At 51.2% G+C, this 119,648-nt stretch overlaps 6 protein-coding genes and 1 long non-coding RNA gene across 7 annotated transcripts; 4 read left to right on the top strand and 3 right to left on the bottom strand.

Annotated features, from left to right (window-relative positions):
- Positions 1–301: 301 nt before the first annotated feature.
- SLC26A8 (solute carrier family 26 member 8) lies at positions 302–14,457 on the bottom strand (the record flags this gene model as incomplete). The annotated part of the gene is given in 21 exon segments (XM_084275843.1): positions 302–773; positions 776–808; positions 1,612–1,693; positions 1,695–1,785; positions 1,910–1,964; positions 2,625–2,750; positions 2,837–2,932; positions 3,769–3,838; positions 5,166–5,266; positions 5,698–5,793; positions 6,396–6,536; positions 7,045–7,220; positions 8,105–8,120; positions 8,124–8,219; positions 8,222–8,223; positions 8,795–8,934; positions 11,369–11,484; positions 11,486–11,512; positions 11,516–11,597; positions 14,038–14,158; positions 14,292–14,457. Coding segments are annotated over 21 exon segments (2,016 nt in total). The 3' UTR covers positions 302–590.
- A 603-nt stretch (positions 14,458–15,060) lies between these two features.
- On the top strand, positions 15,061–40,140 carry MAPK14 (mitogen-activated protein kinase 14). The gene is made up of 12 exons (XM_084276082.1): positions 15,061–15,359; positions 21,845–21,974; positions 25,223–25,281; positions 25,643–25,754; positions 26,179–26,208; positions 26,662–26,709; positions 27,126–27,240; positions 28,215–28,286; positions 33,435–33,514; positions 36,699–36,777; positions 37,047–37,220; positions 37,680–40,140. The coding sequence occupies exons 1-12, from the start codon at positions 15,244–15,246 to the stop codon at positions 37,745–37,747; spliced, it is 1,083 nt and encodes a 360-aa protein (XP_084132208.1). The 5' UTR covers positions 15,061–15,243; the 3' UTR covers positions 37,748–40,140.
- Positions 40,141–42,305: 2,165 nt separating this feature from the next.
- MAPK13 (mitogen-activated protein kinase 13) lies at positions 42,306–53,697 on the top strand (the record flags this gene model as incomplete). The annotated part of the gene is made up of 12 exons (XM_084276083.1): positions 42,306–42,424; positions 45,922–46,051; positions 46,418–46,476; positions 47,452–47,560; positions 48,292–48,321; positions 48,765–48,812; positions 50,409–50,523; positions 50,855–50,926; positions 51,164–51,243; positions 51,634–51,712; positions 52,959–53,135; positions 53,471–53,697. 12 exons carry the CDS (start codon positions 42,306–42,308, stop codon positions 53,548–53,550), a joined length of 1,098 nt encoding a protein of 365 aa, XP_084132209.1. The 3' UTR covers positions 53,551–53,697.
- An 8,648-nt stretch (positions 53,698–62,345) lies between these two features.
- LOC311201636 lies at positions 62,346–64,218 on the top strand. Its single transcript, XR_014617875.1, has 3 exons — positions 62,346–62,464; positions 63,701–63,942; positions 64,085–64,218. It is a non-coding gene; the product is annotated as an uncharacterized lncRNA (long non-coding RNA).
- A 2,552-nt stretch (positions 64,219–66,770) lies between these two features.
- BRPF3 (bromodomain and PHD finger containing 3) lies at positions 66,771–80,837 on the top strand. The gene is made up of 12 exons (XM_084276053.1): positions 66,771–68,170; positions 69,006–69,162; positions 70,616–70,747; positions 72,868–72,996; positions 73,392–73,704; positions 74,468–74,728; positions 74,887–75,387; positions 75,788–75,884; positions 77,137–77,234; positions 78,047–78,144; positions 78,845–78,999; positions 80,474–80,837. The coding sequence occupies exons 1-12, from the start codon at positions 66,786–66,788 to the stop codon at positions 80,655–80,657; spliced, it is 3,510 nt and encodes a 1,169-aa protein (XP_084132179.1). The 5' UTR covers positions 66,771–66,785; the 3' UTR covers positions 80,658–80,837.
- A 3,395-nt stretch (positions 80,838–84,232) lies between these two features.
- Positions 84,233–98,920, bottom strand: TBC1D22B (TBC1 domain family member 22B; the record flags this gene model as incomplete). Its single annotated transcript, XM_084275980.1, has 13 exons — positions 84,233–85,372; positions 85,822–85,917; positions 86,131–86,258; positions 86,556–86,631; positions 86,942–87,048; positions 89,621–89,735; positions 90,585–90,650; positions 91,067–91,195; positions 91,598–91,668; positions 92,164–92,343; positions 93,231–93,544; positions 94,473–94,529; positions 98,865–98,920. 13 exons carry the CDS (start codon positions 98,918–98,920, stop codon positions 85,244–85,246), a joined length of 1,524 nt encoding a protein of 507 aa, XP_084132106.1. The 3' UTR covers positions 84,233–85,243.
- An 11,592-nt stretch (positions 98,921–110,512) lies between these two features.
- On the bottom strand, positions 110,513–113,217 carry LOC311201455 (serine/threonine-protein kinase pim-1-like; the record flags this gene model as incomplete). Its single annotated transcript, XM_084275842.1, is given in 7 exon segments — positions 110,513–110,559; positions 110,562–110,669; positions 110,898–111,074; positions 111,494–111,860; positions 112,155–112,205; positions 112,303–112,409; positions 112,563–113,217. Coding segments are annotated over 7 exon segments (1,512 nt in total).
- Between the last annotated feature and the right edge of the window lie 6,431 nt (positions 113,218–119,648).

Genomic DNA, 119,648 nt, shown 5'->3' with positions numbered 1-119,648 from the left:
TTCAAAAGGGACCAAGGAAGAACTAAGAGAGACACACAGTGTTATGTGAGAGCAGATACACACTGTGTTAGGTGAGAGCAGGCACACACCGTGTTATGTTAGAGCAGACAATACCAACTTCACCATATTGTGGAAAAGTCACAGTGTTTTCTGTGCAGCTTTACATCATTCTAAATACATCTGAAAATAATGAAGCCATCTGCATGTAATCTGCTGAAATACAGCACATTAATGTCACGTACTAGCAAGCAATAAAATACAAGAAGCGCTAAGTTAGGACATTCAAACTTCTATAGAATTTCAGAAAACAAGTACCAGTAAGTTGCTAGAATTAGCTACAAAGGCAGGAATTATCTTATACATTGAAATTTCTCTGCTTTCAGCTTTGCTGGGTAGTGTATCTACTTGAAAATGCTTGAAAGCTGAAAAACAAGTGTTGCTTTTTTGTTGAGAACAACAGCATTATTGGACACAGTAGGCAGGCTGTCTATTTTAAGAACTCAGGAACAGAAAGAATAAAAAGATTGAAGGCTGTTGCTTAACTGTACCTTTCTCCTCTACTGAAATCCCAGTTTCCCAGCACTTGTAATTCAGGATATGCTGGTATAGTTCCATCTCCTCACCCAGCCTGGGTCCTGGAAATCCGATTGAAGGGGTGGAGTATCCCAGTGCTGGGGAGAGCTTGGCTCTGCTGTATTCTGGGCTAAGCATGAGATACCTGATACTGGCTCTTCAAGCAGAAGTTTGTTGTCAGAGGTTTCTGCAGAGAAAAAAAATCTTTATTCTTCTTTGAGAGCAAACTTCTTCCCCAAAAACAGACACAGAGGTGACTGCAAGCCAAGGGAGGCCAGTCCACTGAGCGGGTCAAACCCAGTTCCCACCCCAAAGCAGCGTCCTGTGAGCAGCGAGGGGGTCACCCTGGCATGGGAGCACAACCATGTTTCCCCACAGATTGGGATAGGGTTTTGCCTCATTCAGCTATAGGACCCCAGCCTGGCAGTATGCAGGCTCCAGTGTGAGGTTCTTTCCCTTGGTGGGGCAGTTACTGGAATATTCTACCCAGAACAAGGGCTTTTCCTGGAACTTGCAACCATCTGCCCTATTCAGGCTTGGCTGAGACAGCCAGTGAGCTTAAAAATTACTGCAGAATACTGACAGAAAGAGCATGTGCATGAACTTCAGTTCTTTAGGAAATGAAGCTATCACTGTCCTTCACTTTCCCCATCAGCCCCAAGAGAGTTGGCACAGAAACCTCTGGAAATACAAAAGTTGGAGCTTTTTGCTCTGCCTTGGCAGGGTCCTTGTTTTGTTGGAGAAATGGGAGTAATTTAAAATGCAACAGTCACTGCTCACAACAAAATGTGGCTGGGTGCCTTTCCAGCCAGCACACAAAGATGTATTTCCCCAAACAGGAACACAGGACTCCAAGAAACAGATTGGAGTATTGATTTTTTGTCATTATCCCTTGGAAAAAGGAAGGTGCCTGTGAGAACTGGAGAATTAAAAAAAGCATCTGCTCTGCCCTATTTCCTCAGCCACATGACAAGGTTTAAGTTACAAACAAGTTAATTCAACAACATGTAGGCTTAAGTGGTAAGCTAAATATTCTACCTGTTGCTGTTCAGCTGCTGGTTCTTCAGGAGATTCTTTTGCTGTAGGTTCTAGCTCATTTATCTCTTGGTGCTTGTCCAGCCAGCACAGCATTGTGAGGAGTTAGAAAGAACCTTTCTTTGGTGACACAGCTGTCAAAGAAATCATTCCTTTCCATGTCTGCTATCACAGAGGCTATAAAAACCACAGGGAAATAAATAAAGCTGCAAAATGATACTAAGCAGTAAAGCTAAAACATATAAATTTAAAACTTATCCTTGCAGGTAAGTCAGTATTAGTAAACAAACAGTATACTCACAGTGGCAGCCAGCTATAAGGACTGTAGTGCCAATATTGTGAAACATATAGATGATCTGTGGAAAGAATTAGTTCCAAGGTTTAAAAGTTCAAGGCATACATCAAAGAAAAGGCACATCAGGCAGCCAGCAATACCAACAAAACCACTCTAGGAGAAGAAAACTGGTGGGTCTGTATTAGTTTTATTAATTTCTGAAACTCAGGAGGTAAATCTTGCACCTGTAAAGATTTAGGATGTGCAGATTGTTGTGCAGCAGAGCATTTGGGGCTAACAAATTATAACAGCCAATTATAGTAGAGATGAGAGATCCTCTAACCATGATAATCAGAGCTGCCTTTGAGGTATGTTGTACTTGCACTTGGCAGTATTGGCAGTGAAACAATTTCCTCTTAAGCAAGAGAATCCTCTCACTTCTATGGGGAAAAAAAAGAAAAATCCCTACTGAAGCACCTGATGAAATGAATTCTTTCAGTTGAGGAGGGGATAGGTCGAATACTTCAACTGGCAGTTAATTCACCCAGTAAGCTGAACATAAAGAAATAGAGTGGTAATGTTTGCTTAATTTCATACAGCAAATATATATATGCTTTATATAAACATTTACTGCCTTTTCAGTACTGGCAAGCTAAGGACATTGTCCTCAGTAACATAAAACCTGCACCTTAAACAAACAGACTAGATAAATACACTTTTAAAGCTGACCGACTCAAGGTGGTGGTAGAGCTGGATCACAGACACAAGAGCTGTTAAGATCTTTTCTTTCCACTGCAGGGTCGGACAGACTAAGTGAAATTAAAGCCCTCATTTTGCTTTCATCTAGAGGCACTGCTTTCATGTCCATCTGCAAAAGAAGGGCAGTTTTATTAGGGTCCTTATCTCCCTAATGCAGGCTGGTAGAAACCGGCTGGGTGAAAAGGCAGCGTTTACCTGCTGTAACAAATAGGTTGGGAAGTGGTTCATGTTTGTGAGAGAGATGGAAGGAGAACAGCACTGGGAGATTTTGATACCATCAGTCTCCCTTGCCTGTAAAACAACAGTTGTATCTGTGAGGGTTGGATCTTGCAGGGGATATTGTCCCCCTCCTGACTGTGTTGTGCTTGGCAAGGTCCTACCCTAAGGACAGAGGTTGTCTGGTCACACTGATGACTCCACTACAGTACTGACACTGGCAATATTGACCTAATTACCATAAACTAATCTGCCTTGTTTGCAATTAAAACCCTATCTCCAGCAGATCTATCACAGATTACAGGTGACTGCCTTAATATCAGATAACCCAAATCATTTTTCATGCTCGTTAAGGGAAACATCCCCTAGAACCTTGTCCTTACTAACCTTGGCCTTAAATTATTCCATTTTTGGCAAATCCATCAGCATAATATTGAGAATGTATGGACCTGGATGGCAAGGGCAAAGCTGTCTTCTGCACTGCCTAATTCTGTAGGGTGCAGGTCTTGAAACCAACGTGTTAGAAAGGCCCATGCCCTACCTGTTACCCCATCGTTGGGAGGACCGGTGAGTCAGTCCAGCACATGCACAGTCATTACTGTGAAACACAGGTAGAGAGGACAAAACCAGACTGAGAAAAGCAGGTTGGGGAACACAAAAAATACTGCCCAAGAGCTGTGGACATGACAGAAGGGCAGCTTTCACTGTGGACGTGGCACAGATGGACACAAAGAGCTTCACAGGCCCTAGCAGGCTGAACTAGGCATGTGAATCACTTCATGCTACAGACACTTAAGCATTCTTCAGCTTTTAAAGTTTTGAACTGAGCCTCAATGGTCACCCCCAGGCATTTAAGGGCAGAAACTGGATTACAGAGAGAGATGGGACATTTGGGTTTTGTTTCTTCTTACGGCTTTGTAGATGGATAAACTTCTATAAATATTCATGTTTGGAATCTGTCCCAGCACCACCATCTTCATTCTGAAACAAGATGTTTATTAGGTTTTCACAGAGAACAGAGAAAACCCATCTGTTCCCAAAAACCTTGATCTCCATTTCTCCCCACTTCACTGGATACACCAACTGTAACTAGAGGGTGCAAGTACAAAAAGTTATTCACTCATAATTAGAATTCTTTGAGCAGGGGTGCAGTACACAAACACAACCTTAGCTCCACCAGTGTCCTCAAGAATGTTTAATGTCCCATTTCTAGCTCCAGAACACTTGGATTATTGTTATTACAGAAGGAAGTTACATTCCCTCTCTTCTCCCCCACAAAGATAAATCTAGACAGGCAGGTGGAGGCAGCTGTAACTCATGCTTAGAGCTGGCTGCACGTAGCCTATGTCTGATCCAGAGGTTGTGGAGTAGCATTAATGTAGGGTTTTGCCTTGAAGGATAATACCCTGGTTTGGGTACTGTGCTTTGCTAATGGTGCCATGTGGTTTTGGGGCAGGTTTTGGTCAGTTCAGGGAATAAACACGTGGCTGGCTGGTTGCTGGAGAACTGGAAGACAGCGGGCCTGATACATAGAAAGCTGTTTGTCAAGACACTCTTTTCAAAACAATCTGTTTGCAGGTAACTTCCCCTGCTGCTTCTGAATGTTGTCAGCATAATGCTCCCACTGGTAGGAACAGGAGAAGTGATTACATAGCCTGAAGGTAGTATGGACAACAGGGATACCCAACTGAACGAAGAAACACCCATCACAATGCTCGTTAAATCCCAAAGCAAACCCAAGAGCATAACTGAGCAGAGGTAATACAGCGAATTTCAGACAGCAATTGAAATTCTTCCTCAGTTCTTTCAGAGTCACTCCAGATCACAAACCATTTGATATTTGCAGCAACCAAGCTATTTCCTAGCTCCCTTCCACATTATTCTAGAGGCTTCAGTCTACTCAGACAAGCACCTGCCTATCATGGCAAATCTCATGAGGTGTGCCTGGGATTTATGAATGGTTTTCCTGGTCGGATTAGCAGTGAATCAACTGAGTAATGAATGCCTGATGTAACCTCCCTCTCCTGTCATGAACTGAGTTTATGGAGAAGATGAAGCAACTTAATAAATGACAGTGAAGACTGAAACACAGGCACAGCAGCTCATTTTATCCCGGCTGATCCCCACACAATACACCTGCAGAAGGGAATAATCCAGAGCCCATAAACTCAAAGAGATTACTGGTTTGGGGCAGCATTATAGAGACTCCATAATGATCAGAGTGAAGTGTTTGAAACAGCTTTTAATTGTATAACTATCTCTAAAACATCAACTCTAAGAAAAACTAGTCTTTTGTTCCAAAAGTTACAAGTCCCTGTGTGACCTGATGGTGATTCTGAAGAATGTGAATCCCATGGTGATCGCTAAACCAACCTTAAAGCACTGCAGCAAAGTTACAAGCCAGGTAACCTTTGAATAAGAGAGAGAACATGAGCACTGAAAAGATATAAAATGACCTGCAGCTCAGCCCCAGCATTTGCAGATTGCAGACACAGACACAGACACACAAAGACTTTTTAACAGGGCCTCAATTATTAGGGAAAACCACATGATATTGGGGGTTCTTCTCTTCATGAGAAATCCTGCATAAGAGCTGACATGAGACTGGGGCCCTGGCTGGCAGCTAGACAGTTTCCTTCTCAGGGAAACTGGGAAGCAACAACAGTAATCAGTTCATCCTGTACAGAATTAACTGCAAATTGATTTGAAGGGATTTCAATACACTTCTTTCAGCAGGTATTTCAAAGGATGCCTTTTCTAAGGGAACAATTGCTGCTTTGCCTTACCCTCACAAAGCATCCATTTCTCCTTTTAAGGCTTTTTTTTTTTTGGTCACTTACAAAATGATACCTATCCCATCTCCACAGGATGGGGATGTCCAGAAATGTTTGGAGAAAGGGGAGCATGTTAAACACCACAATAGCAGCCAGTACACCCTGTGCAAACCAGAAAAACAGCATTCATTATTTTGATAGTCTTTTTTTTTTTCCAACCACAAAGATGCTCAGGAACAGATATCCGTGACAAACTGCTTGGAATTCCAATCTCATATTAGCTTTATTTCCATATTTTTTTATAGACACATATAAGAGTTCTCTGATCCACAAACCAACATGAAACCAGCACAGAACTTGGATTTCACAACCACTTCTGCCAAGCCAACTGGATTTCCTCTTGAAATGCTATGTGTAGTTTCCATTAGTGTTCTTCAGTGAATCCCTACGCCTCCTGCAGCACTAGGATAAAGGCCAACACCATCTACAGAATGAAGTGTTGCTGTTTCCAAGAATGGTTTCAATTAGCATGGGCTGTTCATTGCCAGATTTAGGAAGCTGTCTGACACCACTTTTTGGAACAGCCTTGCTTAGCAAAGAAAAGGAGACTGAAGGGAAGGAGATGGTTAAGCTCTGTTTTGTCAGCTAGTTTTGGGAAAGGGATTAATTCTCCCATCTTACACAAGGGCCAGGAAAAAATCAGGAGGCAATGTTCTGTCAGTGGTTCCCTAAGAAAACATAGAGGAAAAAAAAAGAAACTCCACATAAAAGTCAAGCATGATGTCCAAGATAAAGGTAAATTGGGCAAGAATGCCATGCAAAGCTGCTGCAGGGAGGAAAGCATCAATGAGAGTCTTTGGCACCTGTTTGGAAACAAACCCCAGGCAGAAGCAGCCCAGGAGCAACTGTATGGAACAAACAAGAAGTGAGATGTGATATAATTATCGATGTTTAAACCCACCCTTCTTGTTTTCATATTTGAAGAGCATGACTCTTCCCTGCCACATGTGATGGATAGTTATTTGAATACGCTATTTTCATTACACACAATTAAGACAGGCACTGCCAAACCAGAATAGGAGCAGTTTAAACCAACTGTGTGCAGTTAAGCAGGACTAATTAAGGGTCCACACACTGCAGAGGTAGTCAACATAAAGTACAATCATTTATTTCACACATTAACGTGTTGACAATGGACACATGAATCTTAATCTGTCATATTCTATGATTCTGTATCTTTTTCAGATAGTATGAGAGGAGGAGACAGACCTTCACGTCCCACTTTCTGCAACATATATACATATTCACATGAGGTGTGCTTAGTATTTTGTGCTAAGAATATGCAAGTAGTACCAATTCTTACATTAGTACTTAAGGATAAATCATTAAATACAAAATAGATTCATCTTCTACCTGAATAACGCCAGTCAAAAATGTTATTGATGTGGCAAGTGTCAAGGCCTCCACATAATCCTTCATAAATGTAGGGTCTGAGAAGTTTTCCAGTGAACCATTAGAGGACAATGTCTGGTTGAAATTAAGAGTCTTCAGAATGTTTGTCACCACCATATTTAGGATGCTCGATGAGCCTGGAGCCAACAGAACAGAGAACAGAAGATGGAACTGCATGAGATGTTGCAGTGAATACTTATCTTAAAAACTACACATCCACCTCTTTCCCCAAGATCCTTCTGCACAGTATGAGACAGTCTATTTTCATACATATATTTAATCCACATAGAGAATTTATTTTTAGTTTCTGAGTAAGCACTTAAGGTTTTCAAAATCCAGTCTGAAATTTCAGATTCCTGCTGGTTTATGAGCAAAGTCTTCAGTTTGTCAGACACACAACAAACAGATTTTAATGTAAAGCACAAAAACTGGACCCAGAAATGCTAAAAAAACCCCACAGAGAAAGAACTTCCAAGTTACCTAAGAGGTCAGAGCTCCACATACCCACTCATTAGGATAATGTGAAGGGCCTTCTCACATGTAAACAGCATTTTAAGAATCTAGCTCCTGAACAAATTTAGACTGTAAACTCATCAACAGTTCAGTCACGACAAGAAACTGCATGGAGACGACCATGAAGAAGACCAGGGGCCAAACCATGATTCACAATAACACCCTGGGGGTAAATGTGAAGCAGCTTGTGCTGGTCCTGGATGTAGGAGATGCCTCCATGACACTCCAGCCGTCTCCTTTGCACTGGTGTCTGGGATAGCCCATGTCCTCAGGAGGGGACAGAGGGCCCTGCAGCTGAAACATAACTGACTGGGTGAAATTCTCACCCCAGATCAGCTGCAGAAGTGGAACAACAACATACTGAGAATCTGGGGCTCTGGCATCTCACCTAAATAACATCTGCATATTAGATGAAATAGGTTAGAACATCTGGCCAGTCTTTTGAAGCAGCACTGAACATAATCTCTAAGTCCTGCAGAAACATTTCACAGTACAAAATAAACCTTACCAACTGAGATAGAATGTCAAGCCCCAAGTATAACATATGTCATCGAGCAGCAGAACACAGAAAGGAAGGCAGTGATATTGGGCAGAGGTAACCTGGTGAGCCAAACTCCTAAAAGACTCCTGGAAAGCAAAAATCTGTTTCTAAAATCAAGCTCTCTTTCTTTAGTATTTTAAGTAAAATTTTGCAGATGAAAACTTGACAGTATTTATGAAGATCCCACTTCAGGGCCTGTTAAGACCAGGCCAGTTGGTGACAAAAGCCAGTGTTCTTTTACAACACAGCCTCTTGCAAACTAGAAATTAGACAAAGAACCAAAATAAGTCTTGTTTTAGGCCACCTATTAGTGGAGTGGTTACGTGTGTGAGTATCTAACAGACCTGATTCCACAAGGTGGAGTTTAAAGACCATGATATTTTGTTTGCAATATAGGGAACTGCTAGTATTAGTTTATGTCTTGAGTAGTGTCCTGTCCTTGAAATTATACCATGTAACACCTGATTATAGAACAGAATTTCTCCTGCAAATACATAGGTTAATGATTCAATGACCTTCCAAAGTTCAAGTTCCCACATAACCTGATGACAACAGAACAAACAGAAACACACACATGAGATGGGTTATTAAGAGCTTGATATAGCAAAGGAAATTAGAGTGTTTCTTTCGCCAGAGCAGTTTTTTCTCCCTGCCTACCTTGAGGAATCTGAACCATCCCAACACTTAAGCATGTGTGTAGATCCCTCAAGATCCATTCTCTGAACTGATAGGAAGACAGGCAGTTCAGGACAGGGAACACCCTGAGTGTGATGTCCATGAACCTTTCCCAGAAGAAGCTAAGCTGTATGCAGTGCCTTTTACAGTCTCTGTTGAGCCTCAGCATGGCCTCATGCTCTGCAGGCACAGAAGCCACACTCCTAGTTATCTCTTGTGCTGCATTCTGTGAACCCACACACACATTTCAGCCTGCTGCAGAACCAGCTGGCACATAACATGAACCCTACAGAGGCACCCCCACGCCATTGCATTCCATTCAGGTGAATCACAAATGCTCTGTGTGCCATTCATATGATTGCCTGTCAGCTCCAGAGTCCAGCACGCTGAATGCATCAATTACTTGACCTCATTAACACCACAAAAAAAAAATAGGAGATGGTATTTTAATTCCTCCTATTCAGAATTAGAAGAAAAACATACAAACACTACATCTGAGGGAGGTGTGGAAATAGGCAAGTCTATCCCAACTCCCCCAAAACAGTCCAGTGTTCCCTGTATTAAGTTATTTAATGTGGGGATGCAAGCAGGATTTGACCTACATGATTTATTTTGCATATATAGCAGAATTTCCAGTAGGTAAACTCTGACTAACCCCACGGCCCTGTGTTCCTTCTTCCTCTTTTTAATCCCCTGGCTGTGTTGGTGATTTTCTACTTACCAGCCGGCTGTAAGTGCTGTGGTGTCTGCCCAGGGCTTCTGGCAGCCTTGAGCAGTGGCTGTAGGAAATGACTCCCAGTTGGCATTACAAAGTTGAGTCTCTTTCCATCATATTACTGCCCGAGGTGACTATGCACTGGGCTGAGAAAGGGATACAAAATGGAGAAGAGAGAAAACACATGAGATGGGGAAGTGGAAAAGAAACAGGGAAAAAAGTATGGGGAAGCAAGGCAGACAGAGTTCTTAAATGACAAGTTGGGGGAGGGAATAAAGAAAGTTTCTTATTAAGCTACAAGCCCAATTATATAGTTTCCAAAAATATTAGATATGACTTTAGAGCAAAACTCTCTGACCTTTTTTTTTGCACCAGGTGTTTCTGGGTGGACAGACTGTTAACTCTAGGTCACATGTTGTAATTATACACAATTCAATCCTTTCCATCAAGTAAGTTTGTTTATCTGACACAAGAACCTCATCCAACCTCCATTTTTCCTTTTCTTTTTTCCTTTTCTTTTTCCCTTTTTCTTTTCTTTTTTCTTCTTTTTTCTTCTTTTCTCTTTTATTTTTTTCTTTACAGCCCAATCTAAAGGGTCTCACTGCTACAGACATTAATCTTGATGACATAGCAACTGCAACTATGGCTCCATTTGCCTTCACTTATCACCAGAAAATTACTTTACAGCAGCATTAGACGTGACCCATGGTTTTCAGCTGCAGTCCCACACATAGCTGAGCTGATGTCAGAGCTAGTTATACAGAAAGAGAAAGGTCTGGCTCCCCTACTTTCCTTTCCCTGTGTGGTCCTGTCCCTTCTGGCAGCAGCAAGCTGTTAGATTAGCTCACCACACCTTGTGGAACCTCACCCATAGCTAGACTTGAGTCTCAAGTCCTGCCACGGTCTCAGAACAACAGTTGAAGTCTCAGTATATATTCAGTATACATGCTGAAACAAAGCCCAGATAAATGATGAATCAGAGATTTTGTATTTACTTTTTCTTAGGAGTACTTTGTAGAGCAGACACAGCTATAACCATTGAGAAGTCCACACTGTGTCCAAAGATAGTAAGGAAAGAAAACTGAGAGTATTCATAACTGAACAAAACTAAAAGGGAAGCTGATGAACGGGCTGCCTATTTTTTATTATATTTGATTTGCTGGAAGAACATCAGGAATTCTTCTATGCTGCCAACAAAGACTGCCTTCTGGTGAGCCTGCAGGGCTCCTCTGGCAGAAGAGATGCTTCTACTCCCAGTATAATGACCAAAAGAGAATTTTGGCAGATGGGAAAATGAGGCTGTGGAAGCATCTATGCTGTATCAGTACCCGAGCCTCACCCATTCTCCTCAAAAAGCACAGCAACATAGCTGCAAGCCAATGCCAGAGCGGTTCAGTCTATCTCCATCACACCATTACGCAACTTTCCGTGTGCCCAGCTAAGAGGGAACAGAAAAAGGCTCTTGAAATTTAAGAAATAAAAGTAACAAATGGCACAAATCAAGCAAAAAGTAAACGAAAGCCTGTGTCTGACAGCTGGGCTGAAGGAAGCACTGGAGGGAACTACAGCTGTTGGCAGCTTCACTTCACAGTGAACGTCTCTCTCACACTGTCATAGCCCTGAAGTGAAGAGACACTTCTGCTGATGGCAAGTAACACCTGTAGTAGTGTGGTGCTGAGCTGGGCTTGCACACTGCAGGTGGGAGTTGCTGCAACTGGGTGTTCTGCTTCGGGTACCCATCAGAGCAGTTACCAGCTGGGGGAAAGCACCTTTTTTACACCTGGGCTTGAAGAGTCTCCTGAGTTTCTTTACACCCCATAAATTCCTGGCATAGAACTCACCTGCACTGTAGCTCTCTGTTCTCTCTGGGGATTTCTGGAGCTCCAACCAAGGTGGAGGACAGTTTTCTTTCAAAGGATGCCTGGAAGTGCTCCTCAGTCTGCATTTCTCTTTGGCCACCTGTAAGCACCAACTATATTGTTGTCTCATGCTGTATTTTCTTTCTGGTCACAGTCAGTCAAAAACAGGGGCACAACAAGGGCTGGAGACCACAATTTCTTGGCAGTGAGGCTGGAAGAAAGAAACAGGGTCATTGACTGAACTATCTACTACAACCAAAATAAAAAGTAGGAATGATATGTGAACAGTCCACCCCAACATAACTCCTGTGAAGGACTTAGAGCAGGGATAAGCAAGGCTCTGGAGACTGAAATCTTTCAAAGACATGCTGCTCTTAGGATCAAACAGATCAACTGCCAAATAAGCTGTAGGAACACTGGGTTCTTCTGGAACTGTCCTTGTTCCTATTCTTTAGGAAAAATGAGCCTCAATCCCCTCAATTTTGTGATACCAAAACCAGGCCCGTGTTTAGGGAACTAAATAGAATCCCTCTCCATGAACCTACTGCAGCTGAGGAAACGATTTGTTTCCAATGCTGGGGAAAAAGGCTTAGTCTGAATCATAGAGAGAGCATCTAAATCTGGAGCCACACAAATGCCACAGCGCGCTGTGTAAAAATCGGTACCCGATACCATTTGGGGTTTTACATCCCCAAAATGCCTGCCTAAGGTTCCTTAGATTTTTAATATCAGGAGGGAGATCTGGATTCAATCGCTGTCACACAAAGTAGGCAAGATGTGAGTTCCTAGAGTGGATACTGAGTAAGTCAAGGCCCAGTGCAAGAGCAGATCTAAGGCAAAGTTCTCAAACCGACAGCTGAGGCAGAAAAATAAAACTGATCCCGAGTTAGCAAATTAAAATAGATGTAAGGAGGGTGGTGACATGCAGGAACATGCTTTGCTTTCTTTTTTTTGCTATGGGCAGAAGAAATAAAAAGAAAAGAGGAAATATAAAAAAGGATGTGAGTGAGCAGCTGGGAGTGTATTCAGAATGCAATGGATGTTTAAAGTATCAAAATGTACCAAAACAAATCCTCACTGAGATTTAAGTTTTCTTGTCCTATTTCATTTCCTGAGCTGGTGGGATCAGTTTGTACAGGTCTAGTGCTTTGCATCACTGAAATCTACTGCTCCTCATACAGCCAAGGGACTCCAGCACGGCGTTTTCTGTCTTGTGAGACATGTCTACCAACACATACGCTCAGCTCAGTCATTCTAAACCACAGGGAGAGTTAGTTGTAGGCTCATCTCAAACCCTAGGGCGTAATTTCTCCCTATTTCTACAGAGATGATAAATCAAGGTCTTCCACAAAAGAGTTTAGGAGCCATTTTGTTCATCAGCTTTTCAGAGCCAGGCTTTTGAACAGTGCTGTTTCTCAGCACAATCACCTCGAGCTAATGCAACAAGCAAAACCAACATGAAGCTAGAATTTGCAATCTGAGAGGCAGTAAAAATCCCAGAACACCAATAGCTACTTCTGAGATATAAGCAGTAGTAACTTCCAGCTGTTCACACCTGTTATTTGGACTTCAATGATGGCTCAACAGCAGAGGATAACAGATCCCACTCTGTAACACTGTGTAGGCGCAGTTTTGACATGGGAAGCCAATGTTTTAAAAGCAGGCAGGCTTCCATATCCCATTCAGAACACAGAATCACAGAATCACCTGGGTTGGAAGAGACCCTTAAGATAATCAAGTCCAACCACAGTCTAACCTTGCCTGGCCCACCTCTAGATCATGTCCTCAATCACTTCATCCACACGCTTCAGGGATGGTGACTCCACCACCACCCTGGGCAGCCTGTTCCCAGTGCTTGACAACCTTTTCAGTGTGGAAATTCTTCCTGATATCCAACCTAAATCTCCCCTGGGGCAATTTTAAGCCATTCCCTCTCATCCTGTAACTTGTCACCTGAAAGACCAACCTGACATCTCTGCAACCACCTTGTAGAGAGTGGTAAGGTCTCCCCTCAGCCTCTTTTAATCCAGACTAAAAAGCCCCAGCTCCCTCAGCCGCTCCTCACAGGACTTGTGTGTCAGCCCCTTCACCAGCTTCACATCTCAACGTCCTTCCTGTAGCAAGGGTCCCAAAACTGGACACCGGACTCGAGGTGTGGCCTCACCAGAGCTGAAGTACAATGGAACTATCACTGCCCTACTGCTGGTCACAACAGTCCTGACACAGGCCAGGATGGCTTTCTGGGCCACCCAGGCACACTGCCAGCTCATGTTCATCCAGCTGCCCAACACCCCTAGGCCCTTCTCCTCCAGGCAGCTCTCCAGCTCTGCCCCATGGTGGCACACACAGGTGTACAGACACAGAGACATGGGCATGCACACGAGTGTACACACACAGACACAGCCAGACACACACACACACTCCCCAACATGCCTGTCTTGCCACAGTCCTGCTAACGAGACTCATCTCAAGCTTGAGATCAGAAGCTAAGTGGCCTTAAATGCAGATCCCCCAACACCATTTATTCGCTGTGACACTCTTCAGTTACTACGTGGTGAGGCCACCACGGGCTCCGCTCCAGAACACGCTTAACCTGCAGCACTTAATGACTTCATTACGTCTCCGGCATGTGCTTGAAAGCAAGCACATACGTATCCTGTACATTGCGAGGCCCATTGCTGTACTGAGAAAGAGTTTGTTCTCCAAACACACTAAAGATCAGGGCACGGAGGGCAGATGTGGGCAAGGCGAGCTCGGCTTCGCCCATCGCTGCTGGAAGGGAACACACAGGAGGTTCAACACGGGGTTGCAAGACTCCAGAAGCTCTCACAGGGACGTGTTACTGAACGGCTGCTTCACTAGTACGCCGCGAGTCCTTTCTTAGGACCTTTCTAACGCACCCTACGGGGAACGGCTGGGGAAAGGCGAACAGGGGCAGCGCTAAGCGGAGTGACCCAAGGTGAGGGCCCAGGCAGCCCGCTCCCGCCCAGAGCGGGCCCCGCGCCGCTCCGCCCCCTCCCCGCCTGATAACTCTCGCGAGAGGCCGCCGCGCTGGTTCCATATTGGGTCATCTGCGCCCTCGGCTCTCGCGAGATTGGCCGCGCCGGGCCATTGGGCTCCGCCGAGCGCGGCGGTGGGCTGTGTGTGTGTCTGTGGGGCCGTCTGCCCGGGGCTGGCCCGGGCTGCGCCGCTTGGGGCGGGGCGGGGTGGAGGCGGCGGCTGTGGCGTCGCCTGCGCCATCCTACCTGCGCCGGGAGTGTCTTCCCCGCAGTGCCGCCGCGCCCCCGTCAAGCCTCCGCCCCGCTCCGCTGGCTGTCGGCCGGCCGAACAAACGACCCACGCCGAGCTTCGCCTCACCTCGCCTCACGGGGCTATCCCACCCTTCGCCAGCCGGGGGGAGGAACGGAGGGAACCGGGAGAGAAGGGGGCGTGGGGAAGGGGGGGGGAAAGGCGGTGACAGGGCTCCCGGCGCCGCGCTGTCACCGCGCCCGGCCCCTGAGGTGAGGTGAAGGCCGAGGCGGGAGAGAGAGAGAGAGCGAGAGCGCGGCTGCCCGCGCCAGGGGGCGCTCGAGTGGGGTGGGGCGCGGCGGCGGCGGCCAACGGTCGGCGGCGTGAGGGGACGGCGGCCCCGGGAGGGCGTTGCTGCCGCAGGGCCGCCCCCGCCCGCCGGAGGAGCGAGGCGGGGAGGGCAGAGGAGAGGAGGAAGGAAGGAGCCGTCGCTGGAGGTGGCGGTGGCAGCAGCAGCAGCAGCAGCAGCAGCGGCGGCGGCGGCGGCGGCGGCGGCGGTAGTGGTGCTGCAGCCGCGGGCAGAGCCTCCCCCTCCCGCCGGGCCGGGCGGGGCGGGCTCCGGAGCCGAAATGTCTCAGGAGCGGCCCAAGTTCTACCGGCAGGAGCTGAACAAGACGGTGTGGGAGGTGCCCGAGCGCTACCAGAACCTCTCCCCGGTCGGCTCCGGGGCCTACGGCTCAGTCTGGTGAGTGCTGGGAGCGGGTGGGCGTGCAGAGGGGGGGTCACCGCAGGCCCCCTGCCCGGGCTGTTAACCCTGCCCGGGCTTGCAGGGGCTCAGCGGCGGGATGGTCACGCAGCGAGGAGAGAGGAGCTTGTCCTGGGGGGGGGGGGGGGGATTCCTTCCCCCCGGGTCTCCTGCAAGAAGCGCTCTCCCCCCCGGCTCGGGAGCGGTGCTGCCGGGAAGCCGCAGTCCTGTCTTTGGAATGCGCCGGGGATTGCACCACATGGCAGGTGGCACTAAAACATTTTTGCAGGGGAAGTTAATCATGGCCCGGCGCTCCCCCCGCACCCCCCCCTCGAATGAGCTCATATAGACATATTTCACCGAGCCGCCTTGCACTTAATAGGTGGGGGGTGGAGAGGGATGGAGGGAGCCTGGCGAGTCCCCTTCTCTGCAGAGCTGAGGGCTTGGCAGCTCTTGTCCCAGTTTCCTTTTGGACCTCAAGGATAGGTTATGTTTGAGGCAATTCTGTTTCTTTTACTGGAGCCTCATGATGGGCAAGGGAGGGTAGAGGGAAGGCTGTGAGGGCTGGTTTTTCATCCCTGGGTTGTAATAGTGGGTTTACAAGTATTTACGTTCTCATGGCAGTGGCAGGTCACCATGGGAAAAGGTGTTTTATTGCTGTGGAGTGACAGAATTACTGCAGCATGCACTGCCTGGGAGAGTGAAGCCCTGGTGTGAGACCTGCAGAACTGTGCAGAGCTTGAAGATAAGGGTTTAGTTTTAAATGCTTACCTAATAGGAACAGAACCTGTGACAGGTTACATGTGCAAAATGCAATACTCATTTAACGTGCAGTTTCTCTGCTCAAGTATGTCAGATCACTAAATATAAATTAACTGGCTTGCATGCATTGTTTAATCGTAAAAGACAAGGCTATGTTGAATCAGTTTTACATCTGGACTTCAGCAGAGCTGTATAAAAGGGTTCACAGATTACTCGTGTCCTTTTATTAAGAAATGCCTTCTGCACCAACATTCAGGGTTTTATTCTCTGCTCTTTGGCTCTGTCAGAGTGTGATCAGAGTTTTCAAATAAGGGCGTGTAACGATTACACACCTGCTGCTGTGTTTGAGCAGGCATGCATGTTTTTCATTAAAATCATACATAGATTTATGCAGTGAATATGATTTATAAGGGAGGGATATGTGCTGCATGCCACTAATGAAGGAAAGGGGTTGCATTGCATGTATTGCAGTTTTAAGGAAATAAAGTTCTTTGCTGTTCTTAAAACTACTGTTATAAAATTGTTAGCAAGTTCAGCCTGGTTAGCATGCATTTCTGAAAACTGCTGTGCCTCAAGTGTGCAAATACTGGTTTTTCATAAGAGACAAATGCTGGTCATTTCTAATAGTGAGATTAACCAATGCACTTGCTGAGATCTTTTAAAATAGATGGGTTTGGTTTGGTGAAAGAAGGGCCTTGCTGCTGTAGTTGATAAATACCCCTGTAAGTGCCAGAGTTGCATAACTCCCCAATGTAATAAGAAATTAATTTGCTCAGTGCCTTATCCATTTTTAAAGCTGTCCCTACACGCTCTAGCCCGTTGCTCTTCTCTTTTCCCCTTCCCCACAATCTCCACTGTGCATGTAATACTTCCAGAAGTTTTTCACAACCAATAACTACAGCGTTTGCATCACGACTTTCCTGTTTTATTGTGTCAAAACTTTCAGAGATTGTGCAACTGTGTTCAGGCCAGATGAAACAATTTTCTGTTGGAAGCAATTTTAGGCATGTGGCACATGAGTCTTAGTGAAGTCTCTGGTAATGGTTTTCTGTGTGTTCTTCTGAAAATGCATTTCAGAAAAGTTACAGTTCAGAAAGACTGGTGATATGGAAAGGACCCAAGGTATGTGCTTGAACTTAGAGCTAATATTCCAGTGTTTTCTGAAGTACACGTGCAGTATTGGGAGAAGGATGTTCAAACAGCCAACTCGGGTGTTTTTCAGGATCTGCTTTTTAAAAACTGGAAGCACAGGGAGATGCAAGTAGGGATTCAGTTCCAAACCCAGAAGCAACATTGATATGCATCCTCAGATTGTTCTTTGCTAAGTCATGTAACGATTGCTGCGACACCTGTTGTGTGAAATAGCATTTCACTTATTCTTCCAACAGTTTTGTGTATTCATCCAGCGCAGCCTTTCAGGGGAAAAGGATTTTGTAACCAGTTCCACACTAAAATGTGTGTGGGTTCCTGAAGTACCAGTCTTGTAATGCTTGATGTGAGGACAAGAGGGGCCTAAATACTGCAACATCCTGCAGTGGGAAGTTGCTGAATGGAGATGGGATCAATCGGTGACTCACAGTTTAGCTGGAGGATCGCTTCATTTCTTGTGTGTGCTGGAGGAAGTCTTAACAGATGGCATTAGTTCAGCCAGCTCTGAGCTAAGCAAAGAGGTGTTTTTATGATCTTTGCCATTAATTCTTAAAGTGTGAAGACAGACTTGCTGTACTCTTACGAATTTACTTCACTGTTGTCTGTTTTGCAGCAGTTCTTTGTGTTTTGTGTTGATGCCTTTGTAAAAGAGGGGGTTTTAATTGCTTTGCAGACTGTTTGCATTTAATTTGGAGAGGAATTGAACAGCAAAGACTCTTCTTCACAATTTGCAAAAGAATCTTTGAGCTTTTCCTTTTGTTTGTAGACTGGCAGATTATGAAGCCCTTCCAAAAACGTGTGATTTCCTATTTCACCCCACAGCTGTACCAGCACCGGCGCTGAATTTCCTGGGTATTCTGAAGATTTAGACACTTCCCTCCTTTTAAAACTATCAGGGAAAAGCTACGAATTTAAGAAATGTTGGGCTTCAGAGGAAATGAACCCTAAATATCACCTTTGTAGTAACAGTTCCTCTCTGGATTTATTTTTTTCATCAGCATGTGTCTTTAGACTTACTAATCCTTTAGCAAAGCGTGTGAGTACCTCCAGAGGATGTGTGCAAAGGAGGGACAGGTGCCTGTGTCTCCAGTACAGTGTGGTAGACAGGTGAGGAGTGGTATGAAAAGAACTGTAAAACTGAGTGGGATGAAGCAGTGGTACAGGTAGGATTAGCAGGGCATGTGTGAAGAAGTGGGATCGAGCAGGAGATGGGCATGCACAGAAAAGCTGTGAGCAGAGCTCTGAAAGGAAAGGCAAGTTAGAACTTCATGGGATTTTGTATAGTAAGAAAGGAAATTAGTGTGAGCACATCTGTCCTGCAGAGAGATTTTTATTGCAGCCTGCTTAGAAGCAGAAGCCAATGTAGCAGAGAAGATTTACTACTTGTAGTGTGTTGGAAGGCAACTGAAATGCTTGTATAAGCTGAACTCAGAAGTGCCTGGTGTTCATGACAAGCTGTCAGGTACAAAGAACTGTGTTCTCTCTGCCTGTAGCCAGGGATGCATCAGTGAACCTGAAGGTGCTGCTGAGGAGATGAGGCATTTGCATAGATGCTAAGGATGAGCAGCACACTGCTTAGGAATATAGTCTTTGCACAAAAATTAACATGCTGATTATCAAATGCTTCAGTAAATTGCACAGTAAGGAAGTACACAGCGTGTACTCCAGTTCCTCAGACTATTTAAAATGTTACTTTTAAGAAGATTTAAGTTGAATCAGTGGGCAGATTCTCCAAGATAATTGTTTTATTGTAGCTCTTACGTTCTGGAGTCAGCTCAGATTAGCTCCCTTAAGGGTGAGGTTGGGCACAGATTGTGTGCTGTAGTGCCATATCATGTAAGAGGTTAAACGTGGAAGCTGTGATAACTTCTGAATTTGTGCTGATCTTGTTTTAAAAGGGATTTAAAACTCCAGATCGTGCATTTTTTTCCCCAGTTGTTTTTTTTTGGTGACATATGATCAGTGTAATGCAGCTGTTTTAAGCAGTGATGAAAGCCAGCTTAGTGTTCTTTAAAATGTTCTGCTACATGACAGCTGTTCTGTAGCTCTGTGCTCAGGAAAACCATTAGGCAGTTATCTGTATGGGCAGAAAATTACTCAGCATGCCTTTGTCTCTAGGGAAATGGGCTTTGGGCCTCAAATGTGACTGAACTTGGAATTCTTCTGACTTCAAGAGTAATTCTGAGTAACACAAAATGCTCTTTCCTGGGCTTGTGCACGATATCATTGTGCTGGTTGGACGCTGCCTCAGTACTGCTGGTTGCAAGTCTCCTTGGAGGCTGTAGAGCTGCTGCAGTAGAGCGATGATTTTGATACAACCCCCAAAAATGTAATTAAAAAGGAGGTGAAATTGACTTTCCTTTGGACTCTGAATTAGCTTGTGATATGTCTGCTGGCTCCAGAGTCTTCTCAAGAGAATCTGTGGAAACCAAGAGAGGAATCTGGCCGTGTAGCTGTGAGGGTGGTTAATACACAGGGATCCCCTTCTTATCAGGATGGAACAGATACCAGTATGCACTGACTTTTGCACCCAACATGTTTGAAAGATGGGGTAAAGATTTATGACTCATTCATAACAGCATGTGTTGAATTGTGACTACTAATCTTATTTTGTTTTAAGTCCTAGAAAACACCTTGAGTTCATTAAAATACTGCCTTGTAATTACAGCCTGAATTAGGTGTGTTTGTGTATTGCAGAATGGTGTATGTGAAGCTTAGAAACTTTAATTTTATGTTTCTCAGAGTAGTGCATCTTAAATGCTGATATTTTAGTGATCAAGAACACTTACTGAAGATGATTTGGAATTAAGATTAATTAATGCATGCTTACTGGCTTCTTTTGTCTGCCCAGGCTGAGCGAGCTGCAAAGGATAGAACTGATGTGTGGAGGTGGCTGCCAGCAGTCATTCTTTGAGACAGCATCGTGTAGCTTGAGCAATTCAACGATGACACTTTGCTCCTGTGATCTTCTGTCTAGCTGTATTTTCATCTCTTTTCCTGAGCTCTTTCCACTGTGTGTGTGCAGGTGGCCCTTTGTAGGGAAGGAAGGGTACTCCTCTTGCATCGTGTGCAGCGGGCTGTTCTGTTCTTGCAGGGCCTTGGGGAAGGATAGCTCTTCATAGGAACAAGCTTGTATTTTGTTTTCTGTTTCTCATAAACCTCATAGTGCAAGTTCCTTGGAAACTGAGCAACTTTGAGATAAGGAGTCTTTTTGCAAGTTATTTTTAAAGCAACTAACTGGAATTAAATGACAGCTACATTCATTTCAGCTGCTTTGGCGGGGGACGGGGTACAGGAGTTTATGTAATTGTGGGCTTGTTCTAGGACTACTTTTCTGATGGGTTTTCAATTTTCTGTTAGTTGAGCTGCTTCAAGCTTTTACTGTATAAATGAAGCATTCCTTTTCACTTGTTTGTCAGAACTAGAGCGTACTGACTTTTAAATTGAATCAGGAGTTTGCCCTGAATCAAAATGCAGCAGGAAAATAAATACGGTCCTCTGACTTTATCCATTCCATGCTTTGCCCTTGTCTGCTATCTTGAATCAAATATAACCTTGATTTCACATCTTCTTTCTCCTCCTCCTTCCTTTTTGACAAACCAGAGCTGATTTAGATAAGACCATCAAAGAAGGGAAGAAAGAGGTGTAATTTAGTTCATATCTAAATAACTACAAGTCTTTCATTTGTCACGCTTAAGCCCTCACCTCTGGAAGATTTTATGCAGTGTATCAGAAATCTAGTGTGCTTCATGTGTTAAATCTTTGGTTGTTTCAAAAGAGCCTGGGTTTTGCTTCTTAATGTTAAATTGGTTTGAATAGGATTAACTTTAAAAGATGTTTTTACAGTACAAGATAGCAACTATAGATACCAATAGGATGGAGTTAGTCTTCATGTGTTTTAAGAAGGAACATTTCTGTGGAAGTGTGTTTTGTGTAAGCTGCTGCTAAGGGGGCACGTTTGAGTAAGTACAGCTACGTACCAGTTATTCAGATGCATTTTTTATACCAGGAGATTAGGACTGGATGTGATTTACCACAGAGGTTTGACATCTGCTTCTGCTGTAATTAACACCTATCATAGTTGATTTTAGTAGGCACAGGCCTTGTATTTTTGTATGGACTTAAGCTATAGAAGACAGCATCTTGAACCCAGCATTTTGTAATGAAGTGTGGTATATGACATTATGTTTAGGGAAACAGAATATATTTACAAGTACTCTTTTCTCTCTCCAAAGTTTTATTGCAGTATTTATTTGAAGAGCACAACTGGCTTTAGACAGAATATTCATCAACTATTATTTTCTTCTACAAAATTTCCCTTTACTGTGTGAACAAGACTGCCCTTGTAAACATTTTCCATGGAAAACAACGGTTGTATCAATATGTGGGTGTTTTGGGTGGCAGTACAGGATGTGGACAGGGCTATCTAGAAGTTATTTTCATTACAGGAAAAGGAGAAATGGGGTTGACCGGGACTCAGGTGTCCAGATAGTTGCTGTGTGGAGTTGCTAAGTGGGGATTTCTTTATAATTAATTCATTCTGATAATTTGATTATCAAATTTGTTTATTGTAGCTCTGCCTTTGACACAAAAACCGGGTTGCGTGTAGCTGTGAAGAAGCTGTCCCGACCATTTCAGTCCATCATCCACGCCAAAAGGACCTACCGAGAGCTGCGGCTGCTCAAGCACATGAAGCACGAAAATGTAAGTTGGGGGTGGTGTGAGAAGTTGGCCCAAAGTTGGGCTCTCCACTGGTATCCAGCGTGATAACATTGCAGGACCTTGCTGCGTAGGGTTTTTTTTCTAATGCTAAGTACAAAGCTTGCAGTAGTCCAAGTAGCAAAGCATGCAGATTAAAAAAACCCCAAACAACCAGAAAAACCAACCCCATAACCAATTCTGTATTAAACCCCTAGTGTTTCCTAGAATAAGGTGGAAATTACTGCTTAGCAGGTTCATGCTGTCCAAAGGATTTAGGATGTGGGTGATGTCGCTGACATGCTCCTGCTCGTTTGCTGTAGTGAGCTGTAGTTTTTGTTCTGTTAATCTCAAGTTTGTTTTTAGTGTCATCTTGAGGGATTTTCATGTTTGTTTTGGCCTGTGTCAAAGGGGTGTGGAGTAAATGTTCACTAAAATCCTGCAAGTAAAATAGCTGGGGGGTAAAGAGGGTGGTGAAGGGTTGGAAATCGGGTCCACTTAAATCATCAACAGGGAAATAAAATGTGACAAATGTTATGTTGAACTGGTTTTTTATATGATGTACATTTGATACAGCAAACAGCTTGTTGGCCATTCTGTGTGTTTGTGGCATTAGAACATCAAAATATTTATATTGTGTGGTGTTTGGAGAAAAAAAATCTCATAACCTGGTCTCCACAGAGCTGTCAGAGTGTCAAGGGGGAGGGAAGGCTCTTGTTTTCTTTGGTCCAAGCAAACTCCAGCTTAGCAGAAGGGAAGTATTTTTTTGGAAGTGAGCTGAGCAAACCTAGAACCTTTAACTGGGACCTTTACCTAGAACACAACACCCAACCAAGTGTAAATTGGTTGAAAGATTTTCCTTGGATGGTCTGTTCAGAGCTCCTCCTGATGTAGCAATGGTGGTTGTTTTGTGGCTCCTGACCACTGCAGTCAGCAGCCGGTTCCGTAAATCTTCTCTGTGCTTGTAGTGTGGCTGAAATAACTGGAGCTTTTGATATCTACATGTACTATTGTCAACAGTTCTTCCCCAGTGCTTCTGGATGATACTGTGGTCTCAACAGTATAAGTAGCATTTTAAGCAATGAAAATGTGACTGGTGCTGCAACAGTTCTGTGTCTGACACTGGTTAATATTCTCAGATTGGTATTGCAAAGAGCCTGTGCATCTCTGAGTAAGGGATAAAAGGAAGTCGTTTATATATAGAAGTATTTCTTAACAGTTCATCCTAGCGTCATCTGTCTGTGGGAAGTTTATCTAGGTTGTGGTTTAAAAATCCTGCAGATGCAGAGATGTTCAGAGCCAGTTCAGGCAGGCTTATTACTGCTAGTGTGTTGGCTGTGACTATCAGATCTCAGTTCAGAAGTAGAACGCTTGGTGTTACGTGGCACAGAACACACCAGCAAATGTGGTAGGTATGGCAGCTTAAGGGCTTGAGCATAGGATGGGTTTCTGTGTCCTGTATCTAAGGTAGCTCATGATAGTCTTGAGCAAATAAACGGACCTCCAAAGCACTCAGGTGTGTTGTATGTTCAATTCCAGGAGGACTCATTGGCTTTTCTGAAGTGCAACACTGAGCAGATGGGAGATCAAACAGATTTGTTGTCACATAAAGGAATTAATGACATCCTAAAATGTTGTGAGAGGAAAGCAGAAGGTTAGGAGTTGGGTTTTGAATCTACTGGTGTTCACCCTCCTTTAGAAGAGTCAGTGATGTGCTGCAGAAAAGCTGCATTTCAGTGTTTGTGAAACTCGGTGGAAGATACGGATAGTTTGATAGTGTGCTTTACAGTGGGGCAAGAGAGAGTGATAAATGGGAAAAAAGCTAAAGGCTGGATAGCAAAGTGATTTTTTTTTTGTCCTTCCTTGCTAAACTGTGTGGGTGATGTTGAATTTTTCTGTAAAAACTGATGCAGAAGAGTCCACTGTAGAAAGAAACCGTAAACACAGAATCATTATACAGGATGGATGTGAATGTTAGAGCTTGAAGATGTCTGTCTAGAAGTGAGTCGCTGCAATGTATATTGAGACAGACAGGAAACTCTTCTTTCTCTTCAGTTTCCTCAATAAAATGTAATCTATAATGTCTGACACAGATTAGACAGAGGCTTTTATTTCCTACCCAGTGCTTTTCCGAAAACACAGTCTAGGTTCCCCAGAGATTTTTTTGCTCTTTAATTCTCTGCTTAGAGGTAAGTCAGTTGAGTATGACATCCTTGACAAATGTAAACAATGGGATAAGAAGGATGATGTGAAGGGGAGCATGGGAATCCAACTCTTGGTTTCATATACGTGCCTGAACCATCACTGAAGCTGCTGAAATGTGTGATGTTTGTCTATCTAAGATGAGTGAGATGCTGATTGGAAAACAGAAGAGGTGGATGAAGAGAAACTGCCTCTTTATCTCCTATTCATAAAATAAGATAGTTTGCTATTTAAAAAATGAAAGTAAGGTTTAAAAGCACGTTTGAGTGAAAAATAAAATAAACTTTATCAACCAGGTGGACTTTTTTAAGTGCCGTAAATTACCTTGAAGATAATTATGGGATAATAAGCTGTAGTTACTCTTTTCTGCAATGTAAGACATACAAATCCTTTTAGTCTCTACCAATAGAACAGTTCAGCTGTAAAATGAAAGGTGAAGTAGCTGCTCTTTGGGCAGAAAACACAAATGCCAGTGTGAAGCTGTCAGCTGTCTGTGAAAATTGGGTCCTCCCTGCATTACAGTGATTTCCTGACTTATTCTCTAGTGCTTGTGTTATGTATCCTTGAATTTTTCTGTCCATCATTCAGTGGAAGTGTAACAAGTATAGGCTCCCAATTCTGGTCTCAGGATGTAGTCAATAGTATGTGAATTGAGGAGAAAGGAAATAGTTTTGTCTGGTGGTTGTTTTCTTGTTTCTCTCATCCATTTATTTCCTGAACAAACTTTAGTTGCTTTTTGAAATAAGGCATTCTACACTAGGCTTTACACCTGAGTTGTGTTGTTTGATACGTTAAGTGGATGGTTGGTTTGAAAAGACAGCTGAATCTTTGTAACCTTTTTTTTAATACAAGGCTTGAACATTTGTTTCTGATCTGGCATGATTATTAATTAGTCTACACCTGAATGATGTGTGTAGTTGGAAATGAAGTGTACTAGAAAATGAAACATACTGGGATGAGTGGTTTCTATTCCACAAACAATCTTACTAACTGTATTGTATTATAGTATCATTGTGTTTCTCAGCTTTATCACCTCACTGTTTTCTTTCTAGGTGATTGGTTTGTTGGATGTGTTCACCCCTGCCAAGTCACTAGAAGAATTCAATGATGTGTAGGTAACTTCTCTGAAGATTGCAACAAACATCTTTCTTTTTTTTTCTTCCTTAGATTTCCCAGGTTATTATAGAAAGATTTACTGCCTTAGTTCTCAAACAACTCTGAATTCCAACAAAAAGGATACTAGGAGATCCTGAGCTATTGGACTCTTCAGACTTGTTTGCTTGTTTCATTCACAATGCTGTGGGAATTGGTGTACTAATCTGCTCCGTTATTTGAAGTGTTGTGAATTAATACTTCATTCAGCAACACACTTTGGGACCCTCAGCCTTACTACTAGAGCTTTAATGGGAAAACTTATCCTGCTGCTGTTGAAGGGATTGCTTCATAGCCTGTGTGTTTCCTTTTTTTCATAGGTACTTGGTGACACATCTTATGGGAGCAGATCTGAACAACATTGTGAAATGCCAGAAGCTCACTGATGACCACGTGCAGTTCCTCATATACCAGATCCTTCGGGGACTGAAGGTACTTGTGCCTGTCCTACCCAGAGTTAGCTCATCAGTGGGAGGTGGAAGTTCTCAACGAGTGTCATGTCCTCAGAGATTCACTGGAGTAGACAGTGGGGCTTCTATAACTTGCCTAGTGTAATGTATGATAACCTATTATTATTGTTCCTTCCCTTTGTGCCTCTTTGGAGCTCTATATCAGTAAAGCTGTGTACCATTTAAGATGATATTTCCCTACATTCCTATGGGGCAAGTCTGGAAAACTCTGAAGTATGCTGCCCTCTAAATCCACTCTGAAACCCATAGAGACACACCTGGTTCTTTCTGCAGACAAGCTCTAGCATTTCAGTTCCGTGGGATGGGGTAGGGCCATTCTGTCTGGTGAAGAAATGAGGGGGAGGCTACTTGGACTGTTACATAAAATTTATCATTTCTCCTTACAGTACATCCATTCGGCTGACATAATACACAGGGTGAGTATTTATCCTGAGCCTGCTTTTAAAGAGTGTCCTTAAAAAAAAATCCCAAACATATATAGTGTAGAATCCTACCATGCAGCACTTACAGAAATAAGAACAATATTTCACTTAGTCAAAAGGTAAAGCATAGGAAGTGGTTGTCAAGACTCATACTTTCTGTTCCTGTCTATGCATGGCTTGTATCTTTGTGAAATAGCTTCTCTTTGTTAAATACACATCTGCAGCACTGGTGTTGCATTAAGCCTTTATGCATTTTTGCTTATATGTGACACCTCGGAGGACCACAGAAGGCAACTGCCTCTGGGATAAAACCATTTCCCCAAGTATGCAGAGTTGGCATTTACAACCAGTTAGAATCTAGGTTCTCTCTGTATTTACAGTTTTATCTGCTTTAGACTTGTGAAACAACATCTATACCACTATTAATGCTGATCTTTATTTTTTTAGGATTTAAAACCTAGTAATTTAGCTGTGAATGAAGACTGCGAGCTGAAGGTAATGTAATCACACTGCCTGATTGGTTTGACTGATTTCAGTGAATGCTTTGTGGATGCCCCTTGGAATTAAAGGGACAGAATAATTTCTTATGAAATATGCCTGTGGCATGTCCTTCCCAGCTGTAAGGATGTTTTTTCTCTGTGTTCATGTGTTTTTTAATGAATCATCATGAAAGTGAAGAGTTAGCAGCTTTAGTTTGGGTTTAGTTGTTAAGAGAGAAGATATCTAGACATAATTGAGTCCTGGGTTGTTCTCGGCTACTGTCTTTTAACAGATTGTGAAATTGTTTCATAATCTGCTTTTGCAGTTGCAGCACCTCTCCTCCACCCAGTCCAAAAACTGCCTAGTTATTTGCTCTCAGGAGTTTGCATTGTTCACTGCAGCAGCTTGTGGATGTCTCTTCTCTCCTGTAGATCCTGGATTTCGGCTTGGCCCGACACACAGATGATGAGATGACTGGCTATGTGGCTACACGATGGTACAGAGCTCCTGAGATCATGCTGAACTGGATGCATTACAACCAGACAGGTAATGCATTTAACTAAGAGGAGAATTCCTCAATTGTGGAAAAAAGAGCTGCTTGTTGTACGTGCTCCTCTCCACGTGATAGCGTAAATTGGCAGTCATGTTAATTAGACTTCAGAGAGGGTGATTAGAAGAAGGCAGGCATAGGTTAGTATTTAAATCATGGGCTACTGGGTGTAAATTAAGAATCATCGTGGTAGTATTCACAAGACTTCTGTAAACTTGAATGTTGGAATTTGCTATCAGCACAATATTATCAGCACTTATCCCTTACTTCTCCTAACTCAATGGTTTTTAAATAATGGAAGGTATCTGGTGTGTTTCTGGCAAGCAGCTGGGACCATGCTGAAAACTGTCTGGCAATATGAAAATGATAAAAAGTATATAAATCTCCCTTTTTTCTCCTCTTAGCCACTTCATAATTAGATCTTCCTCACAGTTTCCAGTACTGTCTCAGCAACACACCGTGCTTCCCCACTGTACTTCCAGATCAGGCACAGAGAAGAAAATTCTGAGAATAGTTCTTGTACAGGAGAGCCTATGGATCAAAGGGAATAATGTGCTACTCTGATTTCATACCTCACTTTTTCTTCTTTCCTCTTTTCCCCTTGTGTGTGTAGGGACTTGTATCTGGAGTATGATAGTTGGTGGTTATTTGGGCAGTATTTATGTAAGGCCATGCAAATTCATTCCTCAGCTGTCTTGAACAGGGTTTTTGTCTTTGGTTGTGTAGATTTCTCCCTAGCTGTTTGGTGTTGAATGCATGTTGTGCTCTGGAAGGAAAATTTATGTGATTAGTGTTGTTATTTGGACAATCCTGGGAGATTCAGTTACTGAACGGTGTTAACTTGTATCTCTGGTTGTTTTGATGGCGTAAGACTATTTAAGGGTAAAGTTGTTTGTAGTTGTTGGCTACAGTGATTCTATTGAGACTTTCTTTTTCTGCATTATGTTGTTTTTTATTTTATTTTGTTCAGTTGATATTTGGTCAGTGGGATGCATTATGGCTGAACTGTTGACTGGAAGAACGTTGTTCCCCGGTACAGACCGTATCCTTTAAAAGTAATACAATTTGTGAAATGGAAGCTAGAGATCTTCACTTTCAGATACTTCAGAAGAAAAGTTCTGGGTTTGATTGTGGGTTTTTGTTTGGTTTTAAATGAATGGCTTCTTTACAGTGTAATGAGGTGAGTTCTTCATTTTACTGCACGTGGAACAATCACTGTGCAAGAAGGCAAAGCTGTTTCTCTTCATTGTTTGTTAGCATCACTAGAATTACTCACATGTTTGTTTCTGGAAGTTACTTTCCTTGAAGTTTATTTAAATTCATTGCTCTTTGCATTTGTAGAAAATAACTGCATGGAGTAGGTTGTCTGCTAAGAATCGTCTTGTGCTTCAGGTTTCTAGCAAATGTGAAAGCATCCCATCTGGCCTCTCTCCTGCATCCTAGGGGTATGCTGTGAAAGCAGTGGGTTGGTGGATTCTTTAGCACCAAGGATCTCATTCCAGATTGCTCTGAAATGTTTAGGTTTCGCTTCCATGCTTGAGTGTAAACAGATTGTGAACCTTCTTCTACTGTGTGCTTGTACTGATGTGAAAAATCAAGCTGGAATAACGTTTTCAAAACTGGGCTGGGTAGGACACTGGCAAATTTGAGAGTGCTTTGTGAGAGCTGGTTGGGATTTTCCCCAGGAAATTAGAGGCTTAATGCCAGTTGTTCCTCTTACAGCTTTTGTTTGTTCAGCCACACAACACAGAGGGGTAATGTACCACCAGGAAGCTTTTTCGCTGCCTAGAAATTGGACTCCGTTGGCCAGAGAATATTACATTGACACCTTCTGCTGAAGTGTATTCTTTCAACCACAGTTGAAATAAGTTTAATTTATTATTTGAATTAGTAGATACAAATGCTATGGTAGCATGTGAAAATGGGTGCTGGAAGTGCTGGCCTTCTATATACTATGTTATTCCTGGAAAGCATCTGGATTCCAAAACTCTTTGGTGGCAGGGAAGGCTTTCATTCCAGTTTTGACAGCAGTTCTATCTCCTTTTTCAATATGCTTTAACTTTATCCTTTTTTTCCCCTCTTTCTCCACCTGTTTCAGTCTCATAATCTCTCTCCAAACTTGTTGAACTTGCTGTAATCTACTGTTTAGTCACCTCTGCTGTATTTTTCTGCTGTCAGAGACAGAAGCAGAACTAACACAAAAGTGGCTTAGGATCTAGAAAAAAGCTGCTGTATTCCTGTCTGTTGATTTAGCATGTGTAACTGGGTGTGGGCAGGTTTTTTCTTTTCCAAGAAAAAATGAAAAATCAAGAATTTGTTGGCTCAAACAGAGTAATATTATTGAAGCTGTTGCCATTACTTGAGCCAACAGTGGCACTTTAAATTTTCAAAATCTTGATACTTGCAAATAAAGTGTTTGCTGATAGGATTTGCATGATGTGAGAAATCCTCACATGTGTTCTTTGAGTAGAACAGAACAGTTACCTTCCAGGCAGGTGAAGTTTTATCTCCAACTACATTCTTAGTTATGAATTATAGCTAATATTATCTGAAATGCAAAAGTAGTTTTAGGATCTAAATGGTTTGTTTTGTTATCAGAAGATGCTTTACTAACTTGTATCTCCCAGCAGGTGCTTGTGATTCTTTACCTTACATGCTCAATTTCTTGCACAAAGGGTAGTAATGCTTCTTCCTGTTTCAAAGGCTCTGAGATTTTTGTACGTGCCTGATTTTTGGAGAAAGCTTTAGGAATTCTCCAGATGTAGATGCTGTTAGGTACTCCTGGGCCATAGATGTTTATTCATATCCACAGATTTCCTGAGGCCTCTGTCCTTCCTGCAGTGTCTGACTGTACTGTCCTGGCAGTTAATATTAACATGCTTAATTCAAGGTGTATTTGCCATGCTTGTAGTAGCCAAGGTTGTGGTATATCCAAACCCACTGCAGTTTAGAATGCTCACTTTGCAGTTGGAGACAACCTGACCGTGTTTGTGTTCAGGAAGCTGGAACCTGCTCCTGTTGAACAGCTGGAAAACTGACATTCTTCCTGCTTGTTGGTCTCAAGATGTTAATTTTCTCTTTGCATTTCCAAAATGAAATAGGCAGTGACAGAATAGGTAATGCCTTTTCAGTATGCTCAGGGTGATCATCCTCCTGTTCAGCTGATTCTCATGTTTGAAATATTGGTCCCTTTCCTCAAGGATTTCAGAGAAGTGGTGTGATGTTATTTGCAGACTACCAGGTAATTCTTTATGCAGCCTAGAGACTATGTTAGTTGTAAGGAGCTTCAGTACAGGCAAGCTGTATGGTTAATTTATCTGCTAAGTAATAAAGTTGTATTCTGAGATGATGATCTTTGGTGCTATGATGATTATGCAAATGCTAAACTAACACTGAATTTCATTTGAAGTTCTGAAGGACCTAATCTGTGAGATGCTGAACGTGGCTGTTGTTGTCTTAAAGCAAGAATTCACATACACACAGAGAAAAAAGCAAAGAACCAACCCTGTGATTAAAATGAGCTTAGTTCTGACAGGATTATTACAGTGTTTCTAACTTAGATCTGAATGTAAGCTAATTTAATTGATCCTATTGTCATTTATGGGTGGAAATAAATGGATAAAAGATGGGTATCTAACATTGGTAATATCTCTGCTAAGAAGGGGAGGAGAGCAAGGCTGTGGGAAAAACTACTCAGAGATGAAAAGTTAAAGTAATAAAAATAATCCTTTGGTATTTTAATGAGACATACCCAGAAGCTTTCCTGTTGTTACCATGTTCTCTCTCTTGTGCCAGTATCAGTTTCTGTTAAATCTGTGTTCTTATTTTTTACAGCTCTTGTAATGTGAATGATTCATGCAAATAAGTAGGAAAATTGATTAAAGTCTGACAATTCAGCTTGCATTGAAATGATGTAAAGTACAAATAAGACTACCTTGAATGTTTTTTACTAGTTTTGCTAATTTTCTGTATGTTTTAAGTTGACTGTATTCCCTTCAAACTGTGAAGAGTGTTTTTATTAGACTTATTCAGTAGTCTGGTGCTTCTGTGGTAACTAACCAGTCTGGAATTGCATATTCTTCTGACACATCTTATTCTTGCTTGGGGTGGCAGCTCAAACAACTCCTGAACTTTGCTTTGCCTGGATAAGCCCTTACAGTCTTGCAGTGCCTACTGCTGATGGTGACAGTGGGCTGGTTTCGAGTCACAGAGACTCCTTGGGGGGTACCTTGGTGATGGCACTTGGGGTTTGCATGCTGCGCTTTCCTTCTCCATGCACATGTGTGGTGTGTTTCTTTTTTTCCTTTTGCTTTGTATTTACTGTTTTTCCTGTCTTTTTACTGCTTATGGTTCATTTCTCTGGGACATGGTAGGCCCCATAGTTAACTGAGTGCTACGATGGCAGGCCTAGAACTAGAAGCAGGGGATGAGTTTTGGCATGCCTGTGGCAGTGCCAGTTGTGCATCCTGTGTTTTCTCTTGTTTATCTGAGAAGATGGTGAAGTATATCACACAAGTATCTTCCCATAGCATGCTGTCCCCTGGGAAAATTGCTGACAGCAAACTGGGCAATCATTGTGCACACTAGTTTAAATGCCTTTAAAAGACTTCAGATATTTAAACTGGGGTGGGACACGTGAGTTCTCAAGCCTTTAGTGGTCTGAAATTTGCACCACACTTTCTTGCACAAGAACTGAGTGAAAGATGTAAGGGCTGGTTTAAATGGCACTGAAGAAGAGCTAATTTAAATGAGCTAATTGAGGTTAGTATAGCACTCTCTGCTAGTTCTCCTACACCAGTAGATATACTGATTTCATTTTAAGCATTGATAATTGAGTTATCTATTCAACAGCTATGCTAAATCCAGCAAGGTACATGGGATTTACTCTTAGGTTTCGAGTGTTTAAGTAGGTGGGAGTTGGCCAGGCAACTTGAGAAGTGAGAAATCAGATCATCTGTTCTGACAAAGAACTATTTCCAGGGCTTTTAATTCATTTCATATGTAAAGCTTTAGACCAGATTTTTACACCAAAAGGTAAAGGTTTTAGCAGAGGATCAGTGATTTCCTTCATTTGTGGCTTTCCAGTATCACAGGAACTCTGTGGCTTTTTTTTTTTAAGAAGGAGAAAATATTTTAAGTGCTTATAGTATTAGATTTAAAAGATGTTCTAACAAGGAACTCTGTATCTTAAAACATCAGGAAGGTGTTGATCCCCAGAAAACATTGTCTAGGAAGTAGGCTTCTCTTACTGAAAGGAAAATGTGTAATTAGTTTAGTACCATTTTAAGGGTAAATATAAACACCACAGATACAGTCTGAGATCACAAGTGGGCTTCGGAGGACAGCAGAGAGCATAATTCAGAGAAGAAAGGAGATTTAATCTTTTAAGGATCTTGTAAGGAGTCACAAGGTATCTTTTTGATACTGAGCTTTAGACATATCCCTGTGTATTCAGTGGATGCTTTGTCACCTATAGAGAGGACATCCCAGGTTGGGAGGTGGGAGCTCTGTTCTGGCTAAAACATTCTTTGCATTTGAAGTGTTAGGACTGGAGAGGTTTGAGGTTTGAGCCCCTATTTCGTGTCCATGCCCCTGGGCAGAAGGCAGATCCAGGGGCTTTGTCCTGCTGGCCCTGGGGAGCTGGTGGGGGAGAGCATCCTCTGGAGGGGTGCTGTAGGTCACGAGCAGGCTGCAGTCATTTCCTTACACTGTAAGCTTGAGAAGTGGCTGAATCACCTTGGAAGGTGCTCACAAAAGGCCTTGACTTCTTTTTTAATACTAGTGCCTACACTTCTCAGCCTTCTGCTCAACTTCATCTGTCACTAACGCAACCTAATCCTGCTAACTGCTGCTACTCTGGTGTGGGGCCTGAAAGGGTGAGGTGAGCATGAGAACTGATCCTCTGCCAGTGGGGTGAAGTCTGAGACTTCAGCTCCACGATAGCTGAGGATGCAGAGATGACCCAGTGCATGTGGTGTGTCTGTAGACAAGGTGTTCGATCTGTCTGATGCAGACAGAGCTGTGCTACAAGGGGGTATTCTGTTGTCAACGAGAGGAATGGATACAGTTGGCTTAAAATAGCTTTTCAGTGGAGGCCTTGGCAGGCATTAACTTTCAACATTAATAGGCTGATATGTTGCACTTTTCATTTTGATTTGTCCCAGCATTTTCCTTTATGGTCCATCATTAGATATTGATCAGTTGAAGCTCATTTTGAGACTCGTTGGAACCCCAGGGCCAGAGCTTTTGAAGAAAATCTCCTCAGAGTCTGTGAGTTTACACTTTGATTGTAATATCTGCACTTTTGGAAGTCCCAAGTTTGTGTGTTGCCCTCCTGTAGTCTCTCTGTAGTGTGTGTTGGCACTTCCTTTCTGTTGTTTTTCTTCCTTTGTCATTCTTTGCTCTTGGATGGCTTTGCATTCATACGCTCTGTGTATCTGATCTTCCTTCCTCTTACCTTTGTTTGCAGTATGATTTCTTCCTTCCACATTCTCATTTTACTGCTTCATGACTTTTCTTTCAGTTCGTGGGTTTATGCTTCATGATCTGTTCTGTGATCAGATGCTGCTGGGGAAGTATTTATCACAGCGAAGAGCCTGAGGCTCATCTCAATTATTACTTCTCCAGCTTGCCTACCCAAGGATCTCTCCTCTAACAGGAGCAAGCGTGTTACCCTCTGAGCACACACAGCCCCTTCTGCAGTGTGATTAACTTCTGAAACGCTGCTGCCACCAGTTTTGGGTTTGTAGTGTAAAATCCAGAGTGCCTCTTGGGTGCTGTAATGTGGCAGCTGTTCCCAGGGTGCGTGGCAGAGGGTCTGCCCAGAGCATAACTGATTGTGCCCTGTGGTTAAAGGGCGCTGCTGCAAGGGGCCCTTTTACCCAGGTAATCACAGAAAGCTTTCTGCAGTCTCCTTTGCAAAGAGTGAGCTCTATTTCCAGCCACTTGTATCATGAGCTTCTGCACAGATGGTATTAAATGGTGTTTAATTTTACCTGTTCCTGAGGGTGAAGTGCCAAAACAGCAGCACATCAGCAGGTTACAGCATAGTGAGCAGCAGGCTGGTGTAGGAGGTAACCAGCAGCCTACCTCAGCAAGCCACTCTGCTGTTTCTGATACCAAGTAGAGGATCAGTGCAGCAGAGAGCGAGCAGATTATGTTGTACTGCAGCTTATGTTGTTCTTCATGTCACGGTGATGGGAAATGGGAGGTCAGCCTTGACTTGCACGTGGTGCAGGTTGGAGTCAATCCATCAGCTTGCTGAATATTGCCCCAGTTCAAAAAGCCCCAGGGTGTTCCAGCCCTGCCAGGGTTAGAACTGAGTCCCACAGGTTGCTTTGGTGCCCTGGGGTCTGACCTGAAGGGCAGTCGGGGTATTTGAAGCACAGGGGATTAGCTGGAGAGAGAGAAGCTTAAGGGTTGACTGGGTTAAGCAAAAGATTAGTTTGCATACGTAAGCTGGAAGCTGGTCTCAAACGTTGCACAATGGAATCATTGCTTCTGGCTAGGCCTGAATCAAGGGTCTGTCTGAAACTGCAGTGAAGTCTGTTCGCTCTGTTTCCTACAGAGGTGGCAGAACTGTTAAACACTTGAGGGCCTTCAGTGTGTCACTGTAAGGAGTGCTGGGTTTCTGCCGCATTACTGCTCCGACTTTCTCTGTCTGTTGACTGACATCAGCTAACTTTGTCTTATGCAATGCTAATGTTTTGCTAATTTTGCATTTATTGCCTTCTGTCACCTCGCCCACATATCAGAGTGCATTCAAAGCTGTTTGGAAGGAGGTGTCGGTTGTGAAACGATTTCACTTTGCACCACAAGGAACTTTTAAGTACTTTCTCTGTGCAGCAAGGAAGAAAAAAAAGCTGCTCACCAGTGCAGAGGATACGATTTTTCTTTCTGTTTTAATTTTCATTCCTTTTCCTGAGGCTGTTGGTACCTGCAGCAGCCTAGAAAAATTTTGAGGAGCAGCTTCAGCCAAAGGAAACCTCTGTTCTGATGCCTTAAAACTGCTGGGAAATGTGAATGTAACTGTGTTGTAGTGTGATGCTGCTTACTGCAGACAGAAATACTTTCTGTACTGACACTGTTACTGACTGAGCAGTAATTCTCCATCATTTTATGTGTTCACTAGTGCAATTACTAAACTTCTCATGAGTATTTGCAATAAGATCACTGTTACCCTGCCTGTGTGGCTTCTGCCTTGTGGTTTGCAGAAGAGATGCTTTGTATGCAGCTGTTTTCTGTTTAAAATGGTTATTTGCACAGTTTTTTAACAAAGCCCTTGACTAGGCACTTAAGATATTAACCAGCTTCAGCAGATCATGCGTCTGACGGGAACACCCCCTGCATATCTCATTAACAGGATGCCCAGCCACGAGGTGAGACCTGAGCAGATGGGGGGGGTTTGCAGGGCAGGGCTTCCCCTGGCAGCGTTTGCTACTTCTCTGACACACATGTGGCATGGGGTGGGCAACTGTCTGCCTGCTGCTCTTCAGCAAAGTGGTTTTGTACTAAATGAAGGCTTGAGGTTTGCACAGTGTGTGCCCCACCACAGGCTTCTGAATCACAGGATCACCAGGTTGGAAAAGACCTTTAAGATCATCCAGTCCAACCATTCCTGTCCTGTGCTAAACCATATCCCTGAGCACCTCATCTACCCTTTTTTAAACAAATCCAGGGATGATGACTCAGCCCCCTCCCTGGGCAGCCTGTGCCACAGCCCCACAACTCTGCCAGGGAAGAACTTTTCCCTCCCATCTGCTCTGACCCTGCCCTGGGGCAGCTTGAGCCCATTGCCCCTTGTCCCATCTCCTGTCCCCTGGCTGCAGAGACCATCGCCCACCTCTCTGCACCCTCCTGGCAGGGCAGGGGAGGGGTGAGAAGGTCTCCCCTCAGCCTCCTCTTCTCCAGGCTGAACACCCCCAGCTCCCTCAGCTGCTCCTCAGGGGATTTGCCCTCCAGCCCCTTCCCCAGCCTGGTTGCCCTTCTCTGGACTCGATCCAGGACCTCCATGTCCTTCTGATGGTGAGGAGCCCAGAACTGGACCCAGCACTCGGGGTGCAGCCTCCCCAGTGCCCAGTCCAGGGGCACAATCCCCTCCTTGCAGATCACAGTCGCTCTGAGGCTTGGGATGTGAGTTGTTTCTGTGTTGTGTGGCTCACCAGCAGACACAGGTCCACATGCAGCCGTGCCAGGACTCCAGGGCTGTCAGCTCTTGTACCACCTCTGCTTTTCACTCTTGCATGAACCCCACGTAATGTCAGCTCTTCCTCTGTGGTCTTGAGTGGCCTTTAGATGGGAAGGGATAACACCAACGGGCTTAGTATCAGGATCAGTAAAGAGAAGGCAGAGTGAGGAGACAGACCATAATAACCCATGCTTTAGGATGATTGAAGTATACTCTGTCATGGCAGCTGGATTGCTTTATACTTCAACAGAGTATTTATCTCCACAGGCAAGAAACTACATCCAGTCTTTGTCTTACATGCCGAAAATGAACTTCGAAAATGTGTTTATTGGTGCCAATCCACTGGGTAAGGCTCTGCTGCTCCCCCTGTGCCCAGCCTGGGACACCAAGCCTTGTCCCAAAGCTTCTCCAGCCTGCAGCAGTTCAGGCCAGAGCTCCATTCCCTTTCCAAAGTAACCACATACACGTGGGCTGATGGGCGAAGAGGTAGAAGTTATGGGTGACAGGGGGTCCTGAGAAACTAGAGATTCCTCATAGATGTTTTGGGAGCTTATATCCCTGGGTACTGTGTGCAGGCTGTGGAAAACCCTCTGTTCTGCTTCGGTGCTTTTGCAGCTGTGGACTTGCTGGAGAAGATGTTGGTACTGGATACAGACAAGCGAATCACTGCAGCTGAAGCGCTGGCTCACGCCTACTTCGCTCAGTATCACGACCCAGACGATGAACCAGTGGCAGATCCCTACGACCAGTCTTTTGAAAGCAGAGAACTTGAGATTGAGGAATGGAAAAGTGAGTTTGGGGGATGGCACAGAAGCAGGTTCCTTAAGCTGTGCTCCAGCCAGGCCCTGGCAGTGAAGGGGCACAAAAGAAACTCATAAAAATACAGACGTCCTGTTTGTTCCCAAGTCCCCACACTGAGCGAATCTGTCATGTGCTGTCCACATAATTAGCATAATCCCTGGTGACTAATTACTACTATGAGCATACAAACACGTAGGTGACGTAGTTGCTCATGTCTTTATGTTTTCAAACTTATTCATGTCTCCCCAACTCTCAGGAAGTATCTTTTACTGGGTGTGTTGGTGTCTGAGCATGGTGTAACCATCCTTTTCTCTTGATTAAACCATGTTTTCTCCTAATTAAACCACGTTTTCCATTTAAAATGAGAGTTGGAGCCTCTAAGACTGGTTTTCTTGAATGGGGGGTGTCTTCAGTGCTGTTCATTTTCTGCCACACTTTTCTCCCCAGGCCTGACTTACGATGAAGTAATCAGCTTTGTGCCACCACCGCTGGACCAAGAGGAGATGGAGTCCTGAGAACCTGCTCTCTTCTGCGTGTCCCACTTCACTGTGAGGGGAAAGCCTTTCATAGGGACTCTCCGATTATCGTCCAAGTGCCTCGTCACAACAATATTCTCCGTGGTGGAGGGGTTTTGTGTGTGTGGAATTGGGGAGGGGTGGGGGGGTGGGGGAGAAAGCTGAGTCTATGTAAACATGCTGCATGCTCTCTTGTATTCTGTGTTCAGCCCGGGGCAGGGCTCTGCAGACCTGATCCCATTGCTCTTCAATCCTTCCAGCGTTACAGTGCTTGACCAGTTTGCACTGCTGGGGCGAGGTGGGGAAGTTGATGTTTCAAGTTGTGGATGCAATCGTTGCCGTTTATCAATTCTTCTACAATTAAGTAACCTCAAAATAAGGGAAGTTGGTTTGTGGGCTTTGAGTCCTCTTATTTGTTTTTGTCAGGACTGAAGGTGGGGTCGAGGGGTGTCCTTGTTTGGTGCCAGATGGCTGATTTACATCCAGATCTTCCTGGTGTGGCAGAACGTTACGGGCCTTCTGTCTGAGTCTTGGAACGTGAAAAGCTTTTGTTTGAAACTGTAAATATGTTTGTGCCTTAAATGAATGGAGAGAGAGGGGAAAGGAAGTCTGGAGTGCAAAGCTGACCCGCTGCTTTTCAGGGTGAAGGCTCCCAGATAGCCAGGCATGAACTCGATGCCGTCAGGAAATAGCTTTGCAAGGCAACAGCCTCTACCCCTGGATCGAGTATTCCCATATTTTTTTCCCCCTTCTTCCCCTCCTCTTGTTCTGAGGCTTCCCAGCATCAGCTCCCAGGAGACAGAGGCTGGAGAAGATCCTCTCTAGCCTCACGTCTTGTGTATTTTTGTTCCTTACAAGGAGGGGTGGGTTGTTTTTGCATGTCGTTAGCTGTATGTGCACGTAGAGCCGCTTGATTTGTGTCGTTACCTTCTTGGGGATGGCGCTGGGGCAGTTAAATCATCAAGGAACTGTTGCTCTGAGCACCTCAGCCAGTGCCATGGCATCACAGCATCCTTCCTCTTGCCATTCGGGAGGCTCTGACAAGGAAAGGATGAAATACCCAGTGTAGAAACAGGCACCTCTGTGTGTTGACCTTCTGCTTCCAGAGGAGAGCTGGGATGGAGGAGTTCTCCTGAGAGCGAGCATAAAAAACGTGCTTCAGAGAAACAACTGTGGCATCTTGTGCCAGAACTTAAGTTATTTCCTGAAAAGATTAAAAAAAAAGTATTGGAATCCAAAGCAAAAAAAATCAGCATGCAGAAACCACAATCTCCTCTCACTGTCTATATCTATAAATATAAATATTTATATATATATAAAACTAACACTTATTAGAGGTTTGGTTTTTTACCCTCTTGGATAAGAGCTTCTTGGCTGGTTTTCTTTAAGCAGGTTGATCTCTGCCCGAGGACACCCAAGAAGGGGAGTGTGTTGGGGTGCAAATGTGCTTCAGACACTTTGTGTTTTCCAGGACTCTGCGTGACCGAAGGGGCCAGAGTCAGAGTGGTGGGAGGGAGGTTTCTCAGCACCATCCTGTGCCCAGCTGTACCTGGGGAGCTCGAGCCCTGGTGTAGGGCTGGCAGAGGAGATGCTGGGAGACACGTGCTGTCCTGTGTGGGCACCATACCTGTTGTGTATGTGAGGACAGAGGCTTTCGCAGTATTTGTTACCCACAGGATGGAGAGGAACTGTTCCTAGTGGGTATTTTATCCCAGCACAAAGGGATGGGACGCAGATGACAAAGCCATGCTTCTTCCTAGGCTACTTTCCAGTGATCTCTTCGGGTCAAACAAGGGTCTGGGGTGAGATGGAGAGAGAATACCTGTGTGCCCCGTCCTAGGGACCCTGCTTGGGCAGGGGGTTGGACCTGATGATCTCTTGAGGTCCCTTCCGACCCCTACAGCTCTATGATTCTGTGATTTCATGCTCTGGGATAAAACTCTCCTCAGCCCAGTGAAATCAAGACAGAAAAAGCTCCCTTTTCCCGCTGGACCACCGGTCGGGGTATTCAGATGGAAATGTAGATATCCAATGTAAACCTACAGCCAGATTATTTTTATCAGCAGTTTTCTGTGTAGATGCTACAGTGTGATTTAATGCTGAGATATTGCTGAAGATTTTTAAAGACTAGAGACGTTGTGTGTGTGTGTGTGTGTGTGTGGTTGTGTGTGTGTGTCTGTGTGTGTGGGAGAGTGGGAATGGTGTATTCGGAGTCCGTACCCTTGATGGGAGCCCGTGGGGCACGCACACCCTTGTTCAGCTGCCCACGGCCTGGATGGGATGGGGAGGGGGGGGACGCACTTCAAAGAAGAGATCTGCTATTTTGTTTCTATCCCTGGACTTTGCTGTAATTGGTTTTGCTGGATAAGATGTCACGATACCACTGGTTACAAAATAAAACCTATTTTTCAGATTTACTGGGCTGATGGTGCTTGTGAAGCTCCAGTGCTGAAGGGGTGGGGAGGGGGGGGAAGTTTCCCCCTCGTGCAGTGCAGGATCCCATCTGTGATGTCAGGGGGGCCAAGGCTTGTCGATGCTGCCATTCACTTGTCCCCAGTGAATTCTCTGCTACAAAACTCTCTGAGCACGAGTAGGACACAGGGAGAACACAGAAATTGATGCTTATTGTGGGGAAACGCTTCCTCAGCATGACAGAGCAGCGTTCTGCTCCTTGCCAGGGCCTGGGCCCCTCCCCAGTGGTACCAGTTTGTCTCTCTGCTATTTAAAAGTGATTTTTCTTCCCCTTTTCAGCTGCCATTTAGTCGGAGGCGGAAGGGCGCTGACGGGAGCAGGGATGCTGCAGCTCCTGACAGAGCTGTGTTCTTCACACCACAAACACCTCTAATGCTCCAACTCCCCAGGGGCTTCGTGCTGATCCCCCCACCCTGTCCCCTTCCCAGTGCAGAGCTGGGCAGCAGCTGAGTTGAGAGTGCAAAGGGAGATGTGGGGGTGTTCAGCCAGCCCTGGGGAAGCTGCTTTCCTGCTTGTTTTCACCTTGGAACAAACTGGGAGGAGCGAGGGAACCCAGCCTGCCCGGGACCTACTCCACAGATTGGAGCTGGGGAACATTTCCTGTACCTGGAAAACCCAGGGACTGAACTGGAGGTTCCCTCTGAGATCAGTCACTAGAGAGAGGAATCAGCTGTGCAGCCAGGACGTGCCCTGGAAGCTCAGGGCTCCTAATTGTGCACCCATCACCTGCGTGTGCACGTGTAGTTGAGCAAGAGTTGTGCTTGTAAAATGACAGAGGAGTTACACGCTGGCTTGGGTGCTGGGAGCCCTGCCTGTAACGCCTCTTGCTCACAGGTGTATTTATAGAGCTGAACTGATTGCTGGGTTATTTCCTGAGCCCTCTGCTGTCGCAGCCAGGGCTGACTGACACCTCCCTGCGTCACACCAAGCGCCACTGCACACCTTGTCCCTTGGTTGTGTCTTACAGAAAGACCTGACCGTGGCTGCTTGGAGAACATGGTGGCTGGCACTGATGTGTGTGGCAGCCTGTGAGGAGGTTACAAGCCCTTCCTAACGCCCTTCCTAACCCTCCTCAGAGCACGGATGCCTTTGGAGATGAGGCGATGAGCAGGATCGTGGGGTGGGTTGTAGGGCTGGCTCAGTAAGGTGCAGCTTAGTCACTTCCTTTGGAAAGGATGTAGGATGCACCTTCCTCCAGAGTGGGAGTCCCACCTGAGCCTCCCCCCTTGGAGCAGAATGTCAAGGTCTTCCCTGCTTACCGGGGCTGGACCTTGCAGGATGGGTGTGCCAGCAGCACAGCAGGGCACTGGGGCTCTGTGCTGTCCCAGAAGACAGGAGAAGGGGTTAGACCTGCTGCAGGGGTTGAACCCAAGCCCAGCAAAGCCTCGGGCATGGCCAGGTCACGGGATGGTCCCATCTCACAGCTGCTCCTGAACTTCCTTGCTGCAGTCACCTGGATGAAGGTGGAGAACTTCAGCCTGTCTTCACCACACCCTGCTGGGAAACCAGGGAGAAAATCACCATCGCTTCCCGGTTCTCCTGTGGATGTCACGTCCTGGTGGCCTTCTGCACTGGCGCTGTCCTCCAGGAGCTGGGAAGAAGAATGTCCCTGCTTGTCTGACGAGGCGCTGCGGCTTGTTCCCCGGATTCCCCGGCTCGACAAGTCCTTACTCATCGGCTTGTTCAGAGCAGGGATTTCACGAGGTCCCCTGCGAGCCCCACGAGGACATTTCTGGGCTGGGGGCCCCGTGGAGGCGGGAGGACGAGAGCTGTAGGTGACGGTGGAGCTCCCGGAGGTGTGTCTGCTGCGGGGCTGGGTGCTCAGCTCCTGTGGCAGAGTCCAGAGGCACCTGTACGCGGCCGAGGCGTGTCGGGAAACCTGATGCCTCATCCCTGCCAATGTGGAGGCGGAGGGAGGAGGGCCCAAAGACATGTCCCTTCACGCTCTCAACAGCTGAAAACAGAGAAGGAAACTTGCTAGAGCGTTTCTTACCAGCACAGGAGGCCTCGCTGACGGGCTCTCACCCCAGAAGCCCTCTGGTACTCCGGTACTCTGGGGGGGTGGCAGTCCCGCACCCGCCGGGCGATGAACATCACAAGGAGAAGAGGCTTTTACAGACAGGAGGTGAACAAAACCCTCTGGGAGCTGCCCAGGAGATACACGTCCCTCCACCCGGTGGGGTCCGGAGCTTACGGCTCGGTGTGGTGAGTGGGGTCCTGCCCGGACCACAGGCAGCTGCACGGGGCGAGTTGGGGGCATTTAAAGTATCTCGCCGGGGGGAAGTGAGGAGGTGCCTGTCGGTACCCCTCCATTAGGAAAGGATATTTGCATGTGTGATGAAGGCGCTTTGCCTCTCGCTCTGGTGAGGGTTGGAGACTTGGTTGCCTGAAGAAATGCAGATGTTTCCTCACGTGGTTGCCCCGGGTGGGCTCAGAGCTCAGCGCGTCCCACCCCAGCTCACCTCAGCCCGTGGCCTGAGGCAGCGGCTGGAGGTCCAGGTAGGCAGGGCTGCCCGGGCAGCTTGGGGTGTTACCTCAATGCAGGGGGTCAGGCAGCTTTCGGGGTCTCAGGCTTGTGTTAAGGTGGGATTTCTGTCTGGCAGCAAAGCCAGGGCAGATACCTGAGTGTCTGAGAGCAATTGGTAGGTGCTGAGAAGTGGGTGCTGGATCAGGGGTGGCTGCAGCGTGTCCTCGCTGCTTCGTCTGAGGCAGCCGATGCTGGGCTGCCCAGGGAGAGGAGCAGGACGGTATCACCCAGCCTGGATACTGGTTCCAGCTCAGAATCATGAACCAAACAGGAATTCCTGTAAGCTGGGGTCAGTAACAGGCTGGGAACTTGCTTCCTGGCTGCTGAGAAACCTCAATCTATGAGGGAGCAGCACGAGCTGCTGTGAGTGAATCAGTTCATCAGACGGGTGACTCTGGAAGGTTAAATATGAACCAAGCCACTGATAGGATCTGGATGGGGCCCTTGTTTCATAACACACCGAGCTAAAAAAAAACAAACCAAGGTGTGTCAGCTTCTGCAGGTGTTGGGGAAAAGTCTCTCTGCTGCCTGTCACGGCACAGATCCTGAAACCCTGGGGCCCAGGCTCTGTCCTTGTCCCCTGGCTGCCTGTCTGCACAGGACCCCGGGTTTCCTTTCCTCACTTTGCTGCTTGGGTGCATTTAAGGTGCTTAAATAAGTCCTGTGAAATCAGGCCAGGCTCAACTTGATGGGTTTTTAACATCTCAGTAGTGCTTTCTGGGTGTTACCACAAAGATGAGCAGGAACGAGAATAAAGAGAGAGTGAAAAAGGGAAGAGAAATCCTCCCCAAGCTGCCCTAGAACAGTTGGGCTCAATGATCTTAAAGGTCTTTTCCACCCTTGGGATTCTGTGATTCCTTGGGACTGAATGATACATAATAACACTGGATAGGCTGATATAGACGTAGCTTGAGAGACAATTAATACAGCTTTAGCATAAGGAGAACAGAAAGTATTTGTGTGTTTGGGATTTTAGTGGAGTAGAAAAGACAAACGATGAGGCAACAAATCTGTCACTGAGCCCTGTGAAAGTCTCAGCTGCTCTGGAGATGCCAGGGAGGGAGGGATGGGGGGTGGTGGTACCCTGTGGGAGGCAGGGATGGGGGTGGTGGTACCCTGTGGGAGGCAGGGATGGGTGGTGGTGGTACCCTGTGGGAGGCAGGGATGGGTGGTGGTGGTACCCTGTGGGAGGCAGGGATGGGGGGTTGTGGTACCCTGTGGATGCTGCTCAGCACAGAGGGTTCCCTGCCGAGTCCTGCACAAAGCAGAGGTGGGAGCCTGTGGAGTTAGGATTTGCTGTCCTCTGCTGGGATTTACTGGGAAGCTTTCCTACCGCGGCGTTACTGGGAGCTGCCGGCTTTAACACCCCTCTGAGCAGCCAAGAAACAGCTCAGGTGGAACGCTGGAGATGTGTTTCTCCCCTCACTGGTTCTGCCAAAGCTGCAGCGATTTGGCTCTGGGTGACCGTGACCCTGGGAGTCTCCTCACTTCCTTTGCCTTTCCAGGCTGAAATCGCTGTCACTTCAAAGGTTGTGTTTGTGTCTCCTCTTGTTGGGTGACAACTTTGGGTGATGGGAAGGGACCTCGGCGGCCGAGAGCAGAGAGGTGGTTGGGTGGCATTGGGGAGGTTGTGTCTGCTTGTTAGATGTGAGGTGGTGACAGCCCCGGCTGCCAGAGGATGCACCACAACCACCTCCTGGTGGTGGGAGAAAGGTCCGTGCCAGACTTCCAGGATCTGCAGCAAGACACTGATCAGCCCTCTGCGCCCAACCGAAGGCAGAGCCGTGCGGAGCGGGATGGTCCCACTTCCACTGGAGTCAGGGGGATGGGCTGAAGCTGGAGGAGGGAAGGGTGAGATGAGATATTAGGGGGAAGTTCTGTGCAGAGAGAGTGGTGAGGGGCTGGAAGGGGCTGCCCAGAGAGGGGGTGGGTGCCCCATCCCTGGGGGTGTTCAAGGCCAGGTTGGCTGGGGCCCTGGGCACCCTTGTGTAGCTCCAGGCCTGGAGGTTGGTGTCCCTGCCTGTGGCAGGGGGTTGGAGCTCTGTGACCCCTGGGGTCCCTCCCAACCCAGACCAGTCTGTGTTGGTACCATAAAGCCAGCAAAACACATTGTTTGGTTACAGTGTTAGAGGTGGCGTTTCCCTGTTCAGTCTCAGCTCAGAGCCCGAGGTCACGGGGGTTTTATGGCTTTATGGTACCTGCCTGTTCCTGTCTCGGATCCTCCAGGAGCCTCCAGGAAGGAGCAGTGGCTGGTGCCTGGTGCTCAGGGGCTGTGGTGGGGTGAGTCCTGTTCCTTCAGAGAAGGAAGCAGGAGAAATGTGTTGGTGTGAGGCTGGAGGACACATGGGCTTGGTCACCTGTCCAGCTCAAAGCTGTCGGGTTAAACATGCCCATTTACAGCCCCTCCCTTTCCCCTGGAGATGAGATAAAGATTTACAGAGATTTGGCAGGGAAACCCCTTTCTTCAACCCTTTGCCTCTTGGAGGGGTCAACGAAGGGCTGAGGTGCTGACATGTGATGGGAGTGCACTGAGAACCCTCTGGAAAACCCCAGCAACAGCCCCAAACTTACAGCTGTCTCTGCCTGGCGACCCCCATCCCTGTTGCTGAAACCCGGGGTCTCCAACAGCCAGTGTCACCAGGGGGAATAACCCATCACCTCTCCAGCAACAGCTGCTGGACCAGGTTTTCATCAGCTTGGGAAGAGACTCCCAGTCTCAGGCCAACCTGCTTTCACACAGCAGCGTGCAAACAGCAGCAAAGACCCCGAATGCTGGAGAATCCACTCCAGCAGCCTGACCTTTCAGTGCCTGACATGCACTGTCTTCTCTCTGGCACACAGCGAAGGCGGCTGAGGGACCTCAAAAGACAGAACCTCCAGGCAGATGGCAAGGCAGAAATCACTATTTCCTTATTGCTGTGTGCTGGGGAAGGAGAAGGCAGAGTTAGAACTCATCCTGACCTTTAACCATGCTTTTCCCTCCTCTTGTGGCTCTGTTAACCTGCGGAAACAAGCTGGAGCTGCAGGCAGAGCTCCCCAGGAAGGATGACGGGGCCTTTCGTTGCTGTTCTGCAAGGTCTGGAGTTAGCTTTCTCTAGGACAAGACCTTTGGTATGGCAAAACTTGTTAAAACATGCTGCCCACAACAGAACTGTTATTTATTTCTCCACCACAGCTCAGCCATAGACAAGAAGACAGGGGAGAAAGTGGCTATCAAGAAGCTGTGCCGCCCGTTCCAGTCGGAGATCTTCGCCAAGAGAGCGTACAGGGAGCTGATGCTGCTGAAGCACATGCAGCATGAGAACGTGAGTACTCGTGCCTCTCTGTGCCTGCTGGAACAAGCGGGGGGGTTCTCGCTGCCGGGGAGCAAGTCCTCTTTTGGTGGCATCACCCCTCACATTCACCTGAGAGGTCCTGATGGCTGGTGTGGGCAGCCTCGGGCTTTAGCTGCTCCTCCTGTCGGCACCGGGCTGCAGCAGATGGGTGGTGGGTGCTCCTGTGGATGGCTAAGAGGAAAAGCAGCTGGGCAGCGTAGTGGGGAGCACTGGGATTCCTCACTGGAGCTCTCTGGGCTCGCCCACGTGTGTGTGCTGATGGGGAGCTGCTGCCCGAGCCCCACGTGCACAGCAAATACTTCCTGGGTTTCAATTCGGGCTTCTCTCCTCCGTCAGGTCATTGGGCTGCTCGATGTCTTCACCTCTGCCCCCTCCTACCATGGATTCCAGGACTTGTAAGTCTGGAGTTTGTGTTCACTTTGTCTCGATGCCGGCACCTAGCGGTGCAGTCCAGCAGTCTGAGTTGAAAAGGGGTCAGACACCCCCAGATACCAGGGGGAATCATCAATTCCCGTGGCCAAAGTGCCCAGAATTCACAGACAGATCCCAGGCTGTGCCCACAGCTGGGAGGACACGGTGCCTACAGACCCATGGATGTCACAGACGTTCTGTTCCATGGTGTATCACCTGTAGTGTGATCCCTGCTAACGTGCTGCCTGTGGCTCCTGAGTTGAGCCTGCAGTTGGGACAGGACAAGTATTGATCACCAGGCCCTGGGGCAGTGGAACAGGACTGTAAAGACCTGGCTTTCTTCTCATGTTGGTCCTGGCTGGGTGTTTTGGGTTTTTTTTGGCATTTCCCTCAATGTTGATGGTCAGGTTGGAAGAATCTTTTCCCTTCCCCATCCTTGGGCACGAGCAGCCTGCACCCGGGTTTGGGTGTTCCGAGCAGCCCGCAGGAGGAGTGTTTGAAGGGGCTCAGAGCAGCTCCTGCTGGAAGCTCGTTGGCTAATTAGCAGTCTCAGCAGGCAGGCCAAACACTGAAGGAAGTTAGACGTTGTCTTCTGAGGCAGGGCTGGAGAACAGTGCACAGATCAATTTGGAAGCCAGACTCTAAAGCTGCGCAAGATGCTTCAGCTCCCAGCTGGTGTCAGACTGCCCGGAACTGAGCACCACTTGATGCCTCCAGGAAGCTGATTCAAGCTCGTTAAAGCTGGGAAGAGCCTCGATCATACTTGATGTTGGATATCTGATTGGAGGGGAGGAGGAAGGGCAGGTCTCAGAGGCACCACTGCAGGCTGTGCTGGGGATGCTGTCGGCAGGTGGTGTTAGTTAGAGAGGTGTGTGGCCACAGGGAAAGGCCGAGCAAGGCTGGTCTGGTTCCCTCTTGCTGTTCTCCTGGGCTCAGGGCCTTGTGTTGCTGCCTTTCAGCTACCTGGTGATGCCCTACATGCGGACAGATCTGCAAAAGATCATGGGACATGAGTTCAGTGACGAGAAGATCCAGTACCTGGTCTACCAGATGCTGAAGGGGCTGAAGGTAGGTGGGTCTGGAGGAGCTGAGTGACTCCCCCTGCCTCCTCTGCACGGCACCTCTGGGTTGACAAACACACCCCAATCTAACACCATGTAGGAAGATCTGGGGGGGGTTGTGGCATCCCCTGAGAACAGGGATGTGCTGCTTTAAGCAGCTTTGAGGGCGCAGGAAGCGATGGCTGCAAACCCTGTGATGCAGAGATGGTGCTGCCCTCCCTGACATCCCTCACAGCAGCCAGGCCAGTGGCTTCCAGGCACTGAGGGGTTCACCCTGACACCACCTTCCCCAGCTCACTGTCAGCTTGTGTTGAAACAAGGGGAGAGGAACCCTGGGGGTTCCCCTGCTCCGCTTACAGCCGCATGGTCAGTTTTTCCAATCTGGTGGTTTCATTCCCAGTTACTTTTCACAAAGTTCAACCCCAAAACCAACACAGTCCTGATGTCATCTACTGACCACGCTCTGGCCAGCAGTCCTGATGCCTCTGACAGTTCTAAGCTACTCATTTACCCACTGTAAGCAACGATCACTCCCTATCTCCTCTCCTGCTCTCTGCCTCCTTGTTAGACCGGCGATATAATTACCACCCCATCAGAAATCCAGGGCAGAGATTCCTTCCCAAACCCTGGGGGCTGGGGGCCCGCAGCTCGCTGCAGAGCAGTGCTCTCAGCAAGCTCTTGCTTGTAGCTCTGGTTTCTCTGCCTGTGGTCACACTGTGGCTTCTCTTTTTCTTGCAGTACATTCATTCAGCCGGGATCGTCCACAGGGTGAGTTCATGGGTGTTGTTACACCTGATTTTCCTCCCTTTAGCAGAAATACAGCTTAGTTGTGAAGTTAAACAACTCCTAATATCGTTTTGCTCATAGCCTGGGCTGCTCCAAGGTGTCTGTGGTGTCTGTCCCCCTCTTTCCCCCCCCACACCCCACACTCAGTTGGATTTGCTCTTTTGGGCAGTATTTTGAGGGAATGTTGGGTTTTCTGATCAGCTGAGAAGCATTTTATGAGGCTTCATGAATGAAAGGGGTTTCAGAAGACATAACACAGACATCTAAAGCTGCAGGGTGCAGTAGTGTGCTCTCTCTGCTGTGTCCATGCTGGACTTGGGGTGCTGTAGGACCCCATCAAAGACGAGCAGAGGTTCAGCTGGGGCTCAGGTCGATGCCTCAACAGATCAAAACATCCTCACTACTCTGCTCTTGTCTTCTTGTAGGACCTGAAGCCTGGAAACCTGGCTGTGAACGAAGACTGTCAGCTAAAGGTAGGTGGGAAATCACTCTCCCCTAGCATGTAGCGTGTCGGGTGGCGGAGGGACCTCTCTGCCAGCTGGAACCCAGCACTGTCCTGTTTCCTCTTCTCTTCTGAGGCTCAGCTTGAGGTGTTTCATTACCTGGTGCTTGCAGGAGGTGGGAAATACTCATCTGCTGATGTAACTTGCTGAATCAGGGCCTAAGACTTGCAATGAGCATCCTGTGACCGTAATTCCTGCGGCACAGCAGTTCCTAACGACTTCCTAAGTGAATTCAGCCCTGCTGAGCAATGCTTGCGCTAGGTGGAGGATGCCTGGGGGAGAACTGGCTCCAACCACAGCTGCCCCTTGGTTCTCACTGATGTGATGGCTGTGATTCCAGACAAGGCTATTTTCAGCAGTGCTCTGAAGGGTTTGCTTGCAGCTTGCTGCTGCGGTGGCCTGGCACGTGTTTCCTGGCACAGGGGGCCCAGCGAGGTGGTGGAGGCCCTATCCCTGGAGATGAATATTCAGGGTCAGGCTTGATGGGGCTCTGAGCAACCTGCTCTAGTGAGGATGTCCCTGCTCACTGCAGGGTGGCACTAGATGATGGAATCACAGAATCAGAATCACAGAATCATCGGGTTGGAAAAGACCTTTAGGACCATGGAGTCCAACTGTCCCTGTCCTGTGCTAAACCACATCCCTGAGCACCTCATCTCCCCTCTGTTAAACACACCCAGGGGTGGGGACTCAGCCCCCTCCCTGGGCAGCCTGTGCCACAGCCCCACAACTCTGCCAGGGAAGAACTTTTCCCTCCCATCTGCTCTGACCCTGCCCTGGGGCAGCTTGAGCCCATTGCCCCTTGTCCCATCTCCTGTCCCCTGGCTGGAGAGACCATCGCCCACCTCTCTGCACCCTCCTGGCAGGGCAGGGGAGGTGGGGAGAAGGTCTCCCCTCAGCCTCCTCTTCTCCAGGCTCAACACCCCCAGCTCCCTCAGCCACTCCTCAGAGGATTTGCCCTCCAGCCCCTTCCCCAGCCTGGTTGCCCTTCTCTGCACTCGCTCCAGGACCTCAGTGTCCTTCTGATGGTGAGGACCCCAGCACTGGACCCAGCACTCGGGGTGCAGCCTCACCAGTGGCACAATCCCCTCCCCAGACCACTGGCCATGCTCTTTCTTATGTAGAACAACAATTTTTTGTCCCTTCCAACCTGACCCATTCTGTGGTTCTGTGAATGTCTCTGGTGTCTGTAAAGGCTGGGTTGTGCCATGTTCATCTCCAGGCGTGAGGGAGAGGCTGTGCCCTGTCAGCTGCACGGTGTTTTTATAGGAAGGGCTGAGTCCTGGTGGCCTGGGAGCTGCCTTCACCCAGGTTGTGTTAAACAAAGCTCAGAGATAGCACCCAGCAGGGATCCCTTCTGCAGGGTCTTGACACAACAACTGGTTCTGCAGCTGCCTCGCACCTCACGGTGGAATTAGGACAAACCTGTTGGCTCTCCCAGCCGTGCCGTGGGTGGCTGTGGTGTGATGATCTGACTGGATCCGCTGTGTAGATTCTCACTTGCCTGTAGGGTTTCTCTTTCCCTTTCCTGCCTTTCCTTCTCCCTCTTCCTTTGGTGACCTGCAGATCCTGGATTTTGGCTTGGCCAGACACGCTGATGCGGAGATGACCGGCTACGTGGTCACACGCTGGTACAGAGCCCCAGAAGTCATTCTCAACTGGATGCATTACAACCAGACAGGTGAGCTGGACCATTTTCAGCTCCATGACTCTCTGGTGACGAGCCCCAGGCTCCTGCTGTCACACCTGGGTCAAACCTCACGTAATCCTCTAGATGTTTTCCCCCTTTATCATCAGAGCGACTCCCAGAGCTGTTGCCCAGCTCCTGGCGTGAGGTGCCTGTGGGAAATGATGACAGCAGAGGTTTCAGCAGCACAGAAAGAACAGGGGAGGGTGGAAAATGGGAGTGAAATTGAAATTGGCACCTATGGAACAGCCCCAGCAATCAGTGCTGCCTTTTCACTGGCGTCCCCCCTCTTTCTCTCCCCCCTCTCTCCTCTCTCTCTGGACAGTGGATATCTGGTCCATCGGCTGTATCATGGCAGAAATGCTGACTGGGAAAACGCTCTTTAAAGGAAAAGACTGTATCCTTTCCAGCTGAACCTTTTCCCTGGGTGGGAGAGGGGGTAATAATTCTTGGGGGGGGGAGGGTGTTATGATGGGGTGTTTATGAATGAGCCTAGTGAGAAGCACAGGGGCCAGCCCGCTTTACCAGGAGGTGATCGCAGGAACCAGCAGGTCTTTTGGTGAGGAGAACAGCAGGTAGGAGGGGGCTGAGCCAGCCTTACAAACCAGGGGTGATCCTTAACACAGCCTGCCAGACCTCGACCAACTGACTCAGATCCTGAAGGTAACAGGGCACCCAGGAGAAGACTTTGTGGAGAAGCTGGAGGACAAAGCGGTAAGGAAGCTCCCTGCGGGCTGGGGTCTCGCTGGCAGCGGGGTGGAGGGGAGACTCTGCGGTGGGAGGGGAGGGATGCTGCTTCTACAGCAGGAGACAAGCAGCAGCAGTTCTTTCCCCTGGCAAGGAAGAGGTTTCTCTTTGCTGGTGGCACATCTGATGGAGGAGTGGGGTGGAGGGGGCTCCTGGGGAGGTGCCTGACCCCCGGTGAGCCACCAACCTCCCCCGTTCTCCAGTTGGACGTTTCTGTGTCCCGAGTGATAACACCAGTTCTGACATCTGGGATGACTTGCTGTTCTCCTGCCTTTGCTCAGCTGGGCCATGAGCCCCTGAGCTGTATTTCACAGCCCCCCTCACACTTCTCCATGGGTGCTTTCTTCTCTCTTCCAGGCTAAAAGTTACATCAAGTCCCTTCCTAAGATCCCCAAGAAGGATTTGTCTGTGCTTTTCCCCAAAGCCAATCCTCAGGGTAAGTCATCTCTGGGTAGCTCAGGAGTTTTTACAGCTGGAAAGGCTGTAGAAGGAGTTTTTACAGCTGTCTGCAAAGCTCCAGTCTCACTTCTCCTCTTTCTCATCATTTCTTGCTGCTTTCTCCCTTGTGGGTTGTGCCTCTGCCCCTCCCAGGGACAAATAGTAGGGATTAAAAGCAAATGGATTCTTTATTGTCACCACAGTGGTGATCTACTTTATTCTTGTTTAATTTTAAAGTGCTGCAGCCTGTAACATACAATCCTTAAGGAAGACAGAAACTCCTGGCTCTCATGTCAACAAGCCAGAAGGGAGCAGGTTTTGGACACAGCAGGATGTCTGGGTCATGGGATGAAAATCCTGGGATTAGGAGAGTTGTGTGTGTTGAGTCCACTTGGTAGGAGAGTTGGGATGAATTTTAGCTGTCACTTCCAGCCAAGCAGGTGATGATGTGACCAGTGGCATTTAGATAAACAACACAGCTCTTCTCTGTTCATTATTATTTCCCAGCCCCACATCTAAGGCATCGTGGGGTTGATAAAGGGCTAAGAGAGCCCTGCAGCCCATTCCAGTGCTATTTTATTATTATTATTTATTTTTAGAGCACAGCTTAGATCCTGACTCTTTGTTGAACCCCTGGATCTACAGGTATTTAACGGGCAGGGGAGCTGTGCTGTTTTCAGGGCAAGAATTGATCTCTACAAGGAGCTCTTTTCCTTGGTAGATTAGAGGTGAGAGAGAGCAAAACTCTTCTAAAAGCTGGAAGGAAGAAAGCATTAAGATGGTAAAACTGAGGGGGAAGGGGGCTGACAGGCGAGTTGGTATCTGAGTTTCCTGCCTTCCTGTTTACCAGGGCCGTATAGATTTCTATATAGATTACTCACATTAACACTGCTTTGAGCTGCAGGGGTCAGAGTGAAAGCAAATGAGTCAAACTGAGAAACAGCTGGAAGGTACCTCCCTGCAGCCCCATCTGTGCAGAGAGGCTTATTTCAGGCTGATTCAAGACTGATTTGTTATTTGTGCACAATTCCCACCTCTGGTTGACAGGAAGAGCTTCCAGAGCTGCTGTGGGGCAGACTTTGTGTCCCCACTGAGAGCTCCACGCTGCCGTGGCCAGGTTGAGGGATGTCTCCTCATTTTCAGGTTAGGAGAGGCAGTGCTGGGGACACATCACTGGCAGGGTCAGGGGGCAGGATGCTTGCTGTCCATCACAGCCTGCTTAGCCCTCTTCCTGTCTTCTGCAGCAGTGGATCTGCTCGACAAGATGCTGCAGCTGGACGTGGAGAAGCGCCTGACGGCGACGGAAGCCTTGGCTCACCCCTACTTCGACCAGTTCCGAGACATCGAGGAGGAGACAGAAGCACAACAGACCTATGATGATTCTCTGGAACATGAAAAGCTCTCCATAGACGAGTGGAGAAGTAAGCAGCTTGTCTTCTGTGAAGCCCCTGCCTAGCAGGGGACTTCCCTGCCTCTCTCTGTCCTGCGCACGTGCCGAGCGAGGCGGCAGCTGCCCGCTGGTACCTTGATGCTGTGTGCATCTCCTCCACCTTGCTCTTCCTTTCACACGTCCAGCAAAGCTCCCTCCACCTCTCCAAGCAGACTCCCCTCTTTTATTTGCCTCTCCCCTCTCTGTCTCTTCCCCCCCAGCTTGTGCCCACCACATCCTGGCAGAACAGCCAGGCTTGTGTTCCTGTCCTCTAAACCCACGTGTGCAGGTGAGATTGATGGTTCTTTGGTTCTGGTTTCATTCCAGAGCATATTTACAAGGAGATCTTGTCCTTCAGTCCCATTGCACGGAAGGACTCAAAGAAGCGGAGTGGGATGTCGCTATAGTGACCGGAGTGACCGTGGCTGGGATTCCGCTCTCCTGGATGTCCCATGGGATCTGCTCCTCGCTGGCATCGGGCGCTCGGCCCCTGGGACTTCTCTGTCTGCAAACACAAGGGTGACGCCGTGTTTTGGGCATTGGACTTTGTTGTGTTAAAGGGGGAAGCACCCCAAAACCAAGTTTTCAAGGCAAAAGATAAATATATTCTCATTTGAAACTTTTAAATGGGAGAATTTTACCTGGTCTTTCCTTTTTCCATAGTTCTCTGCTGGAGGGAGCAGGGGTTTCACCGCTCCCTTCTCATCCGTCTTCCCAAGTGTATTTTAGTATATTGATTATTGATAAGGTAAAGAAAAGGGTGAAATTGTCTGGGAAATGAGTCACAAGCAGAACAACCAGAGTGGAATTCAGCATAATGAAGACTTTATCCTGTCGAACTCCGAGCAGGAAAACCGATCCTGCTGCCCCAGCTTTCTGCTCAGCCTGGTTTCCCCAACCGTCCGTTCTCTCTTCGCCCTTATCTCTCCCCAGGCACCTTCTCCCTGCCTTTATCTCTTGGCAGGGCTGGTGTTTCCTTACATAGACCTTATATTCTCATTCCTCCTGCCCCGTGGGATCAGTTATGACCAGGGATCTGCTGCTTCAGTTCTCCTTACCGGCTGCTCGTTCCTCAGTATGGAGAGACATTCAAACCCACTGCTGGGAAAATAGTCCTGAGGCTCAGCACTTCAAATAACTAACAAAGATGTCATATATTGGTGGTGGTGGGGAAGCATTAAGATGTGGCATGAACAAAGTGGCATTAGCAGAAATAGGGGCACAGTAATTCCACTCAGCACGGAAAGGAAGCTCAGAGATCTTTGTTTCTTGGTATCAGATGAGCTCCTTCAGTCAGCAGCATTGTAAACTGCATCCAAGAGACTCTTACTAAATAGAATACCTCACAAACCCACTACAGGCTGGAAAACATCCTTATGAATGAGAGCTTCATGGATTCCCTTCCCTCCCTTTCACTGAGCTTTTCCATTTATTTGTCTACGCCGATTTTCATTCATTCAGGTCTTCAGTGAGGAACTCGTGGTAGCTGCAAGAACTTGTCTTCTCTGACACGCTCAGGGTCCCTGTGTGTGGCCAAGGTGGGACTGAGAACATGCTTGTTCACCTTGCCTGGGCTGAATTGCTTTGGAAAGGTGTTCAGATAGCGTGGTGATAAGCAAAGCGCGATGCATAAACAGAGGGAGGTTGGTTGAGGAACCCAGACCGACCAGCCAGACATCTGGATCCTCCCTCCAGGGAAAGGCTGTTCCTTCTTTTGGTTCTACAGCACGTGAAGTCATTAAAGTGTAAATGCATGTCTTGATCTTTGGAGTGATTTGATGTGCTGGATCCTCGCTGACGCCATCTGCAGCCTGGCAGTTCGGGATGGGTCAGGATGTCCCAGGCCAGCGCTCTGGCCCATGGGCGTTGGCTGAGAGTGTCATTCCCCCTGGAACAGGGGAGAGGTGGAAAACAATTACAGGCATCAAGTAAGTGAATGGGATCTGAGAGAGACCGTGGGGTTGTTGCAGCTGCATCTGCAGGTCCTGCTGTGGTGAGTTGAGGTCTCGTATGAGGAAATGCTTGTGCTTGGAGTAACCCAAGTGTAACTTATCCCCAGGCTGGGATGCCTTGGGACAGCAAACATGGAAGAGCAGGGTTTGGGGGAGTAAGGGGACTCTGAGGTAGTTTCAAAGTCTGATGCTTTTGTGATGTAAACCCTTGGCTCTCTAATTTGTCTTGATGACCTTGTGGATGATACATCTCCTCAGTCCTTTAGAAATACACCCCATAGTGCTTGTGTGGTTTGTTCAAAAGACGTAACTGCTGGGTGTGGAGCAGTGCCACCTGGGGTGGTGTCCAGGAGACCTGGACAACATCTGTTTGAGAATGTTTCCCTTCCTTGTAAGGAAGCTCCACTGCCTGCATTCTAAGTGGTTAATTGCCAGAGTTTCCCGTGTACAGCAGGGTCTTTGCAGGCTGCTAATCCCCTCTTTGCAGTGCTACAGAATGGATTGTTTTTCCCCTCTGACAGCCCTTTTATTTCTTCCTGCTCAAAATAGGCATGAGTATGCTTCACTCCCACCAAAAACTAAAACATCTTTATGTATTAGGACACCCCCCAGCACTCACACGCTGATTAATAATCACAGTCCTGGAAATGCGAATTGCTAACCCGAAATTTATAGAGGTACTTATAAAAAGAGACGTAATTTTCTGCTGGTTATACGCTGAGCAGGATGGAAGGGCAAAGCTGCCTGTGAAGAGGGGTTCTCTAACCAAGCATCTACCTCCAGGTTTGGTGGTGGATGGGAAGTGTTCGTTTTCTTGACTCTAATGAACCTCTGGATGGGTCATGTGTACCTGAGAGTTAAAGATCATGCAGAGAAAGGTGCAAAGAGTAACTCAGCTGTGATTCACTTGGGTTCAGCATCTCCGACAGCATCGGTGCAGGGGCTCAGATTTGGGCAGTCGGTCCCTTTTGCAGAGCTCTTCTGGGAAGCTCTCAGGTGTGAGGCTCACCAGCAGGAACACGAGTCTGCCAGATGTAAGATGACAGGAGTTGTACATAAGTGAGTTTAGGTCTGCCTTGGACCTACAGCTTTCCCTGTGGAGGCAGGAGCTGGGTTGCTGAAGAGCTGTCCAGCTGCTGTCCAGCCTGCAGCTGACAGCAAGCCCAGCAATTTTCTCTAAATTCCTGCAATCCCATCCCAAATCCTTTCCTGTACATGGGAGGGAATGCACAGCTACCCCCTTCAATCCCAAGTTGCACTCACAGCTCACAAAATTGTACCTGAACTAGCTTAAAGCTACCAAAGGAGTGATTACTAGCACAGTCTGAGGAACAGCAAGGAGCTCAGCACAAGAGAACCTGGATATTTACTCAGCACCTTCAGGAAGTTCTTCAGCCTGTGCTGACTGTGGTGTATCTGCAGATCAAGGGCTTAGCAATGCAGTCATGGGATGGGATGGCTGTTGGTTGTGAGAACACCTTTGGACTGCAGCAGAAATACCTTCCTGCTTGGCATCTTCTCCCCTGTTACCATCGGTCAGGTTCAGCTGGTCACTCCAAAGTCCACCCAAGGGACATGTGCCAAGTGTCTCCTGTGTGCTCGGCGCACGCAGTCCCCAGGGCTACAGAACAGTGTTTGAGAGGTGTATGAACTTGGTGTGTGTGCAGTGTTTCCCAACCCCCTGCCCCTTCTGCAGCTGCTGAGGCAGTTTGGGTGGTTTCAGCCACCTTTCCGTGCTCTCTGAGCCTCTTTGCCTTCAGTGCTTTCTGGTTTCGCTCTCTGACCTCAAGTGAGGGAAAAACCAAAGCGTGACCAGCATGTTCTGAGCTCTCCTTTCCACCAGACAGGGTGACACTGTGCTTCTGGGCTGTGCCATGTCATGCTCAGGGTGGCCCCAGAGCGGCTGTAGCTGGTTGATAAGGTGGTGGTGATGTTATCCTGCTGCAGCTGCGCAGATGCTCCGTGCTGATGAGGTCCAGCTTCTCCTGGCTCATCTCTCTCTGGGCCATTTACAAGGTCTTTGCCTCACTCTGCTTTTAGGTGAGGCTGGTGAGCACAGAACTGGTGGGATGTTTCCCCAATTCCCTTGAAATTCAACAGGTTTGCTACAAAGTACTGCAAAAAAGGGGGAGCTGGAGGACGTGCAGGGGTGTCCTGCTGACTCTTGTCTTGAGGAACCCCAGCTTGATGAGGATAAGGGACCACCCCTTCCTCTCCTCAAGTGTGAGACAACCCTGAACGGTGGCAGGGAGATGTCTTGGGTCAGGGGTAAGGCAGGCTGGGCTCCTGGCTCTGGAAAGCTATGGGTATAGAGGTGGAGAAGTCTTAAAAGCTCAACCTTGTAGAGAAATACTGGGACTTCTGGAGTATGGAGCTTGCTTTCAAAAAGTGGGAATAACCTGTTCAGACAGAACTCAGAAACTACTTGAAATGGGAATTTAGGGTGTGATTTTGTAATCTGGATCCCCTCTCAAAAGGGGGACAGTATGTGAAGGCTCTTCAGTATCAGTCTTCCTGCTGAATATTCTTCCAGGAAGTATTTTCTGGCTTGGGCACTGGCTTTCTGGGCAGCTCTTCTCCTTTCTGAGCTTATGCTGAATGCTCTGAAACTGCAAGAGCAATCTCAACAGCTGGTGTGTGGGCTCCAGGCTCTGGTCTCAGTCCTTCACCCACCGACCCTGCACAGAGGCAGCACGCTGACCAAGAGCCAAAGGGTGTTTCTTCTGCAGTTCCCAATATCCTCAGAACTTTGGGTGGGGAGCTGGTGCTCTGCAGGCTCAGGGTCCTGTGAGGTACACACAGATTTGTTCTCTGTGGTATGTAGCAGCCAGGAACTCAAAATAGAGAGCAGGGAATGCAGCAGGCTGGCAGGAGAAAGGCAGTGGCTGTTTGTAAAGCCCAAGTGCCCCAGAGCTCGAGTGGCACCTGAGGACACGTTTCCATGAGGGATGAGCTACTGGAAAGGAAAAATGAAAATCACAGTTGTGTTTCGTGAAAGGAGTTAGAAAAACACCTACTCCAGGGAGCCAGTGACTCAGGCCAAGGTTTAAAATACTTTACAATCAGCACTTTAAAAGAGGGGGTGACCCTGGCAGTGCTACTCAAATTAAAACTGACCCCAGCCGAGGCACAGGGTGCCCCTTACATGGCCCATGCTCACACACAACACATGTACACTCCTTTCCTTAGGGGTTTTTTTCCCCTTGTGTAGTTTACATACTTAAAAACACAAAATTGAGCGATAAAAACCACTCAGATTGAGTGAAAATCCCAAATTCCATACATTGGGCCTGCCAGCAATATGTTTGCTGTTCTACTCAGGATATATAACAGCCAGTTATGTGAATGCAATTTCTTTGTGCCCACCTCCCAGAGACACAGACAGCACCTGGAATGACTGTTTACCTGTTATTCCCGTGTTTGTCTCTGAGTTTATTACCCATCCTTTTTTGTGTGTGTGTATTTGGAAAGCAAAGCCCTTGTCATAAACAACCTTTCCCTGCTAGTCCTGTTTGATGGTTAATTAGGTCTGTGAAGTAGCAGCTTTAGGGGTCGTGTTGATTAGACACTTCCAGGGAAGGAAAAGCAGAGGAAATGAGGGGTTTATTTTATGTTTTAAGAGACATTACAAATTATCAGGATTATTTTTTTTTAAGAACAAATACTTGCCATGTTTTGGACAGCACCTAGACAGTGCAAGGCTTTGGGAATGTTTACAGCCTCTTAGAAAACCATCCGCAGACTAAACAAACCATCTCTGAGTGGGTGATAATAGGGGAGAGCAAACCAGGGGATGACAAACACATCTGAGGACTGAGATAACCATTGGAAGGGCTGTGATGCCTTTTCAAAGTTCCATGTCTGAGCAACCAAGGAAAGTGGTCCCCATCCTCTGCTGCTTCCTAGGCTGTGGAGTGATGGGCTGGCAATGTGGTTATGGCTTTTTCTTTCCTTTTCCCACCTAAAAGAAACAAGAGAGGGAAGAGTAAGATTGAGGGAAGACCAAAATCACCAGCACTAATTAATGTATCTCGCTCACCACACTAATTTGCAGTTACACTCAAGGCTGGCAGCACTGGGGAAGTGTCAGTGTGTCCCAGGCAATGTGCTTTATGGGATGTTTTGCCCAATTTCTTGCTATGAGGCTGGATTTTGGGGGTTTATACAGCTTTTAATGTGATGTTCAGCCAAAGTGCTGCCTCACAACCGATCCAGTCAGCACTCTGGCTGATTGATAACTCCTTTTTTCCCTCTGTTGGATCGCACTCTATTAAATAATGCTGAGAGGTTGGTGTATATCTTCAAACCTCATTGATTTCCTGCTCAGGGAGAGTGAGTTAACTCCTTCTAGCTGAGTTCAGTTGGAAAAATACAGAATTCTTCCACTGTCAGCCATCGTTTGGGAACAATTTACCTAAAAAAAAAGGGGTTAAAAACTGTGATTTGCATACTAAGATTTAAAAAAAACAACTATAAAGGACCCCCACTGAGGAGATAGTGCTGGGTGCCTGTGTTACCACTCTGAAGTTAGACTGAATAGGGTTATTTATATAAATATCTATAAATATAAGGGTTATTTGTATAAATATATAAATTATACACATAAATACACATATATATGTGTATACACACACACTCTCTCTCTCTCCACAAGGCTAGGGTCAGCTGAAATAATCACTTTGCAATCTCCAGCTTTAACCTCTTTAGTGACTATATGAATGTCAATGACCCTGAAGAAAAAGGCCCCAGAACAAACAGCCAAAGCCCAGGTACAAACACAGAACGAGTCATTTTTTTGCGGCTTAATGAATCAACAAACTAAAAGGGTCAGTTCTCAATTCTGAAGGATAATTTTCTCCCCTTTTTATGTTTGATATACTCGAACAAAGATGAAGGAAACGAAAATATAATTGGCTGCTGCCTTCGTTTGGAGCGAAGCAGCTGGTTTTGAACCCTTGAAAAACTGGAAGAGCAGGGAAATTGAATTAAAAATCGTGTCTCTGGGCACCACGGTAAGCTCAGAACGTCTTTTTCAACTGACACATTAGTTCCACAGCTCTGTTTTCAAATTAAATGATGGATAACTTGTTTTGATGTCCTACTGCCTGGCTCCTGATCCCTGGAGATGTCGGTACCCGGCTTTGTGTGTGAGACTTGCTGGACTCCACAGGGCTACTCACGCATATATGCAAATCTTGGTGGGGACTGGAACCTAAAGTGATTATAATAAGCCAATTCCAGTGCCAATGGAAGGGTACACAACTGAGGTCAGGATGAAAGAGCACAAAGGTTTGTTGTATACAAACACCAAATCAAAAGAGCAAGAAACCTGCTGTTGAAGTTCAGCTCTCGCCCAGGGAAGGGAAATAGTGAAGCTGCTCATCAGTTATTGGGATTATTATTAATTTATTTAGTGTTTAACCATCTTCCCAACACAGAAGCAGACACTCCCAGGGATTATATTTTTATATATATCCTTCCTGGACAGGATTGAGCTGTTGCATAGCTGTTCTTCAGGGGTGAGGGGAGATCCCAGGCACAGCAGTGAGAGGACTGGGACTTTTTCTTTCTAAATCTTTCCCAGGTTGTTTTTCCCACAGGACAAGAACAGAACATGTTACTATTGCTTGAGTTCTGGTATGTTAACAGGAGGTTCTTTAAAAAGCAGACCCAGAGAGGAATACTTTAAAGAGGCTGACGTGTAAGTGGTCAGCATGAAGTAAGATTTCCCCATTCTTTTAAGGCTTCGCCTGAGATCCAACCAGACTGATCCTCAGCCCTTCAGCTGCTCAGGTTTCGTACTTCAAGAGACAAAAGATCTATAATTGGGTTGTAAAGGAGGGGGGAATAGCTTTATTTTTTCTTTTCCCTTTGAAAACAATTGGGTGAATTCTATAAATTCAGCTGGTGGTATTACACCATGCTCTGCACGAGCCGAGGGGGAGGTGGAGCACACGTGTGCCCAACTATGTGGTAGGCTCTATAAAAAAGAAGTGTGGGAGCCTCTGCAGTTCCTCTCTCAGTTGCAAACAGAACTTACTCCTCATCTGTCCCTCTCAGTCCTTCTCCATCCTTCCACCTCTCACACCTCCGCACCCAGGGTGGCCATCTGGCCCTGGGGTATCAGCCTAGAACATAAACACCACCTTCTCAGCGCTCGTTTGATGCTGCTTGTCTGTGCCAAGAGGCAGAGACAAGGCTGTGGGCTCTCCGGGGGTGCAGCCAGGCCACCCTGCCCCAGCACCGGGGGATGCTCCCCAGGCCACCCTGCCCCAGCACCCGGGGATGCTCCCCAGGCCACCCTGCCCCAGCACCCGGGGATGCTCCCCAGCAGGTTCCCATGTTTTGGGGGACACGATGCCTTCTACAAAAGGGCTGTGGGATGAAGGAACCCCCAAAATCCAGGCTCCCCTGGGGCTCCATCCCACAAGGGGCAGCCCCTCCCCGCCCCAAGGGGCAGACCCCCTCTTCCCGGGCCGGGAGCCCGCTATCCCCCCCTCCCCCGCTCCTCTCCGCCTCACCAGGCACGGAGGGGGCGGCCAGGCCGCAGCGGTTCCCCCCCCTACACACCCCGTCCCCAGCCATGAGGCCACCGCCGAGGGACACCCCCACCTCCCTCCCTCCCGTCACCCCACAGCCCCCGGGGGCCTCCCGCTCCGCTCGGCCCGGGGGTGGGAAGGGACCGGGGAGGGGCGGGCGGTCCCTGCCCGCGGGGGGGAGCGAAGCGCGGCAGCCCCCTCCCCCGCCTGCCCGCTGGCTGCCGCCTTTCCTCGCCGCTCGGCCGGGCTACGCCGCTGCCGCCGCCGCCACCATCTTGTACGTGTGTCCCCTGCTTTCCACCCCCCCCACACCCCCCCCCCCCGCCCCGCTTCGCCTCCACACGGCACCGGGAGCGGCGGGGGCGCTGGAGCGAGCGGGGCCCCGGGGAAAGGGGTGGGGGGGGGGGAGTGAGGGGGGGGTGTGGGAAGGTGAGGGGGGTGGGGTGGGGGGGGCACACGAAGCGGCACCGGGGCCGGAGCGGCAGCGGCGGGAGAAGCGGCGGCAGCGGCAATGAGGAGGCGGCGCTGAGGAGGCGGCGGTAGTAGCCGGAGCGGACGGAGCCGACATCTTGTGCCCTCCCCTCCCGCCGCCGGCTGGGTGAGCCCGTCCGCCCCAGGGGGGAGGGGAGGGGAGGGGGAGGCGGAAAGAGAGGATTCGCGAGGAAAAAAAAAAAAAAAAGAAAAAGGAAAAAAAAACCAAAAAGGAGGAAAAAAAAAAAAAAACCAAAACAACAACAACAGCCAAAAAAAAAAAATCATCCCCCAAAAAGGAGGAGGAGGCGGCGGCAACGCTGGAGACCGCCGCGGCTGCGGCGCGCTGAGGCGGCCAGGTAAAGCGCTGCGCGGGAAGCCGCGACACCCTTCCCTCAGGGGGGTCTCTCCTCCCTCCCTCCTTCCCTCACGCACCCCCGCGCCGGGGTCGCGGGAAGGTGACCGGGCGGGCGGGAAGGAGCCGGGGGAGGCCGGTGGTGTCCCGCAGCTTGCGGGCACCCCGGTCCCTGCGCCCCAGCTCGGTTCCCACGCGGCGGGAGCGGTTCGCGGCCCTTCGCCGAGGAGGAGGCGGCGGGGAACGCCTGGGGAAGGGGAACGGGCAGCGCCGTGTCAGCCGGGCCCCCCCCTTGCCACCATCTTGTGTGTCCCCCCCCTCGCGGTGTTCGGGGGGGCTCCGCCCACCTTCTCCCACGCTATTGGCCCAGGCGGGGCCGAGCGAACCCGTCTTAAGGCCCGCAGCGCCCTGCTTTGCTATTGGTGATAGCGCTGGGATGGACGGCGGTAACAGCCAATAGGCGTTCGGCGCTGCTTGTGCTCTCTCTCGCATTCTTCCGCCCTGGCCCCTCTCTTCTTAAGGACTTTTTTCGCTCCCCTCGGGGGCGTTGCGTAGGCCAGGCCAGGCCAGGGCCCGGAGCTGAGGGCCGGCGTAGTTCATCGCACCCACACGCCGCTCGTTCTCCTTTATCCTCGTTCGGGTCCCCGCTGTGCCTTAACCTACATCGCTGGCTGCTGCGGGGATCCCGTGGCCCTAGCTGCGCAGGAGGGCTCCTCTCAGGAGCACCCAGGTGGCACCTGACGCAGCTCATGGCGCTGCTGAGGCCGGACACAGCTCGTGACACGCATTACCTGCTGCTGAGCCCAGACTTTACCTTAAACTTCATCCCCAGCCTGACATCTTGCCTCATACCCTCCCTGTTCTGGAGGGAGCTCCCCTCCTGCGGCCCTGTGCATCTCCCGCCAGCTTGACTTGGCTGTAGAACGTGGTGTGTGCCCGGGCAGGCTGCTCGCTGTGACTTCTGCTGAGCACCGACACACTTCCCTGTAGGCATCGGTGTGACAGGCTTAAATAGGGGCAGTGTGTTGCCCCACAGCAAGCACAGCTGTGATGGGAGCATGGGGGGATGTCAGCGAGGGTGCCAGGAGTTTTTTGCCTGGCTTTTTAGCTGGTGAGGGAAGGGCAGAAAGGAGGCCGTGACTAGCCTGGACTGTATTGTTTTTCCTCTGGCATCCATCACCTGGATTCTATGGACTGCTTTTTTTAATAGCTCCATAGGTACCTGTTCCCCCCTGTGCAGGAATGGGTTTTAAATCCCAGCAAACCACAACAAGCGGCTGCCCGGAGCTGTGTGACTGCCAGCGCAGCACAGCAAGGAGGAACAACACCTTCCAGCCTGCCTGCCTGACTTGGTGTTCTGGAAAGAAGCAATCTCCAGTAACCAAACGGTTCAGACTCGTAAGCCACTGCTGGTAATCATGGTGCACCAGACTGGAACAAGAGCCGTGTTGTTTGCATCTGCTGCTGCCTGCCAACACCCAGGTTTTCTCCTGTCTTAAAGTCAACAAAGATCTTCATTGTTGAGGGAGCTAGCTCTTCACTGGGCTCTCCAAGCCTTGCTGGAAGAGGCCAGGAGACTCCCCAAGCAGCACTGCCTTGAGCTCCAGCCTTGTATCCTCTGCAGGGTAGCAAAGACACCTGGTGCTGGGAAACAAACATCCTTGGCTGCTCAGCGTGGGAAGGCTGGAAAGAAGGACCACAGCTGGAAGGAGGGCTGGGGAGGAGGCTGAGGTCTTCTGACCCTTGGAAATGGCCAACGTGGTATTGCATGGGTGTAAATCATGCAATGTTGAGCCCTTGCTGTAGAGGATCTACTTGTGCTGGCTGCCTGGACAATGGTTTCAGATCAGCAACCTTTGTCCATGGTGGGACAGAATCAGCAGGGGCTGAAAAGCATTTCACCCTGCTGAAGTCGGGTCTGGTTAGCATTTCAGCGTGCACGGGTGCCCTTTGCAGTGGGATTCTTTTTTATCTGTGGCTGGGAGGTGTTTTCAGGCATGTCAAGAAGATTAAAACATTCCTGGCTTGCTGCTTAGAAGTTTGTGTTGCAGACAAGGTCACAGCGTTCAGCTCAGCGTGTCTTGAGTTCATTTTGTTGCTGCTTTCAAGGTATTTGGAGCTGTGTCTCTCCTGATACCCAGGCACGTGTCTTACCCCAGGCACTCAGCTCTCACTGGCAGCTCTTTCCAAGCTGTTTTGGATGCCTCTGTGTTAAATAATTGTGTGATTTACAAATGGGTTGTTTTCTGGCAGTTGGTGGCTGTGGTGGGAAGCCCACTGTGGGTAATTTCTCTAGCCAATATACTGGTTATTTCACTAAAGCAATAGGAACACTGTACCCTTGTTTTTCCTGGTGACAGGTAAGCTGACCCTTCCTTCAGGTGCTTGTTGCGCTGAGATTTGCTCTCACACAGTATTAATTATCAGTGTGGTCAGCTCATGATAATTGCTCTATTCTCTGATCTCTTTTTGCTTGTATATCTTTCTGCTTCCAATAACTTCTTTGCTTGTGCCCACCTGAATTTGTCAGCAGGATTTCCTGGGTTCTTTTATCTCATCAAGTTCCTTTTCTACCCTTAATTTAGAATTCTTTCTTCCTCCTGATTGAAGCCATCGGAGCTGGGCTGAGAAAAAACCCCACATCACACCTGGAATCTGTTACTTCTTTCTGGGATGAGATCAGGGCTTCTTGTAGGTCCCGGTCCTGCAGTGTGCTGCCTGCTCTGCCTCACACAGCTGAGGGTTTGTGGAGCTCTGTCCTTCACAGAGCAGAAACAACACAGTGGCTGAGTACAAAGGAGGAGCTCGTGGTGTGTCTCCTTGTCTGCAGGTCCCACAGAAAGGGGCTGGATTGCTCTAAATAAGGGTGAGGTGCTGGTTCAGGCCTCTGCATAGCAACAGATAAGCTCTGGGCAGACGTATCTTCTCGGGGAGATCTTATGTTTGCTTTTCTTTGTCTCCTCTCCCTCTTTCCTCAGCTTGTTTCTGCCTCAGCCCGTTTCTTCCCACAACTCATGTTCCCATCTCTTCTCACTTGCGTTGCTCACTTGGTTTCCTCTCTGTTTTCCCTCTTCTCTGCCTCTGTCCTTCACCCTCAGATTGCCAGGCTTCTCCCACCACGTCTCCTCCTTCCTCCAGCTCCAGGCTTCTGCTGCACTCCCCCTCGACAGGCACCACCTCTGTGTCAGGAGCCGACTCTCAATTATCTGGGCTGCTGATTAGCAGTTTGTGAGGGCAGAGCCAGCTTGGGCTTCTCCTTGAGGCTCTGAGCCTCAACCATTGCACGGTTCCTGGTGTGCTCTAGAAGCTGTTGCCCTGCTCGTACCCCGTGGATCCTCCATGCAGAGCCAGCCCAGGTGCCTGCACACAGCCTGCGGCCCCGGAGGGACTAAGCCCAAACTAGTAAGTCCATCTGGATCCATGCTGCTTGTTCCCATGTGTGTTCCCCTTCTCTTCCTCGTGGATCCCATCGAAGAGCAGAAGGGATGCACGAGCACCCACTGCATCGCTCAGCTCATGCCCTGTGTGGGGTTTTGTGTGTCAGGAAGGACACAGGCTGTTCAGCACACGCTGTCTGGAGAGCAGTATAAGGAACAGCTACCTCTGCAAGAGGAGGGGAGGCAAAGCTAGAGGATGATTTGCTCATTACAGGACTTGTTGCATCTGTGGTGGAGGAAAGGAAGAAGCAGTGGCAGCCCTGAGGTGGGATACCTGGAGGAGCTCCCACCTGGACTGAGGGAGCACTGCTGGTTTTCTCATGTGGAGCTCAGTGACAAAACAAATACAGGGAGCTTCTTCCACAGGGCAGGAACAGTGCTTTCCTTCCCACCTGGAAAACATCCAGCACGTTTTGTGTGCTACTGGGAATACAAAAGAAGAGCCTCAGGCGAAGGAACAGAGGAGAACTCCTTGGCTGGTGTGAACTTACTGTGTGAATGGTACAAGGGGACGTGATAAGTGCTGAATTTCAGGGGACTGGATGGTTTCCTGAGCTGAATGACTGGATGCTGTGCTGTAAAATACATTTCAGCTCGTCCCATCTGGCGGTGTGGGGGTCTGTCCATCTCCTGGCGTGCCAGTAGAGAAGGCTGGAGGGTGCTGTGTGTTGCTGTGGTGCAAGAAATGGTTGATATACCCATCACCTGCTTGTACGTAGGAAGGTGGAGCAGCCTCAGCAAGCCTGAAATTGCTGGAGTCTCCAGTAGAAACGTTGCTGGTGTTGCAGCACTGAGTGAGCTTTTGAGCCCGTGCTGCTCCTTGCTTGTCTCCTTGGCTTACGCTGTCCTCTGTCTGGGGTTTTCTTGCAGGGTCTCTGGACCGCCGCGATGAGGAAGCCTCGAAGGAGGTCCCGGCAGAGCCTGGAGGGGAGACGCTCTCCCTCACCCTACAGCCTCAAGTGCTCGCCCGCTCGGGAGACGCTGACGTACGCGCAGGCGCAGCGGATCGTGGAGGTGGAGATCGACGGGCGGCTCCACCGCATCAGCATCTACGACCCCTTAAAAATCATCACGGAGGACGAGCTGACTGCCCAGGACATCACAGAGTGCAACAGCAACAAGGAGAACAGCGAGCAGCCCCTTTGCCCTTCCAAGTCTAAGAAGACACCTTCCAAAGGCAAGAAGAAGGAGTCCTGCTCCAAGCATGCACCGGGGGCGTCTTTGCACTTACCCCAGCCCAGTTTCCGCGTGCTGGACTCCTTCAGCCAGCCACACGCTCCTCCTCTCCCTGCTGCTTACTACAGGTACATTGAAAAGCCTCTCGAGGACCTGGACGTTGAGGTGGAGTATGACATGGATGAGGAGGATCTGGCCTGGCTGGAAATGGTCAATGAAAAGAGAAGGGATGATGGTTATGGGACAGTCAGTGCGGACACTTTTGAGCTGCTGGTGGACCGGTTGGAAAAGGAGTCGTATCTGGAGAGCCGGAACAACGGGGCTCAGCAGTCTCTCATCGATGAGGACGCCTTCTGCTGTGTCTGCATGGATGATGAGTGTCACAACAGCAACGTCATCCTGTTCTGTGATATCTGCAACCTGGCCGTGCACCAGGAGTGTTACGGCGTGCCCTACATCCCCGAGGGGCAGTGGCTTTGCCGCTGCTGCTTGCAGTCCCCTTCTCGCCCTGTGGATTGTGTCCTTTGTCCCAACAAAGGTGGAGCCTTCAAGCAGACCAGCGACGGCCGCTGGGCTCACGTGGTTTGTGCCATCTGGATCCCAGAGGTCTGCTTTGCAAACACTGTGTTCCTGGAGCCCATCGAAGGGATAAATAACATCCCCCCGGCCCGGTGGAAGCTCACGTGCTATATCTGCAAGCAGAAGGGCATGGGAGCTGCCATCCAGTGCCATAAGGTGAACTGTTACACCGCCTTCCACGTCACCTGTGCCCAGCGGGCCGGTCTCTTCATGAAGATCGAGCCCATGAGGGAGACCAGCATCAACGGCACGACGTTCACCGTGCGCAAGACTGCCTATTGTGAGAGCCACTCCCCGCCTGGGACGGTGAAGAAAGGCTCTCTGGCTGCGAGTGGGGAGGGACGGGGGGACACTGTGAAGGAGGAGAGAGAGGAGGAAGCCAATTCTGGGCCTCCCAAAGGGTCTCTGAAAAAGAGCCAAGTGAAATCGAAGCAGAAGATCAAAAAGGAGCCTGGTGACGTGACCAACGGGCGTTCGTCTGTGCCCATGGTGACAGTGGCACAAATCCCCTCTTACAGGTGAGTGTTGCAGGGGGTGCAAAGGAGCTGGGCAGCTGGAGGGGCTGCTTTGAGCACTTGGTCCCTCTCATCATTGACCTTGGATGTGCTGTCTCCAGTCAAGACCCCGCAATAACCATGTTCAAAGCGTGCTCTACAGAGCCATCCCTGACCAGTGTTCTTCCATGTGAGTGGCACTGGCATACATACTGGTTTTCCTGCACTGCCAAGCAGTCGTCCCAAACTGTTGTGCCAGGCAGAATCCACAGTAGCCCCTAATGGCAAACACCCACCAAACTTACATAGATGTAAGTGAAGGGGCTTTTAAAACACTTCAGGCATTACAAGTTTGCAGGCAGATAGGAGCCATCCTGCTGTATTTTTTTAAATACTTCTTTAATCTCATTTCATAGCTTCTTAATTCCTCCTTTTATTACAGAGCATATCCAACTTGTCAGTGCTGCAGGGCTGCTTTGAATTGAGCTGTGGGCTTGGGTGTTTTTTCCCCCCAGCTCCCTCATGTGCAGGGCTGGGTAGTGCTGGATTTTCCTTTGGTGCCTGAGGAAGCACCATGTGTCACCTGGTTTTGGGCAGATAAAAGCCTTGGAGAGCTGCTGCTTGTCATCCTGATGAAGGGTTTGAAAAGGTTAAAATAGGTGCTGGGTTATTCTTGGGCTCCTGTCAGCTTTGTTTGCCAGGCTTGAGTTTATATGTTGTGTGAAGTAGACACGTAGCTCTTGGTGGTGGGGAGACCCCCAGTTACACCAGTTGCACATGGAGGTGAGAGCTCTGGGGGAGCTGTCGGTGTTGCGATGACTTGGTGGTTTGCTGCCTGACACCCCTCTGCTTCCTCCAGGCTGAACAAAATCTGCAGCGGCCTCTCCTTCCAGAGGAAGAACCAGTTCATGCAGAGGCTGCACAACTACTGGCTGCTGAAGCGGCAGGCGAGGAACGGGGTGCCCCTCATCCGGCGCCTCCACTCGCATCTCCAGGCGCAGAGGAACGCGGAACAGGTCCTGGTCCCCGGCTGAACCCCTGTGGGAGGGTGGGGAGCACACACAGCCTGGGGGAGATGTGCTTGATGCACGGCTGGGGTGGGGATTGAGGGTGAAACAATCGGAGAGCAGCCCAGTTTAAGTCTCTTTCTGGTCCCCTTGGTTTGCTCCTGGCTGAAGAGCTGAGTTAGCGTGTCAGCGGGATGCCCGTCGTGCCAGTGGGGTTGGTGTCGATGAGCCAGCAGGTAGAGAGTTCTTCCCCTGAGTCAGGACACCCAGGGTTGTGCAAGGCTGTGATGGGCCCTTGGTGGACCAGTCTCCTTAGATGAATCACAGACTCGACGTTCCTCAGGAGTGATGAACGTTTCCCTCCTCAAGAAAATGGGTGTGAGCTGCAGGGGCCTGGCCAGATTCCAGTCTGGGTCATTCTTCCTGCTGCTGGGACTTCCGACGCTCCCATGAACATTCATATGGAAGTTCAGGCCTAATCATCAGCTCTGGCCTCTTGCTTCCTCCTCTGAGCTGGCATCCAGAGTCCCTCAATCCCATGCTAACAGCGAGCGCTGCGTTTGGCATGAGAAGCAGTTGGTGGAGTCACGAAGCAGTCGGACTCTACCCGGTGACGTAACCTGTCAGCAGGTGTTGTGCACGTTGTGAGTGTAGATTTGTGCTGTAGTTGGAGGGGTTTACAGGCTTTGCATGGAGACTGCTCTGGGTGATGAAGAAGAGAACCATTTCCCACTCACCCAGCTGGAGCTGGGGGGACGTGTGGCACTTCCTTGGTGCATTAAGTTGGCAGTTGACCATAAGTAAGTTCTTAAAAAGAAATGTCCTGCAAATATCAACCACCAAGATCTTGGGAAGTGATTGTCCTCTCTTGGCAGTCATGAGGAGGTGTATGTGCTTCAGCTGTGGCCTCAAAACCCTTTAAAAAGCTACAGATTTAGGAGAGGAAGGATGATTTGTGTTGCAGAGCCACCAAACTGGACGGTGTGAGCTCCTCTCCCAGCCTCGGCTGGTCCTTTGTGTCTTGGCAGATCTCTCCATGGCTCGATTTCTGAGCAGTCACAAAGAGGACAGTAATGGCTCTTTTCTCTTGTGCTTTTGCTCTCCTTACCTTTACACTGTAAGTGCTTCAGGACACCTCTTTGGTACCCAGCAGCAGCAGAGAGAATTTCCAGCCTCTGTAGTGAACTCGGATAGAAAAGCTGGGAGGGTGTGCATGGGCAGGCACTGAAGCACATCCCCAAAGCACAGATACTCTGTGATTTTGGCCTGGCTTTAGAGGTAATATAAACCCCAGACAGGCTGATGTGTTTGTTAGCTGTAGGAAGGAGAGGACACAGTCTGAACAAAAGGCAAGTAGACAGGAGGAAGATGCTCAGAGCGCTTCAGGGGGATGCCTGCAAAGAGGAGGAAGCACAGGAAGCCAGCTGTGGTTTTTCTCTCACCCCACTGCTCTCCCTTGCAGAAGGAGCAGGATGAGAAGACCAGTGCAGTGAAGGAGGAGCTGAAGTACTGGCAGAAGCTGCGGCACGACCTGGAGCGGGCACGGCTGCTCATCGAGCTGATCCGCAAGAGGGAGAAGCTCAAACGGGAGCAGGTGGGTGGCTTTGCCTTCAGGCTGCTGTGCTGTGGTCCTGTGCCAGCACCCTGGGCTGTGGGAGGCAGAGGAGGAACACACTGAGTTCTCTTGAGCCTTCTAGAGCCTGTTGGACGTGCAGAGTGGCCGTACCTCTCTCTGTCAGTCACAGGCTCGAGCTGCTCAGCCTCTGCCCTCAGAGCTGGGAAAAGGTCTTTGCAGAACTCCTGGTGCATTTGATTCCTGACCTGTGTGTGGGCATGGACTGGGTGTTCTGCAGAGATTACCTGCCAGGAGGGTGCAGAGAGGTGGGCGATGGTCTCTGCAGCCAGGGGACAGGAGATGGGACAAGGGGCAATGGGCTCAAGCTGCCCCAGGGCAGGGTCAGAGCAGATGGGAGGGCAAAGTTCTTCCCTGAAAGAGTTGTGGGGCTGTGGAACAGGCTGCCCAGGGAGGGGGCTGAGTCACCGACCCTTGATGTATTTAACAGACAGGTAGATGAGGTGCTCAGGGATGTGGTTTAGCACAGGACAGGAACAGTTGGACTCCATGATCCCAAAGGTCTTTTCCAACCTGGTGATTCTGTGAAGACATTTGATCTCCTTTAATACTCATTTCAGGAGGTTGGTGACACCTACTCCAGAGGAGAGGTGAAGGGGTCTAAATCACAATTCTGCTCTGCATTTCCAGCTACAAATTCCTGCCTTTTGCCCTCTAAGCCCATTTTTGAGAAGACACACAGGATTAAGATGGAGACTATTCACTGTTTCCCACTTAATCCTGTGTGCAGTTGCCAAAGTTGTGCCAGTACTCCCTGAGCTTTGCCAGCTTTGCCTGTTGATGGTCTTTTCATGCCACACATAGTTGGATGGTGCAGCCATGACTCTGACTCTGGCCTCAGGCATCGCCTGGGTGCTCTCCCTGCTGCTCAGCACTCAGGAAAGCAGCATCCCCTGTGATCTACCCCCAGCTTTCCTGGAGTCTTGTTGATGCCAGCGCTGCTTTATTTGCTGTGTTGTCCCTGATTTAGAGCTGTGGCTCAGTCCTGGGTGTTTTGTGGACATATTTTAGGTAGGAGGATGAAAAAAGCCCACACTACTCTTGGGCTTTGTTTGCTTTTGATATCTTGATTTATGGATTTAGCCAACTGAGATACAGATACAAGCCTGTTGAAAGTGTGGTGTGCTTTGTAACGGGCTAGGACATCACAGCAGAGTGTATCTAGCTGGAGCTCTGTCCCAGCCCAGTGGAAGAGGATGCTCCAGAGTCCTGAGTTCAGCTGCTTTCCTGTTTCAGGGGAAGAGTGTGGTCTTTATATCCATCTTCATTCATCCTCTTATTGATGCTGCCTCGTTGCTGAGCTCATCAAATCCAGTTTGCTTTGTGTAAACACTCTTGCTTTCCCCTGCTGCCAAAGTGGTTGATTTCATTGTGTAGCGAGGGGATTATGTGATCAAAGAAACTAAAACCTTGAAGGGGAAAGAAATTCTTCTGTCATGTTCCAGTCTCCTTTGAATAGAGAGATCAAACTGGTGCTACAACTTGTTTACTTGAAATCAGACAGTATTAGACACTTCATAAAGGCTGTAAGAAACTGTATGAGGAATTTGCAAACATCTAACCACTGCTGTTGTGTGGCTTCTGCCTTGAAGTGTGGGAGCTTATGTCTTAAACTTTGTTTATGCTCTCTAATGATGGATGATGTTGTTCATGTAAATACCTACAGACTTTTAACTTCTCTATCGTGTTGCTAATTGGCATAATAATGTCTTGAGGCAGCGAGTTCTACAGGATAACTCACCAGGCATGAAGAGCTTCTTCCTGTTTTCATTTTTAGTTGTACTATCTTACTTTTTGCAGGGTTTTCTCTTGCTTTGGCTGTATGAGATGGGGTAAACAGGAGTTCCCTCTCCCAAAGCGCTGGACTGAGCAGTTAGACTGCAAAGCACTGCCTGCTAACGTGCATCCTGCACACAGACAGCACAAGGGGTTTGCCAGAAACCCTTCAGCACTGAGTCTACCATGATCCTGGTGTGACAACCTGAGGTTTCCACCACTGGGTCGATGATTCAGGAGAAACCAGGGGGGCACCGCTCACCTGCCCTGCCCTTGATAACTCACTGCTCTTTGCCCATCCCCAGGTCAAGCTTCAGCAGGCTGCAATGGAGCTGCAGCTGACCCCGTTCAAGGTGCTGCTGCGCACGACGCTGGACCTGCTGCAGGAGAAGGATGCTGCCCAGATCTTCGCAGAGCCCGTTAACCTGAGCGAGGCAAGTCTCTTTCCTAGAGGCGTCTTACCGGGGCGTACGTGAGGTGTGGCCAGGCAGAAGCTCACGTGCTCTCATAACCCTGGAAGCACAAACCACCTTGTCCCAGGCTGCTGGTGGACTAAAGAATATCTCAGACAGGACTCACTATGTCCTTCCAGGCCAAAAAAAAAAACCCCAAACCCCAGAAAGGTTATTGTTTCCTGGAAGCTTCAGCACATCTCAGATGAGCCATGCTTTGCAGAGCCAGGATGTGTCTGCCTGGTCTTGGCTGGCACAGGAGTGAACTGGTGGCGCTGCCCCTTGCCAATGCAGAGGGCTTTAGGAGTGCTTGTGCTGGCTGCACTCTAGCTGGCTAGTGAGTGGTGTTTGTAATTGTACAGGTTTTATATGTTTAGGTTCCAGATTACCTGGAATTCATTTCCAACCCAATGGATTTTTCCACCATGAGGCGGAAGCTGGAGTCCCACCTGTACCGAACGTTGGATGAGTTTGAGGAAGACTTTAACCTTATAGTTACCAACTGCATGAGGTATAATGCTAAAGACACGATTTTCCACCGAGCAGCTGTCCGGCTCCGAGACCTCGGGGGAGCGATATTGCGTCACGCGCGGCGGCAGGCTGAAAGCATCGGCTTTGACACTGATGTGGGGGTTCACCTGCCCGAGTCACCCAAAACCAAGGACTTTTACCGCTTTTCTTGGGAGGATGGTGAGTGTTTGTTAACCCCTCACGCTGTGTCCTTTGCTCTCAGCGTGTCTCTCGGCCTGTGTGAGAGTCGCAGCCATCGTTCAGTGTACAAGAGCTCTCCCGTCAGTCTGTGTACCACAGCGTATCTCTCAGTCCTTTAGAGCCTCAAGGAGCAGGGTTTGGGGTGAGCTGAGCACTCAGAGCTCGGTGGGCTGATGTGAGGTTAAGGTCCCAAGCGATCCTAGCTGAGATTTTTCATTCCCAACACATTCCCATGGCTCTCTTGAGATGTGGCTCCAGGGCATCTGCCACCCAGCACACAGAGCTCGCTGCCTGCTCTCTGGTTCCTAAATATCTCAGCCCTCTCAGTTGCAGACAGACAGTCTGTCAGGAAGTTTGGTTGGTGTATGATAGCAGAGCCCTCAGCTCTGTGCCCTGCTCCAGCGGATGCCAGCCCTGCAGCAGAGCCAGAGGAATGGCAAACATGTCTTGGCCAGTCCTGTTTGCAGTCCTGACTCTGAGGGGCCTTGTGTGGGTGGGGACACGTGTGCTTTCGCTGTTCCCCTTGGGAGGGTCCTGGGCACTGGAGGGCAGTGCACATTAAACGAGCTGCTCTTTGCCCGAAGGAAGGAAATCCGAGCTCCAAGGTTGGCAATTCCTAAATCCATGAACTGAAGCGATGGGTTCATGAGCAGCAGCAGTGGGAATGAGATGCAGGAGTGGATTTCCCTTCCTGGGGAAGCCGTGCTCCTTCCCCTCACTGCTGTGCTCTCTTCTGATGCAGTGGATAACATCCTCCTCCCGGAGAACCGCGCTCATCTCTCCTTGGAGGCCCAGCTGCAGGAGCTGCTGGAGAAGCTGGACATGGTGAGCACCATGCGCTCCAGCGGTGCCCGGACGCGGCGCATCCGGCTCCTGAGGCGGGAGATCAACTCCATTCGGCAGAAGCTGGCCCAGCAGCAGAGCAAACCCAACGGGGAGCCTGTGCCACGGGAAGAGGGGCTGGAGAACACATCCAGGGAAGGGGATGAGGACGAGGAGAAAGGTGAGAGGTTGCAGCAGGATTTCAGCTCCAGCTCTCCTAGTTCTTTCCAGTCAAGTTTCTCTGGTCTGTGGCCCCGGTGAAAGATGGGAATGGCTGGTGGCAGTTTTGGGAATAACCCTTTCTAAAATGTTCAAGCAGATTCTTTATTCCTTTCACAGATGATGCTAAGCCCCCACACCCCCCGACCCTGGAGCCCACGGGACCCGCACCCTCCCTCTCAGAGCTGGATTCCCTGCAGGACCCTCCGATGCTCAAACCCATCAGTGAAAGCCAGTCCTTGAATCAGCTGCAGAAGAAGGTGATGTCGGACAGGGAGCTCTTTGACAAGAAGGCTCTAGAACGGGAGAGCCAAGCCTTCCAGCGCCTGCTCAGCGACAACGGCCTCAATGGCCTGACCCTGCCGCCGGCAGACACCCCAGCCAGCCCCCCCTTCAGCGGCGTGGGCCGGCGGACATCTGTCCTTTTCAGAAAGGCTAAGAACGGGGTGAAGCTGCAGAGGGGCCTGGACTGTCCCCTGGAGAACGGGGAGGACCACGGGCAGAGCGGGCAGCTCTCGCCCCTGCGTCCCGATGGGGAGCGACAGGCTTGGAAGCGGCCGCAGAGCAGAACCGGCAGCGAGAGCGACGGGGACAAGTCACCCAGGCAGGCAGGACAGAGAGGTAATTCCCTGGGGTTTCTCTTCCTTCTGGACCCTTGCAAACTGTGAGTGAGGTGGTGCTGTGGGAAGTCTCCTTGGCTTTTCCAAACGCTCGTTTCCTGGCCTCTGGGCTTCCCCAGCGAGCTGGGTGCTGTGTGGAACCCTCCTGTACCGTCACTGGGCTCTTCTCCAGCGCTTCCCTCTTCAGACACAGCCTGATTTTTCATGGGTTGGGGGTGGAAATACCTTGTATTAGTCACCTTTTGGTTGCAGCTGAGTCTGGGGAACTCTGTGCAGAGTTGACCTCTCTGAAGTGCTCAGCAGCTCTGTGAGCCACGGGACAGGGACCCCACCCTGAGCTGTGGGAGCATCTCTGTGTGTGGGTGCCTCTCCTCTGGGCTGATTCCTGTTCCTCCCCTCAGCAGGGGTGACCAACGGCTTCGTGCAACACGCTGGAGGCGGCTCTGACTCGGAGTGCGGCGCTGGCCGGGGCGCTGGGCTGGTGTTTGAAGCCTGCAGGTAAGTGCCCCTTGCAAAACTTCCCCAGAGCACCTTCTGACTGACTTAACCTGCCTGGTTTGTTCAACTTCTTTCTCAAAACCAGCCCAAACTGTTACTTAACCTGTGTGTCAACCCTAAAGACAAGAAGCTCTCAGGCTCCATCCCGTCCTCTGGAGCTCTAGATCCCCAGATCAGGGCTTGATTCTGTTACACCTCTGTGTAGCATACACATGCTCTCTGCTGATGCGTATCTCTTGCAATTCTTGAGAATCAAAGCTAAAGAAACCTTGAACTCCAGCATCCAGCCCACTTCTGTGGGTCAGCCTGAACTTTCACCACCTACTGAATCACTTCTTTCTTCCTCTCAGAGGTTTAAAAGCAGAACTGGGCCCTTCAAGCCTGGCTTAAACCAGGCTTAGCACAAACATCTCTCATCTTTTGTTCAGATGCAGTAGGTGCTCTATCCTTTTTCTGCCTTTACCTGCCTGTCCAGCCCTCCAAACACTGACCCATCTCCCAGCCCTTTCTCTGCAGGGTAAAACCTGTGTTAGGCCAGGGTTGTGCCTTCAGGACCTGTGAGCAGCAGGCTGAGAACGTTGGACCTTGATGGCCAAGGTCATCCAGGACAAGGAGGAGCAAGGCTTTCTTAGCTGATGTTCCTAGGCACATATTCGGTGCCTTGAAGGCATCCTTGCCCTCTGCTTGTCTTTGATGATCCATCACTAGTGAAATACATTCAGACACTTCATGCTTCCCTCCAAGGCATGTGCTCTGTTAGCCCTGTGAGGCTCAAGCTGGGTCAGCCAGACACTTGAAATCCTAAAGCTCCTCACACAGGCCCGTTCTCAGGACTGAGGCTGCTGTTCAGGAGTAATATCTGTGTAACAAACTACTCTGCAGAGGGGTTGAAACCCAGAAATGCTTTTTAAACAACAGCTTTGCTACACGGAGTGATCCTACATGTTAGCTTTGGAAGGAGGGCTGTGACTTTCCAGCTCAGCTAAGGCTGGATTAGCTTTTCCATTACAAGCATCTTGTTTGTGAGGCTTTCCCTGCCCATGGGATCAGAGGAGAGATTTTGCTGTGAAGGTTTTTCCCTGGGGCAGGGTGATCCCATCTCCACAGTCAGGTGCTGAGCAGCCCAGGGGAAGCCTGTGGCTGCACCAGCCCGGTAGTTTTGCTGTATTTTAAGCAGTGCTGAGGAATTCCTTGGCTTTGCCTTGCAGGGTAATCCCCTTTCTCCTCATGCTTTCCCCTGTCTCTCTGACAGCGGTCTGATGCCTCCCAAGCGGAGCCGAGGGAAGCCGGCTCTTTCTCGGGTGCCCTTCCTGGAAGGTGTGAATGGAGACTCTGATTACAGCAGCTCAGGTGAGAATGGCAACACCTGCACCTCAGTTCTGGGGAACACCCTGCTCCAGGGGTCCCACCTCAGCCCTCTGAGCATCTTCGTGGTCTCCTTTGTGCCTTCTCCATGTATTTGGTGGCCCCAGCCCTGGACACAGGACTCCAGACTGTGGATAAATTTGGCTTGGCAAAGCCTGCTGGACCACATGAACCTCCAGCATCCCCATTTTATGTCAGTGATATATCAGCTATTCACTCCAAAACTGGATTTGATAGAAATTTCCTATTAAAGAGCTCATCTGAAGCTACCTGCGTGCATTGCATGGACCCTGGCCCACTATTTGGGGGGCTCTGCCTGTGTCTTTGTCTTCACACAAAGCATGGCTGTGCAGACAGAGCACGAAGAACCATGGAGATTGACCATGGCCAGGCTGGATCTTGCTGCACATCCAAGTTTATCATAACCTGACACCATATATCCTCTTGCAGATGAGATGCTTGTCTCACCTTTAGATGCCCAGTGCATCTACCTGTGAAGAGGAAGTGGCTGCTTTCCATTTGGCTCTAAATTAAGGGAAATTGGGTTGGGATTGTGTATCTGTGGACGTGGGGATGATTAAATGTCTGTGTGATTGATAGCTGGGTTGTTAGATTGGGGGGGGAAGCACAAAATTCCAGCTTTCTGCTTGCTCCAGGAGCAGCTGGGTTAAAACTGGCTGTTTTGGCTGAGCCAGTGCAGGGATCGTGCCTGGGGTGGGTGCTGGGGTGGTCTGCTGTGCTATCCTAACCCCCTTGCTGGGACTCAGCCTTCCTCAGCCTTGTCTCCTGTCCCTTAGGCAGGGCTCTCCTCATGTCCTTGGAGAGTCAGGCTGAGCTGGAGCCCTTGGAGCTGGTGTGGGCCAAGTGCCGTGGTTACCCCTCGTACCCCGCCTTGGTGAGTACCCTCTGATGCTCTCAGCCTGCACCTGGTACTGGGTGTTTCTCCCTCTTGCATCCACCGGGGTCCCTGTGGGTCTCCTGTGCTGACACAGCACGTCAGGCACTGACTTTCCTGCTTTATCCAGGCAGAATCCATGTATCTGTTGTTGCTTCTCTCCAAAACTGCTCCAGTCTGTGTTCCTCTGGCCTGGTAAACATGGCTCTGCTTGTCAACTCTGCAGCAGCTGGGCCTGAGTGTGCTCTGATAGCAGTATAAATCAGAGTGGTGCTGCTGAAATCCACTGAATCGCCCCAAAACGGGGCTGCTGATCTGAGTACAGCAACAGGGTTGTATCTGCTGCACAAATCAGGATTTCCTTCCCTCCCTCCTTCACTGGGCTGAGTCTGTGCTGAATTCCCAACTGGTGTCAGTGCATCCACACCCCACAGATCCACGTGCTTCCATCCTTTCCCTTTTTTTAACATGGGGTGCTTGACCTTTGGGACTTGACCAGCTTCCCTTCCACAGGGGAAGCCTCCAGGTCAGGAAAACCCTTTTCAAATCGCTGCTGACACAGAGCAAACAACTTTCCTTACCCATTTTAAATAGAATTTTAATTGTCTGGCTGGGAAAGACTGAAAGAACAGGGAGGGGGGTTGGGCTCTGTGGTACCTGAAGGGTTTTGTGCTTAAATATCCTTTCCCTGTGTCACCAGATAATCGACCCCAAGATGCCACGTGAGGGTTTGCTCCACAATGGAGTCCCCATCCCAGTCCCACCCATGGATGTGCTGAAGCTGGGGGAGCAGAGGCAGACAGAGGCAGGAGAAAAACTCTTCCTTGTCCTGTTCTTTGACAACAAGAGAACCTGGTGAGTGTGTGTGTGGAGAGGCACAGGGGACCTGTGGTGGGTGCTGTGCCAGAGAGGGAAGTTCTCATGCAACCTCTGGTTATGGGAGAGCACAGGGGTGATGGTGATGATCATCTTACATGTAAATTAGAGAATTTCAACGTGCAGCAGCCAAGAAGAGTCTAAATGAGGAAGACACCCTGCTTCTCCCTGCCCTGAGAGCCCCACTGCTCTGCTTCCACAGCAACCAGCCCAGCACCCCTCACCCGGGGGTCACATCACCGCGGTGCTGAGGCACAGCAAGACCTGATTTCACAGGCAGAATCTGCAGCAAGTTAAAGGAGGTGATTTGACTTTAAGATGCCAACAGACTGAGCAGCCAGTGCTGCTGCTGTGCAGGAAGATTTGCCAAAAAATCTCCAGGGCAACGTTTTCAAACTGCTGGGTTTAACCTTTATTTAGACCTGCCTGGTTTTCCAGAGGTGCTGCCTACCTGCTGCTTTCAAATCTTGGGGTTTGAGGTGGAAAATGTAGGTGGAAGCACCTGGTTTGGGGCATGTGAAACACCTCAAGGCCTTTTACCCATCTGCTGCAGGAGGAATCTGCTGATTTTTGAGGAAACAATAACCTGACCGAAAGCAAGAAATCACAAACCAGTAAAGTGCCTTAAAAGAAAAAAAACCACCCCAAAAATGAGCATTAAGGTTTTGAAATCTGTGTAGGAAAGAACAGGAGGCTTGTAAATTCGGAGCTGGCAGAGGTGAGCTGTAACTCAGGGCTGGGCAGCCTCAGGAAACACGGCTGGCGTGACTCTGAGCCAGCTGGTTCACCAGGGCTGATGGCTGCACCATGAAAACTTGCTGTAGAAAAGGCACTTGGAGTTAAAGTCATTGTTGGTCGGGGTCAGCTTGGCCTTGGAAGGTGTCTGCTGGAAGCTGCCTGGTTCCAGATGATACTCAGATAGGTTTAATCTCCCAAACTCTGATGCTTCCAGCTTTCTCAGGGATAAAAACGTACTTTCCACCATGGAAGTCCCTGTATCTCCTGCTCTGTGGAGCACAGGAGCTTCTAAGTGTCCCCTGGAGCCCGAGGAAGGTTGAAAGCCTTGAGTAAGGACTCCAGGGAGCGAGGTCTGCGCTCCTGCAGTGAAGGCATTTTGGCTACAGGTCTTTCAAAGGCATTTAAAGGCATTTCACCATTTCTGGCATCCTCCTGGGCTGTTAATTATAAACAGAGTGATCACAGAAGTGATCCTGGGGAAGGAGATGCCAGTCAGTGACTAATTGCTGCTGGGGAATGCTGGAGGAGCTGGAGTACTTGGCCACATCTTGGAAGCTCCTTGGGCTGCTTGGCCGTGCAGCAGGTAGGGGAACCAGCCAGCGGCCAGCTCAGGAGCAGCGTTGCAAGGGCAAGGAGGGCTCCAGGGGGTGGTTCTTGCCCTGTTTCCCCTCTGGATGCCCTCGGTGACACCTTCTCCCTCTCCTTTCCCTTGCAGGCAGTGGCTGCCCCGGGACAAAGTCTTTCCCCTGGGCGTGGATGACACTGTGGACAAGCTGAAGATGCTGGAGGGCCGGAAGACCAGCATCCGCAAGTCGGTGCAGGTGGCCTACGACCGAGCCCTGAGCCACATGAGCCGCGTGCGGGGCGATCACCCCTTCGTCACCTCCAGCTACCTGTGAGGGGCCGGGGCGGCCGCTTCTCCTCTTCCTCCAGACCCCACAGAGCGGCTGGGCTCCTGCGCTGACCCAGCAGCCCTCACCCCTCCTCCAAGTACCCTGAAATGTGCCAAAAAAAACCCTCTTCCCCCGTCCAGCTTCTTTCTGAATGTGTCTCGCTGAAGAGCTGGCGGGAGAGGAACTGCAGGGCTGGGAGGAAGGGAGTTGGGGGGGAGCTGCTGCAGGAGCAGAGTGCAGCCCTCCCATATTGGGGCCACCCCCTCCTCACATCACCGGGGTGTTGAAGTCCCCACCCAGCCCTGAATAATTCCTGGGGACCCATCACCACTGGAACGGATCCAGGATCCTTTATGGATAATCCCAACTGGACTTCTCATGTGCCAAACGTACCCTGACCATCGTTGGCCTTTTCACTGGTTTAAAGGACACCAGTTTTGTCCCATCCCATTGGAAAAGGAAAACCTGGGAGTTGGATTTCCCTGCCCACGTGTGCAGCCATTTCACCTTGGCTTCTGCTCGCTGTGTTTAGCAGAGCTGGAGGTGTCTCAGTACCTTCCCCTGCTGCACACACACAGCTTTAAAGAGAAAACCCTTCCCTGATTTCCTCTGTGTGTGTGTCCTGGGAATTTATTTGGTTGTTTCACCTTGAAATTCTGATTTCTGGGCCTCTGCTTGTTCCAGGAACACTTCATGTCATGGTTCAGATGGGTACTGAGTCTCAGCAGAGATAATTTCCTCTTTTTAAGAAGCTATAATGAATTTTGGAGGTGTCTGACGAGCTGGAGCAGCTCCACAGGCACTGAGGTTGATCAGGGTTGGAGGGAGACGCATCTCTTGTGTTGGTTCATGCACAGTTGGTGTGAGGCTCCTCTTCCTTTCTTCCTTTTGTTTTCCCCAGCTGGGTTTGGGCTGAAACCGAGCTCTGAGCAGAGCCCACACCCCATTTTGCCTTTCCACCTTCTCCCACACACCTGTACCCTTCCTGGGCTGTGGGTCAGCCCTGCAACCCCAGGAGCTCCCAGCTCTGCAGCCCATTCCCAGCTGATTTTAGGGGGTTGGGCTGCAGAATCAAGGCCAGCTGGATGTCAGGTGTTCAGAAACCTTTCCTCTTAGCCAAGGACTCTTCATTTCTCAGCTTCCCTTGTCTATCCTCTTTTTGCTTTCCCATTTTAAGAACCAAAGGTGCAGAGCAGGATTGTAGAGCGAGTCTCATTGTTCCACTTTTTTGAACTCAAGTGGGGGTTTTTTTTTTAATTATTTTAACTTTTTTCATACTGAAGAGAATGTGGGGACAGAGTAATAACTACAATACTGCTACTACTAATGACAAGTGGGGAGTAATCACTGCCATTTCTACTTGGTCTACTTTTTTAACCACTTCTTACACATTGGGATGTGGAACCCACACTTGAAGGAAGATTTTTTTTCCTCCTGTAACATAGAGAGATGGGGGGGTTTTGTAAAAATACTACTACTGCTGCCCAGGGAGTGTGGCTGGGGAAGGGTGTTGTGTAAATAGTTGTAAAGACAAAAGAAATCCTGTTCTAAATTATTTCCACCTCTTGTCACCATTCTTGAAGTCCTCAGTTGTGTCGCTGGGTCTTTTATATGCCCACAGTGTAATTTATTTAAAGGAACATACACTTCTCCAGGTGGTAGCTCAGCTGTGGACTTGTGACCTGTGTATATGTTTGAAGATCTGGGGAGTTGGGGGTGGTTTGGGGGGGTTTTGGGGGGGAGGGTTTGTTTGGTTTGATTTGGGGGTTTGTTTTTTTTATTTTTAATGATATTTTAGACTTGGAACTGGCTGATCTCCTGCTGTTGCTACGGGACCTAAATGTTACTGTCAGTCTGCTGTAAAGCACAGATCGCTCTATTTATTGTAGAAAGTGAGTTTATTTGCTTTCTAGAATTGTTTATATCAGATGGTATAAGAGAGGTAATAAGAAAACTCTATGCTTGTAAAGAAAAGAAGAAAAAGAAGCTAATTTTACCTACTATAACCTGACTGTCTGAGATTATATTTTCTCTCTGAGAAATAAATGTTCTAATGGATTAAAAAGAACAATTAATTACAGGAGTCCTTCCTTGCCTGTGCTGTCCTGAGGCCCAGGGGAAGGTGTGAAAAGGGGGATTCTTCACGTCTTTTTCCTGTGATTTCTGCCTGTTGTGGGGTTTGGGGGGGGGACAGGAGCCTTCAGCAGTGAGGAGGGATGTTGGGACATGCTGAGATGCAGCAGCTGTGGTCACCCCTCAGCCCCAGCACTGCTGGCAGGGGCCCTGCTGGCATTTTGGGGTGAAATTATTACACATTATTAAAACAGCCCCCCCCCTCCCCCCCCCCAGCTTTTCCTCTTGTAACACATGAAATGCTGATTTACTGAGTTCCTCTGCAGCTGAACGGTTTCCATGGTGACAGCATCCTCCCAGCTGCAGCACCCAGCCCCAGTTTCATCACACACCCCCCACCCCCCCCCCATCCCAAAAAGGGGGTGATGGTTGAGCACGAGGCCTCACAGCAGGAGAGTCAAAGTGTGGTGGGGTGAGGAGGCTGCCTTGGTTTTTTGGGGGGTGTTCTGTGTGTGATGGGGTCCCCACTGATGTCACAGCTCCTTGGGCTCACCTGCCCTGAACTTGAAGAAGGAATTAATGGGGAGTGGAAGGTGTGTGTGTGGGGGGAGCAGCTCATCCTTATTTTACAAGGGAGGAAACTGAGGCACGAGGAGGGGAGACTCACCCAGAGCCCCTCATGATGCTAAACAAGGTCTCACCACCACCAATCCCCCCAGACACTTCCCAGAGCAAACCCTCCTGATGCTGGTTTGGGGTTTTGGAGGGGGGGGGGAGGGTTCTTCCTTCTCTCAGGACCCCCAGGTCTGTCCCTCACGGACACACACCAGACACACCCCCCACACACCCCACAGGTCCCAACGCCCAAGAAAAAACAACTCTGGGTCAGGAAAGGGATTTCTTGAGACACTGTTTGGAGTTTTATTGGCAACAAGGCTCTGCCTCCCGCGTGCTGCGCCCCGGCCTCACGGCCCCGCTGCCTCTGCCCCCCGGGACCAGCAGCGGGAAGCGCAGGGACCGGGCGGCTCCGCACCCCACAGCCCGCAGCGCCTCGGGGGCCCCGGGCTGAGCCGGCTCCCGGCCGCCCCCGCTCCTCCCGCAGCCAGCCCTGGGCAGCCCCGGCCCGGGGACACATTCGCGCTGGGGTTGGTTTAACAGCAGAGGGGGCGCGGCCAGCCCGGTCCTCGCCTCCTGGGACCCCCCCCAAGGGAAACCAGTGCCAGACCCGCGATCGTTCCTCCCCGGAGTGTCCCAGCAGCCGCCCGGCTCAGCCTGCAGCCTGGGTACCCTGTTTCCTCCCCCTGGGAGCTCCCAGCTCCTCTCCACGCCCCAATCCTCTCCCAGGGGCAGCCTCAGTATGTGTCTCTGTCCTGCTTCTTCCTGGCAGATCCAGCACCACAAACACCACCCTGGGGCAGAAATAACCTGTGGCTCCGAAACGCTCCCCCCACTCCCCCTCCCCAAGCTCCAGAGGGATGCAAAGCCCTACACCCCCCTGCCCAGGCATCATCCTTCCTGGGTGTGGAGTTGGGTGGGGGGAGAAACAAGGGGTGCATGTTATAAATATAAAATCATTATCTGCTACAAACAGAAGACGTATATTGTACATCTTTGACCCATATACACAAGAACACAATATACACAGAACGCCTTGGAGGAGGGGGGCTTTGTAAGGGGGTGTGGGGGGAGGTTGCTCCCCTGCCAGCGCCCCTTTCCCCCCCCCAGCACCTCCTCCCTGCGCTGGGGGGGCTGTACCGACAGCACATCAGTCACCAAAAGTCCCAGCAAGCTGGATGGAGCGTGTGTGTGTGTGGGGAGGGGGTGTCCCCACCATGCCTGCCCCACAGCCCTGGGGGAGAGGAGGGTGAGGAGGATGGAGGAGAGAGGGCAGGCGCGAGGGGCTCTCTCATGAACCCACAAAGTGCTTTAAGGGGGTGGGGGGTCTCCAGCCCCTGGGAGTGAAGCTAGGCCCTGAGAGAAACTTCTTGCCCTGCTGCCCTCAGGGAGGGGGAAGGATCTTCCAGCCAGGCAGGTCTCTGATAAGGCATTTTCATCTGGGAGCCAACGGTGTCGGAAGAGAAAGGGAGCAGAGGGGCAGCGCAGGCGGTGGCAGCGAAGCCGAGGTGGTCCCAGCTGGACAAGCCCAGGGCAGGGGGTGGAGAGGAGAGGAGAGGAGAGGAGGGCTTCGTCTTCGGCTCAGTTTATGGGTAAAGCTGCCCCCCACCCTCCCAAAAACATCCTCCCCCAGCCCCTTCAAGCCTCTCTCCCTGGCTCAAGCCAGCGGCACGGCGTGAAATACTGACAGTCGTTGGAGTGGCACATCCAGGCGCATGGAGTGGGGGACAGGCACACGTTAAGAGTTAAGACAAGAGTCAATGTGAGCTTTGTACAGCAAGAAGCAGCTCCCAGCTGGAGTGTCCGAGGACTTGGGACAACAGAAATGCCACAGTGATCAGATTGGGCCAGGACAAGAGGGGTGGGGGGCACAGGGGGGAGAGGAGGGAGCCGAGTCCTGGCACCTATCGGCGGTAATGATTGGGGGCGTCTGCAAACATGTACTTGAGTCTGTAGGCTTCTGCCAGCAGCAGTCCGATCTCTTCGTTACCCCAGTGTATCGTGGGCAGGTTTTGTAACAACATTAGAAGGCCCTGGAAGAGGGGAAGGTGCTTAGTTTGGGGGGGCTGAAGGCTCAGGGCCGGCACGACCAGAGGAGCAGCGCTCGGGGACTTCTGCAGGTCTGAAAGGTTCAGAGCAGCCCTGAGATGCACTCGTGTCCAGTGAAGCACCTCAGATGCCCCCAAACCTCTTGAAATAGAGGGTGCTACCTCAGTGTTAGAGCCAGAAACCAGAAGGCAAAGGGGAAGGGATTTCCCATGATCAGAGCTCAAGCTGGTTACGTGAGGTCTGAGCCTGTCACCAGCCCAGTCTGTCCCGAGCACTGAGGCTCAGGAGTTCACTTTCCAGCAAAGATCCCAAGATAGGATGTTCCCAGAGCCAGAGAGATGATGGTCAACCATGTCCAAGCTCGAATCCCAACCAGAGCAATCCCCTCCTCCCCTCTACCCCCAGAGAATCGCCCCCAGCCCCAAGGACTTACTTGGAAGTCTTCCTCATCTAGGATCTCCTTCCGCCACTTGATCAAGAAGGCTGCGCAGACGTACAGGTGGAAGTGTGAGAATCCTTCTGGCTCCGACTGTGGACAGCAGAACCCTGGGTCAGCTCCTGCAGCTCAGCAGCTTCCCCACATGCACACATCCTACCAGGACCCAGCCAGCTCTAATGTCCCAGGGCCGTGGTGCTTTGCTCCCCGCCTCTCCCCAGCCCCATGGGGCTGCTGGAAGACCTTCACCCCCTCAGAGCAGGAGGAATTGGTCTCAGCAGGGGAGGCCAGAGGGAAGCTGCTTACCTGGTAGGTGTCCCAGAGGCGGATGGTGCAGCGCAGAGGCAGCTCTCTCATAAGCAGATTGTTCATCCAGCGAAAGGCAAACTGCAGGTATTCAACCTCGTACCTCCTAAAGTGATTGTGTACCTGCTCTGAAACAGCACCTTTCACTTACACACCTGGGGAGCACGGTGCTGCCCCCAGCACACCAGCTTACACACACTCTCAGGCCAAGGCCTTGTTCTCCCAAACACTTCTGCTCCTCACTCTGTGGCAGGGGACCAGGAAAACCCTGTCCTGGGAGGTTTCTGGGTGACACTACCCTGTCCTGCTTCCTTATGTATTGTAGGCAAGGGTCTACCCCTGCCCTAAGGGCACTCCTTTCTGAAGGAGGCCTCCCCTAGATGTGAGAAAGAGCCTCCAAGCACTCAGATCCCCTTGGCACCTACCATCGATCCTGCTGACTAGCTCCTCCAGGGCTTTGACTTTCTTCTGGATCCCTGGCTGTGCAAAGGTGTAGTTATCCTGTGGGAAGAGGCCAGGGGTCAGAAGCAGCAGCTCTAACAGCAGCTAGAAACATCCAAAACCAGATCCCCAGCTCCACAGGGAGCAGAGGTCACCATGAGCCAAGATGTGGCTCTCAAGCACCAGGATCATCTGCTTGCTGGGCAGTCCCCAGTCAGGACAGCAGTGCTGGGACAGCCACAGCATCTTCTTTCCCTGGGATTTTACCCCCAGATTTAGCTGAGGGAGGTACCAAACTCTCCCTAATGCTGGGACATGCAGAGTGCTCATGAGAAGACAGAGAGATGACACTGTTAGCCCAGGCCCCCACCTGTATCCCATCCAGCAGCTTGCTCATGCACCAGAAGCTGTCGGCTTCGATGCTCCGCAGAACGTCCTGCGACAGGTTCGTCACGTCGAAGTTCTCCACGTCCTCCTCTGCAGGGAGAGGGAAGGGGCATCAGAAGGGTGGGAGGCACCAGGCAGCTCACAGGACATGCTGGGGGGCATTCACAAGCCAAGGGAGGGAAGAGGCAGTTCCCTGTGTGATGTGAGTGCCCTGCCCAGCACAGAGCACAGCACCCACAGCGCTCCTGGACTTCTCCCATACAGGTGAAGGGCTGAAGAACCCCAAAAAGATGACTGGAACCCAGCCCAGGTCCTGAGGGGACCATGGGAGGGATCCCACAGCACTGCCACTGCTGTCTGGGGTGAAGAGTGTGCACAGCCAAAACTCCCAGCATGTGGGACCCCTCCTGCTGTCACCCCCCTGGTGACAGGAGGTCACCACAGGGAGAGGGGTGACTCCAGCACTGTAGCCAGAACCCAGGGGAGCAAACGCTGCCCTTGACCTGGGGCAGCACAAAGGAGCTCAGTTCCCACTCCCAAACAGATTCAGACCCAAAAAGCAGCTGCCAACTCTGGAAAACCCATGATGAACAACTCCCAAAGCCTCAGGAACCTCTAGAGGAGAGCAGGGCTTCTGGGCACAGTCACAGGGACCCACAAAGCACACAAACATCTTCCTGGAGAGCAAAAGGCTCCATGTTACACCCAGCACAGAGTCTGACAGAGGGTCTCTGCAGCAGAGAGACTGCTCAGGGCCATGGAGTCTTTCTTCCTTCTCCTAGAGCCTGGCTGACAGGAGAGCTCCAGTGACCAGAAGCAGCCCCATGCATGGAAGAGCTTCACTGTGGGTGAAGCAGAGCAGCAGCAGGAGATGCCCAGCACGAGCCAGCACGGAGCTTTGGAAGAGACACCAGGTCTCTGGAGCACAGGGCTCAGCACAGACACCTGCTGAGCAGCATCATGAGAGGCTGGGTGGAAAGGAGTGAGAACCTCAGCACATGGCCCTGACAGGGACTGAAAAGGAGCCAGCAGCACAGTGACAACCGCCTGCAGCAGGGCTGGGGGCAGCCAGGACACCACTGTCACTGCCACAGGGTGCCCAAGGGCAGCTGGGCCCTGGGGAAAGCAAAGTCCTTGTGAGTGATGTTTTGGCAGGGCTCAGGGCTGACAGGGGAGAAGGGACATCATGGTCCCACTTGAATCTCTGCCTCTAATGCCAGGCAGGGCTTGGAGCAGCTCAGAGCAGCCAGGGCTCCAGCCTCACACACTCCTGCTTTCCTTAGGGGAGCTTTAATGACTCCCTGCTGCTCAGTGTGAGATTGGGCACCTGGAGACCAGTTAAACCCAGGCTCAGCTCACAGCTCTGTGTAGTAACAGATGAGTCTGCTCCACGTGCAGTGAGTCCAGGACAGAGCAAGACCTCCACTGCCCAGGGCACTGCTGCCCCACTCCAGGCTCAGGGAAAGGGGTGTTGGTTTGTTGTCTGCAAGCACAGCGCCTGCACCAAGCATGGGATGGGGGTTAGAAGCCTCCAACAACCCCAGAGACAGGGACCAGCCTGGGATCAGAGGAGAGACAGCTTTAGGAGAGACCACTAGACTGAACAGCAGAAGGCTGGGGTGTCAGCCTGGCCTTTACTAACTGAATTCAACAGCTTGTGAACTCCCACTCCGCCTGTCAGCTCTGACTCACACACACCCCACAGCCCCAGAGAGCTGTGAGGGTCCTGCTGAGGCAGCTGCTGTGGGAGGCAGCCCTTCAGAAGCTCCAGCACAAACATCCCAGGGAAGAGGGTGGGCAGCTCAGCAGAGCAGCCAGCTGGCAGCACAGCAGGTCCCTTCCAGCACCAGTCCTCAGTAGAGGCAGATCTGTGCTAGTTCACAAAGCCTTAGCTAGAGGGTAGAAGTCTTCCAACTGACCTCAACAAGCTTTGGATCAGACCTTAGAACTACGTGTACAGCAGGATTTCCCTGGTACTGATACAGTCTTATAATTGCTTTTTCCTTCTCTTTGCAGTGAAAACTAAGAGCCTTTAGAAACAGTCATTCCAGCATCACAGCATTAATGCCAATCCCAAAACAGAGCTAGAGCTGGAGGAAGAATAAAACACTATGGGTGGAAATGACTTGATCTCCAGCTAAAAGTAGCTGGCTGACAAGAAAGCCAAAAGCAGCAGGGAGAAGTTCATTTGCTTTCTGAAACTCTCAGCTTGAGAGCCACACCTGTACTACCAGCACAGGACAGGAATCCTTGATTTAAACAGTTAACTTTACATTCTCAGCAGGGTCTCTTTATGCTTCACCCATCCTTCCCAGAGCAAGAACTAGCTCCCAGCTTTGAGAACAAGTCCCTCCTCTCTCCCAACTCTGGGCTGCACCTAAACTCACTCAGCACCTAGGAGAGCCCATTCTCCTCCAAGGCACAAGGATGCTAAAAGTTCATTCAAACCCAAACCCACCCTTTAGCATTTCAACTTTGCTAGAGCTCAGCAAGGTTATGAAACCTGAAGTCAACTCAGCCAGGCATCAAAGATACAGCAAGAGGTCAAGAGGCATCTCCAGCCTGGCAGAGGTGCTGCAGGGAGAACACGTTGTCCCCTCCAGCAAAGCAAGCTTTCCTGGTGCCAGCACCTCACACCACTTCAAAGAGAAGTGTCACTTACCAACATACTCAGAGAGGAACACAACAAAGAACGGTGTGACCAGGTCATTGATTCCCTGCACGTAGCCGCTGGCTGGGTGTCGGATGGCCCAGATAAACAGGATTCTTTCAAAGATCTAGGGAAGGAGGAGGGAGAGCAGGTACCTGTGTTAGCCATGCACAAAGGGGGGGCAGAAAGGCCTGACTGCTAAGCTCAGGGAGCAGGGATCGTGCACTGACAGGCTTTTCTGCAGCAGTATGGGTCAGATAAGCAGCATGCAAGCTGTAAGAGACCCTGGTATGATCACAGATCCCACACACAGGCCAGCCCACACCTCCCAGAACAAGGCAGCCTCCTCATCAAAGCCTTCAGCTGAAGAACCACAGACACCAGCTTTCCAAGATGAGGTGGCTTGAGACCCTCCCACCCAGAAGGCAGGGCTGCCCATCAGCAGAGCATCCATCAGGCCTTGCTGAAGAACATCAGGTGGAAAGCTAAGGGCATTACCTGCTACCCCAGCATCAGCATGGTTCTCCCAGCAAAACATCACAGATCAGAAGAGTTCCCAACAGAGCTGCCTACCCCCGTGTTCTTTCCAGAGTGCCCCAGCCCCAGGACACCATGTCCTGACACACCACATACACACACTGAGCTTGTTTCTGGAGAGGACAGATGCTCACAGGGGTTTCATAGCAAAACAGAACCCATCTCCTGTTCCAGTTCAAATGCCTTGACTTTGTTTCAAACCAAAAGCTTTTACCAATTCTTGGCTACATCTCTCACCAGAAAAGAGGTGATCTCATAACCCCTGAGCTCCGTGCCTGATGGCTTTCAGAAACAGGGGGCAAGACCAGACAGTTTCAGTGGGCATGTGCATCAGGAGCTGTCAGCCAGACAAGTCTCCCTGCAAAACCCCCTCCCTAGTGCCAGCACTGGTTCAGCTCCACACGTGCCCCAAATCTTCCCCTCCCACCCCACCCCTCACCTCCTGGACGAGCGGCTGCTGGAAGAGGGGGATGAGTGGGTTTGTCCTTGGAATGTCGATGTGGATCTGGAAGAGAACATAGGTTACATGGACCAGCCGTGCTTTTCAGGGACACAATAACTCAACGTGGGCTGACAGAGGGGAATCCACCCTTCAGTGTCCCCACAAGTGAAGGATGTGCTTGTGAACAAGCACAACAAGGGCTACAGGTGGCAGCTGCATGGAGATCAACCAGAGGTTTATCTCCAGCCTCCTCTGCTCGAGTGTGAGCAGGCAGAGTGAGCTGGGAAAGAGTCTGGCTCTGAACTCGTTAGGAGATCAGTTTAGGAAAGGATGGAACTAATATCTGCAAGGAGACAGACAGAAACACGCTGCCCTGTCCCCAAGGAGACGACTCCTAACAGCCAGAGGAAGCCCCAGCTGCACAGACAAGCAGCAGCAAGAGGGAGGAGAGGGATCCCAGCCAGGCTGGGCGCTGGCACCTGCCGGTAGGTGTCCTGATGGTGCTCCTCGTTCCGGGAGTCGTAATACTGCTGGATGAAGCCGAAGTACTCCTCCCGCTTGCGCTGCAGAGTCAGCTTCCGCCGCTCCATGTTGGCCGGGAGGTAACCCTGCGGAGGGAAACCCCTGTCAGGGCAGAGCTTCCCTCGGCACAGCCACGGCCTCGAGTCCTGCCAGGCTGCCTGAGCGCATCAGAGGCTGGAGCTGGGGAAAGAGTTCTGGCTTTCCCTGCCGCTGATGCCTTCTCTGACCTTGGGGCAAGCTGGCTTTTGGGGATTCATTTCCTCCCCGCCCCCCCCAGAATAAAGCAGCACACATTCTCAGCCCCAGCCTGGGATTTGTGTTCAAAAAATGTATCAGTTACACACCCTGACAGAAAAACCACCCTTACAGCTCCCCCCTAAGCTGGGCACAGATACAGCGTGAGCAAACCTGGCTGCAGGACAGGCTTAGGACAGCGTTCCCCCTGCTTGGCACATTGCCCCTCACCCCTCCAGACTCCATGTACTCACTGAGAGGAGACGCCACGTCACGGGCCGGACCTCCCTGGGCACACCAGGCCAGCTGCATTTCCTCAGCTCATCTGCAAACGGACAGTGGTGGCAATGGATTAGATCCTAGGCACGTCCAGGCACCACTACACCTAGAAGGAGAGGAAAGCCCAGTCTGCTCCTGCAGGCTCTGGGGACACTGAGCCTCCAGGAAGGTTCTACATTAGCAAGGACTGGGGATGTGGGTGTGCAGCGAGGGGAGATGCTTTCAGCTCAGCCTGGGCCCAGGATGGCTGGCTGCAAGGGCTCCACCACACCAGAGCCTCAGTTCTCATGCAGAGCCCAACAGCCTCCAGCGATCACAGCCATCAGTCAGGAGATGGAGAAAGAAGGGGAACGGACAGGAAGGTGGAGGAGGACATTGCCATCTGCCAGCAGAGCACTCTGTGCAATTTCCCCACTCAGTGCAGCTGCAGGGAGTCATTTTTTCCACCCTGGAGCTGCCCCAGTTGCAACCTGCAGCAGGCAGCGGGGTCCCTCTGCCTTCCCCTTCCCAGCTGCAGGCACCCCCGTCTTGCCACACTCACCCAGGTCCGTGTTGTGGCTGGACAGGAGCTGCCGGAACTTCTCCAGGCGGGTTTTCTCCCTCACTGTCATGGGGGGAGCCCCAGAAGCGTTTTGGTCAGAGATTCGGGCGACGAGCGGAATGACGGGCCGGAGGGGAAGGGACTGCTGCTTCGGAAGGGAGGTACGCACACAGGCCTCCTCTGCAACGGGCAGATGCTCCAGTGAGGGGAGGATCTCCACCTCCAACCCCACCTTGCTCCTCTGGCCTCTGTCAGACCTGACACTGCAGGATTCACCCCTCTCTTCCCCTGTCCCAGCAAACGAGAGCGTGATCGGCCCGCTCTGAAGGATCGACCAGCTCACAGGCATCTGTCACTGCTCTCCCACCACTTCCTCCCCTCGTTTCTCCTTCCCTCTCTTCCTCCTGCACCCAGACACCTCCCTGCCAGTGGATCACGCTTCCTTCTTCATATAGGAAGCCACAGGCAGAAGGATACAGGAAACAAGGTAGAAGGAGCCCCTGAGAATCCCAGCGGAACCAACCTTCAGATCTGCCCTGTTTATATTGGATTTAAATAGTGATCAAGCTAATTACTAGCTGCAGCGAGAGGAGGCAGAGGGCTGCCAATGCCACCTGCTGGCAGCAGGGACCTGCTGGGTTCCTTTCACAGCATGGCCAGAGTAAGCAGGAGCTGATGCTGCCCAGTTTCTGCCAGACCAGGGCTCTGTGGGGCCTCATCCAGACCTCTGCCAAGAGCGGTACGCTGGGCCACAAAGGAAGCAGAAGGTGAGCAATCCTGAGCAAGAACTTATCTCCAAAATCCCTCAGCACCAGAGCACAGCATCCTCTGGGACAGACATGCCTGAATACACAACACTGAGCAGCAGAGACCAAAGCATTAAGGTCAGGACTGCCAAAACAGCTCCTTGGAATGCAGATCCTACAAGGAGGTGAAAGCCCCTGTTGGGTTTAAGTGCTGTGCTGCAGCCCCTCGCCCATAACATGTGAGTAGCAGCAAGCAGCTGAGTTCAGCAGACAACCAGGAGAGAGCAGGAGCAGGAGGCTGCTCCCAAAACCAGCTCTTACCAGATGTCCTGGAGAGCTGGGCCTCGCTGCTGGATTTGATGACCTTGCAGTTGGTGGGCATGTCGCTGAGGGCAGACTGAGCCCGCTCAGGTTTCCCCCGCAGCTTGCTGTGGTTCTCCAGGACCTGAGCTGCCGTGGCCTTGGCAACTTTAGAGTTCAGAGTTTGCAAAGAGGAAGAAGAAGAAGAGAAGTCCTCATCTTCATCATCACCGATGTCCCAGGCATCACTGGTGTTGCGGGCAAATTCATGGAAGCTGGAGGCCTTCTTGCTTTTCATAGGCAGCGCGTTGGTCTTGGAGCGGTCCTTGATGAAGCTGGGAGCCAGAGAGAAACAGCATCAGACACATCTTATTAGCCAACCCTGTTTTCTTTCCTTCTCTAATGTTCTCACTCCAGAGTCCCTTTTCCCAACCTCCCTGTTCTTCCTCCCTAAGAACACGTTAAGTCTCCCTGAGCTGCTGGGAGGCAGAGCTGGAGCTGGTATGACAGCAGGGCACGGAGGCCACGGTGCCAGCACGCAGCTGGAGAGGCGCCAGGCTTCCCAGCTCAGCAGGGCAAAGGGGAGAGACATAATTCCTCCAGCTCCACCTCCCCCCACACCTTATGGAAAGCAGGTAGATTAACACCCAAAAAGCCCTGCAACCTGGGGAGAGGCATGTCAGAGGTCAGACAGAGCCGGTCTGTGCTCGGGAACACTCCTGATACAGCTGCGATCGCTCCCAGCAGACAGAGCAGCCTGGTTCTTCTCACAGGCACAGGAGGAGCCTTCAGCTCACCCTTAAGCTACAGGAGTCAAAGTCCAGCCCTGAGCGTCACAGAAAAGGGGGAACCTTCACAGCTACACAGCACGAGATCAGGACAAGGAGACAGTTCAGATCAGCTTTGCCCTTCCCTGCTGGGATGGGTGCTGCGATTCTGCAGCCTCACAGCTGCCAGGCAGCTCCACCTCCCCTCAATTCTTCTGTCTCTGAAGGGGAACAGAGGGCTCAGACACCCCTGCTTAAAAAATACAGCTTCTCCTTTGATGTGGCTGGTGTGATATAGGTTTCTGGCCGTAAAGGGCACCAGCTGATAAGCTTTCCCTGCATGCTTTCACACAGCTCAAGACCACACCCCATTGCTGTCCTCCTCCACTGGAATATCACAGCACCAGGAGAAGCTGGAGACCTCCAACTGCCCCAGGACTGAGCCAAAGGCACCTCAAAGCCTCGTGGCCTGTGCTTCCAGGAGAGCAGCACTTACTTTTTGGTGAGCCGGGGATCCAGTGGAGGATGCTGTGCTCCATAGACAGGTTGAATGCTGCAGGAAGGGGAAAGAAAAGACTCAACACACATGAATGTCCTCAGCCTAAACCAGGGTCACACTTTTTGCCTGCTTTTGGGAGCTGAATACAGACCAAAAGTAACTTCAATAACCTTCTGTCTTCAAAGCCTTAGATCCAAAGTGCCACATTCAGCTGAAGATTTGGCCCTTGCAGCAGCTTTGTTTAAACTCTTTAGGCTCTCTCCAGCCTGAGCTGGGATTTGAGACCTGCTCTTTCCTTCACCATCACCCCAAGTGACCACTCTCAGTTCCCCCTGCCTTACACACCACCTCATTCTCTCTCTCATCAAGGGGTTTTCCAGGTTTGGAGATTCACACTTCCAAGCCCTGAGGGACAGGGAAAAACTCTGGCCAGTGGCACTGGAGCTCCTCCAGATCACACTTGAGGGTTTGAAGCCCCAGTGGCTCTCAGGCTCGTAGCCAATGCCACAGTGAAGCTGTGTCTGATACAGTTTGACTCAGGTCCAAAGCCCAGCTTAATCGACTACTTCCTCTGTGGCCCAAAATGAGTCACCAGGACTCAGTTCCCTCCACTCCCCTCCCTGTGGAATGGGACTAATGGGACAGGGAGCCCGAGGGCTGCATGCACTACATGGGGAGCATCATCGTGGAGAGGAGCTCTGAGGTGAGTGCTCATCACTAGTTTTACAGGCTCTGGACATGAGACAGGGAGCCCGAGTTGTTACCTCCATTTGGGCAACTACTCACTGCCACCCCACCCTGAAAAAACACCTCTGGAAAACAAGCCCCATCCCCTGGTACACAGCACAGTCCTGCATCCCACGGCAGACACAAGGACCCATTCAGAGCTGGCACACAAGGGACGGGCTCCTCGTGGATCAACAGAGCTGGCCTGGTTTCCAGGAGCTGCAGATGGTGCCCGGCAGTGAAACGAGCAGAGCCCAGCCGTGTAGGAGGGGACGGCAGCCTGGCACAGCTGGAAAGCCAACTGGGAACCAGTTGATGCTGGGTAGGCGGCAGGGGAGAGATCCAGAGATCCAGAGCAGAGGTGGAAACAACGAGAGCACAGAGAGATCCTGGTGGTGAAGCCCGGGGCGAGGGGTGGGCTGGCTGCTAGAGCAGCCGTCCCTCGTGGCTGGCAGCACTGAAAAGGCTGCTGTGTTTACTCACCAGCCATCGAGCCTAGGAAAGAGTTTGCTGACTAATTAGCATCTAGGAGTCAGGACAGCTATTAAGTAGAGGCACCCCCGTGGGTGGGCATAGCCAGCAGATTATCAGGAGCAAGGAAAACAGCCCCTGCAGATCAGGGCTGGTTCCCGGTGATTCACAGCAGCTCCTGGCAGGAGGGGGGCTGGCAGAGCCTCCCCAGTGCCAAGCTCACGCCGCCTGGTGCCGGCAGCCACCACACCGCTGCGGCTGTGAACCACCTGGGAAGGCAGCAACGCCACAGGGCAAACAACCGACCGGCATTAGAGATAAAGGAGGGGATGTGGCAGCCGGCTCGGGGTGAAGAAACCTTTTCCTGGGGTTCTGAAGCAATCGGCTAACAGCCAGCTGACACCACTGCAGAGGGTCCCAGCTCCCAAGCATCTCTGTTTCTAAAGGATTTGAACCCAGGCTCCCCCCCCACACACACACAGAGCATCCTGAGCTGATCTAACTGCACAGCCCATCAGCCCGTGCTTCCATACAGACAGGCTGAAGAGGACAGTCTCACCTCCAGTGGGCTAGAGAGGCAGGGCTGAATCCGTGAGCTCCAGCCACTGCACCGTGCAGGTTCTCCCCATGTGTGCCCCATCTTTGCTGACTCTCTGCCCCAACCTCTGTGCAGAGGGTGTTAGAGGCTGGGCAGGAGGAGTGCAAGTGCTCTGAGGCGTGCAACAGGTTGACTTCTAGGATACAGGAGCACACACACAACTGCCAGGCAGCAAGTGTCTGCAGTACCCTCGATGTCTGACTGTCAGGTCCCTGCAGCTGAGTCCCAGCAGGTCCTACAGCTCCACACAAAGGTGCATTAGCACATCCTACTGAGATAATCGGATGCTCAGTAACTTTACTTCCTCTTCTCTGGTTCTCCCTGATGCAGCTCAGCTAGATGAACGTGCTGTCTCCAAACAGTACTCTTTACCCGACTTGTGCAGGGACACAAAGCTCAGGGCAAGCACCACATCTCAGCAACCACACCGCTGGGTCAGGAGCAGAGACCTAAGACTGATGCTGCACTCCCAAACCTGTCCCGTCTCAGCTGAAGCTCTTTGGGACAGGCATTTCTTGTCACCCAAACACTCAGGGTCTGGTGCAACAGCTGTGGTGTCTGTGTCAGGCTGCTCACAGGGAGATCATGACAGGGTACAGGTTACTGGCACTGCAGCAGAAAGCGTATCCATCAAACCTCAGTACTGCTTTGGACACAGAACAGAGTTATTCCTCTGTTTCTGCCCTTTTAAACTGGCACTTAAACACTTCCCACTCCTAAGCCCAGCCTCCCATCTCTAAGAGCAGGATAGAAACACAGGGTAACACACCAGACCAACCTGCCAACACATCCCCAGACAATTCCCAAACCGAGATGCACAGAGCAGCACTGGAAGCATGAAACAACGTTTACTAATTCTGCTACTCTAAATCTACCACCCACTGAAAGCTGATAGACCCCAGTGACCAAATCCCCACAGCCTGGTGGAAAAGGAAGCTAAGGCAGCCTACAAATCTTTACAAAGCCTCCCTCTGCCAGCTTGTCAGGGGAAAGAGAGGAGAGACACAAGTATCTGCATGGGCAGATCTCTTCTTTGTTTGTCTGAGCTTCCAGAAAGGAAGGTTCACAGCCCACAGCCACGGATGGGGCACAATCCCACCTCCACTTTTCATGGCTGTGTTGCCCAGGCCCTGGTGGTAATCGTGCCTGGAAAGGAGCAGCACACAGGGTGTTTAGAGGAGGCAACGAGCCTCCCGGATAGCGGGATGTTTGCCAAGCAGGCAGTGAGGAACAGGGGAGAAGTCTGCCAAAAGCCTGCTGTTGGAGCGCATTGTCTAAGCGGGACCGGCTGCCTCCCAGACCGGTTCACCTGGTTTGGAGGTTTCCAAGCCAAAGCTCAAAGTCACCCGCAGCAGAAGGGAGATGCTGGCTGAGACCACCGGCTGGAGACATGGCTGTGACCTCTGGGTAAGGGGTGGGAGCGATCAGGAGACAAAATGACCCCTGGAGAGCACAGCGTTTTCTTTCCTCATGGAAAGAGAGGGAATAGTAGTTTTCCTTGTTTTCCCTTCACTTGCCACAGGCCTGGATTGTCCCACCAACCTGAGGAAGTCGGGGCAGCAACAAAAGATCAAGTGAAAGCACATTAGAAAGAGAGATTTAACTGGGCTGGCAGGATTTAAAGCCAGCTAAGCATTTCAGGCTGCATCTGCACACTAAGAGGGGAAGGGCAGGGTTCAGATAAGGCAAACCTGAGGAGCAGCAGACTGGAGCAGCACTTGTGAACACCTCCCCAGAGAGGCGGGTGCCCTATCCCCATGGGACCTTTGCTCCTTGTAAGGAGCCCCTTCTTTCTAACCCTCACCGGCATCAGGCATTTCATTGGTTTTTCCCATCTCCAGGTGAGCACTGGTGCCTCAAGAGGAACCGGGATGGCACAGCCAGAGGAACCAAAGCCGGCAAGGTGCACACAGAGAGCCCCCAGCCCCTCACACTGAGCAGAAGTGGCCAGGAGAGGATAAGAGGGGGTGACACGCCTTGGCTGGGGCACCTGTTCAGGACCTCTAAGGGATTTGGGAAAGAACAAGGTTCCTTTGACATCTGTGGAAAGGAGCACAGTCCAGCCCTGGCTCTGAGGCTAAGCTGGGGAGCCTTCAAGGCCCTAATCCCTCTACCCCGCTTTCCACAGGGGTCCCTGCAGCCCCTACACAGCCAACCCTGCCCTACAGAGGCGGGGGCAATCCTGGCACTGCCCTTGCCCCTTATCCAGAGGGGCTTCCTCCAGCAACCCCCCCGCCCCAAACCCAGGGATATGGATTGCAGGGGGCACCCCGGGGCCCCCAGCCAGCTCTCCTGCCCCACAGCCAGGCTGGATACCCCTGCTATCCCCCCCTCGCCCCCAACAGCCCCGTCCTGAAGCACAGGGGCTGCTCCAGCTCCCCCCACCCACCTGAGGAAGGGAGAGGAGGGGCTGCGGCCCCAGCACCCCCCCCCCCGCACGGAGCACCCGGGGCCGCCCCGCCACCTCCCCCCTGCCCCACAGCCGAGGCGCTGTCCCTGTCACCCCGCCAGCGCTCCCGCCGCCCCTCGACACCCCCCTTCCCGGGGAGGAGGGGACGGGGAGGGCGCACAGCCCGGGCCGGGCCCGCACTCACCTGCCCGGTAGCTTGGCGCTCCGCTTCCAAAACTGCCTCCCGCTCTCGGCCGCCATAGCGGAGGGGAAGGGAGGGGCGGGCCCGGCCGGCCAGCCAGCGAGCGAACGAGCCCACCGGCCGGCCGGCCCCGCGGCGCGGCGGCGGAGCGCGGAGGAAGGCGGCGACCCCCCGCAGGCCGCCTCACCGCCGCCCGCCCGCAGCCCCCGGCGGCGCCATCTTGGGTGCGGGCGGGGAGAGCGCCGCCATTGGCCACCTCGGGAAAGGCGTTACGGACCAGCCAATGGCGAGCGATAAGGGGGAGAGACGCCGGAGAGAGGGGCGGGGCCGGGGGCGGGGCTGTGCGTGGTGGGAGAGACCATCCTAAGGGAAAGGGGGGAGGAGACGGTAAACCAGCCCGCGTAGGGCGGGAAGACAGGAGAGCAGCCACTAGCACTGAGGGGCGGGAAGGTGGCATGAGGCGGCGGTGCCCGCGTGTGCCGGGGGACAGGGGAAACCTGCAGAGGAGAGGGCAGAGTTAGGAAGCGCCCCGGGGAGGGGCAGACACCATTCACACTGTGAAAGGGGGGGACGGCACGCCCAGCCAGCACCTGGGTGAAACCATCAGGAGAGGGAGGGGGGGAAGCGGATTAAACCACCCTTGGGGCTGCAGGGCGGGCGGCTGGCAAGACAGTAGACAGAATGACGTGCGGGTTGGGGACACGCACTGAGTGGGTTAGGGGCCGGCTGCGTTCCTGTGGGTGGCTCTGCTGACACCTGCGGCTGTCACGGTCCCCTCAAGGAGTCATGGCCGCTTGGCGCCGTTTCCAGCCCCCGAGGGAGCCTCGGTGCCAGGGTGTCCCCTCATAACCACAACTGGGCAGAGGGAGGAGCCGCCATGATGGGGCAAGCCGTGAGGCGAGGGTGGGCACCCCGCGAGTAAACGGGGATAACCTGGGAAAAACACCTACAGAAGTCAAAAAACCACAAACTTTCCGGCTGACATAGCACCCCAACAGCCCCTGAGGCGCTGCCATCCCCCTCACGTCCTGAAGAAAAACCCCGCCACAGAGGTGGCTGGCAGCCATCAGCTCTTAATGGTGCCAGGTGTGGGCAGAGCAGGACATCCTGTCTCCATCATCCCAGAAACATGGGGACCTGTTATCCCCAGGGAAATTGTACAATGGTTCCTGGAGAATCAGCTGCTGCCTGTCCGGTGGTCAGGCTGCCAGCATGGCTGTGCCCTACATGAGTCAGTTCTTCATGAGGCGCCTCAGCTTGTCCTGTTTTCCCTGGGCGTCCCTCGGGGTGTCTCAGGTGTTGGGGACACCGGGAAAAGGACTCTTTTGGGACACGGGAAGGCTGGGAATGCTAAAAGAAAGAAAATAAATTTCAAAAATGAAGACAATTTCGACAACAGGTGTATTTCTGCAAAACCCGCCTGTGTCAGCAGGACGGGGCTGACGGCAGAGGGCGGCACAGGCTCGTCGCTGGCGCCTCACGGCAGGGCCTGGCCTCGGCCCGCTGCTCTGCCCTGACCCAACCTGCCATTGCTCTCTCCCCCATGAGCCACCCTCAAGGTATTTCGGGACAGAGCGAGCTCAAAACCCTGCCAGCGAGCCCAGGATCTCCTGACAGCTTTCGATTCTCAGGATCCCACAGAATCTCTTTCGGTTCTCAGGATCCCTCTCAGGAGACCTGCCAGGAGCAGTCCATGCTGGAAACACCCCACCAAGGGCTGGATTCAGCCTTCCCTGTCGTGCTTTCAGCTGCCTGATCCTGGTTAAAGCAGCTCAGCAAAGCTTTGGAGCTCTGTCTTGGCCAGAGACAAACCAGCGATCCTTGCAGAACCCATGGTGCAGTCACCAGTACCCACACACTCCCAGCATCCTTCATCCCACCCAGCAATAAAGACGTTTCTCCACCACATCAAGTGTTTCATTTTTATTTAAAACCGCATAAAAAAAATAAGATTTCTCAATTCCCCTGTACAATATTAACAAAAGAGAAAACCCAAAAAGCTCCACCCGCCAGCTACACACTTGGTTACATGGAAAGACTCGACAGCGCGGACAGCCCGGGCCGGCTCCCCCCTCCCCAGCCCCAGACAAGACACCCGTGGGGAAGCCAAAAACTCATCTGCAAACCAAGATCTGCACGTGGCGAGGAAACAACATCAATCAGAACTATGTACACAAGAGAGCTGGGAAGCAGGCAGCCGCTCCACACCTCTGCCAGAAACGTTACGGACCCGGGGATGGACACAGGACAGACACGGAGGGAAGACCCGAGTGGAAAAATCAGGATGGGGAGGGGATCAGCAGCTGTAGAAGCAAATGTGGGTTGGTAATCCACAGGAATCATAAATAAATAAATAAATAAATAATCTTACTGGCTAGAATCACAACGTTGGAAAAGACCTTTAAGATCATCAAGTCCAACCGTTCCCATTCTATGCTAAGCCCTATCCCTGAGCACTTCATATACCCTTTTTCTACATACATCCAGGGAAGGTGACTCAGCCCCTCCCTGGGCAGCCTGTTCCACATCCCCACAACTCTTTCAGTAAAAAAATTTTTTCTATCCTCTGCTCTGACACTGCCCTGACACAGCTTGAGGCCATTGCCCCTTGTCCCATCTCCTGTTACTTGGCTGGAGAGACCATCGCCCACCTAGCTACAAGCCTCCTGGGCTCCTTTGCCCTCAAGGGCTGCCTCCCATGGCATCTTATCAGGCAGCTTTCTGAACAGTCCAAAGTCAGCCCTACAGAAGTCTAAGGTGCCGGTTCTGCTGTCTTCCTTCCTTCCTTCTAGTATTAAGAATTCTATCAGCTCATGATCACTATGCCCCAGGTGTCCTCCAACCTTCACATCCCCCACTAGGCCTTCTCTGTTTACAAACAAGTCCAGCAGGACACCTTCCCTGGTTGGTTCACTCACCAGCTGGGTCAGCAAGTTGTCTTCCAAAGACTCCAGGGATCTGCTAGACTGCTTCCTCCCTGCTGGATTGTACTTCCAGGAGACATTAGGAAGTTGACGTCCCCACTAAGGACGAGGGCTGGTGATCACTTCTCCCAGTTGTTTAAAAAACTACTCATCGGCTTCCTCATCCTGGCCAGGTGGTCTACAGCAGACTCCCATCACTACATCTCCATGATTTCGTGCTACTCTGATTTTAAAACAGAGACACTCAACCCTGTCATCACCATAATCCAGCTCCAGGCTGTCAAAGCATTCTCTGACATAGAGGGCTGCCCCACCTCCTCTCCTACCTGGCCTGTCACATCTGTAGAACTCTTTAAAAAAAATAAGTAATTCACCAAAAAAATTTGTCATAATTCAAATAAATTAATAATTAAAATAAATACAAAAGCTGAACAAGTAAAATGTTCTCACTATTAACAACTGTACATCAGACTTTGCTCCTGTATAACTTTGTACACATTTACAGCTCTGCTGGTTTGCATTGTTTGTGCATTCGTGAGGGCACAGGGAAGCAAAGAACCCCAGAAAATCCACGCGAGCTGCAGGCACGGGAGGCGAGGCACTGCCTGCTCGGCTCTCAACAGCATCTTCGGACCTGGTCTGGCTTTGAGAAGAGGAACTCTCTTACCCAGGCGAGTCTTGGAAAAGCAGCAGTGTAGGAACATTCAAGTATTTCCTCCAGCACAGCCCAGATCGCGACTGAAGGCACTCGAGCACGGCGACAGCAGAGAAGACACAGCCATTCGGCCGGGGACCTGCCCTCCCCACCCTCCCAGTCACTTTGCCCCCGTTGAGGACTTCCTAATTACAAGGTCTCTGATCTTCTCGCAGCCCCGAATTCAGCAGGTCAGGAAGACACTTGGGAGCCTCCAAAATGAGAAACAAACAAACAAACAAACAAACTGTATTTTTAGAAAAATAAAAAGAAGAAAATAAAATTACTATCTAAACATTAAACAAGACATGGTCAGTGGGGTGGGTGCCGAGGACTGGTGGGTGGGATGGTGGGTGGGATGGCAGCCACCATCGCGTGGAAGGCCAGGTCTCCAGCACAGTTCCAGGACGAGATGTGAGTGTTCCTGTTTGATGGTCCCTGCCTGGCACTACGGTCCTGAGGAAGAAGTCCGTTGTTCTTTGATTCTTCTGGCCAGGGGACACGTAGAGGTGTTATTTGCCAGGCTCCTGGATCAAACTGTGCAGGTGGATCTCTGCTGCTCCTGGGGCAGGTGAAGGTCTTGCAGCCATGGATGATTGAAAATGTCCTCCAAGGATGGCCTGTCGGCGGGGTCCATGGACAAACACCACCTGATGAGATCCTGGCACTCTGGGGAGAGAAACCAGAAACGGCTGGTGAGAGAAGGCTCCTGTCCACCTCTGCCCAGGGTGTGCTCAGGGCTGCACCCAAACCCAAAAGCCCAGCAGCGTGGCAGGATGTGCCACCTCCTCCAGCTAGCCACGGGCTATCAGCCTCCTCCATAGCCCAAACAGTGGGATGCTTGGGTGCTCGGTGCCATCTCCAAAACCCATTATCCCTGCAAAGCTGGGTACTCACCAGCTGACACGTGCTCTTCGAAGACGACATCCCCACAAATGATGTCCTCGTCGTCCTTGAAAGGCACATCCCCACAGACCATGCTGTACAGCAGCACGCCCAGGGACCAGGTTGTTGCTGAGTGGCCGTGGTACTGCTGGTTACAGATCCACTCAGGTGGGCTGTACAACCGTGTGCCTGGGGGATACAAGGCAGAGCTGTCAGGTGGATGCTGCCCTTTCCCTGATCCTTGTCCCAGCATCCGCTGGTCAGCACCCGCACCGCACTGGTGGCAGGGGGAGGGATGTGGTGTGACCCACCACCCCCTCGCCAGCACATGACTCTTGTTTACAAACTGCATTGTAAGAGCAAGCCGCCGGTGCCGGAAGAGGGCAGCACGGGCCCGACAAAAAAAACCCACCCCAAACCCCACGGGTGGGGAAAGAGCACGCCTTAACCCTCCCCCGGAACCCCTCTTCGGACTTGGCCCCAAAATAAAAACACACGCTAAGGCAAACAAGGGGAGCGGAGCAGCCCCAGCCCACCTGTGCCTGCAAACCCAACCTCCCCCTCCGTGCCCCCCTGTACCGGGAGCATTTCCCCTGCTGTGCACTCACCACTGAATTCGGTGTACACTGTGTCCTTGAGAAAGGTGCCACAGCCGAAGTCAATGAGCTTGAGCTCTCCGGTGTCGAGGTTGATGATGATATTCTCCTCTTTGATGTCACGGTGCAGGACGCCACAGTTGTTACAGTGCTGCACCGCCTCCAGCACCTGGTGGAAGAGCCCCCGGGCCAGCTCCTCGGACAAGGACCCCCTCTCGGTGATGAAATCGAAGAGGTCCTGCGCCGGCTCCGGACGCTCCAGCACCAGCAGGAAGCTATCCGGCAGCTCCGCCCAGTCAAGGAGGCTGATTACACCGGGGAACCCAGAGCCCACCTGGTTCAGCAGCACAATCTCCAATGGCACACGGGTACCATCGGGCTGCGTTGGGAACACGACACTGTCAGCAGACTGATGCTGTGCCGGGAGCACCCTGCCTGCTGCCCCCTTGTCCAGCACCACCGGTGTCTGGGCACCCCCTCACCCGGGGGACGCTCCGGTGACACTCTGCCCGGTGCCAACGGTGCCTGGGCACCCCCTCACCCGGTGGATGCTCCGCGTTCCCCAGCGACCCCAAGCCCACCCCCAGTCCCCGCGAGGTGTCCCGGTTTCCCCCTCCCAAGCATCGACTCCTCCCCACCCGTAAGGTCCCCGTTTCCCCCGGTCACTCACCAGTTCGCCCCACTCATAGATATCCTCCCGGGCCACGTGCTTGATGGCCACCTGCAAGCCAAGGGGAGCGGCGGGCTGAGCACGCCGCCCGGCCCGCCGACTCCCCCTCCTCCTCCTCCCCCGCCCCGCCGCCGGCCCCGCCACTTACCGGCGTGCTGTCTGAGAGGCGGACACCCGAATACACGGAGCCGAAGCCGCCGCTCCCCAGCAGCGGGCCCACCCGGTAGATGTTCTTCGGTGTCTCCTTGTCTTTCCCTGTCGGTTAAGACACGGCCGTCAACGCTCCGCCCGGGGCCCCAACCGTCCCCCAACCGAACCGGGCCGGGCCGAGCCGGGCCGTGCGTCTCCGCCCCGGCTGCAGTGGAGCGGCGCGCAGCTCGGGCCGTCGGGGGGGAGCCAGGTCTGTACCTTGACGGCGGCGACGCTGGTACGGAGCGAGTGCTTCGCGGCGCCGGCGCCGTTTGATGTTGATCACCCGTGTGCCGCCACCGCCCCCAGCCGGCCTCGGGTGGAGCGGAGACCGGCTGCGGGGCGGGGACCGGAGGCGGGGCGGGGACCGGGTGCGGGGCGGGGATTGAGGGCGGGGCGGGGAGAGCTGGCGGGCGGTGCTCCCTCCGCGGGCCCGACGGCGCCAGGCCGCCCTGCGGCGACTGAGCCGGTAGGGGGCGTACCGCACCGCGGCGCGAGGGCGGCGGGCAGCGCCGCGGCGGGAAGGAAAAGGCGCCAAAGCGGCCCGCGGGTCCCTCCCGGTGGTCTGGGGGGGCGTGCGGGGTGCGAGCGGAGAGGAGGGAGGGGAGGCTGAGGCGCGCAGAGGCGGGGGTACCGCCAGCCCGTCCGTTCGCGTCTCCATCGCCAACGCCAATGCCACCGCGTCCCGGTGGTTGCCGAGGCATCGGCGAGCCGCGATTGTGCCGTCAGCGGGTGATGGACCCAGAACCCACCTGGACCCACGCGAACGGCGCTGCCGGGACACCAGGGGGTCGCGCAGTGTCCCTCTGCCCTGCACCGCTCTTGCCAGGGCAACCCCACAATCCCCCTCCGACATGGGTGATGCTCCAGTGCCACCCTGTTCACAGCCACAGGTGCTTAGGCATCCCCCACCCCCGGGGGATTCTCCTGTGCCCTTCTGCCTGGTGCAACAGCTGTGGTGTCTGTGTCAGGCTGCTCACAGGGAGATCATGACAGGGTACAGGTTACTGGCACTGCAGCAGAAAGCGTATCCATCAAACCTCAGTACCGCTTTGGACACAGAACAGAGTTATTCTAGCAGACCCTACTTCTTCCCTTTTAAAACAACACTTAAACACTTCCCACTCCTAAGCCCAGCCTCCCATCTCTAAGAGCAGGCTAGAAACACAGGGTAACACACCAGACCAACCTGCCAACACATCCCCAGACAATTCCCAAACCGAGATGCACAGAGCAGCACTGGAAGCATGAAACAACGTTTACTAATTCTGCTACTCTAAATCTACCACCCACTGAAAGCTGATAGACCCCAGTGACCAAATCCCCACAGCCTGGTGGAAAAGGAAGCTAAGGCAGCCTCCAAAGCTTTACAAAGCCTCCCTCTGCCAGCTTGTCAGGGGAAAGAGAGGAGAGACCCAAGTATCTGCATGGGCAGATCTCTTCTTTGTTTGTCTGAGCTTCCAGAAAGGAAGGTTCACAGCCCACAGCCACGGATGGGGCACAATCCCACCTCCACTTTTCATGGCTGTGTTGCCCAGGCCCAGTTGGTAATCGTGCCTGGAAAGGAGCAGCACACAGGGTGTTTAGAGGAGGCAACGAGCCTCCCGGATAGCGGGATGTTTGCCAAGCAGGCAGTATGTCCTGGGGACAGCGGGAAAGGGACATTTGTCCCACCACAGCTCAGCCTGCCAGCCAGGGTGGACACATAAACCCCTCTGGGTTGAGGCCCAGCTGGGCAGCAACATGGCTCCTCTCTGGGGAGAGAGCCTTAGGAGACTTTTTTGGCACACGGGAAGGCTGGGAATGCTAAAAGAAAGAAAATAAATTTCAAAAATGAAGACAATTTCGACAACAGGTGTATTTCTGCAAAACCCGCCTGTGTCAGCAGGACGGGGCTGACGGCAGAGGGCGGCACAGGCTCGTCGCTGGCGCCTCACGGCAGGGCCTGGCCTCGGCCCGCTGCTCTGCCCTGACCCAACCTGCCATTGCTCTCTCCCCCGTGAGCCACCCGCAAGGTATTTCGGGACAGAGCGAGCTCAAAACCCTGCCAGCGAGCCCAGGATCTCCTGACAGCTTTCGATTCTCAGGATCCCTCAGAATCTCTTTCGGTTCTCAGGATCCCTCTCAGGAGACCTGCCAGGAGCAGTCCATGCTGGAAACACCCCACCAAGGGCTGGATTCAGCCTTCCCTGTGGTGCTTTGAGCTGCCTGATCCTGGTTAAAGCAGCTCAGCAAAGCTTTGGAGCTCAGTCTTGGCCGGAGGCAAACCAGCGGCCTTTGCAGTACCCGGGTGTCAGGGCCTGGCTGCATTCCTGTCCTGTCAAGGTGACATGGCCGTTTGGCGCCGTTTCCAGCCCCCGAGGGAGCCTCGGTGCCAGGGTGTCCCCTCATAACCACAACTGGGCTGAGGGAGGAGCCGCCATGATAGGGCAAGCTGTGAGGCGAGGGTGGTCAACCCCTGAGCAAATGGGGATAACCTGGGAAAAATCCCCACAGATGTCAAAAACCCACAAACTTTCTGGCTGACATAGCACCCCAACAGCCCCTGAGGCGCTGCCATCCCCCTCACGTCCTGAAGAAAAACCCCGCCACAGAGGTGGCTGGCAGCCATCAGCTCTTAATGGTGCCAGGTGTGGGCAGAGCAGGACATCCTGTCTCCATCGTCCCAGAAACATGGGGACCTGTTATTCCCAGGGAAATTGTACAATGGTTCCTGGAGAATCAGCTGCTGCCTGTCCGGTGGTCAGGCTGCCAGCATGGCTGTGTCCTACATGACTCAGTTCTTCATGAGGCGCCTCAGCTTGTCCTGTTTTCCCTGGGCGTCCCTCGGGGTGTCTCAGGTGTTGGGGACACCGGGAAAAGGACAGTTGTCCCCCCCAGCTCAGCCTGCCAGCCAGGGTGGACACACAAAGCTCTCTCCATCGCCTCTGGGTTGAGGCCCAGCTGGGCAGCAACATGGCTGCTCTCTGGTGAGAGAGCCTTAGGAGACTCTTTTGGCACACGGGAAGGCTGGGAATGCTAAAAGAAAGAAAATAAATTTCAAAAATGAAGCCAATTTCGACAACAGGTGTATTTCTGCAAAACCCGCCTGTGTCAGCAGGACGGGGCTGACGGCAGAGGGCGGCACAGGCTCGTCGCTGGCGCCTCACGGCAGGGCCTGGCCTCTGCCCGCTGCTCTGCCCTGACCCAACCTGCCATTGCTCTCTCCCCCATGAGCCACCCTCAAGGTATTTCAGGACAGAGCGAGCTCAAAACCCTGCCAGCGAGCCCAGGATCTCCTGACAGCTTTCGATTCTCAGGATCCCTCTCAGGAGACCTGCCAGGAGCAGTCCATGCTGGAAACACCCCACCAAGGGCTGGATTCAGCCTTCCCTGTGGTGCTTTCAGCTGCCTGATCCTGGTTAAAGCAGCTCAGCAAAGCTTTGGAGCTCCATCACGGCCAGAGACAAACCAGCGATCCTTGCAGAACCCATGGTGCAGTCACCAGTACCCACACACTCCCAGCATCCTTCATCCCACCCAGCAATAAAGACGTTTCTCCACCACATCAAGTGTTTCATTTTTATTTAAAACCGCATAAAAAAAATAAGATTTCTCAATTCCCCTGTACAATATTAACAAAAGAGAAAACCCAAAAAGCTCCACCCGCCAGCTACACACTTGGTTACATGGAAAGACTCGACAGCGCGGACAGCCCGGGCCGGCTCCCCCCTCCCCAGCCCCAGACAAGACACCCGTGGGGAAGCCAAAAACTCATCTGCAAACCAAGATCTGCCCGTGGCGAGGAAACAACATCAATCAGAACTATGTACACAAGAGAGCTGGGAAGCAGGCAGCTGCTCCACACCTCTGCCAGAAACGTTACGGACCCGGGGATGGACACAGGACAGACACAGAGGGAAGATCCGAGTGGAAAAATCAGGATGGGGAGGGGATCAGCAGCTGTAGAAGCAAATAAATAAATAAATAATCTTACTGGCTAGAATCACAACGTTGGAAAAGACCTTTAAGATCATCAAGTCCAACCGTTCCCATATACATCCAGGGAAGGTGACTCAGCCCCTCCCTGGGCAGCCTGTTCCACATCCCCACAACTCTTTCAGTAAAAAAAATTTTTCTAACCTCTGCTCTGACACTGCCCTGACACAGCTTGAGGCCATTGCCCCTTGTCCCATCTCCTGTTACTTGGCTGGAGAGACCATTGCCCACCTAGCTACAAGCCTCCTGGGCTCCTTTGCCCTCAAGGGCTGCCTCCCATGGCATCTTATCAGGCAGCTTTCTGAACAGTCCAAAGTCAGCCCTACAGAAGTCTAAGGTGCTGGTTCTGCTGTCTTCCTTCCTTCCTTCTAGTATTAAGAATTCTATCAGCTCATGATCACTATGCCCCAGGTGTCCTCCAACCTTCACATCCCCCACTAGGCCTTCTCTGTTTACAAACAAGTCCAGCAGGACACCTTCCCTGGTTGGTTCACTCACCAGCTGGGTCAGGAAGTTGTCTTCCAAAGACTCCAGGAATCTGCTAGACTGCTTCCTCCCTGCTGGATTGTACTTCCAGGAGACATTAGGAAGTTGACGTCCCCACTAAGGACGAGGGCTGGTGATCGCAAGACTTCTCCCAGTTGTTTAAAAAACTACTCATCAGCTTCCTCATCCTGGCCAGGTGGTCTATAGCAGACTCCCATCACTACATCTCCATGATTTCGTGCTCCTCTGATTTTAAAACAGAGACACTCAACCCTGTCATCACCATAATCCAGCTCCAGGCTGTCAAAGCATTCTCTGACATAGAGGGCTGCCCCACCTCCTCTCCTACCTGGCCTGTCACATCTGTAGAACTCTTTAAAAAAAATAAGTAATTCACCAAAAAAATTTGTCATAATTCAAATAAATTAATAATTCAAATAAATACAAAAGCTGAACAAGTAAAATGTTCTCACTATTAACAACTGTACATCAGACTTTGCTCCTGTATAACTTTGTACACATTTACAGCTCTGCTGGTTTGCATTGTTTGTGCATTCGTGAGGGCACAGGGAAGCAAAGAACCCCAGAAAATCCACGCGAGCTGCAGGCACGGGAGGCGAGGCACTGCCTGCTCGGCTCTCAACAGCATCTTCGGACCTGGTCTGGCTTTGAGAAGAGGAACTCTCTTACCCAGGCGAGTCTTGGAAAAGCAGCAGTGTAGGAACATTCAAGTATTTCCTCCAGCACAGCCCAGATCGCGACTGAAGGCACTCGAGCACGGCGACAGCGGAGAAGACACAGCCATTCGGCCGGGGACCTGCCCTCCCCACCCTCCCAGTCACTTTGCCCCCGTTGAGGACTTCCTAATTACAAGGTCTCTGATCTTCTCGCAGCCCCGAATTCAGCAGGTCAGGAAGACACTTGGGAGCCTCCAAAATGAGAAACAAACAAACAAACAAACAAACTGTATTTTTAGAAAAAAAAAAAGAAGAAAATAAAATTACTATCTAAACATCAAACAAGACATGGTCAGTGGGGTGGGTGCCGAGGACTGGTGGGTGGGATGGTGGGTGGGATGGCAGCCACCATCGCGTGGAAGGCCAGGTCTCCAGCACAGTTCCAGGACAAGATGGGAGTGTTCCTGTTTGATGGTCCCAGCCTGGCACTACGGTCCTGAGGAAGAAGTCCGTTGTTCTTTGATTCTTCTGGCCAGGTGACACGTAGAGGTGTTATTTGCCAGGCTCCTGGATCAAACTGTGCAGGTGGATCTCTGCTGCTCCTGGGGCAGGTGAAGGTCTTGCAGCCATGGATGGTTGAAAATGTCCTCCAAGGATGGCCTGTCGGCGGGGTCCATGGACAAACACCACCTGATGAGATCCTGGCACTCTGGGGAGAGAAACCAGAAACGGCTGGTGAGAGAAGGCTCCTGTCCACCTCTGCCCAGGGTGTGCTCAGGGCTGCACCCAAACCCAAAAGCCCAGCAGCGTGGCAGGATGTGCCACCTCCTCCAGCTAGCCACGGGCTATCAGCCTCCTCCATAGCCCAAACAGTGGGATGCTTGGGTGCTCGGTGCCATCTCCAAAACCCATTATCCCTGCAAAGCTGGGTACTCACCAGCTGACACGTGCTCTTCGAAGACGACATCCCCACAAATGATGTCCTCGTCGTCCTTGAAAGGCACATCCCCACAGACCATGCTGTACAGCAGCACGCCCAGGGACCAGGTTGTTGCTGAGTGGCCGTGGTACTGCTGGTTACAGATCCACTCAGGTGGGCTGTACAACCGTGTGCCTGGGGGATACAAGGCAGAGCTGTCAGGTGGATGCTGCCCTTTCCCTGATCCTTGTCCCAGCATCCGCTGGTCAGCACCCGCACCGCACTGGTGGCAGGGGGAGGGATGTGGTGTGACCCACCACCCCCTCGCCAGCACATGACTCTTGTTTACAAACTGGATTGTAAGAGCAAGCCGCCGGTGCCGGAAGAGGGCAGCACGGGCCCGACAAAAAAAACCCACCCCAAACCCCACGGGTGGGGAAAGAGCACGCCTTAACCCTCCCCCGGAACCCCTCTTCGGACTTGGCCCCAAAATAAAAACACACGCTAAGGCAAACAAGGGGAGCGGAGCAGCCCCAGCCTGCCTGTGCCTGCAAACCCAACCTCCCCCTCCGTGCCCCCCTGTACCGGGAGCATTTCCCCTGCTGTGCACTCACCACTGAATTCGGTGTACACTGTGTCCTTGAGAAAGGTGCCACAGCCGAAGTCAATGAGCTTGAGCTCTCCGGTGTCGAGGTTGATGATGATATTCTCCTCTTTGATGTCACGGTGCAGGACGCCACAGTTGTTACAGTGCTGCACCGCCTCCAGCACCTGGTGGAAGAGCCCCCGGGCCAGCTCCTCGGACAAGGACCCCCTCTCGGTGATGAAATCGAAGAGGTCCTGCGCCGGCTCCGGACGCTCCAGCACCAGCAGGAAGCTATCCGGCAGCTCCGCCCAGTCAAGGAGGCTGATTACACCGGGGAACCCAGAGCCCACCTGGTTCAGCAGCACAATCTCCAATGGCACACGGGTACCATCGGGCTGCGTTGGGAACACGACACTGTCAGCAGACTGATGCTGTGCCGGGAGCACCCTGCCTGCTGCCCCCTTGTCCAGCACCACCGGTGTCTGGGCACCCCCTCACCCGGGGGACGCTCCGGTGACACTCTGCCCGGTGGTGCCAACGGTGCCTGGGCACCCCCTCACCCGGTGGATGCTCCGCGTTCCCCAGCGACCCCAAGCCCACCCCCAGTCCCCGCGAGGTGTCCCGGTTTCCCCCTCCCAAGCATCGACTCCTCCCCACCCGTAATGTCCCCGTTTCCCCCGGTCACTCACCAGTTCGCCCCACTCATAGATATCCTCCCGGGCCACGTGCTTGATGGCCACCTGCAAGCCAAGGGGAGCGGCGGGCTGAGCACGCCGCCCGGCCCGCCGACTCCCCCTCCTCCTCCTCCTCCGCCCCGCCGCCGGCCCCGCCACTTACCGGCGTGCTGTCTGAGAGGCGGACACCCGAATACACGGAGCCGAAGCCGCCGCTCCCCAGCAGCGGGCCCACCCGGTAGATGTTCTTCGGTGTCTCCTTCTCTTTCCCTGTCGGTTAAGACACGGCCGTCAACGCTCCGCCCGGGGCCCCAACCGTCCCCCAACCGAACCGGGCCGGGCCAAGCCGGGCCGTGCGTCTCCGCCCCGGCTGCAGTGGAGCGGCGCGCAGCTCGGGCCGTCGGGGGGGAGCCAGGTCTGTACCTTGACGGCGGCGACGCTGGTACGGAGCGAGTGCTTCGCGGCGCCGGCGCCGTTTGATGTTGATCACCCGTGTGCCGCCACCGCCCCCAGCCGGCCTCGGGTGGAGCGGAGACCGGCTGCGGAGCGGGGACCGGCTGCGGGGCGGGGACCGGGTGCGGGGCGGAGACCGGGTGCGGGGCGGGGATTGAGGGCGGGGCGGGGAGAGCTGGGGGGCGGTGCTCCCTCCGCGGGCCCGACGGCGCCAGGCCGCCCTGCGGCGACTGAGCCGGTAGGGGGCGTACCGCACCGCGGCGCGAGGGCGGCGGGCAGCGCCGCGGCGGGAAGGAAAAGGCGCCAAAGCGGCCCGCGGGTCCCTCCCGGTGGTCTGGGGGGGCGTGCGGGGTGCGAGCGGAGAGGAGGGAGGGGAGGCTGAGGCGCGCAGAGGCGGGGGTACCGCCAGCCCGTCCGTTCGCGTCTCCATCGCCAACGCCAATGCCACCGCGTCCCGGTGGTTGCCGAGGCATCGGCGAGCCGCGATTGTGCCGTCAGCGGGTGATGGACCCAGAACCCACCTGGACCCACGCGAACGGCGCTGCCGGGACACCAGGGGGTCGCGCAGTGTCCCTCTGCCCTGCACCGCTCTTGCCAGGGCAACCCCACAATCCCCCTCCGACATGGGTGATGCTCCAGTGCCACCCTGTTCGCAGCTACAGGTGCTTAGGCATCCCCCACCCCCGGGGGATTCTCCTGTGCCCTTCTGCCTGGTGCAACAGCTGTGGTGTCTGTGTCAGGCTGCTCACAGGGAGGTCATGACAGGGTACAGGTTACTGGCACTGCAGCAGAAAGTGTATCAATCGAACCTCAGTACCGCTTTGGACACAGAACAGAGTTATTCTAGCAGACCCTACTTCTTCCCTTTTAAAACAACACTTAAACACTTCCCACTCCTAAGCCCAGCCTCCCATCTCTAAGAGCAGGATAGAAACACAGGGTAACACACCAGACCAACCTGCCAACACATCCCCAGACAATTCCCAAAGCAAGAAGCACAGAGCAGCACTGGAAGCATGAAACAACGTTTACTAATTCTGCTACTCTAAATCTACCACCCACTGAAAGCTGATAGACCCCAGTGACCAAATCCCCACAGCCTGGTGGAAAAGGAAGCTAAGGCAGCCTCCAAAGCTTTACAAAGCCTCCCTCTGCCAGCTTGTCAGGGGAAAGAGAGGAGAGACCCAAGTATCTGCATGGGCAGATCTCTTCTTTGTTTGTCTGAGCTTCCAGAAAGGAAGGTTCACAGCCCACAGCCACGGATGGGGCACAATCCCACCTCCACTTTTCATGGCTGTGTTGCCCAGGCCCTGGTGGTAATCGTGCCTGGAAAGGAGCAGCACACAGGGTGTTTAGAGGAGGCAACAAGCCTCCCGGATAGCGGGATGTTTGCCAAGCAGGCAGAATGTTCTGGGGACAGCGGGAAAGGGACATTTGTCCCACCACAGCTCAGCCTGCCAGCCAGGGTGGACACATAAACCCCTCTGGGTTGAGGCCCAGCTGGGCAGCAACATGGCTCCTCTCTGGGGAGAGAGCCTTAGGAGACTTTTTTGGCACACGGGAAGGCTGGGAATGCTAAAAGAAAGAAAATAAATTTCAAAAATGAAGACAATTTCGACAACAGGTGTATTTCTGCAAAACCCGCCTGTGTCAGCAGGACGGGGCTGACGGCAGAGGGCGGCACAGGCTCGTCGCTGGCGCCTCACGGCAGGGCCTGGCCTCGGCCCGCTGCTCTGCCCTGACCCAACCTGCCATTGCTCTCTCCCCCATGAGCCACCCGCAAGGTATTTCGGGACAGAGCGAGCTCAAAACCCTGCCAGCGAGCCCAGGATCTCCTGACAGCTTTCGATTCTCAGGATCCCTCAGGATCCCTCAGAATCTCTTTCGGTTCTCAGGATCCCTCTCAGGAGACCTGCCAGGAGCAGTCCATGCTGGAAACACCCCACCAAGGGCTGGATTCAGCCTTCCCTGTGGTGCTTTCAGCTGCCTGATCCTGGTTAAAGCAGCTCAGCAAAGCTTTGGAGCTCAGTCTTGGCCGGAGGCAAACCAGCGGCCTTTGCAGTACCTGGGTGTCAGGGCCTGGCTGCATTCCTGTCCTGTCAAGGTGACATGGCCGTTTGGCGCCGTTTCCAGCCCCCGAGGGAGCCTCGGTGCCAGGGTGTCCCCTCATAACCACAACTGGGCTGAGGGAGGAGCCGCCATGATAGGGCAAGCTGTGAGGCGAGGGTGGTCAACCCCTGAGCAAATGGGGATAACCTGGGAAAAATCCCCACAGATGTCAAAAACCCACAAACTTTCTGGCTGACATAGCACCCCAACAGCCCCTGAGGCGCTGCCATCCCCCTCACGTCCTGAAGAAAAACCCCGCCACAGAGGTGGCTGGCAGCCATCAGCTCTTAATGGTGCCAGGTGTGGGCAGAGCAGGACATCCTGTCTCCATCGTCCCAGAAACATGGGGACCTGTTATTCCCAGGGAAATTGTACAATGGTTCCTGGAGAATCAGCTGCTGCCTGTCCGGTGGTCAGGCTGCCAGCATGGCTGTGTCCTACATGACTCAGTTCTTCATGAGGCGCCTCAGCTTGTCCTGTTTTCCCTGGGCATCCCTCGGGGTGTCTCAGGTGTTGGGGACATCGGGAAAGGGACAGTTGTCCCCCCCAGCTCAGCCTGCCAGCCAGGGTGGACACACAAAGCTCTCTCCATCGGCTCTGGGTTGAGTCCCAGCTGGGCAGCAACATGGCTGCTCTCTGGGGAGAGAGCCTTAGGAGACTCTTTTGGCACACGGGAAGGCTGGGAATGCTAAAAGAAAGAAAATAAATTTTTAAAATGAAGACAATTTCGACAACAGGTGTATTTCTGCAAAACCCGCCTGTGTCAGCAGGACGGGGCTGACGGCAGAGGGCGGCACAGGCTCGTCGCTGGCGCCTCACGGCAGGGCCTGGCCTCGGCCCGCTGCTCTGCCCTGACCCAACCTGCCATTGCTCTCTCCCCCATGAGCCACCCGCAAGGTATTTCGGGACAGAGCGAGCTCAAAACCCTGCCAGCGAGCCCAGGATCTCCTGACAGCTTTCGAGTCTGAATGAGAACGAAAGCCAAGAGAGAAGAGTCACTTCCTTTTCCCATCCTGAAGCTGAAGCAGAGAAGGGAAACTAAAAAGCTTGGCCAAAATAAAGCATTTTGAAGTACTCAGCTACAGGGAGATCACTGCCCTCCTGGTCTAGGGAAGTTTCCAGAAAGGCGCTGATCCCAACAGGGAGACATCCAGCATGGAAACCAGAGTTAAAAACCTGTGGGCTGCAAGCCTCAGTAAATTGCGTTATCACAAAGTCGCTTCATAGAATTGTAAAATTGTGACTGGAAATGCTGAGGAATTGAAACCATCCCACATCATACAGGAGTCCTAGGTGTCAGTGAGGGGCTAGGCACACCAGAGAGTCTGTCCGTCTGTCCTAGAGTCACTTTCTGTGTCCGTACATCCCTGCAAAGCCTCCTTCCCATGCCTGCTGTCCCCTCTACTTAGGCAGGCTGGTTTTGCTTTGATGTTCCCTCTCAGCCTGAGGGATTGATCCTCCTTGGAGGCATTTTCCCTCCTGCTTTTCCACAGCAATTCACGCATCATCCTCCCTTGATTCATTTATTGGCTTTATCAAAGAGTTTGCTTAGAAACACCCTCATAGAGCAACAGGGGAGTCACCCCTCCACCCTGGCAAGGGAAGGTGGCTTATTGTCTCTGCTCAGGTCCTGCTCCTCCCCCCAAAAACAGACAAAACCCACCTAGACAATGGGGGAAAGGACTGAAATCCAAGTCCTAGGCTTGCACAGCTGTGCTTCAATTGCCATCAATTCTCTGCTCATTACTGCAGGAGCCAACCTGGGCCAACCTGAGCCAAATCAACGTGCTTTGTGGGGGATCTGCATGCACCCAGACACCTCTGCACCCATGGATACGCAGAGATGCTACAGCGAGCGATCTACTACAAAATAGCCTGGCACCGAGACCACGGCTGCCGTGGCACATCCGTGCCATGCGGTTGGCAGCGCGGGGGCGGTTTCCGTTGGGGTCGATAACGATGGCTTACGGGAGGCCACACGCGTGTGCTGGGGGGCCAAGCCCTGCCTGCCCATTTTGGGGGAAGAAGATGAAGAATTTTGGCAGGGGTTGACCTGAAGTGACATTTAGCCGCTTCTGTTTTTCTCACAGCTTTCGCAGCGGGGCGAGATCTCCGCTCGCCCTTCAAATGCACACGTACCTCTGTGTCATGTCAGGTTAACTGAATTTGAAACAGAAGCTGTTGTTTCATTTTTCGGGTGGTTTAACCCTCTCCTAACTGTTACAAACACAGTGATTAAAGACACAAAAATATTACCCTTGGAGGAAGGGAACCAAAAGCTTGGAAAAGGATGAAAGAAAAACTCTGATTACCCCTTGAAAAAGCACGTTTCTGTAGCCAAAGCTGCTCCATTTGACTCCACACACTGGAAAGGTTTTGCAGTTGTTTTTTTCTGGTAGCAAATAAAGTGGTTTTTCCTCATAAAATCCCCCACCAACTCTCAGGCTGAATGCTGCAGTTTCGGTGTGTCACGGAGGTGTTGTTGCAGATCCCGCTCTCAGGAAGGGTGGTGTAAACCTGAAAACACAAGACTCTGGTCTCAAGTGGGGCTTCAGGTGCCTGAAACCAGCACCTGGTCCCCCTAGCCGTCACAGCACATGGCGGGGGGAGTGGGTGGGTGTCAGAGGAGATCTGGGAAAGGACATGTTTCACTTCCAGATCATGCTGAGAGGAGCACAGGGTTTTAATCTCAGCTTCTGGAGGACTGAATTCCCTGCCCAGAGGATGTGGGGACATTGGTCTGAAGCTGTGAGCTCCTCTGTGGCTGGTGCCAGATCAAGGAGGGACAGGGGGCAGGGAAAAGCAGGCAAATCCAAGCCCAAACACAAAGGATCTCCAGCCAGTTGGAACACCATGCCTCAGTTTCCCCACATGCCCTATTGCCACACAGGCAAAGTCGTCAGAGGACTCAGAGACTGACTTCCACAAGGATTCATTACTGGGGAGCTGGAGCTGTGGGATACCTGGTTCACTGATAATTCACCTCATCCTAAGGCAGGTGTTTAAAATAGCTCCTGTGACTCAGTGTGCCGAGAAGGGCCGAAGGCTTTCAGACGCTGCCTCAGGGGCAGCTGAATATTTTGGGACGTGGGGCAAGATGCCACCTCCGAGTCCTCTGCTCTTCAGGTCCTTGTGGTGAGCGGGGCGGCTTTTCTCCTCAGTGCTCAACTGTGTTTTTCCAGGTGTCTCAGATGTTTGGCTGTTGCTCATCTCCCATTCCCAGAAAGGGATGTGGAAAATAGAAATGTCCCTTTTGCTGTGGCTCTAGGCTCCCCTGGCTGGTCCTTTCTACGCATCCAAGCACCTTAGTGTACAGGAAGCCACAGGTGTGATGAGCACTGGTGCTTTGCAAGTGCTCAGTCATACATGGGACAGACTCCAGTGCTCCCAGAGCGGGCGGTCCAACAGCCTGAAATCTCACCCTGGTCCTGCTTCATCCTCTTTTTCTCTGAATTATGGATACTTCCCCTGCTGACACCAGGAACAATAAAAAGTTGTAAAGGGGAGGTGGGAGAGTGATGCTGGCTCTGAATCGCTTCCCAACAGGTAACTCCTGTGGCTTTGTCCTCTCCTGATGTAGCTGATGGCAGCAAAGGGCAGTGAACATCTCCCTACCAAACAGAAGCGAGGGGTGCAAAGGCCCTTTCCTTTCCTTTCGCCCTGGTACAATCTCCATGCCACCCTATGATGATAACGAGCATCATGGAAGGAAGACAATGAGCACCCGATGCTGTGGCTTCCCATCTTCAGGATGAGCTTCCCATCATCACATCAACTGTGGTCTTTTCCCTGTGGAAGAGGTCTGGGACCCAAACCTGGTGGCTCTCACCCTCATGAAAGTGTTACTGTGCCGGAAAGCTGATGTGCAAAGGATCAAACGTGTACCCATCCATTTCCAACAATCAAACTTCAGATGCACCCAGTTGCCCTGGAAGGACAAGACGCTACCTGGGCAGTGGGATCTTGCCAGGGGACACGCTGGCATCATTTCCCTCCTGCAGCACAAGCTCGGAGGGGGCAAAATCATCAGTGACAGGCGGAAACTGAGTGACTATCAGCACGCCAGCCCCAACGCCGGACCTGCTCGGCCTTTCTGCGGCGAGGTTTCTAAGAAACGCCGCAGCAGTTAGCAAGTGTTTACGGGAAGGGTGGGCCGAGCTCAGCCTGCAGCCCGGACCGCCGCGATAGCATTTTGGTGGTGCTTGGAGGGGGGAGGGACATGACAGTGGCCACCCGAGGGGCTTGGGCTCCTCACCGTAGCGTGGTGGGGAGGTTTGCTTTCGTGTAAGAGCAGCTTCCTGGATGGTCCTGGGGAAAAAAAAAAAAATAAAGCAGCAGCAAAGAGAGGAGGTTAAATACAAACCACATCTCAAAATAGGCCTAAACTTTGAAGGCGTTTGGAGCTGCGCTTCCTGCTTTTAGCAGCCCTGAGGAGATGAAAGATGCAGCTAAGAAAAAAAAAAACAAAACCAAAGAAACAAGCAAAACAAACCAACTGTGTTAACGCTTTCTGCTGAACGCAGAGGCAGGGCGGTGACACAGCACACCAAGGCACCACAGAAGGCTAGGATGTGGATCCTGGACCCCCAGTTCATTCTGATAGCAGCCCCATGGCTCAGACACGGTGCAGGCAAGGTTGGGATGACACAGAGAAAGGGGGCACTGGCTGGACATTGGGGGATTTAAGCAATAAAAAAAAGGGGCAAGCCAAGGAAAGCCCTGTTCTGTGACAGAACTGGCTGGGAGACTCACAAAGAAACCTGCAGAAAGGGAAACCTGTCCCTTCCACAAACTGTGAGACACAGCAGCAAGTGCTCCATGGGGTCAAGGAGGAACAGAGCTTCAAAACCGAGGATACTAAATTAATTTAAAAGGGGGAAAAAAAAAAAAGTTATAAAAACTAAAAACAAAACAACCCAAACACCCCCGAGCAGAAGCACCACAGAG

The sequence above is a fragment of the Gallinula chloropus genome (genome assembly GCF_964237585.1).
Source record: "Gallinula chloropus genome assembly, chromosome: 27".
In the NCBI taxonomy this organism is placed as follows: Eukaryota; Metazoa; Chordata; class Aves; order Gruiformes; family Rallidae; genus Gallinula; species Gallinula chloropus.
This window is presented reverse-complemented; position numbering and strand designations above follow the sequence as displayed.

Bases quoted from the DNA above. Each gene is read 5' to 3' on its own strand.
- MAPK14 (XM_084276082.1), top strand. From the start codon at position 15,244: ATGTCTCAGGAGCGGCCCAAGTTCTACCGGCAGGAGCTGAACAAGACG. The intron at 25,755-26,178 runs GTACTTGTGCCT...TTCTCCTTACAG, and splicing joins AGATCCTTCGGGGACTGAAG to TACATCCATTCGGCTGACAT. The intron at 33,515-36,698 runs GTGAGTTTACAC...TTATCTCCACAG, and splicing joins AGAAAATCTCCTCAGAGTCT to GCAAGAAACTACATCCAGTC.
- BRPF3 (XM_084276053.1), top strand. From the start codon at position 66,786: ATGAGGAAGCCTCGAAGGAGGTCCCGGCAGAGCCTGGAGGGGAGACGC. The intron at 69,163-70,615 runs GTCCTGGTCCCC...TCTCCCTTGCAG, and splicing joins CGCAGAGGAACGCGGAACAG to AAGGAGCAGGATGAGAAGAC. The intron at 78,145-78,844 runs GTGAGTACCCTC...CTGTGTCACCAG, and splicing joins ACCCCTCGTACCCCGCCTTG to ATAATCGACCCCAAGATGCC.